Source organism: Pelecanus crispus, chromosome 1 (assembly GCF_030463565.1).
Source record: "Pelecanus crispus isolate bPelCri1 chromosome 1, bPelCri1.pri, whole genome shotgun sequence".
Lineage (NCBI taxonomy): Eukaryota > Metazoa > Chordata > Aves > Pelecaniformes > Pelecanidae > Pelecanus > Pelecanus crispus.
The window spans coordinates 202,247,001-202,391,179 of NC_134643.1; the positions used below are offsets into that span (position 1 = coordinate 202,247,001).

General features: G+C 40.4%; 2 protein-coding genes across 3 annotated transcripts in view; one reads left to right on the plus strand and one right to left on the minus strand.

Annotated features, from left to right (window-relative positions):
• Positions 1 to 36,642: 36,642 nt before the first annotated feature.
• B3GLCT (beta 3-glucosyltransferase) lies at positions 36,643 to 110,378 on the minus strand. The gene is made up of 15 exons (XM_075727668.1): positions 110,291 to 110,378; positions 100,913 to 100,974; positions 98,114 to 98,153; positions 89,650 to 89,759; positions 68,222 to 68,298; positions 63,602 to 63,713; positions 58,195 to 58,331; positions 56,766 to 56,829; positions 51,780 to 51,911; positions 50,622 to 50,691; positions 45,748 to 45,861; positions 43,768 to 43,867; positions 42,651 to 42,770; positions 40,182 to 40,326; positions 36,643 to 36,810 (listed from the first exon to the last, which is right to left on the minus strand). The coding sequence occupies exons 1-15, from the start codon at positions 110,376 to 110,378 to the stop codon at positions 36,643 to 36,645; spliced, it is 1,539 nt and encodes a 512-aa protein (XP_075583783.1).
• Positions 110,379 to 132,127: 21,749 nt separating this feature from the next.
• The window catches only part of HSPH1 (heat shock protein family H (Hsp110) member 1), a 22,594-nt gene continuing 10,542 nt past the window's right edge, over positions 132,128 to 144,179 (plus strand). For both annotated transcript variants that reach the window (XM_075727664.1, XM_075727665.1), the window contains exons 1-8: positions 132,128 to 132,234; positions 133,068 to 133,125; positions 136,157 to 136,297; positions 137,708 to 137,830; positions 139,023 to 139,122; positions 141,934 to 142,067; positions 142,565 to 142,809; positions 143,724 to 143,952. In XM_075727664.1, coding sequence (XP_075583779.1) covers positions 132,128 to 132,234; positions 133,068 to 133,125; positions 136,157 to 136,297; positions 137,708 to 137,830; positions 139,023 to 139,122; positions 141,934 to 142,067; positions 142,565 to 142,809; positions 143,724 to 143,952 — 1,137 coding nt within the window. The remainder of the gene's footprint in view (positions 132,235 to 133,067; positions 133,126 to 136,156; positions 136,298 to 137,707; positions 137,831 to 139,022; positions 139,123 to 141,933; positions 142,068 to 142,564; positions 142,810 to 143,723; positions 143,953 to 144,179) is intronic.

Below are 144,179 nucleotides of genomic sequence, written 5' to 3' on the forward strand. Positions count from 1 at the left end.
CCCAGCAAAAAGACCTCTCATCTGTGTTTCTTTTCAGTGCTTCTTCAGCCAAGAAGTCTTACATTTGTGGGCTTTCAGTTGCATTATTAGTCCCCAGGTGGTGAATCACTGTAAAACTGCATTACCCACCCAGCCCTTAGAGGACACGCTGAAGGAGCAGAGCATGCCTGCCACTGCCTTCCGCCATGGGAGAAAAATCTATACTTGGAAAAACATCTGTAAATTTACAGCTCTGAGCTTTCAGTACATCATGTGGTAGCAAGATGGGATACAGTTCTCTGCTGAGGTATACAAGGCATGCCAGCCTCCACTCCAAAGAATAACCCAGAAGCTGTAAATAAACCTCCATTCTCCGTATCCCTGGAAGGAATAAAGCAGACACGCATGGACCTGGCTGCTGTCCCCTGGCCTCCCAGCAGTACACACAGGCATTCGAACCTGGGGCTAGCTCCTTGTCTTCTCCCTCCCCTCTGCAACGGTATTCTTAATATCATGATAGAAAGCAAAGTCGCTTACCCATAACTGTAGCTCTGCAAGGTATCTGTTGATGTATATTTTGAGACAGATGGATATGTTCCCCATGAACTTAAATAAGGACTGGGACAGAGAGCATATCTGTGACAGCATGTCCGTGAGTATGTCCCGGGGAAACAACCCACCAGGAGCTCCTGGTACTGGTTGCGGCTGCCCTTGGGGCTGGACCTGGCTCTGCTGGAGTACTCAATGCTCGCAGCCTCTTCCATCAACTGAGCAGCAGGCTTTTCCTCAGCATGACAGTTCTGAGGCCCCTAACTTCCATCCCACACCCTGCTTCAGTCAGTGGTCTAAGTAGTGTGTCCATCATGCTCGTGTTGAAGGAGTCTGCACCTGAATCTTTCTTCTGAATGAGGAAAGGACCCTTTCAGGAGGATATTACGATCGTGTTCAGAGAAAGGGTACTGGGCACCTACAGACTTCATCCAAGCCTGTGCCGAGGACAGCCATTGCTTATCATGACGTGCTGAATGAAGTGTGTGTCACGTAACTTTGAGACAGAGTCACAACATTTCTGATGGAAATGTCAGGAACAGGGGTAGACATAACTCTGAATCATGTAGGAACATGCTGCTTGTGCAAGAGTCCCTGGGGAAGGAACCAGAGTAGATGCCAATTCAGCATCACAGTTATTATCATGCTTCATGTTGGCCATGAGACTAGCTACAGTACCTGCAAACTAGCATTTTGGTACAACCTTCAGGTATCTGACTGTGAGCATGCAATACTTTCTTAAAAGCAAAAATCACAGCAGTTGCTCTTAAATCAGACATTTTCTAATGGTCAGGAAGTAACTGCAGAACAGCAAATGTATCAGAACAAAGTCTTCAGATAAAATCATAGAATCGTAGAATGCTTTGGGTTGGAAGGGACCTTGAGAGATCATCGAGCCCAACCCCCCTGCAGTAAGCAGGGATTGAACCTGTGAACTTGGCGTTATTAGCACTATGCTCTAACCAACTGAGCTAACCCGGCCAAAATGATGCTCTTTACTGAGCATAAAATTATGACAAAAATAAAGACACAAGAAAACAAAAAAAAAGTGTTGGAAAACATGCCGAGAACATGACTATTCCATCTGGTGGAAATTAGATTTTATTAAATATATGCACGTTTGTTATATAAATCTGTAACGTCATGTGTGCATATATATTGCATACAGCTAATATATGTACGCACAGGTGTAAACAATTATCATGCACTAGGAATTTATCTTAGGAGAGGCCAGCGCAAAGCAGAAAGCAACTGGACAGATGTGTAGGTTTCCAAGCAAACCCGCACTATAGCTCCCATCATATCCATCTTACATAACTGAAGTTTTCTCCCTCACACTGATGAGGTTACCCTTGCTGTAGTGAATCCCTCTGTGTCAGTGGCATAATGGTCTCATCATGAGGAGATTTTTAAACCTTCTCAGATCAGGTCAGGGACTGCCTTGCTGTTAGGAGGAAGACCTTGCTCTTGATTCAAGGTTTTATAAGCAGCTGGAGGAGAGAAGAAGAGGGAGGACCAACTACCCTGTGCTACCAGAATGGCTGAGGTGAAACATTTGTTACTGATTGGAATCTTCAAGTTCAGGTGTATTTTAATGCTATAACACAACCGAGAGGTGAGGGACTAATGGATCACACGTACAGGACCTATGCCGACAACAAACTCGTTGAACACTAAGCTAACAAAAGGCTTAATTCACGTGTGCTTTTGTGTGAGAACCTGGCAGGAGTAAAGAACTTAATACAGCTCAAGAGTTTGAGACCACCCTGCAGGCTCACAGAAACTCTGGAAGTCATTGCAAAGCCACTCTCCAGCATCTCAGAAAGGTTGTAGGATTTGGGTCGGGTCTGTGGAGACTGTAGGAAGACAAGCTTTGCTTATAGAACTGACCCCCAGGAGAGGTGCAGGCTGAGGTCTGACTAGTTGGGGAGTAGCTCTGCTGAGAAGGGCCTGGGGGTCTTGGTGGGCAGTGGGCCAAAAATGAGCCGCCAGCATGCCTCAGCAGGGATGAAGACTAACAGCATCCTGGGCTGTGTCAATGGGAACAGAGCCAGAGACTGAGGGAAATAATTAGGCTGAGTAAATGCCCTTTACTGAGCACTCAGTAGACCATATCTAGAATACTTCATCCAGTTCTGGACCCTAGTCTGAACTCCTACTTTGAACATGAGACCCTCTGAAATCCCTTTCAAATTTGAATGATTTATGACAACGGCTATATGACCAAGGTAAGATATACCCCCAAAAGAGAAAGCACTGAATTTTAAAGGAGCAAGGTCTGGTTTTATAAGTATCAATAAAGATAACGACAATTGCCTTGAGACTTACTCTAGTTTATTTGGTAAAAGGTTTTTACTTGCTTCTCGCAGGTGTAAGACAGCATTCAAAAAAACCCAGATCACGAAAACATTGCTGTCCTTGTGCCTAAGAGCTTTTTTCCCTTGGAGTCTGCATGCACACAGTGACAAAGGGGCTGCTGCAGAAGTCAAGTAGTGTGGCAAAGAATTCACTGAATTCTGACAGCAAATTAAATAGTCCTGTCTTTTAACAGCCATAGCTAAAATATAAAAAGCTTTTTTTTCCTTATGAAGATAGATTCTGTGCAATAAATAAGCTTGTCTTTCAATAGAGAAAAAAAAAGACTTGGTTGAAAAGGGTGTTTTTTTCTTCATAGGCAGTAATGCCTCAGACACAGCAACATCAAAGCTTTTGTAATATTTGTTAGTACAAAATTGAAGGGGGAATTATCCGTTGCTTGCAAGACTATTTTGAAGATGCCAAACTATCTCCATCAGGAATATCTGAAAATAAAATAAGGATATTAACGCTGGTACCATGTAACAACTAAAGGAAAGTGGGAGGGAGCATTTGTTGTATAGATAACTGCCACCTGTGGCACGGTAACACAAGGTGCTCTATGGGTGGCTCATTGCTGCTTTTGGAACGTTCTGCAGAAAATGCCAATCTCTTCTTCTCATTTGCCCAAAGAATTTCAGGCTCATAAGGTATCTTGTTTTACTAACTTTGAAGATGTGAAGTGAGGCACTTCCTCATTTGATGGTTCTGTCTCCATCCAGAAGTTCGCAGAGTCCTGAAGTGCTTGCCAGTTTCCACTAGATATTTTCCTATGTTAGATAAGACTGTCCTACTGCAATTTAGTTCCTTTATAAGGATCAAGGTGGGAAAGGTGAAGAGATTCCTTCACTGTGTGAGCACTGTTTCACAAGGTAGTGAATATTACCTTATGATACAATTTTACAATTACAACAGTCCGATCTTGTATGTCTGCAGTCTACAATATACTAATTAAAAGATAACTTAAAACAAAGATTTAACACTGTTTAGTGAGATGCTTATCTACAAATATGTCATACAAAGCAAAAAAACCCAACCAAACAAAAATCCCTAAACCACAAGTGGAGTCCATTTTGAGGTAATAGTAGCTGGTTTTCCATTTCGACCAGAGAAAAAAATCTATTGAGGGAATGCAAATAAATTGGTGACTTTCAGGAAATAATAGGCATCGAAGAAGGACATAACACCAAATAAGAACTATAAAAGTTTTCATTTGCACAGTGGTAGCAGGGGGGCTCCCATGCGGTATTCTGATAAATACAGGATACCTTGGAGTTGCTGTGTCTTCAGTCATCATTTATACAGTGACATTTTGTATCTTTAGGTAGCTTTATAAACACAATAAATGTTCTTTATTCTTTCTGCACAGGAGGTTTTGGGGTAGTTTTACTTAATTCAATAGTTAAGTGTTTCGTCACTCTCTGACTAGATGTCTCCCCAAACAGTCGTTCTGCTCCCCTCCAGGGGTGGGCAGTCCTCAGCTCGGGAGGAAAAAATGGATTTTGCATGCATTATTCTGGGGACATTGGGCATCATATCCTGAGATTGCCTTATGGAAAGAAAATTCTTCTGCATAGTTTATTTTTTCACTTTCTGCGATTACTATGTTCTGCACTACTTTGGAAGAAAGCTGGGTCTGTACTTCAGAAGGTGTTAAAGGCAGCAAGGCTTCACAGGCATGTCTCCACATTTTCAACAGGTCTGAGTTATTTAAATTTGATATTTTCTCCTTTTAAGTACATATGAACAGAGCCTGAGCAGTCAGCTAGATTGGTCTATTTTCACCTGTTTGCCAAGCTGACTGCACCTTCTTCCAGTATTTGCTAGTTTAGCATAAAGCTGAAGAATCAAAGTATCCCAGATGGGAGGGAAACACAGCATCTCTCCCAAGGGCACACATCATCACTCAAGTTACTCCTTGCTTAAAGGAGGCATCTTAGCAAGCTAATGCCCATTAGTGGTGTATTAGTGGGCAGCAGCATTCCTGTATGTGCCAGACGCTTCGCCATGCCTCTCAGCTGGCTGGACCTGTCCTCTCCTGCTTTGCAATTCTTCACCCTGCTCTGCAGACAATATGGAAACAGGTTGTGCACATGAGAAAGGTACCTATGAAGAAATTTTTTGGCTAATACATAGACTCACCTGAAAGAAACAGTGCAAAAAACATTCTTTCCACTCTCAGCAGTAAGAGTCCCCCCAGTTTTCTGTTTTCCTCTGGTTTGTCATAGCTTCTATCTTGAAAATAAGTGATATCTGAAAGCTCCAATGAGAAAAAAAAAATCAGTTGATCTTACTGAGAAAATGTCAAATTTATTTAAGCTAATATTAAAGATTTCTTGGAAAGGAAAGCTTAAGTTTGATGACATTGGACTTATCTGCTAGATGACATTTAGATGAAAATTGCCATTTTTTGCTAGTTCATTGAAAATAAAAGAAGACTTACATAGGTGACTGTCAGTAAATGTTACAGTGTCTGTAGAGGTAAACCCTAAAGAAGCTTGAAGTCACTGGATGTAACAGAGAAAAATTATCTAGTAAGCAGATATAGGGGAAGACTTGGCTTGGTTAAAATGGTAAGCTGAGAAATTTCTTTTAGCAGCAGCTTTCTTCATGGCTATGAAAATGGCAAAATGAATTTGTCAAGGTCTAAGCAAGAGCAGTGAAAGATGGCACCACAGACACACACTCAGTTTCAACTTGAGCAACAGTCAAGATGGTGCTCTTACCTAAAGTAGCTGAGAGAGGAGGTTGGAGAAGAGTCTGACCTGGGTGTTAAACCTCTGTGAGCAGTGCCAGAAAGAAGGACCAGAGTTTTATTTTGAACAGGCATCTGGAAAAGACATTTAACTACGCAAGTAATCACTGAAATGGTCATTGAAGCTGTATTAATAATGAGGTTCCTTAAAATGGGTGTGCCAACAGGAGAAGAAGCCACCAGCTTTCAAAGAAGGTTGGGCCTCCAAAGGACACCCTGGGAGGTGACCAGCAGGCCAAGAGGATGGCAGGGGAGTGACACTATAGCAGGCAGCAGGGAAACTACTGTTTCAAGAGGATCACAGGACTAATTTTATGATATGATTGAGAGAAGCCATTTCAGAGGTGCAGAGTAAGAATGCCAGGTGGCTTTAGGTGAAATTGAGGACAGCCTCAGCTATAGGTCTCCCACTTCTTTGGGTTTCCAGCTGTCATGGAAGCCCCAGTTAATTTATCATATCTACTCTGTTACTCAGGGACACTATTGTGTTAACGAGTTTTGATGATCTACTTGGTCAACCCAGGCATGCTTCTGACATTCCCTCACTCCCAGCTACTGTTTATATTCTGCTCATGGTGAAGTAGCCTAGTCCATGGACACCAAGCAACAAAGAGGCAAAGAGACAAAGAACAACTCCTGTGTCCGAGTTCTTCCCTACCCTCCTCCTTTGCTACTCATTTATTCAGAGGCAGACTGAATACTGAGCTCTTTCATGTCTGTAATTTAGTAACATGACATGTTGTAAATGCTTCTTGTTCTTCAAGACCAGACCAGAAGAGAAACAAAAGGAGAATATTCTGAGAAATGAAAGCATCTGCTTAGTTCAGCCAAATGTGCACATGGGCTCAAGGTCTCGAATGTGAAGAGAATTGATATTCCTTTAAGTCAAAAATACAAATAATGTTTGGAACATGCACCTGAAGCAAGGGATACATGCTTGTAAGAACAGAGCTGCAGTTGTTGACTGCAGGTGAGTATTACAGAATCAGGTGAATATTCACCTCCAAAAGAATAGAATATGAAGCGCGTCTGTGAAGAACAAGAAATACAACTCAGAATTCAGAAAGTACCAGCATAAAGTAAAAAAATGTTATAGAGTTAAATCAGGCCTTGCAAGGGAATTTAAATAAAATGTGAGAGCTTTTTGATCATGTAAATGAAAGAAGAAATTAATGGGCTGCTCTGTAGAGAGGTAGGGTTTATGGAAAATCTTGGACTGTCCCAGAGCAAAAGGGTTGCCTTGTCCCACCGGGACTCTCAGGAAGCCAAAGCAGCCACTCTATGAAACAGACTCTTCCAGCTTCATGGTGTTACAGATGTCTAGTTCACAACTACAGTACTAAGTGTATTTCATTTCAGAAACTGTGTCTGTGTTCCAGGGGAATACTAAATGTCAGTGGTTTTTGTTTCAACCTTATTTGGATCTGTATCCTTTCTAGGCTGCCATGAAGCGCATAGGAGGGACAACTCATTGAACCACATTCCTGTGGGACGACTGGCTGGAGAGGCATCTGCTCCAGTCTGGGGAAGATGGTGCCTTCCCTTGGAGCCATGTCCCTCCTGCTGCAGGAGAGCTGGTTTCAGAGACTGAAGGATGAAGTGAGTAGCAGACTGCAGCACGAAGCTGAGGATCTCTGTCTTGTGCAGAGAGGCCAAAACACTGCACTAAGGATCAGAAAGAGGTGGGCTTCCCAGGCAAAGGGGACTTGCCTAAGGACCAGAGGGGACCAGGCAGAATAAGATGCATTTCAGACACTGAGTTAGCTGGGAACAAGAACTCACCCTTGAGCATTCCTTCAGGAGGAAGGGCAGGAGGAAGTTACATATTATGTACATACACACACATATATAGAAGAAAAAATATTTTTATTTCTGTGTATTTGGCCTAGCCACTGATTTTTATTTTAAAAGAATCAAAATTTAATTTGAATGATACTTGCCTTTTTTTGAGTTTAGAAGCTTTCAGTCTTTTGGGGGGACCTTACTGTGTGAGGCAGTTTAGACAAAACCACCATGGAGTGCACAAGTAGGGTGAGGCATACATGAACCTGTAATACCCAGTACTGTTGTAGACCTCACTATCTAGGAGTATAAGGGAGCCAATTTTTTGTCGGAAGGGATAACTATTTTTCAGGAGACCAGCTGGTAGAACTGTAAGACTAAGAAGATTTTGAGCACAGAAACCTTGGTTTAGGTTCTGAAGTGGCTCTTCTTCCTGTCCTTTCACAGTTTCAGGAAACTGTATCTGAAAACTTGTTTGATTTTTGCAGTTTTACTTGCTGGGCTGATATAAGTGTAGTATTAACTCTACCTCACTCAAATAAGAAAGGCTTTGCTCTGCAACTTAGAATTATATTTTATACAAGATACATACACAAGCTTGCACTTGAATGAAGTCATGTGGTTTTTTTACGCAACAGCCACACTCACACAAATGAGATGCTGCTGTTTCAGTTAATGCTGTTTAACACAACGATGTGGCATGTACGGTGCAGGAGAGCTGTCCTGGCCAGCAGCCACACTAAGCTCTTTTTCCAGCTCAAGTTTTCAACAGCTCACTGAGTCCACAAAGCTGTTGAAAGACCCTCTTGAAATGACAGGGATTCAATTAAAGCTGTGACATATACCTACTGAAAGGGGTTTTTTTTCCGAGTGCTCCGTTGCCCTGCTTTGAGATAAAAGGTTTGCGCTTCCTGAGGACAGATGCAGAACAGCTCTTAACAGAAGTGAAATCCTGTATGAGCTGAACCTTTGCCTTAAGCCTGCTAATGGGAAGGAAAGAAGGAACAAAAGGAGAGAAATGTGCTGAGCCTGTTTGTGTCTGACAAACCCAGCCGGGAGCAGCAAAGCATGAAAGGCTGGAAGTACAGAAGCTGGGAGTCCCGGGAGGAGCACGGTGACTGCATGCATCACCGCCAAACCCTTCCACAGCTCCCCTGGGGTGGTGGCCCCCACGTTTGGCAGCTGTCACAATGGCAGCACCAACGCAGACGAGAGTGCAGGGAGAGAGGCAGCCTGCAACCAGCTGCGGGGAAAAGCTTTCTAGAGAATAAAAAAAGCTAATGGGGAAAGGCCCTGACATAACTCCTTGAAAGTATAATGTATTTATTACATTGCTTAACAAACACGGTCCCATTAATAGAATTAATTTAATTGACTATTTTACTTAAAAAGAAGAATGGACATTAATAGCGAATGTTAAATGGCAGGGAGTTTATCTGGGGGCTTAAAGTAATTCCTAAGAGCTGGGCACAGGTTTATGTTTGGTTTGATTTATGTATAGGAATGGGGAGTCAACTTTGACACTGGCGTATATCACTGTGTGGCTGGAATGGCATTATCATACTCCAGGATTGCACAGGACAAAAACCAGAATGATTTAGACTCAAGTTAAGGGTAACTCAAACAAAGGGCTTTACACAGTTTGACAGGATAAGAAAATTTAATTGGCTAAAGCAAAAAATTGTGCTAGCATATTATAAAAAAAATCCCTTAGCAATGTTATCTTTCAAATTTCCTGACTGATTGCATAATACAGCAGATGCATCAATTCACAGAGGATGAATCAACCTCTCCTCTCATCTAATGGAGTGTGCCAGGGTGTAGAAGGGTTGAGGGGATAATTCATTTTGTTTCTGTGATATATTTTAAGATCTCTACTGGAAAACATTGCTACGTACAATTAGCAATTTTAAAAGGAAAGAGAATGGTGAAAATGGAGGGAAGGAAAGATCCCAAATGCCTTAATTGCAGTATTCAAAGTTTAAGAAAACAAGCTCAGAGCCTGCTTTCCTTCCAGTGGCTGGGACTGCGTTGATGGGGGGCCCATGCTGGGTGACTTCCCCAAGCCTCAGGGGCTGGATATTTGCAGCTCTGTACGACACTTACAGCCAAGCCAGCATGAGCCTGAATAATGAGATTGTTAGCAAACATTGCTTTATATTAAATTTGTTTTCATAGAATTTTCATCATTTATTAGCTTTACATGAAATTGGGCAACTGAGCTACTGGGAAAGTTTGGATGCATCTTATGGTTGAGCTGAGCTTTGTCTCAGCCAAAAGACAAAACAAATGGAAGGGATGATCATGTCCTGCCTGTTCTTACACTCAGTAATAAAGTCAGGGAGAAGTGGCAGGTCAACAGCCCAAATATACCACTGGTTAAGTTTATCTGCAAGAATTATGTGTAGTCCTGTAATAGGATTATCAGAGGCTTTTCTGATGGCTTATGACTGTGTTGAATTCAGTTGGTCTCAACTGTTAGAATAGCTTTCACACAGTTTACACCAGACTTTTTGAAAGGTTAGATCTAATTGCTTATTTATGCAAAGCCATAAATAGCTGGCGAACATAATCAAATCATTTTAGCAGATCGCCAATATATTCTTTTTCTGAAGTAAAAGAATTCTTTGCAGCAATTTTAGCAAAACAGAGTCAAATGCAGGTGATGGAAAGTTTTCCAGAAGAGGATCTAACTAATGATTTGTAAGACTTGAATCAGTAGGATACCTTTTATAACTCTTGGGTCTGTTTTACCAGATACTGTGCATTTATAGCATAGCTGCTGGAAGTGTTTTAACTGAGGCTGCTTAAAAAGGATATGTTCTTCATGATGTGTTCAGTGAGGTTTCCCATTTGCCTAATTAGCAGTAAGTGTTAATTCTTCTGATAGTACGTAGCCAAACCACCCTGGGAAACTGAGCTGATTTTGGTCTTACTTCATATCAAATATTATTCTTTTTTTGAACTCTAGTTGAAGAACACCAGGCCAAGTTTTCATTTATGGCAGTTTAAATAAGAAAAAATTAAAAACCCAGTGAAGAACAAATTATATAGACTTGTAGGAACATTTTTAATCTGATATTGTTAAAGATGTGACCTTCAAAGGTGCTAAGCGGGTGCAGCTCCCACTTACATTGTGAAAGTTGCAAGCGATCACTTTGCCGTGGGACATTAGAGTTGGTAAGATTTGTGGGCATGGGCCTACTCTTGCTTGCAGGAAATATGAGCTTTTTCTTTCTAGAGCCTTTCTTAGGTTTAGAATCTTGCTTTCAAGCATCGACTCATGATTTCACTTACCTATGAATAAATTTCTTGTGAGACTCTATTCCTGTGATCAAAGCCCTATAGGCCTCACACCTATTAAAAGAGCTCTGCAGTAAGCAATCTCATACATTTAGGGAAGGGGGAAAATCACCTATATTAGGTTATTGGGTTTTGGAAGGGAGAGGAAGGTTTTATTCTCATCTCCACCACCAGATCCACACTCCACCACTTCAGGTTCTGCATCCCATCTGAAGATGGGATGAGAGATGTTTTGAAGTGGTTAAAATCCTGCAAAAACTGCAGTTCATTCTACCATTGGACATACCTGGCAGAAACCTGAAAAATCAGATTACTCAAAAGACACGTTCTCTCCCCAGATAATATTGTTCCAAGTGTCTTCATTTCCTGCACCCATTTCTTGATGAAAAACCTCCTGAAATTCTGGTGATTCTGTTTAAATAATTGACCCTGGGTGCGTCCAAGCTAAACCAGTGCTGGAGGCTTGCACCTCAGCCAAATTATGGATGAAGATCTCTCAGCCATCTCCAGAGACAAGCAGTGCACCCACTGGCATGCAGGGCCTGATCCCAGATCCAGCACCTCATTCTCATTAGCTCAGTGAGCCCTGGATGAGATCCAAGGTTATCCACAACCAACAAATCATGATGAACACTAGCACTTTGACAGCTGTGAAGAGCCTTGTGCTTTGTCGTACTTTCCTTTCTTTCTAAGGTTGCCATGTACTTCGTTACAGCCATTAATGAGTGATTTCATGCAAGTCACTTCTTGAGCATTTCATTTCAGAAGTGAAAAATGAATGTCTCATTAGCCTGAAGATTTTGAATCAAAAAAATTACATACTGACTTCCCAAGGTCACTTCTTACATATATACAGCAGTGCTGAGGTAAATAGCCTTCAACATTTGTATTTATCTGTTTGTGAGGACGACTCAGTTTTCTGCTGTGTCTCTCAGAGTTATGTAACCCCAGAGCTGCCATATCCAAAGAGTCAAAAACCAACATGGTCTCAAAAATCGTGGGATCTGACAAAAGTATTCCTCAGTGTCCCTTCCACTTGTTCTCTGCAGTGTGAGATTTTATTAAGTTAATTTTCAGTTTATGTTCTTAGACCTACTCACAGGATTAAAAAAATTAAAACGCTGTGATTTTTTTTTAAAAAATTGTCCTGTCTTGGGTTTTGTTTGTTTGGTTGGTTTAGTTTTTGGTTTTGCTTCTCCCACCTGTGCCACAGTTTCTGTGTGATAAAAGCAGTTTTTCCGACCCTTATGCATTTTTAACATGATGATGCTCTAGTCTCCCACAGCTAAGCGATCCCACGAAGATAAATCAGACACATTGGAGAGATAGTTGCTGGGTTGGATGATGGGCTCTGACTTCTCCCAGAACACCAAAATTACAATGTCTTCACTCCTGGCTCCCTGCCTCTGCCCCTTCTCCATCTCACTGGTCACTTCCACCCCACAACAAACAGATTCACCTTCATTGCCACACCAACCGCATCTGTATCTTCACCTCTTATATTAACCTAGCCCCAACATAACTTTTCCACTCATTATTTCTTCCTCTTTTCTATCTTGTCTCAGCACATTTCTGCATTTTGTGTTGCTGAGGAAACTCTGCCCTTTTCCTCAGATAAAGGGAAAACACCTCCAGGGCTCTTTTCCTGATCTTTCTCCCTTGCATCACGCAACCTCTTTTCCCTTTCTCTGGGATGCTGTTTCAGGATTAGGGAGGAAAGGTGATAAATGAGATTAGGACATGAGAAAAAGAAGTGAAGAACACAAAACCTTCTTTCAGCAGCTGAATGTGTCCATATCCCTTTTCCCAGCCAGGTCTGATGAAGGTGGTACTATCAGTCCCTTTGCCATCTGCTGAGATGAGAAAGCAGCCAGCATCCTCCCTTCATCAGAAGGCAGGAAAAGTGCTAATTGCTCTGAAATAGCAGCATGGTCAGACTCATCCCATCAAAGGTCAACCCCCTGCTATATGCTGTTATCTGTATGTGACTAAGACCACAGGTTTAGGCAAATAAACATATTTTCCCTGATAGAGCTTATCCAACTTTGATCAAGTCTTAGGATCCTAATTTGAGTAACTGAGTAGAAGGATAATAAGCAATCGTGCCAGTGATAGTATATTTATTCAAATTAAGTCAAATGTGAGTAATATGTGGATTTTGTCTTGGCCAGCACAGATGAGAATCAATTAGCAGCCAATTTTAGACTTCTCTAAAAGAGAAAAACAAACTCTAGAGTCTGTTCCTACTTTGCATGTTAAGAAGGCCCTGGGCTTCCATGAATAACATTTTAACATGATTCAGAAAACTGATTTCCTCCTTTTGCTGCCCAGTTATGGAAGAAAAGGTTTTGATCTAATCAGTCTCCTACCTTCTTTTTCTCTCTACTCATCCTGTACCTTTTGGGTGAGATGTCTGCCCTCCACATGAGGGTTAAGAGCCATAGCACAGCTCATTGCAGGCAATGGACACTGTTAAGTTTACAGCTGTTTGGCTTCCTGGATATGAAAGTTGCTTGGGTTGCTTATAGCCCTTAGTGAGAATTTCTGGGGTAATGCTACAGCCGCTGACTAGTGAAATCCTTGCACATGAACTCCTGTGAGGCTCTTCCAAGTAATTTTACTCCATGTATTTTACTGCTCCTCTGGCAAAGCGTTATGGGGAACGTGGACATAGATGTACTGCAGTTGGACACTGAATCACTGTGTGAACATCAGGTAGGATCCTTTCCAGATCAGGTTTCAGTATGCAACAGGACCATGTGATGGTGATCTCCCTCATCTCAAATGCAACCTTTGTACCTGATTTTTGTACTGCCCACCTCCATCCGGGTGTATAGTCCGCATGCCCTGGGTTTGCTGTACTGTGCTGACCCGTGGTGTCCACGTGGGCCAACAGCTTTGTACTGGGGCCTGCACAGTGTGGTTTGGAGGGGTCTCTGAGAGCAGCACCTGACACTTTCCAGGCCTCACACATGGCAAGAAACCCTGGTCCCTGGGTGCACCTCCCAAGGGAGGGTGCGTACAGTGGTCAGTGCTGATCTTGCACGCTAGTTTGCTCTCTCCTGAAGGTGTCCTTTCTGCTTTCTTGATACCCTCCCCTGTCAGATACATCTGCCCTGCTGAGAGCTTGGGAGGGACAGGGCTTCCCAAGGCTCTGGACAGACTATGTCTGCTGTCAGAATGCCCAGGGTGGCCAGCGTGCAAGGCCGAACTGCTCTGTGCCACTCCAGGGCAGCAGGGACTAAAGACACACTCTTACCCTCCTGTTGGCCCTTGACCCTGATGTCTCTGCCCTGAAGGCCACCTTCTGCCCCACAAGGATCCTTCATGAGACACCAGGAAGAAGCTGGGTCCGGGATAGACTGCCCTGAAGCTTCACCCAGCTATGAGGCAGAAACAGGACTGGCATCTCCTTCACTTAGAGTAACCACGTTGTTTCATGCATGTGCCAAGACATGCCCCAGGAATCAAACCAAATAAGACGTTAATTAAATAGAAAGATCCCAGAGCAAGTATGTTAGAGTTTAGTGAGTCCTGTCCATTTATTCCTTTATAATATGAAGCTATAATATCAATCATAGAATCATAGAATCATAGAATCATAAAATCATTTAGGTTGGAAAAGACCTTTAAGATCATCCAGTCCAACCACTAACCCAACACTAGCAAGTCTACCACTAAACCAATTAAGGGTAGAGTAATAATTTCATGTTTCCTGGCTTGATGGCTGGATTATTTTTTAATGAAAGTGAAAACTAGGAATCATTAAGGTTGGAAAGGATTTCTAAGATCATCAGTCCAACCATCAACCCAACACCACCATGCCCACTAAACCATGTCACGAAGTGCCACATCTGCCTGTTTTTTGAACACTTCCAGGGATGGTGACTCCACCACCTCTCTGGGCAGCCTGTTCCAATGCTTGACTACTCTTTCCGTGAAGAAATAATAATATGAAGTTAACACATTAAAACAATGCTCTTTTAGGCAATGTTTCCAAGAAGAGATTTTTTTGAAAGTTCTCCCCACCCAATCCTTGATGAAAACCTATGTGTGTCAATGGTGCTTATACCAGGAAAGTGGGGGCATAAGCCAGCTGAGGACAGTGTTCAGTATTGCTCTGATTCAGCTATAAAGGACAGCACACTTTCTGCATCAGGTCCTCCCTCTGCCTGGTGTTTCTTACTGTGCTCAGTTCACCTCAAGGGAGCAAACACTGGCTTTGCAGGTCTCAAAGAGCTTTAGGGCCTTTTCCTTGATTTTTCTCAGAGGGAAAGTGAGTCAAACTCTGTTCTGCATACCTCTATTAACTGCTTTAAGAGAGACACACATCTTCAAAAGAAACCCATAAAACATGCAAACAAACATGCATTATTTAAAAGCGGCTGTTGCTGTAATGACTATGTGCAAAGAATAACAGAGCCACAAATCCTAAGCACTGCATCCTGCAAAAAAGTCTGTGCAGATGTAACCCTAAGACCTCATTAGCCTAATGGGACTAAGTACAGCTAAGCCTCATGCTGACACTGGCCAATGGCTTTAACATTTTGCAGTCCAAAACTCAGTTTTTCCCCTTCCTTCCATCTGTTTGTTCCAGCCCTGGGAATTTTGCCACCGAGAGCCAGACTGGCTCATAATAGGTGGATATAGCTGGATCAGCTCAATTTTCTGGGTGCTTGGGAAAACTGTTAACACATGCACTGAGTCCCAGTCAGTAGACAATTACAATTTTGGATATATTTGGCCTAACAATGGAAAAACACAGTATCGGTGATGGCTTGTACTAATTAAATCTATCTCCCTAGAATTAGGCCATATGCAATATTGATTCATTCAGTCACGGGGTTTCCCACTGCAGATGTAATGATAATGCAGAGACAGCGAGCTGAGTGGCTTTCAGCAGCATATCAGAGCAAAATGCACAGCAGACACACACCACCAAGAGACAGAAAATAGCAAGAAAGCACTAGGCAAAGCTCTAGAAGTACCACTTACATGATCCTGATGAAAGCTCCAGAAGGGAGCTTTTTGGATGCTGTTTTAAAAAAGCGAAGGCTCAAATCTGTTCAGTTTTGCATGCCCAAGGTACTGGAATTTGGGTAACTGCTCATTGAAAATCAGTAACTAGCTCTGGTGCATTTTCTGGATGAGCACTGAGGCCAAAGAGTCACTGAAATAAGCAGGAGAAGGGTTGGTCACTGCAGGGGTCTTGGGAGAGATGATTCCTTGCATGACCATTCTACAAGCTGAGATACAGAGCCAGTGTCCCCAGGCATAGACATTTATCACCCTGCCAGGCGCAGGGCATCGTTAGCTCACCTGTCACTATGAAACAACAGAAGTTACAGGTTCTTTGATAACTGAGCCCTGAGGAAAGCTCAGCGACACGTAGAGGTTTGGATTTGCTCCAGTCTGCACTGCAAAGGTGAGGGATGATGTTGCAGTGACGCTCCCCCACGCGCTGCTCTGCCAAGCAGATCCAGACTGAAGCAAATGCTGGCCTTGAACCCTTGCTTTTCATCCCATGCCAGGGCAAGGGTCGAGACGTATCATTTTGCGAGAGATCAGAATAAATCACTTCAGCATTTGCAGAAGCTGGGTGCTTTGTTTTAACACACTGAGTTGATCTTGTCAGTAAGCACATTCGATATTTTCCACTGCTTCATGGGAATTCCAGCTCAAGCTTAATGATTACCTGATTGACCTCTGTGAGCAAGAGTTTGGAACAAATTCAGGCTGCTGTGACTTCCACGGCACACTGCATAACACATTCAGAAGGAGGCATGTGTTGCCAGATGGGACATACCATTTTCTAGAGAACCTGTCCCATGAGAGAAAAGGAAAGGGAAAACAAGCCAGGACTCGAACCCTGCAAACTCAAGACAATTCATGACAGTTCACAGAACACTGTGAATCACTTCAAACCTATGCAAAAAAGAAATGTTTCCCACGAAAACACTGGTTTTTTTCAAAAAATTATTTTTCCCTTAAGTGCTTTTTTCTAATCAAAGTTTTCTGGTCAACTCTAATTTTGAATTAAAAAGGTATAACGAGAAGTTTAATTTTTTTAAGAGATCTTTGTAGACTTACCAGCTTGGACTTTTAAATAAGGTAGGAAAATTTTTCTGACAACAGAATTTCAGCAAAAATTTCTTGCTCTTGTTCAGATTTATTGAAATGAGCAGAAAACCTGAGGAACTGTTTTGAGATCCATTTCATTCCCGTGAAAGATTATCCCAGGCTGCATAACATAAGAGGGACTGCATAATACACTCCAGAGCTTGAATGGCATTCAGAAAGAAAAAGGACTTTAAAACCAGCAGGTCATACATATTCTGCTCTCCGCTACTTGATAAAAGGGTCATTTCAAAATAACTCCAAGGAGTTTAAATAAAGCCGGTTTGCAGAGGTACCCACAGGCACAGAGGAGGTTTCAAAAGGGCCTCCTCAAGGGGTTCTGATCCTGTGTTCATTCCCGTTCTCGCTCAGGGTGGAAGGCGGTTAGGCAAACACGACATTCACAGAAATTTCCATTTGGGCAAAAGATTAGTTTGCACAGCCTCTAGGACGTGAACCGAACAGACCGTTCCTCTCTCTGATCCTAAATATGAGCCCCAGGGATGGATTTGAGCTTGTTACATTTGTGGTGGAACTGAACCCACCACCACCTCAAAGCCAAGCCAGCCTCTGAGTCTGCTTTTAGCTTGCCATCGGCCGCAAGGCAGCTACAGTGCTCGCCATGGCAAACAGCCTTACATTAATCGTGTGAGATAAGACTGTCGGGCAGCCCTGCCTTCCACCCAGCTGATGTTGCAGCTTCCATCCATCTTCCTTTTTTCTTTGAAAGCACACAATTCACCTCGACTTTGAATCTTGACTTTAAATCAAGAGAAATATCTGTCTTTTTTTTGCCTTTAAAAATATTTTAATCTATTCCTTTCCGACAGCCAGATATAGCTAGAATTACTACTAATGGGTTTCAATATATTAAGTTTTATGACCCGGTGGCTGACACTGTTTATATCATGTAGGTTTTCATTTACATACATTCTGTTTGTCTTGATTCCCAAACCTCAAATTTATTAGCAAAGAAGAGCTGGCAGAGCTGATGTAAGGAGCAGTATTTAAAATATATTTGTCAGCCAAAATGAATCTGTAATATAAAGTGCCTCTCTGTGGGTTTCATAAAAAAAAGCCTTATTGAAAAGCCTTTTTTGCAGGAGTTGTGCAATTACCCTGCTCATATATATGTACACAAACATATACGTGTACCAAACAAGTACTGAGGACTCATGTATTGTGTATAATAGTATTCATGAGCAGAAATAAAATTTACTTTAACCAAATGTATAGTTTTCCGAAGCTACAGATGATTCCAGTGGCCAGAAAACTAAGGTAAAATAAAATGGAGACCCACATTCCACTAGAATTTTTTTTGGTTTCAGGTGTCTAGCTTTAGATATCTGTGCCTTTATTATCAAATGAGCTGCAATCCACAAATTTCCATGGATTTACCTATACTTTAACAGCCATAAAACTGTGGTACCGCTTGACACCTGAAGCTATCACATGTCACCAGGCACAAAGTAACTTGCCTGAGGTCACGCGGCGTTTTGCAAAAAAACCCCAAACTTATTTGTCCTGTCCTGTCCTTCCTACTTCAACCAATATGTGCCCTACACCCGTTGTCTTGCTGGTAGACTGCTGCTGCTTCTGCAGCACCGCTGCTCCAGCTTCTTCTTCTATGATTCTATGATTCTATGATTCTGTGATTCCATGATTCTTCATATACCCCACTGCTGCTGCTCTCCGTAGAGGAATGTTCCAGGAGCCGGCAGAGGGAGGTGACTTTTCAGCAGTCCCATAGAGGTTCCATAAAGAATTCATGTACCCCATAGCGACCCTTGGGGTGGGGTTGATTCATGTTCTCTCAGTCTCTGTGGAGTTTCATCACCTTTGTCAGGACTGCAGCACAGAGCAGTGTTCTGGAAGGAGGAGACCTTATCGCTCTCTACAACTACCTGAAAGGAGGTTGTAGTGAGGTGGGTGTTGGTCTCTTCTCCCATGTAGTTAGCGATAGGACGAGAGGAAATGGGCTTAAGCTGCGCCAGGGGAGGTTTAGGTTGGAAATTAGGAAAAATTTCTTCATGGAAAGGGTAGTCAAGCATTGGAACAGGCTGCCCAGAGAGGTGGTGGAGTCACCATCCCTGGAAGTGTTCAAAAAACGGGTAGACGTGGCACTTGGGGACATGGTTTAGTCTAGTCTACCCTTGATTGGTTTAGTGTGGACTTGGTAGTGTAGGTTAATGGTTGGACTGGATGGTCTTAAAGGCCTTTTCCAACCTAAACAATTCTGTGATTCTATGATTCTGTGAGATTAGATACCCCTGAGCAATAGGTACAGGCAGGAAAAATTGCTAGGAAGGCATTTTATAGGATGACCCAAAGTGTACAAGGAGATAGAGACCGGAAATCTGCAGGAGGAGAAGAAGCTTTTATGGCTGACCACTATTTAAAAACCTTGACCAAAGATAAGTCATTACTGGGGCCTGGTTTTGAATTAAATTTTGCAACAGTAGTGGTGAGAAGGTCCCAAACGCATCAGTTTACATGTCCCAGAGAAACCTGCAGCATTACTTTTATGCATTTATTGTTTGAGTAGAGAGAAGCAAATGAAGTTGTGGAAATGCAATTCTTCCCATATCCAAAAAGTGAACATTCCAGTAGGGGAACTGTAAGTTTCAGTTAAACTTGGAAGTACAAATACACAGAGTCTGAAAGCAAATTCGATGCAGGAAAGAGAATGTTTCTGGAAAGGGGCTATTGAACTTTTTATATTCAGGAACAAAGATGAAGCATCCCTTTTTCCTCGTAATATGGGGAAAGAGGCTTTCCATGTCCAGGGGAATGGGCTCTCTCTCTGCTGGGAGCCTGAGGGTGCTCTGGCATCACCTGCTGAACTGAAGCTGTTGCAGATCCAACACGACACACTGTACTTCAGTTAATCAGGACTGCCCTGACAAGCAGGGTATGAGGCTTATTAAGTTTTTGTGAGTAACGAATCATTTAATTTCACCTTTAGGAAGCACAACATGTGAGTGCAGGACCGGTCCCTGGCTGTTGTGCATCTCAGCACTAGCACAAGCTGCTGGGGGTGTTGTTTTTATGCTCTTCCCAAGGATGAAAAGAATCAACAACCAGAAACCTTTCTCACTGTGAACGTAGTTAGGAAGCACTTTGAAGTTGTTTGATTACTGCCTTAATATAATACTGCCTCTTACAAAACACAGTTGGACATCCCATTGTCAAGTCCTCACCGGCATGTTAAGGGCTGTCTCCAGCTCTTTGCCAACCTGTGTGACACCTACTGAAGGCCATGGGGGTTTAACCAATGCAGCTGAGGGCAGAATGTAAAGCATAATGCTGGATGGTATTTTTAGAAAGTAGATGATTAAGTAAAAATGTCAATCAGTAAAGGCTGACTGAAATCCCCCTGGTGATGCCTGGGGTGTGCAGCAAAAGGAGACAGCTGAAAGGGAGGTATGAAATATCCAGCAATGAATGGCAATACCTCATATACTGAAGACATCATGGGCAGTGCTGTCAGTGTGAGCACAGGTGAGGGAATGGGTGAAAACTGAATATTCTCCCAGACCCAGCTCTGTGGGGTAATGGTGGTTATAGGGATATTGCAGCTGAATGCTATATGGGCATACAGAGCCCTGGCTGCCTATGGGACTGTCGTGGTTTAGCCCCAGCCAGCAACTGAGCACCACGCAGCTGCTCGCTCACTCCCCCTGCCCCGATGGGATGGGGGAGAGAATTGGAGGTGTCAGAGTGGGAAACACTCCTGGGTTGAGATAAGAACAGTTCAATAATTGAAATAAAGTAAAATAGTAATGATAATAATAACAATATAATAATGATAACAACAACAATAATAATATACAAAGCAAGTGATACACAATGCAGTAGCTCACCACTCGCCAATACCCAGACAGTTCCCGAGCAGTGATCGCTGCTCCCTGGCCAACCCCCACCAGTTTATATACGGAGCATGACGTCATAGGGTATGGAATAGCCCTTTGGTTGGTTTGGATCAACTATTCTGGCTGTGCCCCCTCCCAGTTTCTTGTGCACCTGGCAGAGCATGGGAAGCTGAAAAGTCCTTGACTGGCATAAGCAGTACTTAGCAACAACTAAAAACATCAGCGTGTTATGTGTGTTATCAACATTCTTCTCCTACTAAATCCAAAACACAGCACTGTGCCTGCTACTAGGAAGAAAATTAACTCTATTCCAGCTGAAACCAGGACAGGGACCCTGGTGAGACACAGAGAGCTCCTCTCCTCAGGCTGTGTTGTTGCAATTGCAGGTGCTGGAGGAGGCTGTTGGTGGCTGGTCTGTCCGTGCAGGGCAGGCTGGGGGATGAAGGAAAGGCTGGACGAGCCCCAGCTTTGTCGCTGCTCTGCCCCAAAGCCGCTGCTGTGGGCACCAAGTAGAGCCAGGCTGATGCAGGCTCAAGCCTGAGCAGAGTGACCATGGGGTTGTCCAGTCCTTTCAGCACTCCTGAGTTAAGACAGATACTCGGTGTGCTTAGCTGGAGACTCTTAGGTATAGCAGAGTGCAAAACAACCTGATTTCGTGGGAAAAGGATGTTAAAAGGAATCCCACTGGCTATGGAGAATTTTCTCCCACTTTTGTACAGAAATGATACCACTGCAGCATTCACAGGTACTGGGTGCAGAGGAGTTGATTACAGACACAATAGTAACTGTGCATTGGTCTTTACAGGCTGTGAAACTCCCCCCTTTTCATTGTGTTTTTATAGTGCTGAGCTCTGCCTTCTCCTATAAAGCTATTCTGCTTTGAGTGGAAGGAAGAAATAGAGAAGACTATTTGGGCAGGGAAGTCAAATTTAAGACTGCATGAAAAAGAGTTTCTAAGACTCTTATATGCCAGGGGATTTGTTAAGCAATACTGGTTCTGAGAGCCAAGTGGTATGAAAGTTTAAAGTGTTTTAGGAGGAACCGACAGACTTGCAATTATCCCTGCATGACTGATGAAATGTCTAGAGCTTTGCAGCACACCTGTGAAGAAGGCCCACCAGGTTAATACACCTTTGTTGTTTTTACAAAGCATTTCCCCATGCCTGTCTGTCAGGGCTGATCTAAAACCCTTGATAAATAATTAGACAAATTAAAAATTGTTATGTTCTTCAGCCTGTGAGTAAATCACCTTTTTTCTCTCCCTTCATAAAGAAAATTATTTGAGACACTTGCCCAGCAAAGATGACAATGTTTGTTATTCAATAGCTTATTGTTTAAAATTCCTGTTCCATGCTGCTAGGAAAAATAAACTGTCATAATTTTCTATTCAGTAGCATCTTCTAGTAAGTGATTTAGGCTTTACCCTGGTTTTGTCTGAAATCAGACCATGGTTTTAGAGCAGCTGTGGATTAGTGCTGCCCAGAAAGGATGCTGCTGCTCAGAAACAGAGGCCATGCAACGCTTGCTTTAGAAAGGGGTGCTGCGGGCAGGGCACACTGGGGAGTCAAGGTATCTTGCTGTGACCACTGGTGATCTCAGGGGCAGTTCTGCTCCCAGAGAAGTCAACAATGTGAGCTGTCACTGGTTTCTGTGAGGGCAGCGATATAGTATTGAATAACAAAGGATTCATGGGTTATGGTATGTTTTTGCCTGGGGGCTCTACATGCCCATGAGCACATAGCATGTAGCAGTATGCTGAGTTGTGCATGGATGTTTTATACTGGCTTTGAAACTATCTTGAAAATAATTAGAAGTTCACAAAGGTATTAAGCTATTTGCCTCCTCCTTAATAATTTTTTAAACATATTTGATAATTTCAGTAGGAAGAGAGCTCTTATGCAACATTTGGATGTGTACTTCTTGAATAATTCATTGTACCCTGAAGGGGATGACTCAGTTAACTCAAACGTGATTTGTATTTGTCTGATGTGGGCTATTTTCTGTTTGTGCAATAGCTATTCCTTGAGATATATTACAAAGAGTGCATTTAAAAATAAATTCTAAAAAGACAGAATTAAGATAGTCTTGCAACATTACTCACAGTGCCTGGGATGTAAAAACCCAATATCCACTAATGAATACGACTTTTTTTTTTTTTTTTTAACTTTGGTCTCGCAGTTACAGTAACAGGGAATGTAAATGAACCTCTGCTGCAGAGAGATGCTCTATCTCCACAGTGAGCCTGCCAGGACTTTGCTAAACATTTCTTAGTAGGAAAGATGGCCAGCTGCAGCCTTGCCATCTGTGTGTGAGCCTCATACATTTCTTTGTCTCAATAGATCCAGCAGCTACTCAGCCAGTAGAGAGGCAGACGAGAGGCAGACCCGGGATCTATATACTGCTCCTCTGGGTGTATAAGTGCTCTGTGCAAAATGGAACATCTTCAAAAGCAACCTGACATCACTGCTGCTCTGTGTAGTCCAGTGGCTCCAGGTAGCACAGAGGGTTTCTGCTTAAACTTAGAGATGGGTGTTCAGACTCCCTCTCAGATCACTTCTTATAGGTAATGCTGTCACCATCATGTGCTTCGGTAATGCAAAACTTCGTGTTCTGGCTGGGATAAACATATCCTATCTCCACCGGTAGGTGCAGAAACATCTTGTCTGTAAACCCCAGGTGAGGGCCAGAAGTCTTAACATTGCCACACCATCATGACTGAGGATGTTCTGGCTGTTCTACCTAGAGGGTACTTGGGTATCTGAAGAGTTTAGACAGAAATAGTTGCAGTTGTGGAGTCTAAGCCTTGAACTTTAATGCTTGGATCCCTTTGGGGTATTTCAGCCCAGGTGAAGAGGACACTTCAGGAAGGGATTTGTCCAACAAAGGCATTTGGAACACCTGAAAAAATTACACAGGACAGTATAAATCATTAACTCTATGTTCCCCTATATTGTACCATTATTTCCCAGTCCAGTGATAGTGAGATGTAAATACAGGATCTTAATGGTGGTGGCTGTGTAAAATCAGTTCCTCAGAGCTATTGAACACAGAGGTTTGACAGAATCACAGGTCTTTGAAATAGGTCTTATCAAGGTACATGCTCCACAAAGATTGCTAGTGAAATTTGCGGGGTTTTTATTTGCAGATGGGAGAGGAGAATATATCACGTTTATCCAGAAATCTGCAATTAACTATTTTTTCACTATTCAGGAGGACTTAATAGAGAAGAGGACACTTTTCTGAGGGTCAGGGGCACTACGGAAGACAATATTCATATCTCACAAGTTTAAACAGCTTAAGATTGTCTTCTCCAAGCTATCACCCATAGGTCAGATCCCTGAGAGCTGACTAAAAAACATAGTTCTATTGCCTCTTTAAATTATTCCAGTGAAAAACTTTGCTCTGCTCAGCCCAGCCCTTGCACCCAGCAAGCAGTAATTCCTCTGCAGGCTGACACAGAGCCACAGGAAGCCAACACTGGCGAGCGGCTCCTTGCAAGAGGGCAGCAATTCAGAGCTCGCTTGTCGGTCCTGGTATGCTCTGCACTTTGCAGTGGGGCTGCCATTGAGCTAACTGGCTGCTCCTGAAGTGCTTTGAAGATACAAACTGGTTCTTCAGTCCTATTGGGGCAATTGCTGAAGAAATATGTTAATTTTTTTCTCACCATGGCAGCGATTTCTTGTGAACATTAAGGGAGATATCTGCCTGCACCAATCCCTTTGAACCCTCTGCTCAACCTCAGCAGCAAACACTTTTCTTCCATTCTTTGCACCAGTAGAGAGGCTCTGGCATGGAGAAGCCTCAGCCTGACCCGCAAGTAGCCAACACAATGAAGTGTGCACTTTTATGAGCAGATCACCTGTGTGCTGGTGGGAAGAGGCATTTCCACACTGGAGTGTCAGGGAAGCCACAGATCAAGTGGGGAGTTGGAGGGAATCACTGATCCCTTCCCCAGCGCCTCCAGTGTTACACCTCTGCCGTCCAAGCAATGCAACCCCTAGGAAGGCTGCTATAAGACCCTTTTGCTAGATACTGGTAATGAACCCTGCAAGGGGGCAAAGTGTTAATTGAAAACAGACTCTCCTTCACAAGCAAAAGATTTAAAACCTACAGTGCACAGCGGTAAGTGCCTAATTAATTTGCAGTGGGATGAGGGCAGCAGGAGGAACGCGCCGCATAACTCATCGCTGGTACTGGGGCACTGATGTGCAGATCCGGAGAGGCTAGGTGCGGTGACAGGGCAGCTGGGGACAAAACCAAGCATGAAAGTGAGGTAATAGGAGAGACAGGCTCAGCGGTGATGTGAGGTAAGCAACGCAGACAGCCTGAGCTGCTTCCTACAGGGGTGTGAGCTGCAGATAACCCTTCCTGCAGAAAGGTGCCACATGCGGGATGCCGGGGCATCCAGGAGCTCATGTGGCTCTCCAGCTCCCAGCACTGCTGGCACTAGCCTTGCAGGGAAGAGAAATGGAGATCTGGCTGGGGGACTTGCTCTGCATAGCTGTGTCGGTGGGATGAACCCTGGGGGCGGGGGACTTGCAGAGGTTTTGTGCTGCCGCTGACAGGAACTTTAAAAAGCAGTAGCATTTTGTATAAATGTTACATTTGAATCTTTTTGACATTTTTCCCCTTGGTGCTAATTATTCCCAGCAGCTTCTCACCGTGCAGCAAATGCCTGGCACTGTGACAGTTATTAAAAATCTGTAAACGGGCTCTGGAGGAAAGTGCCTGGAGTCACCTTGCCAGGTTAAAGAGGACCTGTCAAATAAGTAAAAATAAATTGGATCTGAACCCATGTTAGGCAGCTTCAGAGACTTCTCAGTGGCAGAGGTTCAGGATCTTATCAGTAAGTATCTGATAGGAGGGTGTAGATGAGACAGAGCCAAAGTGTTCTCAGTGGTGTCCAGTGACAGGAGAAGAGGCAACGGGCACAAACTGAAACACAGGGAAGTCCAATTAAACATAAGAAAACCCTTTCATACTGCAAGGATGATCAAACACTGGCATAGGTTGCCCAGAGTGGTGGTGGGGTCTCCATCCTTGGAGATACTCAAAAGCCATGTGGACATGGTCCTGGGGTAGCCCTGCTTGAGCAGGGGGGTTGGATCAGTTGACATCCAGAAGCTCCTGGGCTGTTCTGTGATTCTGAGTTCCTGTGCAAATGTGCTGTTTTCTTGAGAAACAGCTCTGACAGGCACTCCCAGAAGGAACTAAAATACAAGGGATCTGCTCACCCAGAAGCAGCTAGTATAGCATTGGCTCCAATCCTCTCAGGGACTGAGTGTGATTAATACTGACTGGAGTCAATGAAATACTCATCTGGAGTAAGTACTTCAGCCCAGCTAGCGCTGGGCTCCATCTGCTTCCTCTTCTCAATCCAGAAGAAATGGCATGGCTCTGTTCACAGGTCTAGCATTAAAGGGACTTTGCAGGATGTACAAAGCTAGAGTTTCTGCCATGCACAAGTGAAAATTATAGACAAGACGAAGAAATGTCCCTGCTTGGAGCTTCAGCTTTCAAGCAGCAAGTCCTTGAGAGCAGGGTTTGGACGACGGTGGCACTGCACTGGCTCAAGACTGTGTTTCCACACAGCTACTTCTCTCATCTCTGCTGGTTTGCTGTGGTTTTAGTAACAAATTACTAACTTTAGAGCCAAGTTGCTGCAGGAATTGCAGCGCATCAGAGGACACCACAAACACTGAGGGGAAGATATCACTTCACACAGAATTACTGGAGTTGTCTGAATGGTAATTTACATGTAAATTCAGGTCTTATGGGCCTGTGTGCTGTCCAGACCAGGAGCTGGTGGAAGTATTGCTCCATGGGTTATCTGTAGTAGGTGCACAGGTCCCCCAACACCATATTTCCCAGAGGTGTGCTGAGGTTGCTGTTTGCATAAAGGTGTTCAAGAACATTTGGTCTTGACCAGATGTGTAGTCTCAGGCTTGCCCTGTGTCCATTCCTTTCAACCTGCAAAGCCAGAAAATCATGGTGTAGCAAAGCACAGGGAAAGTAGCCTAGCAAGGCTATCAAAGTGACTGCTGGAGTATGCCCAAGAGGTTTGGCCCTGTGGATCAAAATGGACAAAGCTTTCTTGGGATGCAGGGCACCCAGGATCTCAGTCTTGGTGGTATGATGTAAAGGGAAACAAAACAGGTCACCTGAACACTTAGTTTGAAGGAAAATGTCATAAGCACAGGAAAAACTTCAGATATCTGAAGGGACATCCTGCTGATGAAGAAGTTTGCTAAGGATCACCTGTCATAATTTTTAATATGTGCCCAGCAGAAGTAGTGGCTATCAGGAGGTCACCTATATGAATAGCTGTGGCAGTGAGCAAGACATCCAGAAACTCAAAGGAGGCTGCTGTGACAGATATGAGCCCTGCTGAGGTAGGGCATCTTTCAGGAAAAACCTTAACTAGGGCCCACAGAAAACCATGAGAACTGTGGGATGTGGAAATCACCCTTTACTGGAGGGTGATCTGTGGAAATCATCCGAAAGAACTGACTCCCTCACCCCTAGCAGACAGCACAAAATAACGGAGATGAAAGTCCCATAAAGGAGACCTGGACTTCCCAAATGGTGGGAAGAGAACAGAGTCTGTTCCCTTCCTGTGGGTGGCCACCAGGCCTCTGCCAGCTGCTCGCCAAAGAAGAACATATCTCACCCAGCCCCTACACTGGAGGGAGGACAGGTTTGGAGAGCGGGTCCTCCCTGAGGGCTCTGTGAGCAACTTGGGCAGGAGGGGAAGGGGCTTAGGGTTTTCTCCTGCCGCATTAGGCAAGCTAGGAAACAGAACTGTTTTGTCTGGGTGGAGGCATGCCGAGTTATGGTGCTCTGTCTGAGGACCCTGGAAGTCAGCCAAGTGAGGGAGAGGCATAAATTATCCCTCTGAAACACAGCATTTGGAAAGAACCCAGGTTCAGCCCTGCTTTCACAGAAGATCTGGCATTTCTAGTTAGAAGTTTTGAGCAGGTTGATCTCAAATCACTTTGTCCTCAAATATAATTTCCAGAAGATCAAACCCTAACTCCCATTTGTAATGCAGGGCTTAGAAATGGCTGAGACGACCTCCCAAAGTGATCAGCCCTCTTTATGAGGAGAATACTGACAGATGGTGTTGACATATCAGCTCCAAAGCTTGTTCACTTCCCAATACGAAAAGTTGCTCAGTTTCTCTGGGATCCTAAAACCATAGTTAGCAAAGAGAGCTTGGCTGGCTGCCCTGCAGAGCCTGAGCTTTGGGGTCTTTGTCTTCGGCATGTTTCTTGGGCCATAAGTTGTGGTGAACCAGCATTTAAGTTTGCATGCATGCACGACCCATCATCCAAGCCTTGACAACCATCTTCTCATCTGGGGTCCTCAGATATTGTCAACGCAGAGGAAAGCAGGGGTTTGACAGATCCCCTGTTTTGATCCATTATCTCTGAGGTGGCTCTGGACTTGTACAACCACAGGGTATTCTGATACTCTATAGGCACAGGAACTGAAGCACTACCCTTAACCACCATTGGTAGAACCCAAAACCGCCAAGCCTTTCCTTTGAACTGAACTTTGTGCATAGCAGTATAAGTCATAAGTATGAGTCAGGGCAAAGGTCTGTTTAGCCCAGTGTACCTGTCCAGTGTCAAGTATTAGTAGTTCAGAGCCTTACCTTGAAGACGTTTCTTAAAAACCACTGTATTTATTGGCCATTCATGGACCTTTCTGCTTTGATTTTGTGCAATCCCTCTTCAAGCCCTTTTGCACTTTCCAGCCTCTGCACCACCTGTGCCGTCACAGTTTAGTGCTGCTGAAACACACGTGCCTGTATTGAAACTACCCTGACAAGTTTGTTGTGTACCTCTCAGTACCTGGGTTATGAGAGAGTAAAAAATCACTCCCTGTTCACCCTTTCCATAGCATTCATGATTAGATCGACTTCTGCCCCACTCGTGCCTTTTCAAATGGGTACTTCCAGCCTATTTAGTCTTTCACTGAACAAAAACTGCTCCCTATTTTTACAGAGCCTTATCACCCTTCGCATTGTTTCTCACTTCTTTAGAAACAAAACCGAGCAAGTTCTGGAATGTTACTTTTTAATCTCAAAGGAAGGTATTTCCTACTGTCGTGGTTTAGCCCCAGCCAGCAACTAAGCACCACGCAGCCGCTCGCTCACTCCCCCTACCCCGATGGGATGGGGGAGAGAATCGGAGGAGTAAGAGTGGGAAACACTCCTGGGTTGAGATAAGAACAGTTTAATACTTGAAATAAAGTAAAATAGTAATGCTAATAGTAACAGTATAATAATGATAATAATAATAATGATACACGAAGCAAGTGATGCACAATGCAATTGCTCACCACCCGCCGACCGATATCCAGACAGTTCCCGAGCAGCGATCGCTGATCCCTGGCCACCCCCCCCCCCAGTTTATATACGGAGCATGACGTCATATGGTATGGAATAGACCTTTGGGCAGTTTGGATCAACTATTCTGGCTGTGCCCCCTCCCAGTTTCTTGTGCACCTGGCAGAGCATGGGAAGCTGAAAAAGTCCTTGACTAGCATAAGCAGTACTCAGCAACAACTAAAAACATCAGCATGTTATCAACATTCTTCTCCTACTAAATCCAAAACACAGCACTATGCCTGCTGCTAGGAAGAAAATTAATTCTATCCCAGCCGAAACCAGGACACCTACTTAAATGAGTGTTGACAAGCAAACAACTCAAGGGGCTCTAAGAATCTGACTCATGTCACCGCATTTAATGCTTCTGTTCAGTATCTCTCCATGTGTGATACAGGCAATGGCAATGCAATGAGCCAGGCCACATTATCACTTCTTGGGATTTACTCAGTGCCGCAGCTGGACTCTTCTGCAGTACAATCTTGCCTTTTTCAGTGTGTGGAGAGTTGTGGTGCTTGAATAGAGCTTTCCAAGAAGAGCAGTGCTTTTATTATGTTTGCCCATGGAGCCATAAGCCGCATTAGCTGTGTTGTTTAAAACTGGCTGTAATTTCAGCTATTTTGGGATATTGCCTGTGGGCAGGTGGATGTAAAGGTGGGAGTTAACCCACCCACTCAGAGTCCCAGTTCTGCAGAGGCTGGAGAAAAACCGCAAATTTATGCAAAAGCAACCAAACCAATGAATTGCAGCATAAGCTTGTCCATCATTAAGGTAAGTAAGTCCACAATCCTTTGTCCTAGCAGTGATGAGCATGATAGAAACTTCTCCGAAAGGTTTGCTAAGACTGACTCCAACATGGAGGTCAGTATCTAAATCTATGAGCATACAGGTGCATGCACTAATGTGAGGATATAAAAGCTGCATAGACTTCAGTATGTTTTTACAGCTTCACTTCAGTATCTCTTCCCTTTACTTTCTGCATTTCTATAGTCTCTACCCTCTTCACTGTAACCCATCTAACTTTCCAGGACATTCATTCAAGAAACAAGAAAGATTTTTAGAATAAAGTGGCTGAATTGCTAACGAAGGTCATGAAAACACTCATTATAAGCAACACCTGCAAGGATGCTGGAAGGGCAGCAAATATTTTATCAGTTTTTGAAAGACTGGTAGGAAAGTCAGTCTTTGGAAAGAACGGTTGGTGAATTGGTTGACATCGCCCATCAGCTCTTGTGACTGACTGTACTTAATAAGCACAGAGCTACTAATGCCTCCTGAGCTATAACTGAGCTTGCCCTGACATGGGCTATTATTGCCCATGTTTACTTAGTGTTCCATTCTGTACCACTTCTTTTAGCTTGCCAGCTAGGGAACAGTTAACTGACTTACTTCAGGCACGAGCAGCAAGAGCTCTCCTAAAGACAGTCAAGGACCTCACTAGGTCCTCAGTCACACAATGTTTCACTCCTTCCTGAGGGATATATACTGTGTTTCTTGCCATTCTCCCAGGCTTTTGGGGAGCAGGTATCAGACACTATCACGCAGCACCTCTGTGAAGGTGCAGTGCTTGCCTGGCCTGTAGAACTAGGGCTAACACATGAGTTCCTGCTGTGAGGACCTTGATGGGCTTCAGTATAAACAGACTGATTAGGCCTTTATCTGGAGGCTGTCCCAGCTAGAACCCAATGAAGTGTCCAATGCATCGTCCAAAGCTCACATGGCCTATCCCCTTCACCTTTGACCATGGTCCACAACTGCCGCACTTCAAAAGGAATTTCATGAGTAAATGGCAAGGATGGCGGAGAACTTGAGTTATAACATTGGCTATGGTCGGTGTTGGTTTCTTATTTCAGCACCTTTTCTTTCCCTTGCACAGGCTACAGATTTGATCTCTCTCTTGTAAATATCTTTAAGTGCTTTTGAGTTAGATCTGACTACACAGCATACACAGCAGCACTTAACCAGCCTACTTCATTACTGCTTTCATGTAAAGAGCAGGCACCATAACACTTTGTCCCATGGCATCAGTGAGCAACATATGTTCCTACAAAGTCACAGCTGTTTGCAAAACATACAGAAGTGGGCAAAAACTAACTGATGATACACAATTTTCCCAGCAGAATTCTTTTATTGTCTTTTTATTATGACAAACAAACTGCTTACACTCTAGTAAGTCAAGTCTGTAGACTATTAACAACCTACTGCTTTTTGCATTTTTAGAGTTGTTCTGTGTAAGAGCTAGGCTCTTAAGCCTTCAGATTTATAAAAACATTGCTTTAAAATTTTATTTCTCACAGAAATAGCTTAGCATATATTTTTTTAGCTTACAAAAGCAGCATGCCTACAGATCTTTCCATAAAGAATGTTTCATAATACTCCATTGATGTAATTTCCTATCACTCCTCCTCATAGCCTGCTTTCCAAAACAGTTTTTCCTTTCTTTGTGAATCCTTTTGGCCTCTGTATGCCTTTGCATAATGTCTACTTACCATCTCATCTTTAAGTACATTATTTCTATTGTATCTTTTCCCCTAGTGTTCAGAACTAACCAGTCTACAGACACTCCACTGAAGCCATTTCATTCTCGCCATCCAAATGTATGTCCCAGTTCATCTCATGAGATTTCTTTGGCTGATTTCAATGGAGGCACTGCTGCTTCCTGACTAATAGGCACAGAAATGACTAGGTATGAATCAAGCAAAAGCAGCTAGATGCAAACAGACAGTTCACCTCCCTCTGCCTCCTCTAGTCCCATGGGTCATTAGGCCCACAGGTCTTTTCCTGTAAACCACAGAGTGAGATTTGAAAAGCGTGAGGAATTATCTTCTCGTAACAGAATTTAAATCATCAAGTAGTTAATTACATGATGGCTACCACTATAAGATTGTGTATTAACAAAGCTAGTCTTTATACATGCACATAACATGAAACACATTGAAATAGAAAAATTCACTACCTACAGATCAATATTTCATCTATTTTTTGCTGAATGAAATGTTTACTTAAGGATATCAACCTCAATGTGATTGGGGAGATGAATTTGCTCTATACTGACAAGTGTCGCAAACCCCAGTTTAGGATCCTGCTGACTATGCCAATTTGTCTCGATTTAAAATGCTTAAGGAATCTCCAATAAAGGTATTAGTAAAAGTGGTTTTAATATGATGTTGTAAAAGCGCAACTTGATGGCAAGGTTCACTCTACTGCGTGGAAGAATCATACAAAGGAAAATTGAGTTACACTCAAGTTAGAATAATTCACAGAGAGACAGGGGATGCAAAGAGTAGGGAGGACCCTCCTGTTGAGTCACGAGATTCAGAGTAGACACCCTTGCTTTCTAAACTCCTGACAGAGCTTAGGTGCGGCTAGGTCCAATCTTAGTCTCAGACTTGGTCAACAGTTTATGTCTAAGGGATTGTACATGCAAAGTTTCTGCAGTGTTTCATTAGCATCAATTCAGCATGCAAAGTTACCAGGACAAAATCAAATTTATCATACTACAAGGTTATGTGCGGTATCAGTCACTTACCAAAGATCTGTCATTGGTAAGAGGTGTCTCTGCCTCAAGGAGCAACCTTGAGAGGTGTCCCAGCTCAAGGGGAGATCACCGCCATGCAGCCACACTGCCTAGCAGGGAGAGCTCGGAGAAGGCTCACTTAGGTTGTCATATTTATAGGATAAAGTGGTTGGCTCAGTCAAATTACATGCAATGGAAAAGGTATGCATGAGACTCCTTGTACCCACAACTTTCTTTGTTGCTTGATAAATGAGTCTTGGAAAAGCCAACTGCTATTCACGTGTCAATCGCATGATCGGTGTTCCAAGCTCATATGCATCAATGCTCACTGTGCCACTCTGTTCCTTTGTGGCTTTTTGGAGAACAGATCGAAACTAGAGGAGTTCACGGCCCGGCTACGGCTCAGGCCTTTACCTCTTCCGGAGCCTGCACCAAACCACCACCAGTCTGGCCAAGGGGTCGAACGCACCCGTCACAACAAGGTAGGTGTGTGCACCTGGGCAGTGGGGAGGGTGAAGCAACCATGCTGCTGTGACCTAGGCCCTGGGAGCTAGAGCTGCACCAGGCAGCATTAATGGCAGACATTCAAGTGCTCTTTGTTTCCTCTGTAAATGTACGATGAAGCGGCATCATCAGGGAGCATTATACTCATTATTCTAAATTTCTCCCTTAGTTTCACATCAAGAATAAGCAGAAGCAATTCCATTAAAGCAAACTCAAATATATTTATTATCATGGAGTCCAAAGAACAAAAGCCTTCAGAGTTTCACAGTGTTGTAAAAAGCAAAACTCTTGCTACTTTTCCATGGTTTTTGGTAATGAAGTGGCATTACTGGCTTTGGAGGCACTTCACAGTAGCCTGCTATGGTAGTCCTTACCCAGTGTTGATCTCACTTTCCAGGATTCTAATGGAATGGCATCTTGGGCCTCTGGCTGAGACATATTCTAGTTCCAGCCATGATGACAAAAGTCCTAAACCACAAGAAATTAAGGAACTGAAAATAAAGTCATTTAGACTCCTCCCTCCACTCAGCAGTCATTATTGCTGGTGTTAGGGCAAAGTTGTGCTGCGCACAAAGTTACTCAGCTGGCAAGCTGCCTCAGACTCCTGCCCGTTTTCCTTTTCACAAAGGAAGAGACAAAGGTCAGTTCCTTTTGGGTATCTCCATGCCTGGGCCATCTGCAGATGTAGGGAAATAAAAAGGGATTCACAGCCCTCATTCTCACTTGTAGTCCAATGTGGGACTCAAATACTTCATCTCTCTTCATTTACATGTCCAGCTATATTGAAGGCACTAGTATTTCACGATTTTTTTTTGGCTCCTGAAAGCAGATTAATCAACCAACCAAGCAAATTATCAAGAGAATGCCAAGAAAGAAATATCTTAGTACATGGTAATTTTCTGTTATAAACATTAAACACAAACAGTCAATAATGATTCCCAGATTTTCTTTTTCACACCACAATTCTGGAATGTCCCAGAAAAAGGAACTCCAAGCAGTCAATCAGCTTTGCAGTCCCATTTTAATCTGCCTGTTACAAAAGTGAGTTCTGAATTCCCCTTCTCTTGCTTTGCTTTAACATTATATCATTTATAATCCCCTTGATTTTCCTTATAAAAATTAGTACTGTTCAGGCTCATTAAGGTGCAATTTTGTCTTTAGGTTTCAGGGAGTAACAGCCTTGCTGAGTCTTCTAAAACTAAATTTAACATAGAAGGCTTCACATCTTGTTTTCAGAAACTCCCTGGGATCCTCTGCTTGAAAAAAAATCTTAAATTTTTTAGTTCATGGAATAAACGGTCACTTCTGTCACACTGCTGCTAGGGTTGCACATCATTAGTTGTGTCTCAAAAGTCAGAGTTTTGGGGGCAGAATACTTGAGTAAATTACTGTTTCATTGCTTTCAAAACTATGAAAACAGGAATCAGAAGTCTAATGCTTACTGATACCTTCAGAATCCTTGCAGTAGAACCCAGAGCTAGCAGCAAGAGAAAAGATAGACTTTAAGGCAGCTACTATTACATTTGTCAGACCAGAAGTAAAAGTCCAAGTAAGCAAGCAACAAATGAGTTGATGGCTCCCAATCTCTAAATAAGACAGAAGCCTACAACTCGAACACAGCGTGGACCCAAAGCTAATCGTCTTTGCCTGACCTGTTCTACCCCCACAGGGCCCAGGGAGATGTGAAACATCACCAGTTTGAAGTTGGAAGTGATTGGACTACGTTGCAAGACCTTTGGAGAATTTGATAGTGACATGTATTTTGTGATAGCATCAAGATTCCCAATCACATGAGGTGCCCATTGCAAAAAGCATTTTTCATTTGCACAAAACCAGAGACTTGAAAATTAACCTCATCCGGGGAAGCATGTCAGGACAGAATATGAAAAAAAAAAAAAAAAAAAGGTTTAAGCTGCCTTTTAGTAAAACTGATCATAGAATACTATTCAGGTGATAAAATTATGACACAGATGCTTAAATAATCCTGTACTCGGTTTGCAAAGAGGAAGAAGGCACAAAAGGTTAAAGAAGAACGCTTTTATTCAGCTTTTAGCTCTCACAGTTCTAAACAGTAAACATCATTAACAATTCACCCATGGTACCGGAGAACATAGTTTCTGGTATCAGTAAAATGTCTACTGTTCAAGGCACTGATAGTGGGAAGAAAAAAAGAAAAAAAGACAAAAGACATAACATGGATTGCTCCTATTTAATCAGAATTTGAATCTATTATGAATATGTGCTTGCTATTCAAATGCTTAAAATTCCACAAGCTACATTCACAAACAAATGTTTATACAGCTTCAGTAATTACTGAAACAGGAATCAGTGGCTCTCCTACTTTGACTTAAGAGCAAGTATTGCATTACATTGGAGTGGAATCAATTTTTAACCTACTAAAAGAAAACAAAACACAAATTACTTCAGCAGTATGGCTTTAAGACCCTGTATTTGGTTACAATATAGCAAGCAAAGTTAAATAACAGCATACAAGTGCCATATACTGTATCTTAAAAGGAGCTGTTTTACAGTATAAAAATTAGTTTAGAACATACTAAAGCCAGTTTTTGTACAAACATTTTTACAAAACTGAATTATTAAAAAAAAATCAAGAACATTTTAAATATGAATCACTCTTTACATGTTGTATGCATAAAATTACTTATCTTGATGATATAAATTAGGAATACTACAAAATATTAAAGCTGGCACCCATATACTATTGAAATGCACACATCAGAAATACTGAAGTGTTAGTTCTGCAAAAATCCTTAAGAGTCACATTTATACTTGCCAAATAGAAACACAGTGACTTAGGTTTCTAAAGGAGCCACAGTGACCTCCCGTGGCCACTTAAGAAATCCCTGTCCTTAACCTTTTTTTTTAATTTTGAACATGACATTCCTCACAAATGCTAATAAACTTAAAAGGTACAACAGTGGTTCATGCTTGGTCCATCTATCCCAGGAAACTATAATATTTATATTTGAAATGAGTATAAAGGACCATAGCCTTCACCATATATATCTCCTGGTCACAGAAATAAAGTCAAGTCTCGTCTCTGATTTACCAAGAACCTGTTCCAGAACAGTTTAGAGAACTGTTTTCTGTAGGTCAATGAGAGATGATGTTCAATATATTCAAGACATGTCCAGTGTTAGGCTCCCAAATACAACATTCCAGCCTTTGAGAGAACAAAGGAAGGAAATGTGAATTGATGCTGTCTGACTTAAAGCCCAAACCAGAACACAGACAAAGTTGTGTGAGACATTTTAAATGTGTGTCAAGTTCATTGGTATACAAATCCCAGAAACATTTTAGAAAGAAACCAAGTGTAACAAAGAATCCAGAAGTCAATTAGGTGCCTTACTCCATTGCTCTGAAGGAATGTAACAAGCAGGAACAAAACATTGCCTTCTATGTCATGAACAGACGAACGAGAGAACACCACAAATATCACAGTAGTGACTGTCTCTTATCTGCAGTACCTTAATCAACACTTAAGTTCTTCTACTGCTTATAAATCCTCCCTGTTATATCCAACTTTTTTTCCATTAAGTGACTCTTCCGCAGTTGGTGCCAGCCATGTGAAATATACCTTCACTGGATCAATATTCCAATGCTTGTGAAATGATACTGGAATTTGATGAGAAAGGTAGCCTTTTGGGTAGTCCATTGGCCGTGCCTAAGATGGAAGAATAAACCAAAACCACTAGTACTCAGCGATGAAGAACAATTTTAGAACAAGAAGGTATCACCATTCAATGGTCTCTGTATCATAACAAAGCAATGTGACATTGACAAAATAGACAAGATGGTAACAAAGGGGTTTCTACATCATTCTGTTAAATCAATTGATAGGCATCAGTTTAGATCTTCAACTCGTGCTGCAGTCATCATGCTATGAAGTACACTGATATTAAATATGCCCTATTTCTCAGGATGGAATGGTCAGCATCTATGAAAGCAAGTGATAAACAGTGTAGTTTGTATTGCATCTTTTTAAATATACAGTTTTGGTTCAATAAATGACAAAATGATTTTAAGTAATACTCTCTTGCTCCTCCTCTTAATGAGAGTTGCCAGTACTGCCAGTGTGCTTGTAGGATCCTAGTAAGGTCATAAGCAGCAGAAATATATGAAGTTTTATGATGGGGAAAGGTTACCAAATGCAGCAAATATTGTGGAGCTGGAAAACTGCATTGTTATTCTTTATCAGGTTATATCAAAAAAGACAGAATTAACAACACAGCCACATGATGCAGCTGATTTCTTAATGCACCAAGCATGTTTCATTTCCTCTGACAGTTTAATGGCATGTAAGCGCACCATTATATAAAAAAGCCCCACCTGTACTGGTCCCTGGTAAAATAACTAGATTTTGCCATTGTAAATGGAGTTTTTGTAGAGAGAAATGCATGAAAGGCACATATGCATTGTTTTCCTAGATGTAAAACACAAGAAGAAAATTGAGTGATTTGGATACCGAATCACTGATTTGATGCCTAAGCTAGTAACTGATTTAATACCGCACCCTTCACCTACTTATGGAGGCATTAATGAATGCTACATTCTGCGTTCTTCATGCAGTTCTGTACACACTCCAGTCATTAGGCAACATCTAGTCATGAGGCAACAAATTAGGCAACAGAATGTGACATTAAGAAATCTGAATATACATACTTTTTTAATTTTTATATTTAAAAATTCCACTGGAGAAATCTCCCTCAAGGCTTTTGAAAAAACTTTGATGAATATTTTGGTTCCAAAAACCCGAAGAATTTACTGCAATTTACTGCAAATTGGATAGAGACAGTTTTTAGATATCTGAGACCAAAGTTTTTTGCTGTTTGAAAAGCAATCAGTTTTTTATTGAGCTATAGACAAAGTATTGGTGTTTTGATAATCTTGAAACAATGAGATCTGCTCTGATAACTATCGTATTTATTACATTGCTCTCTGAGAATCATACTGCTTTATAGGTGGTTGACCTTAAGATATAAATTCCTTGAATTTCTTCTTCCTTATGTTTTGTGGAATCAATTATTGCAATCTTTGTTGGGGGGGAGGTGGGGGCTGCTAGAATTTGTATTTGGCATTTTACAAAAGCCAAATACATTGCTCTTGCCCAGATTTTATATTTTAAGACCACAATCCTGACGGCTACTCAACATGGGAAGATTCCTGTTCTCTTAAAGAGTCTCATCATGCCAGAAGCCTCTGGAACAGGCTACAGAATACGTGCCTACCTCAGCACATAGCAAACTGGAAACCATTAAGAAAGAGCAAGCGCTGTTACATCATAGACACTCTAAGGATGAAGATATCTTTGCTACTGTTTCATAATATACACCCAGCACAATTTTGGATTCATGTACTTCAAGGAACATTGTACATCATAATATTTCAGTCAAGTCTTTAAAAAATAATTTTCTGGTTGACAGAAAAATCCAATTTTGGTTGTCTTATTTTTAAAATATTTGTTGCATAATAGTGGAATTTGTAGAATTAGCACACTTAATTTTTTATTCAGTAGTCTTCCCCCCAGGGTTAATTTCTGTTCAAGGTATGTTAAATTAGAATTTGTTCTAAGCGACAGTGAAGATGAATTACAATTCAAGTATAATTTTCTATGTGGAAAATCAAACTGCTAGGATTTCACTTTCAAAGTGATTCAGTATCAAATGCACACTATTAAGGATTACAAGGAAGTGCTTTGTTTTGTTGTATAAGGGCCATTCCTACAAACCTGTAAAATGTGTTCTCTTTCCAACTCTCCTTTAATTAGGTGGGTTTTTTAAACACCTGTGCAAACACAAATTATTCAATAATTCTGTTAATTTTTTTAAGTTGCATTACTTGCTTTCTATACTGAAAGGAGTAAGCGATGATAAACAAAAAAGGAAAGTAAACAGATGAATTTTTTATATGGACAAGGAATTAAAATATTGAATAGTGCGTTCTTCCCATTTCTCTAAATAATAAATGTAATCACAAAGAAAACCTTAATATCGGAAAACCTGATAATTTAAATAGCAAACTTTCCTCCCCATTGACAGCTGCTTTGAATTACATGTCAATTTACTAATTTTCAAGTAGCCTATTATCTTAATTTCAGTTCATATCAGCTACACAAGTATTCCCAGTTTTTAAACTAGATTAACACCTGATAACCATCAAACATTACAGTAATTTAAATGTTGATTTTTAAAAAAGTTGTGCACTGTTTGGGCAAAGTCGCAAGTGTTTCTTCTCTTTAATGCCATGGGAAGAAGGTAAAGTGTTTATTTGGTTTACGAGGCAGCAAATCTCTCCGGGACTCAATGCATTGTGTTTTCCACTGTGACACTACAGTTAGATTGTTAATATTCTGGAAGGCAGAAACAAGATTCAAATCTATTCCAACCCACTTCTACCAAAAACTGGAGAATATACTCACAAGAAAATTATGTTTTGTGACCTCTTTTTACCCTTGTGCTAGTGTAGGGCAATTTATCATATTTATACCATTCTTCAGAATCCACCACAAAAGCAACAGTTCTGGGAACACTTTTATATTTCCTATCTTCAGTAATGCAATATTTCAGAATAGTAAACACTGAATCAATAGAAAAATTGGGTAAGTAGAGAAGACAAATTTACTGAAAAATTTCACAGTCAGTTCTCCATTACCTGAAGAAAAAAGTGTTGTGGTGTGGGTTTTTTTTCTCAGAGGACATATCACAAGTATTCAAAGCATGTGGCTCCTAATTCTATTTGTTTTTCAAAGTTCCCACCTCTGACTGCATTTTTTATAAAATACATTTTTTACAAAATGTAGTCACAGGGTAACTGAAATATCTTATAAACTATTAGAGCATTGTAGTAATCTGTGCTTTGAGAATATTCTTATTTGCTTGATCAAACTCTTTCTGGAGAGAAATCAGGAATAGCAGCAGTGTCTTGGTTATTGTTATTATACATCGTCTGAGTTTGCAGTATTTATGAGTCCTGTTCTATGTGTATACTTAAAAGAATGACATGTATTTTAAATACTAGTAAAAATAACTCTCTGACCTGATGGAAAAGCGGACTATGTGTTATAGGGATTCCTAAGCCACTGAAACACATCCCAAGGACCATATCATCAGGTGCGTCCATGCTGTAACACCGGCATTTACTAGCAAGTAGTTTCTGAACAGCTATTCTGCTGAAAACCATCCTGAATAAAAAAAGCAAATGAAACATATAAGACAATAACTACTAGAGAAGCCAAATGACTGTAATTAATAAATACTGCTAAATGATATAAAACTGCAAGACAAAATGTAGCCCTGTGGTACAACATATCTGAAATTTCAAAATTTGAGAAGTCAGTACTGACAAGTAGTGCAAGAGGCATTTTCTGAAAGATAACTACTTTATATAATGAAAATTAATTATAGCAATTATGCCAATTGTGGTTATTCCAACAATTTCTTAGCTAGCCACCATTTTTACCGCAACTGATAATTCCTCCTGAATTTGGCCAAGACTTTACAGGGATATTCTCCCCTATCTTACTCAAATGTATTGTTCTGTTGGTTATCATGTAGCAAGTAAATGAAAAGAACTCCAAACCTGAACTGTCATTCCTTAAATCCTTGGTTATAGAGTTCTCTCCATAAGTGAAAAGTGTTCCTTGAAGCCACTGCAAGGCTCTTCTGTTCATCTTAACTTTCTTGCTCATCTAAATATCAGCCAGAGCCTGGAACTGTTAGATCATTACCACTAAAATAAGCCTTCAATACACCAGAAACATGATGATGTCTTAAATTCAACAGCTAAGGGAATATATACTCTTGTCTAGTATTCCATAGCTGCCTTTTCTGAAGTTATGTCATCCACCCAGTCTCATCAGAATACAGGGTACTCTAGCTACTACAAGTTACACTGAAAAGATTCACACTCTGAAACCGCTGCACAGCTTCATGAGTTCATTCACTACATGACAATCCTTTGCTTGACACTGGGACATGGCAAAACTTCTACAGATACTGAATGCTAAGGTGAAAAGACTGGCTGGAGAATATTGTCAGATTGAAGTTCTAGACTCCACCACTATGACTGCAACTTTGAAGACTGCATATATCATAAGAAGAAAAAAAAAATGGACAGCACAATGGAAGCGATATCTCAGTACTCAAACAGAGAAGAAATAATAAGCTAGAGCCTTGAAAAAAAAAGAAGGAAAAAAAAAAAAAGAGTTGGGACTTGTGACCAGCACGTGTTGCTATACAGAAGGTATGACGTAAATTGCACACATTTGGGGAATATACTTGCTAGTTGATTATCTGGACTGTGTCCCTTCAGTTATATAGAATTCTTCACTTACAACGAAACTTCTCAAAATTAGGGTGTGAAGCAAGATGGATTGATTATCTGTGCTCAAGTGCTCAAACTGGAGAATGAAAATAACCCCCAGACTTCCACATCTACATGACAGAATAGAAACTAAGAGAAAAACGCTAAAAAGATATAGAAGTATAGGACTGGTAACCAACAAACATACCAGCATCCATAGAAGGTTTGTTTCTTAACTCAAGCATAAACGCTACTTAAGATTGTATCCAACCATGCAAAATAATGAGAAGGCCAGTCAACTGATTTTTACTTACTCATGGATGGGTAAGAATCTAGGAAGTTATTATAGCCATTACTTTTCACAGAGAAAGACACTAAGGATATTCAGACATCCACACTACTTGCTTTAGACACACAAGATGCACAGATCAGAGTCTTAAGATAGTTATTATTGCAATATGAGTGAACCTGAAAGTTCATATACATGTTAATTTAAGCCAAATCTTGCATACCCCTGTGTCCCATGCATGAGATGTGGGTTCACAATGATCTCCTTCTATGAGAAACTATTTTCCAGGACAACTACAACATCACACTCCTTGCTCAGCCACCTCTCCATAAATCATCGCGTTAAGTTCAAAAACAGAAGGAGAATCACTATCATTTTTCTCCATGCTCGGACAAAGAAAGAGAAAGGAAAGAATATTCTCCTTGCGGCAATTTGTATCCCTAGGTGTGCTGCTTTGGGTTCTCCTGCAAACTCCACAACAGTTCAGATCACAAGTGTATTTTTTTCAGCAACTATCGCAATTGTCTCTGCTTTGAATCACATTGTAAACCGGTCTCTGAGTATGCAGAATGAATCCTATCAGATGAAACAAGGCTGCATGACGTGTATCAAGAGAACATGTGGTACAGATAACTGGTAATAGGTACTCAGTTCACAGGACCAGTCAAGCCAAAATGACCCCTCCTGAAACATGCATGGTCCTCAGCACCAACTGTTTTGCTCTACAAATCTGTTCCCAATGGGCAGCACAACTTCTTACTAGTTAGGAGATTGGGGTCTTTAAGCATCATTACATTTTAACTGTACTAGGAAACATCACTGTTTCTGTTGCAACTGATTTGTGTTGCAATTCAAAACATTTGCATTCAAAGCAGGGACTGATGTAGATCTCAGTAGGAGTTTAAATAAATTACCCTCCGCCGCCAGTGATATAACTATATCCTCCTGTTCCCAAGCCATAACCGTAACGCTCTCCAAGAAATACTGGTTCATTTGGGTCATAGCAGCTGAGCAATTTTCGGAGCCTGAAGATACTATAATATGAAAATCCATTAGAAAAAAAATTAAATCATGTAGACATTCATTTTGAAACAGACATTGCTAGCCTAAATGGTATTCTAGTAAACAGCACAAAAATGACAGGAGAAATTCAGAAGTCCTACAAAAAACAGATACAAACTTCTAAACAGAAATTTATGCTGGCTTATTTACTATGAGATATGATTGCTGAATTTGGCCAAATGATGAATCAATTGGCTTAAAAATATTTTTCTGAAGAAGCAAGCAAAGTTTCTCAACAAAACTGAGTCTCATCTCAGAGAAAACATGAAATGATTTTTTCCAAACAACGGCAAGATCTTTGCAAATTATCTTTTCTGCCCAGGAATTGAAAAACAAAAAGGTAGATTTAGTTATATGAATATTGCTTTATCTACAGTTATAGCCTCTTCCAAATTCTTCTTCTGTCACATCATTTAGTGTAAAGTATTACCTTGAACCACTTATTCTCATGTTCATGACTATGTGATCCTGCTGGTTGATCACTGTGCCTTATTTCGCTTATACTGCAGTGTCAGTTTTCATGTGAATGGGATCTAATTTTCTAACAAAGGCAAGTCCCTGAACACTATTCTGAGTGGCTTTGACAACTCACCCTAGCTTACAGAACCCTTCTGTCACATTTATGTGAGGAATAAGTCTTAGAAAGTGTATTAGCAAGTTACTAAACCCAATCAGCTCAGATGTGCCTATACTGAAGAATCACGACGTGTGATAATTTGTCATCATATTCAGACTGTATGATTATATAACAACAGTAATATGCATAGTGTTTATCAAGTTACAAGATTACATTGTTTTTAATATCAGTCAAGGAATGCTGAAGGAAAGTGACAAATTTTTTTCCTTGAAGGAATATAAATCCACATTAATAAAAAAGCTGTATCTCTTAAATACAGAAGAAGAAATTAATATTGCTAAAACTCCTATTAACATCAGCAGTGGTCATTCCTGACATATTGCAATGTATACCTTATCAGTGTGTCATCATCCACTATGACTAACCAAGGAGTTCTGGGAGAGCTATGATTCAAAAACCTTTCCAAAATGGCAAAAGTTTTCCCACAGTGACCTAAAGGAAGAGAAATAACAGAATATGTAAATTTAAATAAAATGAGATTTTGTAATAAATAATTATTCATGAATTAAATGAATATTTTACAGCACTATACAAAACATTTTGGAAATGACTGGTAAAATATTTGAGATGCAAGTTCTTTCATTGCGCTGAATGTTATTTGTACAAATTGTTCCAACACAATTATTGCTTTCTATGCAGGAACATACTTTTGAAGGGTGCTGAAGTATGGAAATTCCTTGAATTATGGAAACCTGAAAAATAAGCTATATTCCAGCTATCCAGTTAAACTGTTGGACGATACCCGGCAAACTGCTACTCTTACTTTCCAAAACTGTAAAATGAGGAGACTATGATAGAAACATGTTCTGCTAAATACACCAAGATATCACAAGACTATAACAAAGTTGAGAGTTAAAACACCCTTTACTAGGAGTTGAGGAGTGAAACACCCTTGTTCAGAATGAGCAGGACAAGAGAAACAGGAAGTTTCAGACTTCTACTGAATCTTTTTCAGCTCTTGGAAAAACCTAATTGCAAACAGTCTTTATTCATCGAGATTACAGTTGATTGTCTAAAGCAATTAGTGCTATCATTATTACAATTACTAAACAAGCATTAAAAAATAAGTATAGGATACTATATTTGAAGCTGCTTCCTGTTTAATTTTTTTTTTTTAGAAAATGCAGTAACTCTCAGCTTAAGAAATGAAGGAAGTCCTGGCTTTGCTGATTCTGTGAAACCATGAACTTAATGCAGAATGATATGTGAACATTTACAAAACCAAACCAAGACTTCTATATTATATTCCATGACAAAAGATGGGACAGAAATAGTATTAGAGTGAACTCAGCACAATTTATTTTGTTTAGAATGCCAGTGGCCCACAGGTCCCACTGCTCCCCACAGCAATGCTCGAAGGCCAAACGTGGAAGGTCTCTTCCCGTGGTGTGACCAGAGCTCCTGGGCAGGGCTTCTACAGGTGATCCACACATGCCCAGCAGGTCTGCTACCTCCTGAAAACACTCACTGGTTGCACATGTCAGTTTGCACCTGTGCAAACAGAAACCCCTGCCTATTCTCTCTCTGCCTCTAATAGACCCTGTTGAGGACAAAAAAAGGCAGCTGGAAAGCTGGAAATAAGCCAGAGATCAGAGCAACTGACCTAGTGGGCTGGATAAAGCCAATAGGCCACAGCTTGGACACCTCTAATTCAGAAGGTGAGTAATAGCCTGTAGCAGAGATTATAAGCCTATGAACAATAGATCAAACAAAAGAAAAAGCCCTAAAATTAATAATCTCATGGAAGCCATCATATCCATAGCTTTTTTCCTATTCAAACACAAAGGTACTTTAAAACCACATTATTTGTCATAAAAAGATCTTCCAGTCTTAACATTTAGTTTTTGTGCTTAACCAAGACACACTAGGCACAACCATGTAATATTTGAGTACCATATGGCAAGTAGTTTATGCTCAATAACCAGCTGGCACCGTCTGAAGTCTTTTGACATAAATACATGACTTCTACCATCACTAACGATCTTACTCAAGATCATCAATAACTCAAGAGTTATTACAAAGACAGAGTAATAACACCAATTTTGCCTGTTGGAGTACATCAGTGTACCATGCTTTCATACTCACAGTATTTAGGTTTCTACTACAAAGAACATTCTACCTATATCGGTGAACCGTATTCTCCATCCACCTCCTGGTGGCAGAAGCATTCTTTTGGTTTAGGCTGCACAAACGCGCTATAGAAATACAGAATTTCTAAATTATATACTATACGTGAAATACACATATCTTCCATAAAACTTACCATCTTTAGACAGTTATTTGCACAAAACTGACAACAGTCAATAGCTCACCTCTGTCAGTATTAGGTATGCCTAAATCTATAGTAGGAATGGAGATGTCTGCATAATCACTGTAGTATTCAATAAGGGCAGCTTCTCTTTCCCAAGTCTGCTTTACAACTGGTACTGCAAAACAATCGTTGACATTGAAAACTAAGTAATTTGATTAAAATAAGTACTTGATCAAAATGTTTATGCACCTTGTCAACTGATATATTCCTTCACATGGTAATGAAAATGCTGTTTCAAATATAGCATCATGGTTCTAAACATTCATTCTTTTTTCTTTCTTACAATATTTAGAGAGAAACAATTTTACATTTTTATGAAAGCCAGTCAGGGCAGTTTTATTTATATAGTAATAAATTTTCTTTTAATATGACTATAGTTTAATTCATATTATATTGAAAACTGTGATGTTTACATTTTTGCTAACCCACATATGGAATTCATTACTTTTACACTTGCTATGGTAGACTTTATAGCACACATCAGCATGCACACTATCAGAGATCAATCATTCTTCCAGTATTGAAACTGTCACATTTTAAAAACAGCACATCCAACTGTACAGCATGTAAAATATTCTGAATCAGAAACAGACCAAATGCACCTTTTGAAATACTGTGCTTGTGTTATATACATCATATCTGACAGCAACATCATGTTAATCATAGAGTCATAGAATTGTTTAGGTTGGAAAAGACCTTTAAGATCATCAGGTCCAACCATTAACCTAACATTAAGCAACCTCCTTAGCAACCTCCCTCTCACAGTGAATGCAGTTTATGGCAGGATCCATACAAGATAGTCTTATTTTGCTTTTGCATGATCAAACGCCACTGCAGCGGAACGGGTACGGTGAGAGGCATACTCCAGGGTATCTGGAAGGCATCCCAGCACAAGCACAGCTCAACCTGCTGGATGCCAACCTGAGCACAAGTAGTGGCTTCTCGCTCTTACAGTGAAAACAGGAGCAGAAAGAGAATCATAGAATCATAGAATCATTTAGGTTGGAAAAGACCTTTAAGATCATCCAGTCCAACCACTAACCCAACACTACCAAGTCCACCACTAAACCAATTAAGGGTAGAGTAGCAACCCCATGCCTCCTGGCTTGGTGGCTGGATCATTTATAATGAAAGTAAAAACTAGGAATCATTAAGATTGGGACCAAGCTGAACACAGGTGACATGGCCACGGTCAGGAATGAAAGTTTCAGAGGCTGCAAAAAGCCAATTAGATAAATCCACAGAAGAAAAATCCATGGAGAGTTGTTAATGCTCAAAAGCACCTGCCTCTGGAGACACACTCACAGAAGGACATTTATAGATATCATACAACCAATTTTTATCCCATGGAGATTCTTTTCAAAGAGGACTGCTTAATGCTTCTTTAAAAGAGCAATTCTTGTCTTATTAGTTTGCCATTTGACATAAACATTTTAAATTGATCATATAAAATTGTAATAATGATGCTACAGATGTTCAAATTATACCCAGAAGTGAATAAATCATGGGTAACACAAAAACAGTCTAATGCCTGCAGGGGGTTTGGAAGACAATGATCAGATGAAAATAAATTATTTTTTTCCATTTTAAAAATTAAATGGTCAGGACTTAGATGAACAACTACTCTGAAACATCGTGCATTCTGCTGTCATTGTTTCTCCACTTTACATTCTTTGACACCACCCAGTAGGTCTCATTAGTAGTAGCTAGCTCTCTAAATGGAGGAAATATTTACATAACTTCCCATTGTTGCTATATAACTCCGATGCTTGTGAACAACTCATTTTAGCCCCTTGCTGGAATCATCCATCACCTAACTTGATGTTTGCTGCCTACCTACTTGCTCACTTTCCTCTACTCTGATCACATAGAGATTTGTAGGATTTATTATTCTTGATTGACCAATAGTCAGTTTGATAAGACTAAAATGAATTGAAAGGTTACTGTCAGAATAGAGCAATAAGAACTCAGTACACTAATGGAAAGGCTTTAATATTAGGATAAAATATAATTCCACTTCGGTAGCATTGTGCAATGGACGATGCCGCTTTTAAAAGTTTTAGATGCTTGAAACTGGTCTGAAATTTTTGCATTAAAAAATCTGAAGCAAATTACGTACAAAAAATATGTTCATATAACATGACAGTGGAGTTCTGAAATGCAAAGCTGGGAATTTCACAATACATTAACTCTACCTCCTATGTACTAAAAAGTCACATTACATCATATAACAACTGCATAATCATGCATTAATTGACAGAGAATGCCATGTAAATTTTTTTTTCCCAAACAAAATAAAAAACCCAAGTAGGCAGGAAATTACTTTTTTATTTTGTGGAAATGTTCTATTTCAAAAGTGTTTCTTAGAAGAACAAAATCAGAAAGCTTTCAGAAAGGCCCCAGTACAGAAGCATCACAGGTATACAAAATACTTCCAACCTCCACATGGCAGAAGAGATACACCTGTAAAGGCTGTTTCACCTTTCTCTGACCAAGGACCTCAACCTCAGTAGGGTGCTTTAACATACAGAACTATTTGCTGTTACGGACTGAGCCTCTCAGTTTCTTCAGTGGAGTCCCTCTTTTTTGTATAAATGAAAAGAGTTCACTGAAGCAAGGACCTGAGTCTCACCTCATTTAAGTGGTCTAACAAGGGGGCTACTAGCTAAAGTGCCTTTCTCTTTTCCTTGCTTGTTTTGATGGAAGTGTCACCATCCAGACTAATGTCTATTGGAAATTGAATCCCACAATACTTCATAATTTCTAACAACTCATATGTTCCAAAGAAAGAACAACTATTTGAAATTTCTGACAAGGTGTTGATGCAAATATTTATCAATATGTACTAATACTTGTGATCACATGGAATTTTTAATATTGCACTACATAGATACTTATAGAAGGACAGCTCTAAGCTCTTATATTTTATTTGTGCTACTGCTAGGACCGTGATGCATGTTTGCAGTCTTGAAATTTTCTTATATAACAATATACAGTATATGTATGAAGGAGTTCCAAAGTAAAATTTAGCAGCTCTTGCACATCGAATTCCAAGCCTTGATTTTGTACTAATGTAGTTTTTGGCATACAATAAAAAATGACTTACCCGGTAAAAGGAGCTCTCTGAAGCTGGCATCCATTAATCTTTCAAAATCTTGAGTAAGATTATCCTCTATTGCATAACACTGGAAGCTGTGAGGAAAGTTCAAGAATTTTCCTCAGTCTTCAAGAGGTGTTTCTTGAACGATGTTTACACTAACTTTTTGAAGCCTTATGTTCTTTACTGACTTTCTAGTTTTTTATTTTTTGATTGTAATTTTGATGTCAGAAAACAAACATGGATCCAGAAAGGAGAACTCTTCAGTGAACTCCAATTACAGGATAGTCAAATTTGATTTGTCAAAAGCTACTTGCTAAAGATATCCTAAGGATTAGGTGATTAAAATACTGGAAATGTGCCTTAATCAAATGCAGTATTATTAAGAAAAAAATTACATAAATCTTACTTTCAAAAAAAAAAAAAAAGAACAACTGGCAAATAGTCTAAATACAGAAGTGACAGACCCTACAGCTTTGGATGCATTAGCAGAGTGGGATTTGGTCAAAAAAAGAGCTTTTATTTTCAACTTGTCCACTAACAAAAACCCCCACAAAATGTGGTATAACTACTAGCCATTACTTAATTTTCCATTTTTTTGCCAATAACAATCACTTTAAATTAAGCCTATGAACAAAGTAAGCCTAATGGCGACAATATTACTTACCTGGAGTATTCAAGGACACACAAAATTCAAGTAAATACGTGGAAATAAATCCATTCCTGAATTTCTTTATTGACAAAATGTCTAGAAGTAAACTAGAATGGACTGCTAGGTGGCATCAAGTAGCTAGAGTGTCTTCTGTTATTCAGTGGATTTGGAATTTTTCCTTCCAAGTTTTGTACACACTGGACCTACCTCAACTTAGCTGAACCTTACTGTGTATTAGCTGAAGCTGAGTGTCTCTTTGTGTCTTTGTTTTCCATGCCTCTGAGAAGGAAGTTAATACTCACTGGATGTATCTTGTTAGGCTGTGCTAGGTTTTTTTGTTTGTTGTTTTTACCATGGATATCATGGTCATATTTTCATGGTGACTTTCATTACTTGTATAACATGACAATTCCCACATGAAACACGCTATAGTGTTGCACACTTGGAGACTCCTGATCTGGGACATGGCTTGGACAAAGTACTACAGCTCACTGGATTTCTACAAGAGACAAAACTTCCCATTCCAAGCATTACAAAACACCTGTGCACGTTGAATTACATAGGGTGACAACAGATAAAAGCAATATGACAGTGTAACCTGCTCAATCTTTTATTGGGTGGGAGGGCAGGACAAAAGTAAGGAGGAGAGGAGAGAGCTTTCAGCTTGCTCATATTTCTAAAGACAGCTGCACAATTGTCACTGCTAGTACAAGGAACAGAACTGAACCAATTATCTGGGGGAAACTACTGAAGGATATTAATAGTTGCTGTATTAATTAATATTGCAACAGCTCCAATCTACATCAATATAAGCTAAATTTATGCATATTTTTCATTTAGATATTCAGTTTCAAGATTTTTGCCAACCAATCACTAATGATGAAATATCAACCACAACTTTTTGACTTAAACATTTCACAGCAGTTCTGAAGAACTCTGAATAGCAAAAAAAAATTTACCTAAACAATAAGCCATTTACAATTCTGAAGCTTTCACGCTTCCCAGTGCATTTTGCAAATATTTAGTCCCAGAGCTACACAGACCACATGTATCAGGTTGTTTTTTAAACATTAATTTCATAAACTATATTGCATAGAACTACTACTTTGATTAACCAACAACTTACTTCTGTCACCATGAAATTTCCGACATGTTTTTACAGCAACAAAAACATCTTCCTTTTTCACTGGCTCTCCCTATACGAACAGAACAAAAATTGATTTTTTAATTGCAGGCTCTGCCTGTAACATTTTATACCATATGTGTGGACATACATATAATAAAACAGAAAATACCTTTTCATTGTATAGCATGTCAAGTAGAATAGAGTACTAGTAATACACTAGAAAGTACAATTTTGTCTCTTGAAAAAAGGTCACTAGTTGTTAAAAAATTCCTGAAACAACATTATTGAAATACTTTTTCCATTGATGTAGTATTCTAACTTGAACTAAAACACATATTATTAGGAAAAGAGAATTCAAGCTCTCCGGCTCCTGCAACTGTGACACAGGAACAAAGTGACTGGCCTTATGCTGTGGCTGGACAGTGACCCACTTGGTGTATCTGCCTGGACTTTGTATCAGGCTTGGGAATCTGCAAGCTGGGAACCACTAGTCTAAAGGAACTAGTGGTTCCCAGATTGCAGATTGTAGAACTTGCTGAACTAAGAATGATACATCTGAAAAAGAATGTTTTCTTAATTTGTTTGAAATTAAACACTATGAGAAAATGTTGGACTGTATCACACTTGGAAAAAGAAGCTTAAATGCTACACACTAGAAATCTTTGAATTTCCTCAACTGTAATACAATCATTTAACTACTTTTTTTTGTTTTCCTTTTTGGCACCTAGAATTTTGCTCTCCTGGAGGCATGGAACACTTTTTGGCCTCTAGCAACAGTTAACCCATAATATCATCCATGTATTCTCCTAGAGGTGGAAGAGATGGGTTGTACTTTAACGCACCAAATACTGTATTACATTTTATCTTTAGCCTCAACAAGTTTTAGATTCCTATCTGTGAAAAAAAGATTATCTCTACTTCAGTATCTCACAAAAATGTAAGGAGAAATACTTTATAGATTATGGGCTGCTCAAACATTGTGACAGGAAGACTCATTAAAACATAGGCGATATTTATTTGCCAGGAAATATCCTGTGCCATGAAAGGCCGAAAGCATATCCAAATATTTTCTTAAGGTTTGAGATTTTTAAAGTATTACGCATTTTAGTAAGAGTTTTACCTTTACTAAGCAAGTGGTATTTAAAATATGGAACTTACACAAAGTGGCAGAAAATTACTGAATGTTGTTGCACAATGATCAACCTTATACAAGTTCACATCATCTGTGCAGAACTCAGGCACTGGAGTAAGATGTGGTCCTTCCCCTTTCTGCCAAATATACAGGGCAATCTATCAAAATAGGAAACATTTTTATCAGTAATGAAACCGGATAAAAATTATCAGGGCATACAAAGAAATCATTTTACAGGACGAACTTAACAGGAAAACTGAAAAATATGGGATGCTGTAGAAGATTTGTCCCTTAGTTGATTAACTAGCAGCACACCTTAATTCTTGCTCACATTTCTAGAGCCAACATGTGATTTCTTTGCTATAAAAGAAATTCTGTTTTAAAAGTTTTAAAATTTGCTTCATAAAATTGCAAATAGTTTCATATATTTCAGCATGTCAAAACAACTCATCTTTAACTTTTATAAGAAGTGGTAGAGTGAATATTTACACCATCTTTTAAAGTAAACAAAAATCCTTATTGTGTTGCTCTTTTTAAATTATTTTGATAATTTGGAATAGCTAGGCCTGTTTCATCCTACGTGGCAATTTTAAGCCTTTCAAAACAGACCCATTCTCTGGTAAAAATTTAAAATGCTCAAAATCAGTAATGAAACTCTGAGAAGCTGTAAAATACAATGAACAAGAATGTAATAGATATGATATCCTATAGTAGACTCTTGTCCATTTTAAATGCAATAACAAAAAGCCAGCCAAAATTTACAGGGAAAAAGGGACAAGCAAACTAGTGATGTCTGAAGAAGATTGGGGGGACAAAAAAACCCAAAACAACAAAAAACTGAACACACTTTGTATTTACATTCAATTCATAATTAAAAAAATATTTCAATCTGTATTTCATGGCACATCAAGAACATGTAGACTTGCCCAACATTTCTATTGCAATACTTTTATACTGCTTATAAATTTGCCAGACTAAGTATTCAGACAGGAAAGTTCTATGCTGGGTGCCTACCTCAGACCAGTTAAAAGATTAACTTCAGTTTATATAAAACTGTTCAGAAACTTGTAAGAACAAAATGAAGTTCTTAAAAATCTAAAAGGCAGAAAATAACATCTCAGTTAAGCATGTGGCTTCAGAGTTTCCCAGCTGCACTGCTATACACTCCCAATTCCGAATACTTAAGTCTCTCTAGAGGACAGGCCAAAGATGTGAAAGCATCTTTGGACAAGAGCTGTTTGAGCATATACTCAAGATGTAGGAGATCTGGGTTCTAGGTTTGCTTCTGCCTCAGTCAGAAGGTACAGCTTCTAGTTTTCAAAAGTGTGCCTACACCAATAAACCATAGATATTCTGGGACAGAGACTCTCCATGCTACCTCATGAAACTGAGTTACTGTGCAAAAAGTAAGATTCATGGAACCAACAAGATAGTGTAGCAAAGGGGAGCCTGGCTCTACTGCACAGGAGGAATGGGACTCCTTCAAGGGAGGAAAATCAGTCTTGGGTTCTAGTTCCTGTTTCCCATGTTATTTACACATGTTCCCAGTGACTCCTGCATGGAAAACAAGTTAAGTGCTTCACTGGAATATGGGACCAGACCCAGCACACACCAAAGGCAATGAGAATGAGTCTCCTTTTCACTGTTTTATGCCTACTTAGGAACTGTTAGCTTTAACCCCTCACCCCAAGCCAGAATTCAGCTCCTCTTTTAGCAAATAATGTGATCATTAAGCCATTATTAAGAGGGTAAAATATTTCCATTTCCCCAGTGTTCAGGAAGAACTCAGCACAAACCAAGAGCATTAAGTATGGTCTGGACAAGCCCAAATCATCAAACCAATTGCAGACTTTGAAGTTATAGATGATTATTTTCCTGTCCATCTCATTTAGGTCTCAACATCCTCAGAAAATCCCAACTACCTGCACACAGCCATTTCTGGAACTTAGAGGTAGTGAAATAGAAGGGACTGTTTGTTACAGGCCCTGTTAGGACTGGGGGCAGGCTTGAGAATACAATAATATTTTTGAAACTTAAGCTTCCAGATTTGAAAGATTTTTTGATAGCAAACAGCTAGGCTACAGTCACATACTAGAACACAATTAAATGATGACTTTTTAGCAAGTTGCTGATCGTAACTGGGCTGTCATAACTACACGAGCTCTAAGACCACCTCAACTGCAAAGCAAAAACATTTAGTTTGATGGCACTGAAAACAGCTTAAATTACTGTATTCTTCTTTGTAATTGAGTGGATGCAGATGACTGGGAGCTGTGAGTACAAACATGGTCACTACTGCTGCTCAGCTGGTAGTGACTTGCTAAACCACTGTAAGTCAGCTGCAGGTTCTTTCAATATAACGATGACTTTTGTAGTTTCCAAGTTCTAATTTCTCTTACCCTCACCATTATTAAGTGGTCTGTTCTTTGCTGTTTTAGCAATGCTTCTGAAAACACAGATGATCTTAGCATTACAGATGAGTTCAACAAAGTACTAAAGGGAAAGGCCACTCCGTAGGGAAGAAAATGCATAAGCATGACTGGCAGTTAAAACAAATACTGTTGACAGCACTTGGAGTAGAGGAGGAGTATGGAAATGACATGTAACACATACATGCTCATGGTAAAGAGCAGCCAATAAACACACATACACCTCCAAGGTTATCTTTTTGCCTTGTCACTACATTCACATTATGGGATATAAGTTGTTCTTGACCCTGCCTTATAGCTGGTAAACTACATAACAACAAGGGATGGGATTTCTAAAGAGCTTCCAGTACATTTTAAGATTGTATTAGTTCAAAATTCAGCTATTCAGAATTAATGTCTATCACATGAACCAACAAAGAAGCAGTGCTCCGGCAGCACAAAGAATATTTAACAATTGTAACTTAACATGAATTATTTATGAAAGTTCATAATGTGCTAAGATGTCCCACTGAATAATGAAATTTTCAACAGAAAGCCTGAGAATGGTGTTAAGCTATCGTATTTCAGAAGTGAGGTTAGAGTGCCATTTGGGGCTATAGAACAGGATGATAGACTATTCCTAAAACAATGGAAATGGATTTACAATAAAAAGACAAAGAACAGTCTTAGTCCTAGTTCATATCTAATGTGATATACAAAAAATCAATCCATTATTCACTTCCAGTTTTGAATAAGCATCAGGGAATATGCTATATATTGTGCAGTTACAAAAGGTCTAAAAAACAATCTAAAAATGAGCAGCAGCACAACAAAAACCCTTTACCATATTTGCAAGATAGGCCTTCCAGGTGGAAAGTGGTATAAATGTTACGGCTATAAGAAATAGGGACTTGGAAAGCAGTAGGGTGTAAAAAACCTGATACAGAGCACACTAAAACACCAAGGACTAGAGGCACATGTTATTAGGACTCTGTCAAACTAAAACATTTCTTAAAACATCTATCATCCTTCATAAATTTAAACATTGCACACAACCATTAAAGATCACAGATTATATAATTTGATTTGTTGTCAATCTTGATTCACACAAGAAGGACGTAGAGATAAAAATGATTTAAGAAGGAGAAGATGGTGATTTATAAAATAAATGAGGGGGAATGGAACTGTCTATAGGGACACACGAGACTGTGCAGAAAGAATAACTACAGGGCTGAAGTAGGTTATCAATGGCAATAAATTTGAGATGAAACATGTGCAAAGAACTGCTAACGGAATAAGAAGTGGATGGAAGTAATTTTGCCAGTCGAGTGATCAACTGTTTTTCATTAAGCAATCTGTGGCACATAAAAGAAATATCTGCTAATGATTTTTTTTTTTTAATGACACTATGTTTAGAGGCTTTGTCAGTGCTGAGGTAGACTGGAATATTGGGAATGGATGAATGACTTTGAGGTAACTTACAAAAGGAATATTAACAGTGTGAAGCTCGAGGTCTTGCATTTAGAAAAATTAACAAGAGGAAAGAAACAGCTTGTTGGCTTATTTCACGTAGTAAAATGAAAGCTGAGAGGGGCCCAATTGCTTTTGAGAAATACATCAGTCAAGGAGGGGAAACTGTGAAAGAATAGTGTTGGCACAAAACCAAATCATTTAAACATGCTACCAATTTATATTCTATAAATACACTGTAGATTTATGTTGGAAATGAGGAGGTTTATAACCATTACAGAATAAAGATCTGGAACAGCAGCAGCAGTTTTAAGTAAGGTGGGGTTTTTTTTCTGGGCCAGAACCACAATTTATAGCTGAGTTTCAGGAGTTTTAAAAAATTAAAACAAACTCAACATCACTTGTAATTTCAGGCCAAAATCAGCAAGCTTTCTCCAGATTCATCCTCCCCTTCCACCCTGGTTCACGAATTCACTTTGGTGGTGGTAAAAAAGCCTGGGCTGCACAAACATTTTGAAGGCAGAAAAAATAAAAAAGCTTCAGAAAAGGTAGCACTGATCTTCTTTCAGATCTCCCCACTCCTTTCTTCTCATATTCCTGTCAGTCAGCTCACTTATTCTCTGAAAGACCTAGTAGCTACCTTTTAAAACTGTTGCAAGCCAAGGGAAAAAAAAAAATCCAGACTTCCATGCTGCAAGTTGCCGAGTTGATTGTTCACACAACAGTTGCATTTATATAGCTTGAGGAAACTAAGTCCATCATATCTAGCTCTTAGAGTCTTATTTAGAAAGTGAGTGAGGCTGGCTAGTATCTAAGATACTATTCATGTCAGCTTAAGCTTCATGGTTTGGAAGTCTCTCTCCTTCTTTATAGGCCAAGCCTTAGAAGACACCTTACTGTATACAATCATGTATGTATTCGTACATAAATGCAATTTTATTCATGATTTCTTCTATGCTTGAAATAGTTTTAAAGTATTAAAATATTCTAAAGGAAGGGAAAGAAATTAAACATGTCATTACAGCCAAACTTTCTAGCAACGTCTAAGAAAAATCTGGTATTTCCATTACCATTTACCACCATTCAAATATATAGATTTGAGACAATTTTTTCCTTCATCACACCACTGCTTACCTCATGCTTTAAATCTATTGTAAAGTCTGACTTGAGTGGTTCACTTTTCAACTTCTTTGCAAGCCTATACAATTAAAGATTAAGACATTTACTCAAAAAAAACATTAAAAAAAAAATCAGTCACTAGTGTATGCAGCAAAGTGTGGCTGGTATTATTGACCATCTTATAAGGGGTGTGGGGGAGGAAATCACACTTCTGTATTTACTGCCCCAAGAAGCAACTTGTATTTCTTTTTCATATCTTTTTTTTTTTTTCATCTGAGCACAGTGTGATGATGTTAAAATTAGTTTTCAGCACACACATTTTGATACATTCTTCCTGCCCAAGAAGAAAGTTCTCATCTGGAGTACATGGAGAGTCTGGCATGACATTTTCAACAGATTAAAAGCAGCAGTGAGTTTGAAGCTCAATATTGATCAGCATCTCAAACTTCAGACAATATTCTCTTTTTGTGTATTCCAAAGCACAGTAATTAGGCACCTTCAATTTATGAAAAAGTCAATCCTTACTACAGCAAGATGCATTCAACTTCTGAAGTCTATGAACTTTCCAAATCTCATTTAAAAACTAAGCATCTAATCTTAAATAAACATCTAGGTTGTCTCTATAGCATAAGAAACACTTCTAGAGGGCAATGCAGTCACTGTAAGGTCCGTGAATAAAACTGCAGTTTGGGGGAGAATACATTTTTAAAACGACAAGAGATGGTATTGAACTAGTTGAACAACTAGTACTGGACAACTATTAACTAGCTGACATGACATTAACGTTTAGATAGGCAGAGTGAAGCAAAATAAATCACCCGCACAGCAATGATACAGAAATCTATTTCCAAACCCTTGTCCACTAATGAATTCTTAAGTGTTTATTTGTAATTATGCTTGGAATGTGTAGAATAAGGAAGAAATGGCATGTTATCAAGGGAGTATTTTCTGTGTAAGTTTATAGTGGGAGCACAAGTCTATGTAGGCATACCCAGAGCTAGTTGCACATTACTCCGCCTTGCTGAATGCCTTGCTACGCACCTTAGATCTTCAAACTAAAGTAGACTTACATGTATGTATTGGCATAGATGCTGATAATACAGGTGGCAGCAGCAAAAGCTCAGTATAGCTCTGAAGTCAAATCCATGAAAGGCCAGCCTGCGCTGGTTGAGTACATCCCAAGCTGTCTGCCATAGCTAAGCTGCAATCAGCAGCTTCAATTCAAAGGCAGCTCAAAATTAAAATTTGACTTTGCATATCTACATGATCTGCAATAAGACCTTAAACTTACTGCAGGAACACCTTCATCTTTTACAGAGAATATTAAGCCATATGAAATGATAACTCATTAAAATAACATGGATTAGCATCTAGAAAAATTGTATAATTAAACATTCTTAATTACTATGAATAAACAAGAAGTGATTAAAAATTCAGTTCTTACTTGTTAACAAGTGGAATGCTAAGTGCCCAGCCAGCAGCAAAATCGGGAAATTTAAAGACTGTAGGATTTTCAGCAAAGGCATAATGGTGAATTATTGTAGATTCTTCATCGTATAATGCTTTACCTAAAAACCACTCCTGTAAAGGAATATAGGAAACAATTTTGTTCATCTACAGCATCCTTTTAATGAAGATGACAACTGCATTCATGCTGAATAAAGCAAACCTGAAAACAAAAACAAGGGAAACGTATTGTTCACAAAAATCTAGACAAAATTTGTACTTGGTAATAAATGAAACTAAAGGCAGTTGTCTGAATTCAACTACACACTGTATTTTCAAACTCCTGCATATGCCCTGGATTCCACCTGTTCAAAGAGCACTGAATCCCAGAATCACAGAAGGGTTGAGGCTGGAAGAAGCCTGTTGAGATCACGTAGTCCAACCCCCCTGCTCAAGCAGGGTCAGCCAGAGCAGGGTGCGCCAGACTTTGTCCCGTCATGTTCTGAATACACTCCACAAACTCTCTGGGCAACCTGTTCCAGTGTTTGACCACCTAAACTGACTAGACAAGACACTCCAAAGCATTGCATTCAGGAACTTTATATATATCCATTTTGAATTTCCATCTGTCTAGCCTCTTTTACACTAGGGAACTTAAAAAGCAAACACATTTTAAATACCTTGATCTTCAAAACAGTTAAATGAAGACGGTCCAAAGTATGCATTTGTAAAGTAAAAAATTAAGTAGTAATATTATGATTAGAGTTTTAAATAACAGTGTTTAAGAATTTACTACTGACTCTGCTGTATCTGAAAATAATTAACATTAACAAAATTCCCCATACTACTTCTTTAACATTACTGGCAGTTGTCTTAATCTTTCTGTTTAGAATGGATGTAAAACAAGCATACCCCCAAATTTTTGCAGAATAAGGACTGTAATGAAGGGAAAAAAGAATATCTGTGTATATATATATAGCAAAAAAAAAAAAACCAAAAAAAGTTTTCAGGCCTACAAGTACAATGAATCAGAATTCTGAATAACCTTAACGGTTATATTAAATCTTTAAAATGTGAAGTCCTTTGCATTATGACAGTAATTCAGGCTTTTCTTTTTCCTGACAATTTATCAATTCCTGACAATTTATCACTAAAATAGATTCAGTTACAACCGTTTTTTCCACAAAAGATTCTCTTTCTCCATAGTCCCTGCCATATTTGATTCTTCCCCTCCTTTAAAGGGGCAGCTATCAGCAACAACGAAAAATTCCTTCAATGCATCAGCACAGTTCACACACTTCACATGAGATAAATAATTTACACAAAATTCAAGACAAAAGGGAAAATATTCAAGCAAACTACCGTAGAAACATCCAGCCAAAACCCCAGTCTAACCCCAAGATGACCTTGCATCTCAGTAGCTATCTTTCTATCTCCAAGCAGATGTTGCCATATAGACTGAGCTAAATTTTAGAGCTCCCCAGAGTCGATGAGAAGCAATGAGTGAGGTTTGGCCAGGGCATAGCGGAGTCAGCAAGCAGCAGGAGAAGTCTGCATGCACCAGGAGACACCTCCAGCCAAAAGCAACGGCTCAGCCTGGCAGCATACAAGCGTGGCTGCCCCAGAGGACGTTCAGCCTGGCAACTGCCTGGCTTCCAGCCAGGACTCAACCTGGCTCCCCAAAATGCACTAAAAAGGCAGCCCTCAGGAGCTACCAGGGATGCCTGTCTTGCTGCACACACTGAGTCAAAGCTATGGGGTGCTGCCTGCCTCAAGAACCCCACCTTTGCAAGGATGGCCAGGACCCATATAAGCAACCATGAGTCAAAGATAGGGGATGGCAGCCCTGCCAGGAACAGACTCTCCGAGGGACTGATGCAAGTGTAATGTAGTACGCGTGCGTATGTATACGTGTGCGAGGTGCTGAGTGCATTTCCCATGAATTCTGCACATTTCTCCCCTCTACTTTGAGCAGCTGCTCTCAATAAAACTAAATTGAACATATCTTGTGCCTGACTAGTGACTTCTTCAGGTAATACAAATGCTGAAAAGTTATTTGCTCCCATAATCCCCATGTGCCTCCTGAGGCTGAGGTAGGTGTTCAGGACTCTGTTGAGGAAACAGCCAAAGTTAAACTGACACTACCCAATACATGGAGAAGGTAAGGGTGGAGATTTTTTCCCACCATTTTCTTAACTACCTTCATAGGAGTTGCTACTTAGTACCTACTTACTCAGCCTTTGATTTATACGTTCAGTCACAACAGACCCTGTTTTCTCCTTCCTTTACTGGAAGGATTCAACAGTGTTCACTGGGATTAAAAAACAAAATATTGGGAGGTAAAAGAAAATGGGCATACTAATTTTTATGCACAAAGATGACTGCCTTGAAAGAATCAACATAATTCTTTAGAAGCATTTGTGCACACCATTTTTTAACTCTTTTAGGGCCTCCAAGGCTTCCAAATGTTCGTAACACAAGCACACTATTCTGTTTCAGAAACAGTTAATAAGTAGTAACATTTTAATATGACAGTACCATCTGCAGACAATTTTTTTCTGGACCTCCACTTCATTATGCTACAGAGTGGAAAAAAAATCTTTACTTATCCTAATTTTGCATGCTAATTTTTACACCAAAACAATCTATGGATTAAAAAAAAAACCCCAACCTTACTTTCCTTTCTCTATAAAACATAGAAAATTAAACCCATACGTATACCCTCCTCAGGCTTCCATGTAGTATTATTTCTGGCAATATTAAGCCACAAATCACAGTGAAGGCATTCCAGGTTACAGCCAACACTCTCCAAGCTTATTTGGTCATAACATTGTTTACTTACTACACTGATATGTAGGACAAGTCAACCTGTGCAGGCTGGCTTTACACGATTAGATTAGTTATATGCAAAGGAACTTCTAAAGTAATTTAAGGAATTATGGTAATCAAATTGCATACAGGCAAAAATGTGGATTAAAAAAAAAAGAATTAGATTTATTGCATTATGGATAACTACCATCCACTGGATCAGTTAATATATTGTGCTTCAAAAAGGGCAAAAATCACCTACCTTTAGTAAGAGCACTCTTACCTTTAGTAAGAGCACACTTTAATAGCTGAAGGAATGTGATGCAACAAAACTCAATACCAGACCTCAGGGAGGGCAGAGGTGACTTTACCTAACTTGCTAATCAAGTTGATTCTACCCACTTACTTTTGTATCCACTTACCCACAAATACCAAGACAAGTGCGCCAAATTCATCTGTTCAAGACTTGTGTCCGACACAGAGGACAGGAGATTTCAGCTGTCACATCCTCACTGTGTCTTACCACAACATCTTTTGAGTTCTTATGATTCTCAAAGACAAACTGTTCTTTAGACAGATATTTTATACCCTTTAGGTATCAACAGCTACTAAGTCATTGCTGCCCATCAGCTTGGTTTACTCATTCTGGATATCTTTGGGGCTGCAGTCTACCATCCTGTTAGGATGACAGGCAGAGGAGTAGCACATACAATTTGGTTTAACCTTACAGCCATCTTCGATTATGAAAGCACAGGTTGAATCATTCTGCTGTTGAAACAAAGAATCATAGAGGGGTTGCGGTTGGAAGGGACCTCTGGGGATCATCTGGTGTAACTTTCCCTGCTCACGCAGGGCCACCTTATACAGCAGGTTTCCCAGGACCATATCCAGGTGACTCGTGAGTTATCTCCAAGGATAGAAACCCCACAACCTCTTTGGGCAACCTGTGCCAATGCTCGGTCACCCTCACAGTAAAGAAGTGTTTCCTGACGTTTGGATATAATTCACAATCTGAGTGCTTGCCTTGAGGTCTTTATGTAAACGAGATATTCCTCACTGGTTTTTAGTTTTACTGCAGTCAGTAACGTCCTTGGTTATCAATGCAGGTCATTCTCTTAACATTCCTCCGCAGATTCCTATGATGCTTTCACACACCTGTGTTCACTCAATATTACATTCATATCAAGTCTCAACAGTTCTGTTATTAATCTCTACATATCCAGATTGAAAAGCTGCAGATTCATCAAGTATTCACATGCCCCTTGTAGAACTTTTATTGTGATTAATGTATACTGGCTTTTTATTATGCAGAATGCTGACATTTTAAAATGAATAATGAATGAGCTCATTCTGGTCTAACTCATCTTAAATTTTGTGACTGATGGACTACTACTGTATGTAAGGAATCGGTTATGGACTGTTACACTAAAATGACGATTACTATGCATAAAAGCAAAAAATTTTATTTTCCTTTTAATGCAGGTTGAAACATCATTTGTTATTGTAATAGAAGTTACATGTAATGCAAAGGAGAGATTAAAACTGACATAAGGGCAACATCTCGAACAAAAATTTTTATGTTTCTATTCTGAGAACATCACTTAGAAGTAGGTGTTTATGAAACAGAAATAAATGGATATTCCAAAGGCCTGAATATATTCAGTCAGCCATTTTGAAGACAGAGTGTTTAAAAATGTAAGATCTCTGAATTATTATCATTATTACCATTTCAGAAAAGAATTGTGAGAAAACACGATAAGGCCATGTGCCTGCAAAAGAAGTAAATATGCTAAGTGAGATGTGAAGAAGAGTTCAATACTCAGTCAAGGTAACAGTAAAGAGGCAAAACATGTTTCGCATAGGAGATTTTGGCTTCCTTTATTCCAGGCAAAGGATGGACATCAAGCTGAATTTTTTCCTGAACACTGAGAATTCTAAACATTAACAGCTTTCACGTCAGTTACATTGCCAAATTTACTTTGTTCCTTGGTGACTGCATTTTTCTTTTGTTCTGCAAGTCTTTTGGTGTTGTTTCTTTTCCAGCAGGTAAAGAAAACTGTCTTATCACCAAGACAGTTCAGAAACAGAATGCAAATAAAATACCCTACTATATTAGATCAGAGACAGTTAGTCAAACTAACATCAGTCATTCTGTCTGATGATAATCAGAACTGATGACAGAGAGGAAAACGGGGAGAGGGGACCACACAGCAGACTATATTAATCTTTTTACTGATGCTACATAATTTTCAGGATATCCACAGAAGGAATCTTTCCCCTGCTCAATTTTAACAGTTCTTCAACAGCTAGACAGGCACTCATACTGCTTCATGTTAAATACTTTACTCACTCCCAGTCTCAGCAACACAAATCTATGCTCCTCTTTTAAGCTGTTCGGATACATCTTTTCCAATGTTTGAAGCTCTGAGCCATGCAGGCAGTGTTAAAAAATTAAATTCTGGACCACAGAAACTGTTCTGTAACTAGGAATTCTAAAATTCTGTAGCTATGATTTTGTACTTCTTATGATTCCACACATTTCATCTAAAAACTGATTCAAGCACATTCAAAAGGAAGTATCTAAATTTTTATTTCACCTTAGACCCATCAAATCTTCCAAGTGTTTCTAGCAGCTTTACGACTTGTATTCTTGTGTCTTCTTCACAGAAGAAAATCCACGAGGAGTTCCTACCATAGGTAACAGAGAAACTAACAAAAGAAATAAACATTTTAGTACTAAACTGGCTTATGAACAGAATGATAGATTCAACCCCCATTCCCCAAATATAAGTACTTTGCAATCAATCATTCATTTACACAGAAAGAGAAACTTATACCACTTAGAATTACATATCAGAGGACTACAGTGAATGGATAAAAATATCGACGCTGCTGCTATCTATATAGCACCTGTTATTCCAGAAAGAAGGGAATAGAGATGCATAAAGAATGCTCACTCAGAAATGTATAGGCACTACAGGTACAATGACCTATGAATTCGGAAGTTTACAGATAGCAGTTTAAGTTACCTTCCCCTCTGTACCTTAACTTTCTTCCAAGGAGCCCCACTATTAGGCTGCACCACTGCAACAATCATGAAACTGCTTAATGACAGGTTCTCTCACAGCTGTTTGACCATATCATCATCCCCAACCAAAAAACCTCACTAGCTTTTTCAGTACAGTGAAACTAGGCAGATTGAAGGAACTCCCTTACCTTCCTCAAAGCTAACACTAATCTCAATGCAGGATTCCTGACTCCTTCAGAAAATTGTCATCCCTTATTTCTCTACTCCTGCCAGCATAATTTTTCCGCTACTTAACAATGAAATAAAGTGTTATTAATTCATGACATCCTAACGGGAAAAAAACCCAGTCTTTACTTGTCCATTTTCCTTTGCATAGCTTTTATGTTGATTCAATTAAAGAAATCATCTGAGGAGAGGGATAAGAAAATTAGCACCTATAAACATCACAGATTTCTTCCTCTACAGCATTGTCTACTGATAAAATCAGCAATGAAAATAAACAGCAGAAATTTAAGTCAGCAAAAATAAGTAAAAAGGGGTGATAGGATCGTTTATGTTTTAGGGAATGGTATTTGCCTAAAAAAAACAACCCAAAAAACCAAACCCACTATCTGAGAAATAGTTACGCTAGAACATGTGATACTTGCCTCGGCAGGTCTTTAAATTACATGCTAGAAGCACCAGATGGTTGCCAGGTGCTAAAGTAGTTCAGTCTTTTTTCATCTGGGACAAGTCATTGTGCTGGTTTTGGCTGGGATACAGTTAATTTTCTTCACAGTAGCTAATATGGGGCTATGTTTTGGATTTGTGCTGAAAACAGTGTGGATAACACAGGGATGTTTTCGTTACTGCTGAGCAGTGCTCACACAGAGTCAAGGCCTTTCCTGCTCCTCACACCACCCCACCAGCGAGCAGGCTGGGGGTGCACAAGAAGCTGGGAGGGGACACAGCCGGGACAGCTGATCCCAACTGACCAAAGGGTTATCCCACACCATATGGCATCATGCTCAGCATATAAAGCTGGGGGAAGAAGGAAGGGGGACGTTTGGAGTGATGGTGTTTGTCTTCCCAAGTAACCATTATGCATGATGGAGCCCTGCTTTGCTGGAGATGGCTGAACACCTGCCTGCTGATGGGAAGCAGTGAATTAATTCCTTGTTTTGCTTTGCTTGTGTGCACAGCTTTTGCTTTCTCTATTAAACTGTCTTTATCTCAACCCATGCGTTTTCTCTTTTACTCTTCTGATTCTCTTCCCCCATTCCACCACGGGGGAGTGAGTGAGTGGCTGTGGGGGGTTGAGCTGCCTGCTGGGGTTAAACCATGACGGTCATCTTCCGATAAAGCTACCTTTCCTCTGTGTCTTGAAATGCTATTTGATTATTCACTGCTTTCTTCTTATGATACTTAATCTGCTAAACTATAATAGCCAGAACAACTCACAATTAATTCACCTTTTTAGTTCATAAAAGCATATACTTATTGCCTACTCAACACTGAAATCTGGGCAACTTTTTTGCCATTCAGGCAAGCAAACAGGATACTATCAGCTGGGAAAGACACTTCCTAGCTGTTCCTACTAAAATTTGCCAAACAAGTACAGAAAGGGTATCAGATACCCTCATGTTTTTAAATACGTACAGTATTCAATGCCTTGTGAAGACCAAAGGCTTTTCTTTCACACTTTAGTGCGCAGCTAGAACTTTAGGAGAGAAATATCTGAATTTACACAAAAGCAGGTGGGTGAGGGGCAAGGAGAAAAATACTAGAATGGTCCACACAAAAGGAATTACTGTATCTCGTGAATATAGCACATACAAGTTCACAGAAAGAATGATCTGTTCATCTAGCTATTGATGGACAAACAATGATTTTCAAGGCTTAGTATTTCAGGCTTGCAGAGAGTCTTATGTAGACCTCATAGCACACAAACTGGGAGTTCAGACTGCAAGGAGTCACTGGAGATACTCGGGTAAGATCCAGTTTCAGGGCAATAATTTAAAAAAGGGATTTCTTCTCTGCTTAATGAATTTGGTTACTGAGAAGAAATGCAGTGGGCCTTCTGGACAGTAAGGGTACTGTGTCATAAGACATCCATTGATGTCTTATGATTACATCTTCTGAAATGAAGTGCTTTGTCCAAGTTAACATGTGCTCAAGAACTAAACATTAAGAATTATTGTAACTGTTTAGAGGCCTGCTTAAAAATGCTGACAACCACAGAACTGAGAGAAGCCATTCTTCTGAAAGCAGTTTTCAGATAAGAATGCATCTTATATCACAATTCCTAGCATCATCGGCTGCTGCAGAATGCGCTGATCCCTTAATCTCCCTTCCTCCTCTTCTGTCCACTGAAAAAACTAAACAGTACAAGCCTCATAACATCAACATACTCCTAAACTACTCCATGTCTTCATTCTGCCAAAAGTGGTGAGTGAAATAGTAGACACAAGGAACTTCATATTCCAGAATTCTCTTCAAGATGGAAATCCTCTAATTAAGATTCCTCTTCTGATATCTGAAGAATTTTCTGCTTTATCACACAAACTAGCATTTCTACTTTTGCTTCTCAGTTTTGCTATCTTGTAAGACCAGTATCTGTAAACCCCATCACCAAAACATAAATAATTCAGAAGAGGAACCACTAGTTCATTGAATCAGGAGCTAAGAAGGAAAACCAAAGATGATTGATAGTTGGAACATCAACTTCCAGTTTTTCAAGTTACTTTGGAAAGCAGAAAAGGGAAAAGCATCCAGTCTGATGCAAAAACCTCAAACCAAAACAAAAACATCCTTTTGAGAAACTCTAATAAATTATATTAAATAAATTAAACCTCAAGAGCCTGCAGAGCCTCTGGCATCAGTTTCAAATGCAACTTTTAGGCAAAGGATAGCCTTCAGTACTATAGAGCTTTATGACTTTGTGAAACAGTAATCATTACTGCCTAACAGTTTGCAACATACTCCCACGTAAATGCAGCATGTCTTCCTTGGAGCCATCTACATAAGTGAAGAAGAAAAGATATTTGAGAGTACCTGTCTTCTCTGACCATACTAAGATGAAAACTGGTGTCGTGGTTTAGCCCCAGCCAGCAACTAAGCACCACGCAGCCGCTCGCTCACTCCCCCTACCCCGATGGGATGGGGGAGAGAATCGGAGGAGTAAGAGTGAGAAACACTCCTGGGTTGAGATAAGAACAGTTTAATAATTGAAATAAAGTAAAATAGTAATGATAATAATAACAATATAATAATGATAATAATAATAATAACAATATACAAAGCAAGTGATGCACAATGCAATTGCTCACCACCCGCCGACCGATACCCAGACAGTTCCCAAGCAGCGATTGCTGATCCCCAGCCAACCCCCCCCCCAGTTTATATACTGAGCATGACGTCATATGGTATGGAATAGCCCTTTGGGCAGCTGGGATCAACTATTCTGGCTGTGCCCCCTCCCAGTTTCTTGTGCACCTGGCAGAGCATGGGAAGCTGAAAAGTCCTTGACTAGCATAAGCAGTACTTAGCAACAACTAAACCATCAGCATGTTATCAACATTCTTCTCCTACTAAATCCAAAACACAGCACTATGCCTGCTACTAGGAAGAAAATTAACTCTATCCCAGCCGAAACCAGGACAACTGGCCATACAAGCTTCTAAAAAAATGCCAAAACATACACTTTTTCACTATAGAGGCGTACCAGCTCTTAGAAACACTATAAGCAATAAAAGATAGAAAACCGAAACAGTTATATTATCTATTTTTTAAAAAATACTTACACACTTCATTCAGCCAAGTAATCTGAAAGGTCAAAAGTTGTGAATTTCCTACCACCTTACGCTGTGAGAAGTGGGGACCAGATACAAAAATACACATTTAAAAACCGAATTTCTTTTGACTAATTTACTTCCTTAATAATTTTAAAACCCACAATGATTTGAAGAAGGTAGTTGCTCAGTTACATTATATTATTGTTGTTCTTTTATTTGAAATAGCTTCCTCTTATTTAATGAAATTTAACAGAAAACTGTTTTGGAAAACTAAAAAAGAAGAGTAAGAAAGTGAAAAGATAAGGTTGCCACTCTCATTCAAAAACTTTGCCTCTGAAAAAATAGGTCTGAGTAATTAATATTTATATTCTTGGTTGCAAAAAAATCTGAAAATAACTGGCATTCATTACACTTACTCTTTCATTAAAGGTAATATTGTCCATGCACCTTCATGCCCGTCCATTTGATGAATAAGCAGAACCGTAGGTAATTCCTTTAAGAAAAATAAAAATATTTCCATTAAACTTGAATTATATGCACTTTTTTTCCTACATGCCAACTAATCTTAAAAAACATTACTCTGGAATGACTACTTAGCTCTTCTTTGTTTTTTACCAGCAAGTAGCCCTACAGAACAGATGACTTAGGATGGTACAAAACAAGGTGACCTGCCATTTAGGGAAAGTGGTTCTTCCACCTCATGATTTCTTAATTCTCTTTTACATACAAAGCTAATACACTTCAAGTGAAATGTTTTGTATAGGTGCCATGTAATCAATGAAGCAATATAATGTACTCATTTCTTTACCACATCATAAAATCCCATACTGTAAAGAAAGACTTATAAACAATGTAGGGTATTCTACAAAAGAATTCCACTGACAGAATTCCACGCTTGTCTGGCCATGCCCTGCACTCATCACTGCAGTCTGTCCTGTCTTCTCCTTAAACTCCATTTCTAACTCCTGGGCAGGGGGTTCTGTGTGCCTGTGTGTGTTTGAAGGGTGGAGTGCCTGCAACTGGAGAGGGGACCATGAGTCATAGGGGTGCACATATCTGTGGTGCCAGAAAGTTTCAGAAAGTTCCATTCCACTGACAATCACGTTACACAGAGGTTATGTGGGAGTTCTAACACTCTTTACTTTGCTGAGTTCAGCTTTGACCTGTCACACTAACGTCACGACAAAAACACCCCCACAGGTTTATGCAAAAATCAAAGTGAGGAGTTAGCATTTTTACTTTCTGAAAAATCAAAGAAAGCTTCCTACAAAGGAAAATCTTTTCATAAATTTCTTTGCTCTTTTGTTACTCGAAATCTCTTTGGTGTGGCAGATCCCAACGTTTAGCAGACAAGCTATCATTCCGGGGTAGTTCCCGAGAAAACACCCTTTAAACACGGTCCTCTGATAAACCAAACTGCATAATTTATTCACTAGCTCATACATGTAAAAACTGGGAGAGATAGATATACATCCCATAATATATAGGCAGTGTCTTACTCCATTGATTAGCTACCTATCCATTTACAAGTGCAATTCTCTATTGCAGCATCATTAGGGTCACAACAAGTTCAGAAACATCTAAATCCTTTGGGTTAGGTAATTGTACTAGTACTGAACCAAAAGTCTTCCTGCCAGAAAAGCCTAACCTCTGAAACAGTTTATCAAAACTTCCTCACCATCTAAGTACAACCCATTACAACAATTAACCTAATAAAGCACTGGTGGTGGCAATGCACTTTCATGTAAATGCCTTACTACTAGCAGGCAAACGATCCCACCTTTCCATTAATACAAACTGTTCAGTTATGTGATTAAAGAAAATCCCCATAAACACAAAGAAGCACAGAGGAACAGTAACAGGGTAGGAACCCCAATAAAGTAATTGGAGAAAACTGAGCACCCTGACCCAGCTCCCCCCAGGGCTGTCCCAGGGGAGCCATCAGCCTGTCCAGGTGTGACAGTCACCACCTAAAGAGAAGGGAGAGGCTCCCCGCTCACCTTACAGTCTGACAGGGTGTTACTGCCTACAGGGGCATGGGACTCATTACGGGATTCAGGGGAAGAGCATTTTGGGATGGCACAAAGCTTACTGTTAATGAGATGCTTAGAGGAAGAGGAAAGAGCACGAAAAGAGGGATCAAAGTGGTTTGAGGAGGAACAACCATTGCTAAACACAGGAAAGGGAAAAAAGGAGTTGGTTACTTAAAACAGATGGCTGGTCAGGATGCTTGTCTGGCCATGCCCTGCGCTCATCACTGCAGTCTGTCCTGTCTTCTCCTTAAACTCCATTTCTAACTCCTGGGCAGGGGGCTCTGTGTGCCTGTGTGTGTTTGAAGGGTGGAGTGCCTGCAACTGGAGAGGGGACCATGAGTCAAATCACAGGGGTGCACATGTCTGTGGTGCCAGAAACTGCAGAGAGCGGGGTGCACGCACGTTGTGTGTGTGCGGGAGTGTCAGTGTGCTCAAGAGCATCAAGCTGGACTAAGAGTAGAAGAGGCCTGGGAGCCAGGTATCAGAGCAGCCACAAGTCTGGGGCAGACACTGCAGAGCCTGGCAGTTGGGTACTGAAGGAACCAGGTCCCAGCTACAGGAGAGCCTCTGGGGTGCAAGGGTCAGCTACTGGTAGGGTTGTAAGTCTGCACCAGGTACCAGAAAGAGTCATTTGTATGTGTGCATCTGTGCATGAGGCAACACGGAGGCCAGGGGTCAACTACTGGATACACGAGTGTCTAAAGCTACTGGGAGGATCCGCAGTGTGTGCGTGTGTGGGTGTCCAGGAGCAGGGCTGAGCACCGGCAACTGGAATGCAGCTGTGAGCCACACAGCAAGCCTCACATGCCCACGTGCTGGCAACTGCAGAGACCGGGGATGCGAGACCAGTGACTGCAAAGACTGTCTAAGACCAGCTACTGGAGGCATCCATGTTGTAGATATGTATATTTATGTATATATACTCCACAAACAGGCTTTCATCCTGACCAGCCAGAAAGGTGAAACAAGGTCAGGCCATTGGTGCAGCCTGTATTTGTGAGAGTGCTGTGGTTTCTGTGTTGATCTACATGGATGACCACATATATATGTACATGTAGTGTGTGTATGCCTGCACATGTGCCTATTGGGAACACAGGCTCAGCCTCACTACTGGCTGGATCTGGGGACACAGAACTGCAGCAGCCGCGCCTCTGTCAGGCTAGTGGATTCGGCAGTTCCTGAGACAAACCATCTTGATCTCTCGAGGGCCTAATTCCTTTCCACTTACGCCACGCATTACACCATGCATGTGCCAAACATTTTTGTTTGATGAATGCTTCGCATGAATATAAGCCAAATCCATTAACATAAAATTCACATTTAAACACAAACATAATTTATTCTCTAAGAAAAGCTGTAAGATAAAGTTCACACTGCTTGCTGACTCTGTTAAGTCTACTTTAAATCCTTTTTAAGTGCAGTTAACCGTAGCACCTAGAAATACATAAAACTTCCAAACTTCATACACTAAAGAAAACATCTCTACCACTCTAAAGGATAACTGTGTGTCTCAGGAGTGCATTAACCCTATCAAAAAATAAGAACCTACTGTTTTTAAAAATATTTATGCTATTGTGAATGACAGAAATTGAAAAGAAACAATGCCAAAACTCTAATTTGGAACAGGATATTCACCTGCATCTAAAATATCAGCAGTTCTGATTTATGGTTCTAGCTCAAGCCAATCTATCAAATATGTTTCTGGTTAGTTTCAATTTATTGCAAAACCAAAGTAGTCCAGAGGTTTTTAGTGGAAGTGACAAATCTCAGTAACAGTATGCTCAATGTCTGGTATTTCACTAGAATGTAACTACTTCATGGTAAAACCATAAAAATATGTTTTCTTATGGGATTGCAGATAGGAAGATAAAAGGGTAAACCTCTGTCTTTACAAGAACAGTTGTTTTTACAAGCATACAAACCCTGCAGTTATCCTAGTATTTGTATGTGGCCATGTATTTAATGTACAATAGGAGCCAGACAGAGATAAAAGTAGTTAATAATATATTCAGTGCCTATATCACACTAAAGGCTGAAGCTGTATTCATTTTAGATACAAACAACATTTGCCCATGCAAAAGGTATGAAGTAAATTACATAATCTAAGTAGCTGTACCATATACTCAGGTATCTCCTCTTTAACAAAAAAAGCCCAACTCTTTCCTTTGTGCAGATCGAAGGAGTAATGATAAAGAAAAAGCACTCTTTCTTGAGCTAATCTGGTACTTTCACAAGGTATCTTTTCGTTTTGACATTCTCATAAGCTTGCTTTCTTTCTCTACCCAACATCCTCTAAAACATGAAAATACATGTCCTGCATATACCTTTCCTTCCACTCATCTCTAACAATGCATCAATTCTGATTTAATAAAGGAGATGCTTACAAAACACTGTACAGGTAAAAAAGCTGCTTCCAAAAATACAGGAGGATCTCTGTTGCTTTTCCTTTCTCATTTTATGATTTTTCACTCTGAACCTAGTGGAACTGGGCTGACCTATTAATTTTATTTATTCTACCTTTGGTACAGGGACAGAAAAAAGGCAAAAAGTACCTGATGTTAGCTTTGGGGAGTGAAAAGGCATGTGCAGGCTAGCTCATCAGGGGATGGCTAGACAGTCAAGGTAGTCATAAGTAACTTACACACTGTGTCTGTGTATCTCATAAAACTCTCCTACAAATCCATCCATGCCCTGTACCGTACTCACTGGTTATTTTATCCTGAAACTATTGTTTCTACAGTTAGAGAGCCCATATGCTTTCATGCATATGACACAAGTCAAATTCAATCTAAATAAAATACTTTAATCACTTTTGAAGACCAAGAAACTACCCTCCTCACTTTCACAATTGAGCTGACTTTAAAAGGGCAAAACCAAAAAACGGAATCACTTGTCTGAAGTGTCATATAAGACATTTTTACCCCAAATACCACCTACTGTATCAGCACAGTGAGAGCAGTAATACCTGCCACAGATTACAATTGCAAACTCTACACAAACAAAAAACCTAAGTGTGAATAAAGGGGTTAGAACCACATCTTCAAACCAATTCAAAAGACACTGACACAGCCTCATACGTACCTTTAAAATAATTTAGTATTATTTATGCAAGTTGAAGTACAAAGATGCTAGCGACACACTCAATTTCACAGCAAATCATCAACAGAACTGAAATCAAACTTTGGTTCTCAAATCTAAACTTTAAAAGTCCTTTCATTAACATGTGAAAAACGTGGGGGGAACAGCATATCCCAATAAGGAAAAAGATCCTTCAGAATAAAAGAATTAAGAAATGATTAAGAGAATTGCTAACCTGAAACAAATATCTGAAATCTTTCTGTACTACATGCAATTTCATATTAATCTACCAAAACCCATATGAGAAATGCACAATTTATAGAGAACAAAACAGTATGGTGTAAAAACAAAGGAAAGGGCTAAGATTTCATATACTACAAGGCCAAAATGGACCTCTCTAAGCACCCAGGATGGCAGAGATCATCCCCAGCTAAAATGGGATTTCCAGAGCCACAGCTACGTCACATGCTTTAAGACCCCCCTAGCAGACCTGCGCTTGCTCTGTCTTCCTGCAGAATGGAGTCCACTGAATTTCATCTAAGCATAACTAAACCTTGCCCTAAGTGTATGGTTTAGTGAGAACACGCTTTTTAGAGCATAATTCAAACTGGTCATTGCTCTCCACTATTTATTACATGCCCTACATGACATAATATTGTAAGTACTACATAAAAACAGATATGAAACTGTGGTGAAATGCAAAACATGACAGTAATATGTTTATTGTTATATTACTGAGTCACCTGATCAGAGCAATTAGCAAACTTGTAACACATTATAGAAAAATACAGTAGCTCTTAGTAAGTCCACTATACTGGTATCTGTAGGTGTCTTGCATATATCCCTGTGCTTTCTAAGTTTATTAAACTGCCTCATGAAACCCAGAACTGGATGACAGGAGCGGGGATCCTAAACTCTAGACACTGTTGTTGAATCACATAGTTCTAGAATTAGAAATGTTTTCCTGGTTTTTGCTCTACACACTCTACAAGCACTTAACAACAGTTTCCCTACTCTCTTATCTTCTTTACAGAAATTAATCCTAAGCACATTCAGGGCTAGCTTATCTACGCTCTCCTCAGCCCTCCCCTGTGAGGTTAAATAAGCCAAGCTCTTCCAGTCACCCATTATGACTACTTGGACAAAGCAGAGCTCTGGAATACACACCGAAGTCTCATATGGAGATGGAATACACCCTCATCGTAAAAAAATTATTTCCTTATATCTAGTCTTTATCTACCCTCTTTTAGTTTAAAATTATTACCCCTTATCCTATCACTACAGGCCCTACTAAAAAGTCTGTCCCCATCTTTCTTATAAGCCCCCTTTAAGTACTGAAAGGCTGCAATAAGGTTTTAGAAAAACCCATGTTGCTAGCAAAGCATAGTATCCAATAAATAGACATTTTGTAGTCTTTTGCTCCTCAGGAAGCCTAAAGTAATAAAGTATAATCTACTATTTTCCATTATAAAGAATCTCTACTTCTGTTCTACTCTCAGATGCCTGGCTATCATTTTAAAAAAGAATGAAGTTGCAGTTTCAAAGGGTTCAGGGAAAGGCCATAGCAGTACCCTGCTTTCATAAATCAAGAGCAAGATGCTGTGTGTAAGCCTGTTGTCAAATGATCTTACATTAAATAAAACATGGAAGCATTTACCCAATCATATGGAGGTAATAACAGCAACTTAAGAAAGTGATTTGAAGTGTTCCTGACTATAACTTCAGATAAGATGCAAAAAAAAGGAAGAGTTTTCATGAAGAGGAAATAATTTTATTCCTTTTTCCTACAGTACATTGAAATCCTCAGAACACAACTTAGTTGCCAGAAAATATACTTGAATGCATAACCAAAGCACTGACTCATAAGTGCTTGCATGCTAGATCCAGCAACTCATTACCCAGGAAAATAGCTACAGTAAGTATTTGTATCTGAAGGGACTTTTTAGGCAGTTAGCTGGAATATTAATCCTTATGCAATAAACTATTTCATCATCAAAAAGAAAGCTTTCTACTACAATATATTTCTGTCTCAAAAACCTGTAATTATTGATGTAACTTTTTCATGTGGGAAAGATGCTGGTAGCCACTGATTTTTTTATTTTACTAGGTTGTTCTTCAACAATAGAGTAAATTTCAGCATGCATACTGCAATGCTGGCCAACTGCTAACATGCTGCCTAGAGTTCCCACAATTAGAAAATCAATAAAAGGTCCGGTAAGGTTTTTGTGATCCAGAAATAATTCACTTGTGGTCAGTAGTAATCAGTGTTGATTTGGTTTACATTATGTTGATGTGACACCACAAGACTTTCCTCAACTACTACTACTAACAATTGTCCTGCGGCAAACTTAAAAACAGTCATACAAAGAATTTATAAGTGTGCCTATGTTTTCCATGATCAGGAGCGGAAAATGTGTTGACATCAATGCAATTGCCTCCAATCTTGTAGATGAAAACCTGAATAGATCACAGTTCAGATGATTGGGACATGACAAGACTCAAGAAACTACTAAATTAAAAAAAAAAAAAAATCATCAAAATATATGTCTATCAACAAATGAGTTACGGTCCCCCCCATTAGTCAAAAAACATAAAATACTTCTAACTTAATATATTTTAATCTAGACTGGGCTGCATGTTTCGAAGATCAAAATGATGTCTGCAATCTTTGGTTAGTGCTTGCTGATAGAGTTGTCAAGTCCTGACTTTTCAAACTGATCAATCAACATTCAGAGGTATTGATCCATTTCAAAATTATTATCATAAATCTGACTACCTAGGGGGAAGAAAAAAAAAAAAAAAAAAAAAAGAGAGACGTATTTGCTAAATAAAGTTCAAACATAATTGCAACACTGAGACCTAGACCAAAAGCAGCTTGTACTGCTTCCTAACACTGCCTCATACATTCAGTCTAGGTTAGTCTATTTTTGTGCATTTTTTTCCTACTCACTGCACTGTCTTGCATCACAGAGTGCACAAATTATATTCTTTTGGCATGAAACTAAACCAGAAGATATGCTGCAACTGCTAACAGACCTCCAGTTCACAGAACCAAATCAGAACTAGTCCAAGTAAAACCCTCTGAAATGTCATGGAACACCAGTGCTAGCTCCTCAGAAACAACCCCACTGCTCCTCATATTCGCTCCTATTGCATCGAACTACTTGCTAATGTAGAAATTGTCCAAATATTAGTCCAGATGTGCCAAGCAAGCATGGCACATCTGGTACACTTTCTGTTAACCGGGATTTAATGAAATAATAACAAAATAATTACATGGCTTTTAAGTTGGTCTAATATTTAGTTTGAGCAACAGTCTCAATTTTGAAAACTGAGACAAGTATTTGAACTTGCTAATTAAAAAGTGTACCTTTGGAGGAAGAAACTTAGTCAATGTAAGAGTTCTCACCCATTTATTCTGCATTTTTTTCCTCCCCTAAAATGCCCTATCTTCCCCCTAGATATCCCTTATCTTTCTTGTTTTGTCCTTTTGAGAGTTAACAATTACCAACATCCCAAAGTCTTATTTTGTAACAAGACAAAAAAAAAAGGTGGAAAAATTTGGAAAAGATTTGAATGTTTACTACAATAAATACTACCCGAGATGCATATAATGAGACAGTAGCCTAGAATGACAATAACAAATTGCACTAAAGTGCCATTAGTTTGCTTATCACTTGCGTGGATAAAAAGCAATGAGGAATACTGTCTCTACAGCTCACAGTTCGCAAGAATTCTAAATAAAAGCAATCATACAGAAGACAGACGTGTGATACACAGTACACAGCTATTATTCATGAAAGTAAGTATTAATGGTGAACCATAATAATTATGTTGCCAACTGATCTGAATAAGATTCTTTATTTAGAATAGCTGTTTAAGATAGATGTTGCTTTTAAGTAAAAGCTCACCTTACACACTAATCTTATCAGCCACAATACTAAAATCCATTCTCAAACAGAACTAACGCATAAAAACACTTCAAACAATGAAATCAAGCTATTTGTGGGGTTCTGTTGATTCTTTTATTATTAGCAAATTGTCCCTTCAAAATCTATTCTAACATTGGATGGTTTGCAAATTCCACATCATACACACAAATGGACGATGGTTTACTTCTGTCTTCTGCTTTTCTCTCCCTTTAGTCTATGGAAACAGTATAAGCTCACTAACCTTCAACTTTTTATTGCAATTATCTACTGAAATTCTTAGCATCACAGAAAGTTTTTAGTACTTCCATTTTTTAATAGGTTTTTATATTCACAGACAAATAACTGTAGAGCATCTTCCACTAACAGTGAGTTTGAGGCAGTCATCTCCCTAGCTAACTTAATGTGATACATGGGCCAGCAATAGTCTCTTACCAAGTAAACCTAAAATACATTTTCTAACTTACAAGAATAAAGGAAGAAGGGAATGAACAGGGAAAGGAGAACAGAAAGAAGCTTCCACAAGGGAAGATATTTGGTAAATATATTTCAAGTGCTAGTATAGATGCTCGGGAGAACTTACAATGAACAAAGAAAACTTTTAACAAGTACTGATTTTAAGGGTTAATTTTCATGATTTAGTAATTTGTCTCATGTATACTTGAGAGTAGCAAATACAGCACACTATTCAAAGATGACTGAGCAATTTCAACACCGCAGACAGCAGTCACAGTGGAAGAGAAAACTTTAGATCAATCTCTTATTCATTCTTTACTATGATGTATGAAGACATTGCTGCAGAAGAGGCTGAAAGGCACCTTTGCCTAAAGCACTTGAAACTTGCCAATTTCACATATATTTTTTGTCCTGACATGAGAAGTCATCTCTGTAAGGTGACAGGGTTTTTTTTCTGCATACAAAGGCCAATGCAGTTATCATATATTTGACTGGGAAAAGCAGCTATATAAAACCAGTGTATGATGCGTAACGTAGGGCTGAGAGGAGCCCATCTGTCACTGCTAAAGCTGTTAAAAAGATCTCATTAGTGCAGTATTATCCAACTTTTACAAATTCTTTCAAATCCACTGAGTATCTATTATGGGAAGATGATCATATTCATCTTCTAGCTTTACAGTGTAGGTAAGTTTTACAGTCTCAAGCACAAAATAGTTAACGGGCTAGACATCGATTTTGCTGATAATAAAGCCTACTAATTGTCAAAGGGATTCTGGTACCTTTGCAGAATGAGAAGGAAGGGCATATCGGAGAGTCAGAGATCAAACAATTAAAACAAAAAGCCAAGAGAACAGCTACAGGAAAGCAGAGACAAAACAGAAGTCAGTCAAATTTATGAAGTTCTACAAGATGACCTTGAAGAGAAAAGATTCACCACAACTCTGAAATACATTTTCCAAACTAAATAGCAATTTTGTACACTTTTCCTGAAACGCTTTCAAAAAGTTTGACTTTCAGAACTTGGAGGCACCTCACACTTCAACAGATCAGAGTTTAGAAGCATTTCAGAAGTTGAGCACCCAAATACTGAGACCCCAAAATGAGCAGTTGCATTTTAAAATGCAAATCCTAAAGAATTTAAGCATTATGAAGACAAACTATGTACACAACAGGAAAGAAAATGACCAAAACCATGCTGACATCAGACAATATATGTAAGCAGAATAAGTAATACATCAGAAAACAGACAAATGCAGAGGTTAATATGAATAAGGAAGGGGAAATATGAACTTCATACACTGACCACTTAAATGCACACATTTATTAGAGATGAGGTTTTTATTTGCTGTATTGGGTTTGCGTGGCAAGGCTTTGGTAGTGGGGGGGCTACAGGGGTACCTTCTGTGAGAAGCTACTAGAAGCTTCCCCTACGTCCGATAGAGCCAATGACAGCAGGCTCCAAGACAGACCCGCCACTTGCCAAGGCCGAGCCCATCAGCGATGGTGGCAGCACCTCTGGGACAACATATTTAAGAAGCGGGGGGAAAAAAAAACCCAAACCTGTCCAACTGCAGCCGGAGAGAGGAGTGAAAATATGTGAGAGGAACAACTCTGCAAACACCAAGGTCAGTGAAGAAGGAGGGGGAGGAGGCGCTGCAGGTCCCAGTGCAGAGATTCCCCTGCAGCCCGTGGTGAAGACCATGGTGAGGCAGGCTGCACCCCTGCAGCCCACGAAGGACCATGGTGGAGCAGATATCCACCTGCAAGCTCATGGAGGACCCCACGCCAGAGCAGATGGATATGCCTGAAGGAGGCTGTGACCCTGTGGGAAGCCCACCCTGGAGCAGGCTCCCGGCAGGACCCGTTGGGGACCCACGCTGGAGCAGTCTGCTCCTGAAGGACTGCACCCTGTGGAAGGGACACACACTGGAGCAGTTCATGAAGAACTGTAGCCCATGGGAAGGACCCATGTTGGAGCAGGGGAAGGGTGTGAGAAGTCCTCCCCTGAGGAGGAGGGAGTGGCAGAGACAACGTGTGATGAACTGACCACAACCCCCATTCCCTGTCCCCCTGCGCTGCTTGTGGGGAGAAGGTAGAGAAAATCAGGAGTGAAGTTGAGCCCGGGAAGAAGGGAGGGGTAGGGGGAAGGTGTTTTAAGGTTTGGTTTTATTTCTCATTACTCTAATTTGATTGGTAATAAATGAAACTAATTTCCTCAAATTTTTACCAATACATTAACAACAAAAAGAAAGCCAAGGAGAATCTCCATCCTTTGCTGGATATGGGGGGGGAACATTGTCACCAAGGATGAGGAAGAGGCTGAGGTACTTAATGCCTTCTTTGCCTCTGTCTTTAATAGCCAGACCAGTTATCCCCAAGGTATTCAGCTGGAAGACAGGGACAGGGAACAGAATGGAGCCCCCGTAATCCAGGAGGAAGCAGCTAATGACCTGCTATGCCACCTGGATGCTCACAAGTCTATGGGGCCAGATGGGATCCACCCGAGAGTACTGAGGGAGCTGGCGGAGGAGCTCGCCAAGCCACTTTCCATCATCTATCAGCAGTCCTGGTTAACAGGGGAGGTCCCTGATGACTGGAGGCTTGCCAATGTGACACCCATCTACAAGAAGGGCCGGAAGGAGGATCCGGGGAACTACAGGCCTGTCAGCCTGACCGTGGTGCCAGAGAAGATTATGGAGTGGTTCATCTTGAGGGTGCTCAACAGGCAAGTGCAGGTCAACCAGGGGATCAGGCCCAGCCAGCATGGGTTCATGAAAGGCAAGTCCTGCTTAACCAACCTGATCTCCTTCTATGGCCTGGTGACCCACCTGGTGGATGAAGGAAAGGCTGTGGACATCATCTACCTGGACTTCAGTAAAGCCTTTGACACTGTCTGTGGTGGTGCATTCCCCCCACCCCAATTCCTGTTTCTCTTCAACAGCTTTACGATCTCAGGAATTCCAGGCCACAGCCTTTTGTAGCAAGTTAGTCAGTTAAGCACCCCTTAATTGTACTAGAAACTCCTACGTGGCTGAAGCAGAGAACGGCCCTGTCCTTATCAAAATCTTCATATTATGGCTAATGAGGGGAGCGAGAACAAACTGCTACCCCTGACAGCCTTGAAACAGAGTGGTATCATCGTTACTGGAATTCCAGCAACTACTGACCTGAATTGTGGCTCAGATGGAAATTTACTGGTGATTAAAGTCAATCATCTCACAATCCTATAAACAGCAGTCCTAATTGAGGCCCTTTGAGCTCTCCTGGACTGCCATGGGCTGCACCAGCATCTCCCTCTGAGCAAGGCACCTCTCAGAGCCAGCAAACTCTGAAAGTTTGCTACAACCAGAAATCCATTGCCAAAGACTGACAGTGGAGCCTGGGCTGAAACCCTTCACTCCTCGAGGCTCAACGTTCGCCCGTTGAGAAATGCCAAGACATTAGACGTGAGTATTTCACTGAACTCGAGGGGAATTTTTAACAGGTATACTATTATATATATATGCATTCATGTTTGTGTGTATGCATGTGAGAACCAGTTTAAGTAGTCTGTATATGTACGATTTAATTTCAAAGTGAGTCTTATACTGCTGCATTATCCTTACACCTATTAAACTGTTGACCAAGTCTGAGACTATGATTGGACCTAGCCGCACCTAGACTCCTCTCTGAGAAGTTTAGAAAGCAAGGGGGTCTATTCTGAACCTTATGACTCAACTGGAGGGTCTTCCTTATCCCCTACATACTCAATCCCTTTGTGAATCATTCCCACTCAGTGTAATTTAATTTTCCTTTATGCACTTCCATGTAGTAATAGAGTGAACCTTGCCATCTTTGAATCTGTAACTAAGTCACTGTTTTGATCAATTTTGCCTAATCACTTTGTTAATCATTGATGATTGAGTGCTATTAAAAATATTACAATCAAATTCTGCGATTTGCTACAAGTAAATTCTAAACTGCTACTAAATCAAACTGTGTAAAGTCACTCATTCACAATAAATTGACATAATCAGCAGGATTTACAGACCTGCATTCGTGACACCATCTCCCACAGCACTCTCCTAGGGAAGCTGCTGGCTCATGGCTTGGATGGGTGTACTCTTTGCTGGGTAAAAAAAATGGTTGGGTGGCTGAGCCCAGAGAGTAGTGGTGAATGGAGTTAAGTCCAGTTGGCAGCCAGTCACAAGCGGTGATCCCCAGCGCTCTGTTTTAGGGTCAGTCTTGTTTAATATCTTTATCAATGATCTGGATGAGGGGATTGAGTGCACCCTCAGTACGCAGATGACACCAAACTGGGTGGGAGTGCCGATCTGCTGGAGGGTAGGATGGCCCTGCAGAGGGACCTGGACAGACTGGACCAACAGGCTGAGGCCAACTGTATGAGGTTCAACAAGGCCAACTGCCAGGTCCTGCACTTCTGTCACAACAACCCCATGCAACACTACAGGCTTGGGGAAGAGTGGCTGGAAAGCTGCCTGGCCAAAAAGGACCTGGGGGTGTTGGTCGACAGCCGGCTGAACATGAGCCAGCAGTGTGCCCAGGTGGCCAAGAAGGCCAACAGCATCCTGGCTTGGATCAGGAATAGTGGGGCCAGCAGGAGCAGGGAAATGATTGTTGCCCTGTACTCGGCACTGGCGAGGGTGCACCTGGAATACTGTGTCCAGTTTTGGGCCCCTCACTACAAGAAAGACATTGAGGTGCTGGAGCATGTCCAGAGAAGGGCAAGAAAGCTGGTGAAGGGTCTGGAGCACAAGTCTTATGAGGAGTGGCTGAGGGAACTGGGGTTGTTTAGCCTGGAGAAGAGGAGGCTGAGGGGAGACCTTATTGCTCTCTACAACTACCTGAAAGGAGGTTGTAGTGAGGTGGGTGTTGGTCTCTTCTCCCATGTAGTTAGCGATAGGACGAGAGGAAACGGGCTCAAGCTGCACAAGGGGAGGTTTAGGTTGGCTATCAGGAAAAATTTCTTCACAGAAAGGGTGGTCAAGCATTGGAACAGGCTGCCCAGAGAGGTGGTGGAGTCACCATCCCTGGAAGTGTTCAAAAAACAGGTAGACGTGGCACTCTGGGACATGGTTTAGTGGGCATAGTGGTGTTGGGTTGATGGTTAGACGATGATCTTAGAGATCCTTTCCAACCTTAATGATTCTTAGTTTTACTTTCATTAAAAATAATCCAGCCACCAAGCCAGGAAACATGAAATTAATTATTACTCTATCCTTAATTGGTTTAGTGGTGGACTTGGTAGTGTTAGGTTAATGGTTGGACTGGATGATCTTAAAGGTCTTTTCCAACCTAAACGATTCTATGATTCTAACTGGAGTCTGTTTTGCCCATGACAGTAATTAGTGAATGATCTCTCCCTGTCCTTATCTTGACCTATGACCTTTTTGTTGTATTTTCTCTCCCCTGTCCAGCTGAGGAGGGGGAGTGATACAGCGGCTTTGGTGGGCACCTGGCATCCAGCCAGGGTTAACCCACCACAACTGCAAGCTGTACCCACATAATAGAAGTGAAATTTTGTGGACAGATTTGGAAGATAGGTATAAATACGAAAGTTTTCATTGATGTTACAAATAGAAGTCAGACAAAACACAAGCAAAGGGGGAGAGGAAAAAGGTTGGATAAAGATGAAGGTCCAACTTTATACAGGAATCTGTAAATGAAGGCAAGTCTGAAATACTAAATTAATCCATTAATTTGTTTTCTGTCTTTTAAACAAGAAAATCCAAATTATGTAAGGTGCAAGTATGCAAGTTTAGGAGAAAATTCAACTAGCATGTCAATATTTAGTTTTTCATTCTCTAAATGGAAAATATTGATGGGGGTTGGGGGGTGGGGTGGGGAGAAAAGGACAAAGAAATCTTGTTTCCAGAATTTCCTATTCATAAACCAGAGATGATCCAGGGCTTTTAGTAATTATTAGTACTATCATCTGACTCAAGCAATACAGACAGAAAAAAGCATCACAAGAGCAACACGTACTGGATACTATTGTTATCTAAAATTGATGCTGCTGTAGAATGTCCATTGTAAAGCCCTACTCTATCTATGCATTGCTTGGTTAATAGATTGCTAATGACAAATTGTCCAGGAACAGGATACAAGGTGATATACTATTGTCTTGACTAGTAAACCATGAAGAATTTCTAAGGATCTGCCAAGAAGGAAAGCAGGGGAAAGGTAATTTCAGCAAGGGAGATTGTGACCACCAACTCAATTAAAAACTAGAAAGACTACCCACCCCCACGCTCTCCTTGACCATGTGTAGTAAGTTAAAATCATACTGCACCTTTAAATTTAACCAAAGAAAATATGGACCAATAAGAGACAAGTATACTTAGCTAATTTAATAATTACGTAGTAGATAGTTATGGGGTGTTAACTGTAATGTATAAAAGTTAGAGAAAACTTTGGTAGGTGTGCTAGCTTTGTGGAATTATCACCTAGCACCCAAACTTGCACAACTTTGAGAATAAAACAGTATCTCATCTCAGTGTGTGAAGCTTGGCTTATTCCACACTGGGTAAATGAGCCCTTTTTGGAGCACTATGATCCTCAAAACTTCTGGACAAGAATTTGTGTGGTTTCAGGAGGCCATCGGTAAAGGCTGGAACTTCTTCCTCCCTCTCTTTTGTTGCAGTACCATGTTCCCTAATTACTCTAATTTTTTGAGCCCAGGAGGGACCCCCAGCAGGGACTTCACTTTGAGAAAGTAAGAGTGCCAGATGCTCCAGGTACCCCACCAGCATCTCTGCCATCACCACAGAGAAGTGCAAGACTTGCCATCTCAGCAAGATATTGCCAGTCATGTGCCAGATTCATCATTTTGCTGTGGAAAGAGTCCTACTGATCAGTCAAAGACTAGCAAGACTTGGGCCAAGCAGAGTGTGTACAAGATTAATATCACAGATGACATGACAGTATCTTCCCCAACAGATCTCATATAGACTGGCGTCTTATCTTTGTTCTACAAAGAGGGAAAAACGATGGAAAGCTAATGTGGAAGGTATGCCAAAGAGCCTTGTTTTGCATAAATAAAGTCAACAAAAACTGTCCACTCCCTGGCAAGATAAGCTCTTACATCTTAAGGAATAAGCATTTTAAGAACTAAGGTGATAAGCACATTTCATGAGGCTACAGGATTCATTTGACATGAATAAAAACTTGCAGAAGAAAAGAAAGCTGTTGCTAGAAAGGAAACAGATTGCACACTAACAGTTTACAAAAAAAAGACACTAGATCTAATGACACTGGGAAATAAAATAATTTGAAGTTTTATGCATAAAACATACCTGTTCTAATTAAAAAAAAAATAGGGTTGATCTTGGTATTGTGGAAAACCTTGCCATAAAGACAAACTGTTGTAGGCATGGAGATGGAGGGGCAGGACAGAACGTAACCCAGTACTTCAATATAATCAGTTAAACCTTGTTAGAACTGCCGGATCCAAAAATGAATCATCTGATCAGTCTCAGCTGGAAAGCAGCTTCCATGGCACAGCAAGCCATTATAGGAGGGAAAGGAGGAAACGGGGTTTTCAGACTAGAATCTAGAATTTGACCAAGTAATCTGAAAGTTGAAGCAACAGATATATTATGCACTGCATTCATGGTGTTAATTTTGAAAGGTCTCAAGAAAATTGACTATGAATATTTTGCCTAAATATACAGATAGGTTTAAAAACAACTCAGTTTCAGTGAATGAGCAATCCTTCCATTAAATTGTATAACCACAACATTATTAACATGCATGTGAGCTTTACAGTAAGGGAACAATTCAGACCTACTCCAAGAACCGTTAGGAAATCTTAGCTATAGAGCTTGTTGTAGGTCCAGAAGAGGAATGTATGCCTGTTCAGTTGTGGAATACATCTAACATAATACATCTAACATACATCTTCTCCCAAGTAGCTAGCGATAGGACAAGAGGAAATGGGCTTAAGCTGCGCCAGGGGAGGTTTAGACTGGAAATTAGGAAAAATTTCTTTACGGAAAGGGTGGCCAGGCATTGGAACAGGCTGCCCAGAGAGGTGGTGGAGTCACCATCCCTGGAGGCGTTTAAAAAACGGGTAGATGTGGCACTTCGGGATATGGTTTAGTCTGGTCTACCCTTGATTAGTCTAGAGTGGGCTTGGTAGTGTAGGTTAATGGTTGGACTGGATGATCTTAAAGGTCTTTTCCAACCTAGATGATTCTATGATTCTATGATTCTATAAGGAAATAAAGAAAGAACTACTACAGCCCAAGAAAAACCTAGACACATTTTCAGAGTTGTTTCCACCATAGCCTGACAGTATTTAAAAATCTCTTTCAGGTGAGATATGGATGTCAGATTTCATCATGGGAATAGTATCAAACAACAACAAAGGAATATTTGAAGAGGCTTTTGGACAACAGAACTTCAGCTAGCTTCACTCTGGCATCTGAAATCAGACGTAGAAATAGAGCTAGGAAGAACTTCAGAAAACATTAATTCACCCAGAAAAGGAATGCATGTCCCACTGGCAAATTAAGAAAAAAAAAAGAAAAAAAAAAGATAGCGTCTACAAATTCCCTGAAAACAGTCTCTCACAGACGGCCAAAACATGAGCAGGAACAATTTGGGACCATATTCAGATGGTGATGGCTTAACATATATACATTAAAATTCAAGCAAACTATACTTCTTTTTCCCCTCTCCAACACTTTAACAAAGAAAACTTCCATATTATTGAAATAGTGCAATGCTGCCATCAGTACACCCTAAGCAATTAAAAATAACAGATTTTTAAAGCACATATGCCATGCTCAACAACAATTGGCACTTTGGCAACAGATATTGTGGCCTAATGACACAACAAAATAAAGCTGAGATAGGCACCAAGAGGCTTTTCAACTTTATAGATGCAGCACCTAGGATACTGAGCTACAGTAAATTTGTGATGGAAGCAGAAAAATAGAAACTCTGTAGACATGATTCTGTAAGATAACAGGGAGACTGAACTTCTGGGGCGCAGACCACTGGCATAGGCCAGCTTGGTTTCTGAGCATTTTTGTTCCTGCTGCACTTCAGGAAACAGGATTTTACAAAATCGTTTTAAATAAACCAGAACACAACTAACTATAGGATGCTCCTAACATTTGTCACCTAATATCACGTTAGCCAAACTGGAAATTGGGAGATTGACAAAGAAACAATATTATGAAAATTTAATGAAGATGTTAACTAAAGCAAGTATTTACTCAAACAACATAATGTGGAGGTTTTCTATGTACAGTTCCATACTTTTGACTGCACTTGTTTCTTTTAAACTGATGTTAATAATCACTACAGTAATAGTGCTCGAACTCACAAATGAGCAGTATTCCCCTTTGTATGTAGGGATAGTTAAAATGTGTGAAACTTCATTTCTATAAGATGGTATAAAATATAGGATTTTGCTCAAAACAAAGTAAGCCTGATAGTAAAAATACTGCAAATTATAGTTACAACACTTCTATAAAACAGAGGTCATAGTTCATATCATCTATTATTTATATGGAAGTATGTGATAGTAATTTTCATTTTCCCGTACTCCATGGTATCAGTCTTAAAATCTTATTCTTATGGTCATGGTTTGTTGTTTGTTTTTTTTTTTTTTTAACTCCATAATGAATAGTACTAAGTTGCTGTGTTTCCTCTGGTTAATACACACAGGATACCATTTAACCTCAAGGCTTTTCAGGAAAAATAGAAGTTTTCTGATGAATTGGGTGAGGGTGTTCAATATAAGAACCCTTGGGGGGGCGGGGAGGAGAAAAACAAAAAGGCATTTACTCTACTACTCTACTAGACCAGTTTTCATAAAGAAATACACAGACCTTTGTCTTCAAAACAATGTCACAATCCCAGGCAATTAAATAACATTAACTGCATCTAAAACAGTATTTCAGACAAATCTATCATTTTTCAAAAAAATGTATTTTACCTGTTTTCTAGCCTTAAACATAGATTTCAATTTTTTAAGAAGATAGAAAGGGAACAGTCCCAAATATTATCATTTCACACTCTGACAGCTTCCTTATTCTTATTTGGTGTTTCTTAGGAAGGCCTAGTTTACAGAGCTTCTTAAAGGCTCAGTAATCTCATAAAATTAAGAAAATTGGTAAAAATCTTAAGGATTTTTTTTTCATTGCTATGTTCCAACTTAAGAGTTTTGGTTAATAGTCAATAAATTGCTATGGAATATGCTTTTAAGCATGAACAGAATACTGTCATCTACTGGTGACCAGAATTACAGATTAGTTCAACATGAAAACCATGTTTTAAGTACACAGTGAAAGAAAATAAATGGGCAAATTACTTTTAAAGATTAATGTAAAGTAAATATGAATGTGAGTGATTTAATCCATTTTCAAGCAATGTAGATATTCTAGGTATATGTTATTTAATGAAACTAACAGGTGGCTTCCACTTCCCATTTTAAACCAGAGGGAAATAATAACTAATGAATCCTTATGGACTAAACACCTGTCATTTGGTCCTGTGACAAAGGCAAGTAAACCTGATGATTCAGTTGATCCAGTCCTTTGTTTCTATACAGCAGTTATCCTTTAAAACACAAGGAGTTAACTTCCTTTGCCTGAAAGTATTAATTTCATATGTATTCTTTTTAATAAATAACATGAACTTCAAATGTTGATGTGCAGAATTTAAGAGACCTTCTGTCTCTTCTCCATAATTAGTATTATTTGGTCATGCCTCACAGTGGCCTACAGTGGAATTGCAAGTTGACAAAAACAAGACAAGCCAAGTACATGCTGGCTATGCTCATTTTTTTTTCCCTGTACTTTGATGGATTTCCCCTTTTCCCAGATTTCAGGTATGAGATTTTCGGTGTGATGTATTTCCATCACTGCTTCCCTAAGATGCCATGAATGCTGTCTAACAGGTACCTCTTAATATTGGAAAAGCATCACCATTTCAGCTTTCCAATCATGTAATATTCTTAATTAGACAATAAAGTTTTTTAAAAGCCAGTTCAGTTTGCTCAAGGCCAAAGTATTCACAGGTAAAATTCTGATTACAAAAAAGATTTCACCTCTCCCATAAAACATGCCTATATTCCTGCCTCACTGAAACTATTTATACTTCCGCTTATTGATCTTTTCATCATTCATATTCTGCCACGTCAATTACAGAACTCACCTAAAATGCTTGGTTTTAACAACTGAAGCCATAATCCTCTCTGCAGATATTGTACCTGAACATTTGTCTCAATCCCAGAGGACTCAAAGAGCAGAACTCCACAGAACAAAGGCTGTTCACATGACTGATTTCATTAAGGGATTAAAAATTGCATTTAGAATGGATTTAATTACAACAGGTTTGATAAGCTTGGATAAATGAAGCCTAAAATTTCCAGGAACCTGATTTAGGCACTCCAAGGCCAAGATATATAAGACAATTTAAATCAGCCTTCTTTTTCCTTTACGACAAAGAACCTGGAATTGAAAAATAGGTCAAATAACCTCACAGAAAGCTATTTCATATGAGGGGATGTATGCCCCTCTTACTTTTTTTCTTATTTTTGTTAAAGACAGAGAAAATACGGCGTTGTTTATGTACACTTAACTTTCAACTCAAAAACCTCTTCTCTCCAGACTAAAGCTTTACAAGTAAAATTTCATATTAGAGCGTTAAGTCAAAACCAGACTTGTACAACATGCAGCTCCCAGGCCAGCATGGCTCACCAGCCGGTGAGAGGCAGAGCGCTCAGTCTGCAGTGGGGTGGCAGAGGAACAAGTAGTTAGGGAAGGTACTGCACTGGGAAGGGAGCTAACACCAAGTGGGCAAGAGAGGTGTGAAAGACTATTGTTGTAGGAAGTAGGGAACCCTGTTTCAGGATTTTAATGTCCACATACATTGCTGCTCTACTGCCACAATGCCACAAGTTGTGCAATGAAATTCTGACAAAATCTACTTCACAGCATCTTCACTGTCTCTAATAAAATAAAAGTACTCACCTAAAAATTATTTTAAGTATTGCTTAAATGATTATGTTTTTCACTTCATAAAGAAAGCATCTGACTTTTTCTTAAAGGCACACCATAAGTCTTTCTTGTTATCACTTTTACATCAAATGCCATCCAAACAAAAACAGTTATTATACAAAAAGGTAGGTAGTTCAAATTAAAATTATTTGGTGATACATCACGGCATACAATCAGTAAACACCGACTGAAATATTTCTCTTATAAGCACACAGAAGACTATTAATAAAGTGAATAAAATGGATCCAGAAAAGGCACAATAGAAAACTGTATTTTTAGTAAAATGCAGTAAAAACATATATAACAAGGTGCAATCTATATTATCTAAACATACCTTTCCAAGATCTGCAGCCTGTTTTAAAATATCTCTTTTTAGATCTTCTGCTCTCTTGGAATGAAAAGAATTACTTTGACTCTGGATGATAAATACAATTTCTTTTAATTCTGTGAACCAGAAAATAAGAAGATTTAAAGGCAAAAGAAGTTATTTTCAGTTTTGCTCCAAAGCTACTGAAAACCCAGGTGTGTGGGGGGGGAATCTATTACATAGCAAGCTATTTCTTTAGTTATACAAACATTTCATGAAATAATAAAAAGGCATCATTTAACAGACAAAAAAAAAATCCAAACCAGTCCTTTTAAGAATTAACATTTAAAAAAATATGGCATGACTAGGAAATCTGCAGCAAAGAAACTTTTGCCCACACTTAACAGTAGCCACATTCATTAAGTTCCTTTTTCTCCAATACACCAGCACTCCTTATTACCAGAGTTAAAAGGTGTTAGTCATAGACCAGCATCTCCCCTCACTAGACAACAGATGAACATGAAGTGGAAAAGATGCTTCCTCAATAAAGAGCTTAAAACCCTACCCAGAAACAAACATCACACGGAGAGACACGCACATGAGAACAATGAGATACTACTTTTATCTGATAGGACAGCATCAACACCGCAAATGTGTGCTCACAGTGTTTAAAGGCACCATAGTTAAGGACTTTCAACAGGAGAGGAGACTGTGAGAAATTTAAAAGAAAATAATGAAGTAGCTTTGCAAACATTTATGGACAGAAAGAAAAATGCTTATTAAAAAATACAAGTAGGTGATGAATGCTGATACCATGGCGAAAGCTGAAGATAGCCAAATTTTCTTGTTGATAGTAGACAGAATAATCTCTCAGCACTTTGAAAGCTAAGAAAAACAGGCAGATTTGATCCCATTCAGAAGCAGAACATAGCAGAGGATGAGAAGGTGAAAGAGAGAGGAGAGGACAGAAGCCCCTTCCAAAATTCTTAACAAGTTTGACCTATGCTGCATAACCCACGCAAGACTACAAGTAGCAATATAGAAGATGAGGAGACACTATATTACAGTTTTCTGCTTGGTTTGCCAGAAAAGGCTGAACTTTATAGATACTATGCAGAAAGTGTGCAGATGAGGAAATTCAGGGTATAACAACTTAAGAGATAAAAGCAAGTGACTGACCAGTTACTGCCTAAGAAACAAAAGAGATGTAATGATGTTCAGTGTTCAAGGAAATAAGTAGATGACTTGTGGGGAGGGTTGGGCGGGGACTGAGAACTGCATTTAAGTTCTGCTACTCAAGGTTAAGAGATTCTAGTTAATTCAAGGAGGAGACAGCACATAAAAGGCTGCTGATTTACAGATGACACCACTCCAAGACAAGACAGTACCAAAAGGAAAGAAATCAAAGATGAAGTCTCATGGGATCTGTACAGAATGTCAAAAAATGTGGAGAAGGAACAAAGTGCACACCAAAAAATTATATAGGTAACAAAAAAGATGTAGGAGTCAAATTTCAGAAAAGCAGAACTTCAAGACCACCATCAGCAGCAACATTATGAAAGCTGACAGAGAAATTAAAGATATAAAACCTGTAGGAGAGCTTTCTAAGAACAGTCACTGGTATTACATTGAAACCAAACTTTCGATGAGATATAGGAGATGTCACATTGAAGACAGTCCAGGATGAAAGTTCAGTAGAGAAAACCCAGAGTCACAGATGACTGAAAGCTGCCAAATTTTACTGCAAGCCACATCTGTGTGAAGATAAACATCCCAAAGACAGAGCACCTTAGAGGAAGCATGTGAAGCTTCTTGTCAGGCAGCAGAGTATTTCAACACTTATACTGCAGCTTCACTGCAGTATAAATTCAAGTTTTACTTCATGCAATATTTATTTTTAAAATGTATATTCTTGCATCGTAGATCAAGTCAATCTAAAAGATCCTAGTTTCACATCAAGATCTTGACCTCTAGGTTAAAAATGCTAACTTGGCAAATGGAGTTGAATGAGTGAAGAACAGTGGAACAAAGATGGAGAATAAGTGTCCCAAGAAGGAAAGTAGTAGTCTCAAGGAAAAAGAGTAAAACTGAGCACATGACAAAGGATCACAAGAAAATAATTGGCAACAAAAAGAGCATTAACCCCAAATATCTTTGTTAAGATTATGAGAAGATTGCCATGTCCAAGACCTGACCATCGATTACATTTCTTTGTTCCTCTCAACAGTCACTTCTTAATTTAGACTTATGACAGATCAAAGCTGCAGTTAAATATTTTTCTACTTTTCCCCGATACTCTTTTCCCACAATTTATTAGCTTATTCACCAAGACAAACTCTGAAAATGTCAAATGGTGTGAGGTTTCTGGTGATAAAGCTGCAGAGATGGCATAAGCACTGACATAGATATCAGTTCTGATTTCACATTTTTTCCCACGCAGTGTTCCTTCATGCTCTGACCCACCCAACAAACCGCTTAAAAAAACCATGCACAATAAAAATGTCTGAATAGCAGCTATTTGCTATCTAGCAAGAAATTTGCTAGATTTCCCATGCAAAAATTAAAATTAGTGCAAAAATTAAAATTAGTGCAAAAATTAAAATTACACTTCAATGATGCTAGTGAGAGTCAAAGGGCTAAATCTACATACACAACACTGAAAATATCCCCAGAGATAAAAAGCAAAAACTGTATTGTTTTATGTAATTACTGTTTTAGTATTACCGTTTAGTACATCTACAGATATGCAAGCATCTGAATTACACTGTTTCACTTATGGTACATTTAACAACAGCTGTGATATCCCACAATAGAATACTTTCTAGGAGCAATCTAATAACTACTTTGGCGTTACTACTTTAACCCAATGACAATAGTTTCCTCTGCTATAGACACGTTAAAATAGTTCATTAAAAGAAATATTCAGTGTATTAAAATGTCAACAGAAAGTATGTATAATTTTAAACACCTAAATTGTTTCTCAAGTTGAGAAACAGTCAACCAAGCAAGACAAAGAATGGAGTCTTTTGGAAGATTAATATCCAAAAGAGCTACTGACATACTTTGTTTCTCCTGCTGTCTTCTTTTCTCTTTTATTTCCCTAAGACATTTCCATATCTGGAAAATATCTTCAACAATCTCAAATGCTCATTGATTGGAAAGATACTGCAAGTTCACAGAAAAAAAAAAAAACATTAAAAAAAAATTGGGAAACAGGAATGATGAAACTTCACGACTCTTATCACAACCATGTCTCATTGCTAAACAGAATGAAGCCTTAAAAAACTTTTAATAAGCCATTAACGGTAATGTGTGTTTTAGCAAGTACACAATGACCCTATGCAAAATATACCTCCTTAGGAATTATCACTAAATCAGTTCAAAAGATGGCAATGGGGAAATACTGCTCTTTGGAAGATAAGAATTGCAGTATAATGACCAACATGAATGACTACCTACATGACTTTTTTTTTTTGCAAAGTTTATTCACCACAAAAGGCTGCTTTAGTCAACTCAAACCCACTGAAAATTTTAAAATGAACATTTCAGGCCCCCTCCCAAAAAAAAAGTAAAAAAGCTCCTAGAAGAACATAAGACAATGATGTTGCCTGCTAGCCTTCCTCTGCTAGCCAGAGGTTAAAGCATTCACCCAGGATGCAAGAAACCCAAATTCTCATCTGTGAGGCAGTTTGGGCCTGAATGTAGGTCTTTGGCATTCCAAGTCAGTCTTAATTGCCAGGCTGCAAGGATATTCTAAGGTGGGTCTTCTCCATCCTCTCCTATTGCTCTAGAAATGGAGGAGAGTGAAAATGGCTCCTGAGCTTCCTGATTATCTAACTCTCCTGAAACAGTGGGCATCTACAACCACATCTCTGACTCGCTGAATGCTTAAACACATCACTAAAAAGGTAGAACAGGCATCAACAGAAGACAGAATTCCACGATGATTTATTTACTTCCTGGAGTATGTGTGGCATTGTCCAAACCATTTCCACAAAAATTACAATTATGACTTTAAAACAACTAGGATGCAGTCTAACTACTGGCCTCTAACAGGTAGAAGAATGCCACTGACATCTTTGCATCTCTGTCAACGGTACTTAAATCTAGCTCCTCTTTTCTTTGAGTTTTTCTTTCCTAAGACATGATGGAAATGAAATTAATTTATTTAAGGCTAAATGGAATATTTGTACAATGAAAACAGGGTTTTCATTCCAGTGAGAAAGTACAAAATGTCTCATTATTTAGTCAGACAAAGATTAAACTGCAGAAACACTGGTGCTTTAACTCACAAATTGGAGACTGACCTGTGTAGGTCAGGAAACTCAACTTCTGATTTGGGTTTAAAAAAATTAGGGCACTTGCATATTCTATAGGCCTTCCCCTTCTTTTATGCCAACTCTAAAGTCAACCTGAAACTCCAGATCAGGATCTTTTAATTCTGATATTTTGAGCAAATTATTGTAACCTAGTATAAAGCTTCCACAGTTAAAAGTAGAGACAAGTATTTTCTCATGATAAGAACCATAATTTGCAAATGTGTTTATACAAAAACTTACTGGCATCTTTCTGGATTAAAGGCAGTGTATGCATATGTATAGATAGACAGATATAGACACACAATCTCATCTCTGTGTGTGCGCATATTTATTATGCATGCAAAAGCATTGTAATGATTATCTGTTTATGGGCTGCGGCAGGAGAACTGAAAGCCATCCTAACTTCAAACCTCTCTCAACGCAGTTTGAGTATTTCTGATATTTCTATTTCCTGAATTTTACTAAACTATTTGTCTGAGTAACTTCCAAAAAACCCCTTTAAAATCAATTCCAAAACGCACCACATTTTTAGTACACTTGTTTACTTCTTGAAATTAGAAGTTGTCCTGGTTTTGGCTGGGATAGAGTTAATTTTCTTCCTAGTAGCTGGCATAGTGCTGTGTTTTGGATTTAGTATGAGAAAAATGCTGATAACACACTGATGCTTTAGTTGTTGCTAAGTACTGCTTATGCTAGTCAAGGACTTTTCAGCTTCCCATGCTCTGCCAGGTGCACAAGAAGCTGGGAGGGGGCACAGCCAGAATAGTTGACCCACACTGACCAAAGGGCTATTCCATACCATATGGTGCCATGCTCAGTGTATAAACTGGGGGGAGTTGGCTGTGGAGCAGCGATTGCTGCTCGGGGACTGGCTAGGCATCAGTTGGCGGGTGGTGAGCAATTGCATTGTGCATCACTTGTTTTGTGTATTCTTTTATCATTATTATTATTATTACTTTCTCTTCCTCTGCTGTCCTATTAAACTGCCTTTAACTCAATCCATGGGTTTTACTTTTTTTTCCCCTCTGATTCTCTCCCCCATCCCACTGAGGGGGGTGGGTGAGTGAGCGGCTGTGTGGTGTTTAGTTGCTGACTGGGGTTAAACCATGACAGAAATAATAGTATCCAGTTGTTCTCAAACTGCACACCCTTTTGTAGTTTTGTAATACATAAAGTATGTTGCTTACCACTTCAGAACTCATGATGTGTCTTAACAATTACTTAACAAAAAAAAAAACCCAAAAGATTCATCACCTATGCATTTGCACTGATAGTAAAGAAAAAACTTATTTAAACTTCACATTTTGTTCCCACCTTTCCACCCAAACTTCCCTCACAAATTCCTAGAGAGCCTAGATAAAATGTAGAACTAGGCCAGGCAGGATATTAAAAGGATATAACTGCAAAAAATAACTTTTGATCCTTTCTGAATATTGCAGGTATTTGCAGATCAGAGGAAGTACAACATCAGCATATTTGCAAGAATCAAATCCAAGAAAAAAAAGCCTCAAGACTACTTCATTCTTCTCTCGTTTAACACACACTTTAAAAAAAAAAACAAAGAAAAAAACCCCAAACCAAATACCTTCTCACCCCACAGCCAAAAGAGTAGATACTCTTGTGGTGAGAGGAATATCTCCAGAGAGAATGACTCAACCTGCCCTGGATCTCAGTCACCCTCTGGAAGTGCCCCTTTCTTTCCACAGACTGCAGAAGGAATCTAGAGAACTCATGCTCTCGAGCTCAATGCTTCCTTCAGTTTCCAAACACGGCGAAATCATTGTACACCAGGTGCCTCACTTCAAGAATAGATTTGCTTTTGTTATTCAAATATTCTAAAAGCTGAAAATACTGTTGGTCAGCAATATGGCCTACCATCTGGGGACAAATACACCCCACCAATAGAGTACCTATACATCCACCTGAAGGGCAAGACTTTTTTCCATGGCGTGGCAATGATGTCCCAACATTGGTAAGTCACATCTTGGAGCTTTTGGCTGGACTATAACATATCCATGCATGAAACTCTTTGCACACCAGCCAATCCAGAAAGATACATCACATTCTGGGTAGACAAAGTGACCATGAGAACATGAAGTTCAGTCTTCTCTGCATTACACTTGTCTTCCCAGTGACTAGGATATCAAGATGTTGATACCTGTCTTAAAAGGCTTCGCTAAGGACACTTAAAAAGATCCCTTAAAACTCTGAAAGTAAAATTACAGATGGTAACTCTGCTTCCTTGTTACAAAGGTACAGCTTATTTATAAAGAGGAAAGAATTTTCTTGTATAACAGTTTGAAAAAGAAGAATGAAAAAAATCACAGAAACTAAGAACCATCAAGAACTTCATTCTCTGTTTCAAGTCCTTCCTTGATTTTACCCACAGAAATAGGTTAAAAGAGACTTTTAAAAGAAAAAAGTATTCTTCCTTAAGGAGAGGCAGAATCTCATTAGAAAAAAAGATAGAGTACATAAGAAATGAGGTATTACATCAGACCAATGGTCTGTCTAGTCCAGTATATTGTCTTTAACAGTAGCAATAGGAAACACTATTTAGGGATACCACAAGACCTTCACTTTCTCCAGTGCTCCTCATACTCTAACAGCATCCGCAACTATTGTATCAGGGCATGCCAGAAGATACATTGCTGTCTATTTATCTCACCATACATTTATGGACTTGTCCCCGTACTGCTGGTATGGTCTGCTTCCGTTACCTCCTGTGGCAGCAAGTTTCTAAATTTTGCTGCCTGCTGCATAATACTTTTGTTTGTCTGCTTTAAAGTGATGTCCTACTGAAACAAACAATAGATGACAGATGGTAGTTACATCACTAATGTGCCACTGAAACATTCCTAAATATAACTTTCCAAAGTAATGAGATTATATTAAAACTTACAAAAACTGAGCACTGTCAAAAGCCAAAAAAAAAAAAAAAATCTGTCAATGCCTCCCTGGGTGTTTTATGAAGTGAGACACAGGAGGTCTGCTGGGAGAGATAAAAGCAGCAACCAGCATCTGGCTGTGCTGTGAGATTCCACAGAAAGATATGAAAGAACACAAAGAGGAAATGGACTTTCTTTGACACCAGATAAGGATGGGTGAACAGGGAAACAGAGTAATAAAGCATCTATAGAAAGGTCCTGACCTTTCAATAGTAAAACAGGAGATTAGTGGGACAAGGGACTTAAATATTGTCCACAAAAGTGGTTATCTGTGTTAGGGACAGAGCTTGCAACTAAGTCCAAAAAAGCCAACAAACAAACAAAAACCGGATCTTCGCAGCACCATTCAGAGTTCTGTTAGCAGCTCCACTAAAAAGCATGCTAGGTCTTCCTGCTGTTCAGCTTTGATGTCAGAATGAACTCACAACTACTCAAAACCTGCTGCAACAGTCATGGTCAAGCTGGCTCTTTTTAGAACAAGCAGACCCAAGTCCTCAGGGTTTAGAAGAGTGAGAAGTACCATAAGAGTCCAAGTTGCTTTAAGAATTCAACTGCTATAGTATAGCATAGGCAACACTAGGTTATAGTGCAGAGATTGCAAGTCCTTATCTAAGGTCCGTAAACTTTTTTGCTGGAAGAGCATCAGGCTTGTTTTCAGAAAAGGCAGAAGCCTGCAGAGTTTTTATTCTCATAATTTATCTCACATGTCCAGTAAAAATGTATTTTACCACTCAGTACCCTATTAATGTTCGACGTTTCTTAAATACTTATTTCCAGATATTACAAAGTTATTACAAGTTGTTACGAGTAATTTATAATAACCCTAGTTATTACAAGTATCATTAGAGCCTAGCAGAATGGTAAAATTCAGTTTCATGTTAAATTTTTTTTACAAGAACTGCTACTAAGTATCATGAAATTTGATTTTAGAATACCGTGTACTACAAAAAGCAATGCATCAGTTTCATACTGCAAGTGCACATTTTCAGAAAAACACTTAACTACAAGAATTGCAAATACAAAGATTGAGAAGCTTCTGTTTGATGAGACTACATGAGCAAAGAAAAAAAAAAAACAAAGTATTTAGGAATTGGCAATCATCTAACAATGCTGTTGAGCATTTAGGCACTGTTCACACAGTCACTTTTCAAAGCATAACCGTATTTTATTTATACTAAAAAGGCAGCCACAAGTGAAAACAAATACAGATTATACAGTACTTACCTCTACTTATTTTGCTAATTGTTCCACTTTTTTCAGACTTCTAGAAGAAAGAAGAAAAAGCAAAGTAAGGATACATGCAAAACCTCAAATATTTCTATAGAGAGACACAGAGTCAAAGCATACATCATATTCTAAATGCATACACAGAGGTTTTAACTCAAGAATAAAAAACTACAGTAAGAAGTTTTTCATCATTGAGAATTGAAATAGATGTCACACATGTTTGTATACTGTTACTTAGACAATAAAGTAAAAGAATAAAAAGAAAAAAAAAAGAGAGAATGTTTTTCCATGACTCAATTCATACCAGAGCTTTTTTAAGTTCATACTAACAATGTCTTTTTGGTTTTTTTAATATGTATCTCCTGAGCACAAAGTTTGGAATATGGAACTCTATAATATACACGTTATAAAATACATGTTTTCGGTGTGTAAAAAAAAACCCAACAGACTCTTACTCATTTGATCCACTATCAAGATCTACTGAAGCACAATTCTTAAAGGAAGACTCAAAAGCAATTTATATCAAGACAAATAAATACGAAAAGGTTGTTGTACATAACCTGAGTAAATCCCAGTGAAGTCATGTATCACACACATTTGTGTATGTAAATTTGCTGGAATTTTACCAGAGTGCTGAGGAACAGACAACAGTGACATTGCATTTGCATTGTTAACCAGGAAACCAAGACACACACATAAAAATATCTTAGGAGAATATTCAATTGCTTCTAAATAACAGAGGCTGGGTGGAAAGGTGTTGTTTAAGAGCTGCTGACTGGTAGAGAGAGAGGACTAGAGAAACAGCTCTGTGCTTCCTGCAAAAACTGTAGGAAGGAAAACAGAGCCTTCATTTATTGCACAGTTTCTCCCTGGTAACAGCACCTCAGTGCTTTGGTTTCTGCACATGTAAAATCAAGATCATCTTTACAAATTGCATAAGGATGTTGTAGGATTTATCTTGGTTCAAGGGGTTCAAGACCTTCAGATAGAAATGTCATACAAGGAACTCCTCAGTAATAAGCTCATATATAGTTTTCCTACCCTTGTGACTTAATTCCTATTTATAAACACATTTTTTGGTCTCCCTTTTTTTTTCCAAATATCATATCCATCTAATCTTTTTAGTCCTGCTTGCATCAGATGATCTCTCCCTCTGTTCAGGTCTGACTTTTACACTGAAACGCATAAGCTCCAACTTCCTTGGTAGCCATCTGCAAAAACCTTTTCAAGAATGATTGCATTGCATCCATGCTTATGACCCTTTTTTGCTGACTGGGTCAATAAAGTTTAAAAAAAAAAATCTTATAAGACTAAGTTATGTTGATGACACAGTACATCTTACAGCGTAATATATACCACATTCTAAGTTAATCTTTATCATAAACAACATTGGAAGATTAATTTTCTATGCAAGCAAAAACGTATGTGTTTTGTGGTATACAGTGTGATGAACAAGTGATATTTTACAATTACCTTTATTAAAACACAAAATGCAACAATTGTCGCCCATTACATTCCTGTTAACTTAAAAAAAAAAAAAGGAAAAAAAATTTTTGGCCTGAAGAGTTCTAGGAGGCACCTCTGACTTCATCTGAGGGAAGGTTTTGAAACTCTAAAATAGTAGGAAAGCTTTCATAAATTATAATCTGTATATTAAACAGGTAGATTGAGACAATAATGCAATTTCACAAACGGCAACTTGTAAGTAATGAAAACAGAATGACATTACCTAGTCTCCCAGATACACTGCAGCACGTCAACAGTTTGCAATAGGGATCTTTTTCATTTATGAAAATTATTGTAGATATAGCAATCATCATCAAAACTAAAAATTATTTAGAAACACATATCCCTGACCATACTTCTATTGCATTTGATGTGAAATAACCAGATCTAAATGGCAGTTATAGAATCTAACTCTTGATCCATTCCAGTACTTTCATTTGACCTTCCTCCCTTAAATCTCTTTTATACACACACACAAACATCTGTTACAAACATATACATATAAAAAAATTGGTAGACAGAGTCTGTTAAAGGACATACATGCATACGCACCTAACACCCATTATACTGTTTAATGGTAGGGCTAGCTCTGACCATTAGTTCTTCTAATCTGTTAATTTGAAATTTCATACGCAAGCTTTATGCAAGCCGTGACTTGGGTAGCAATATGTAATAATGCTAATTTAGCAGAGAGGCAGCCATTTCCCTCTCAATGTATCATATATTTAACAAAACCAAGAAGAAAAGAAAACCTGTCTCTGAACTAATAAAGGTTATATACCCAAAACCTATTCTCAACAGCAATATAACTATCAACATGTAGAAGCTATGCAAAATCGCCAAGTTTTTTTTACTATAAGTTTCTAAGGCACTCTTCAGCTGATCCTGGAAAAAAGAAAATAAATTGTTTTCTAAATTATAATTTTGTTCCACAACAAAACCCCAAAAAACTCATTCTCTTAATACAAATGTCAATATAAGTCAGAAAATCCAGCATAAGAAAGAAATCGAAAGTACTAAGTACAAGTTTATTTTAGCAATTCTAAAAATCCATAGGATAAACTAAGATCCTAGTAATACTAGAAGAGCAGTGCTACATGCAACTTGTGTCCTGTTAAAGGTGTCTCATATGCCACACAAAACAGAAAGATATCATATGACATTAGTGCCACTGAAGTCAATGATCAAAATAATAAATGTCACAGATGTTAGGCTTTCTGCTCTGGTCTCTTCTAGATGATTTTATAATGTCTGTAAAATGTTCTTGCTCTGGCAATTAAAATTTATTACCTGCAGCACTGGTAGTTCAGTCTCACCTTCTGCACCTTCAGGAACTACACTTACAGCAAAAGCTGAAAGAAAAAGCAGACTTTTTCATATTATAGGAGCTCATTTTCACACTTGACAAAGATCTGCAGCAAAAGAAAAAAAACATTTAGGTAGATATTCACAGTAAATGATAGTATATTGGTAATAATCTTTACGAACATAAGACAGTACGTTTTTACAGAATTTATACATTTGCTACCTGACAATTCTATTCCTGTACATCACTGAAAAGATCACTCTTTGATGTGAAGCCAATTTATCTTGGCTTCAAGGCAAATAAATCCCATTAAAAAAAGAAAAAATCCAATCTCTTCAGTCCAGTATTTCACTTGACAACAGCATAATGTGCTATCACATGGGAGACCTGCATTGCACTCTATCTTTAGGTTAAAGTTTGGATTACCAAAGCTTCACTTGGAACAACAGAAACTGACAGCAGCTGACAGAAATTTCTATCAAACTTGAAAATGGCTGTCATACACTTTGAATGCCATCTTTGAACAACAGTCAAACTTGTTAATGTATGAGACCCAAATAAACGTTTACAAAAAGAACAGAGACCCCAAAGAGCTAATTTGCACAGACCTAGCATTGTCTTAAACCTTTTATACTGACACCACCCTATGCATACAGTTCTGGTTTGTATTAGAAAAATAATAATAAAAAAGGGTTCTGGGTTTTTTAGTTTTGGGGGGTTTTTTTGGTTTTTTTTTCCCCCTTGTTGATGTAGTCATCTAATCAATTTGTCTCAGCTTGCTCATTTGTAAAATTAGTTCCATTTAACATAAGAAAGCTTTGCTATGATTCTTCATAATGAGTCTTTTTCTTAAAGGTACTAAAGATATGCAAATGAAGGTAAATTGCTATAATGTGGAAGGAACTCAAGATACTACTCATCATGGTCAAATAGATGGTTTTCTTAAAAACTGGGGTGGAAAAAAAAATCAAGACTCAAGTGCAGTGTCTCACTGCAAGTTTAAATTATTTATCACTTGAAATTGATTTCAAAGGAATTGCTGTCAATTCCTTTGATATGCTAGGAAGTTGGAATGTAGGAAAGCAAGAAGACAAGATTGTCCAAAGGCTGTGTTGCTCAATCTCTGATTACCTATATCCCTATGCTCTTTCAACCGGAGACCAAATTTCATCAATTATATTATATCCCTTGCTGACAGCATGTTCTGATCATTTTCCTGCTCCTCGTCCAACATAACAGTACTTAGGACTCCAGATAAGGAATATCTTCCCCTACACAAACCAGAACCACATCTTCTACTTAACATGATCCTAATTACAAGATCCAACACAAAACACAACTGCAAAATGTATTAATTACATAATATTAACCTGAAGAAGTATCACCTCATAAATTCGACTTATTTGGAAAACTGAATGGAAGCAGAATTTTCATGACTTTCAGTTTTTAATATGCAGCTGAGGAACAGCACACAAGACCTGAAACAACTTTGATTGACAAGAGATGCTGCCTCTCTCACCATAACATTCAATAACCCATGCCACACTGCTTCTAAGATTTATAAAATATTAATGCACATGATCCCTGAAACAAATCAAACAATACTCAGATAACCTGGAAAAAAAAGACCTACTTCATACTATGTCTTTGAGAGCACAGATAAAGTTCTTCAGGGAATTATTTTAACAACCTACTTCATCTTCGTATTACAGAACCACAGAATTGTTGATGTTGGAAAGGACACCCGAAGATCAGCTTGTCCAAGCCCCCCTGTCTCAGAGCAGGATGCTCAGGACCTTGTCTACTCAGATTTCGAGTATTTCCTAGGACAGAGCCTCCACAAACTCTCCAAGCAACCTCTTCCAGTGTTCAATCACTCTTGAAGTAAAAATAAAAAATGTATTTCTTATGTTTAAATGGAACTTCCTGTATTTCAGTTTGTGCCAACTACCTCATGTCCTGTTAGGTACTGCAGAGTCTGCCTCTGTCTTCTTTACTGCCCCCCATCAGGAATTTACACATGTTGGTAAGGTCTTCCCTGAACATTCTCTTCTCCAGGCTGAACAGCCCCAGCTCCTTCAGCCTCTCCTCATATGTCAGGTGCTCTGATCTATTCATAATTTTCATGGTCCTTTGCTAGCCTCACTCCAGTATGTTCATGTCTCTCTAGTACTGGGGAGCCCAGACCTGGACACAGCACCCCACATGTGTCTCACCAGTGCTGAGCAGAGAGGAAGGCTCACCTCCCTTGACCTGCTGGAAACAGTCTTCCTAATGCAGCCCAGGAGGCTGCTAGCCATCTTTGCCACAATGGCACACCGCAAGTTCATGGGCAGTTTGTTGCCCACCAGGACCCTCAGGTCCTTCTCTGCAAAGCTGCTTTGCAGACAGCATGCCCCCAGTGTTCACTGGTGCATGGAGTGACTCCTCGCCAGGGGCGGGACTTGGCATTTCCCTTTGTTGAACTTGGCTTTCCAAGTTTCCTGTTTGCCCACTTCTCCAGCCCGTTCAGGTCCCTCTGAATGGCAGCACAACCAGCTGGTGCATCAACTCCTCCTGCTCATTTTGTATCCTCTGCAAACTTGCTGAGGGTGCACTTTGTCCCACTGTCCAGGTCATTAATGAAGAGGCTAAACACTACTGGAGCGCACCATGCCACTGATCAGAGCCTCTGAGCCCAGCAAGTCAGACAGTTTTCTATCCACATACCTAGCCCATACTTCATCAGTTTGTGTACGACATTATAGGAGACGGTACTGAACTCCTTGCTGAAGTTAAGATAAACAACATCCACTGCTTTCCCCACATTCATGAAGGCAGCCATCTCATCACAGAAGTCTTTTGGGTTGGTCAAGCATGATTGCCCCTTCATAAAAACATGCTGAATTCTCCCAACCACCTTCTTATCCTTCCTTGTTTTGCAACCGTATCCAGGATTACGTGCTCCACCACCTTCCCAGGGATTGAGGTGACACTGGCAAACCTATAGTTTCCCCAGATTCTCTTCCTTACCCTCCTTGAAGACAGGGGTGACATTTGCTCTCTTCTAGTCTTCAGAAATCTCCCCCAGGCACCACAACCTTTCAAAGATCATCAAAAGTGGCCTTGCATTGACATTGTCAAGCTCCGTCAGCATTTGTGGGTGCCTCCCATCAGGTCCTGTGGACTTCTATATGTCCAGTTTGTTTAAATGTTCCCTAAACTGGTCCTCCACCAGTGAGAGTAACTCTTCCTTGCTCCAGACTTTCTCATGAGTTGCAGGGGCCTGCAATTGCTGAAGATGGGTTTTGCCAGTATAGACCAAGGCAAAGAAGGTTTTGAGTTCCTCACCCTCTTCCATGTCCATCTTTTAACCAAGTCCCTCCCCCCATTCAGAAGCAGGCCCACATTTTCCCTAGTCACCCTGTTGCTGCTGATACACCTGTAGAAGCCCTTTTTCTTGCCCTTCACAAGTTGAATCCCTCGCCAGATTCAACTCCAGGTGAGCTCTGGCTTTCCTAACAGCATACCTGCACTCTCAGACAGTGTCTCCATATTACTCTTGGGGTGACCTGACCCTGTTTCCATCTCTTGTGGGCTTCCTTTTTTACATACGAGTTTTGTCAGAGGCTCCTTGTTCATGCATGTGGGCCTCCTGCCATCTTTGTTTGCCTTCCTGCATGTGGGGAGGGACCATTCTTGAGCTTGTAGGAAATGAACCTTGAAAATCAACCAGGTCTCCTGGACCATCTCCCATATCAATCTTTCTGTATTGTTGAGAACAGTGGTAGACCAAATATGCCTGGTTAAAATGACTTTAGTTGCACCTGCCCTGACATACAGTGCAACTTCAACACTCACACATATAATTTCTTAAACAAGTCAATAGATGTGATGAACGTTAAAGTCTCTCTATATACCATTATTCTTATTCCCAGTGACTTCAGACATGCAGCCTCCCCTTCTTTTCCAACAAATAAATATATTAAAATGACTCAGTATCTTTTACATTAATATTTCAGGAAGACTTTTTCCAGCTAATACATTTTAATGCTAAGACAAGAACTGTTCGGACTATTTCTAAACTACTGGAGAACCATTCACTAAACAGACTAGCAGACCCCTGAAGACACCACAAAAAAGCCTCCGGAGTCTTCACCAAGAGTAACCAAGCTTTTCACTCAGGCAGAGCATAAGAATTTATTCTAGCAACAAATATGCCACGGCCCCTCTACTACCTCATTAGCAAATCTGCTATGCACACATAATTTGATACGAATAAAGCAGTCTTCAGAAGTAAACCGAGATGCACTTGTGAGGTAAATTCAAGTCTTACTAACACATAGCCAAGACTGCTCTGGCTAAGCAACCCAATCTCTCGGCCTGGAAATAAATATCCTCTTCTAAGGATTTACGGGGAAAAGGGTGGCATGAGAAGAACCAGCTAAATGTTAAATCCAGCTGGCATATGACTTATCAACAAAGGGGCCACAGGATAGGTAGGAAATAGAGTGCCTGGGTGCAGGTGGGCATCTCTAAGATTAATTCATCCACCCACCATTCACTCCCAAGTGGTTTCTGGAAAAGGTATGCCCAGGAGTGGACCACAAAGAAAAATTCTAACTACACATGCAGCTCATGACCAGATCAGTTGTACAACACAGGTAGAAACTGTAAACTCTCTCTGGCAAGGATATCTCTGTTGCGTGTAAAGTACACACGCACGAAGACGGATGACCTATGTCTGCGAGCTATCAGATGCTACTATAACAAAACAGTAACTTTTCATGTCCAAACATCATTATTAATTCAGAAAACTGCAACACATTTCTTTCAGTATAGAACTCCTTAAGATTCACAGCAATCTCTGGAGCTCGAGGTACCTTTTCTAAATCCAGAATTTCCTCTAGTCCCTTTGAGGTTTTTGATGCAATGCAAGCACACCTCAGATGGACCACTGACTTACCATAGAGCACAGAGAAAATATATTGCAAGAAGAAACTGATTAGCTGATAGAAGTTCAAACTGTGTATAGGCACCACAGTAACCAAAAAGGGTAGGGTGATTAACAGTACGATTTCTCACAAACAAAGCTATCTAAAGCAGAAAAAAACAGCAAGGCACTGTCTTAAATGCAACCCGTAATTTTGTATTTGTCACTTCATTATTTAATGCATTGTGTACTTTGAAGTTTGTTAACACATGTAGCTATTCACATCATTTGGCACAAGCAGACAGAAGTGGAATGCGTCAATTGCCAGTCCTCCCCTCCTTTTGCTAAATGCTCAAGAACTGAGGATAAGTAAGAAAAGCAAAGAAATTTTAGAAAGATTTTAAAGCTCTTATCTTCATCAATCTTTATTTCTTTTGAAAGCAGAACTAAAATCCACTGAAAAAGCTAGACAACATTTTTGGATCCATTCAAAACCTGGAAATTTAATCAGAGAACGTAATATAAGCAACTTCAATTCCTATTTATTTTTCTCAAGTGCTCCATTATTTCCATTCAAATTTTGGTGAGTAAATAGACTTGCTTATAACACTACAAACTGAAACTCAATCATTTGTGGACATCATTTACCTGGACTTTAGCAAAGCCTTTGACACAGCCTCCCATAATATTCTCCTTGGGAAGCTGGCAGCTCGTGGCTTGGATGGGCGTAGTCTTCGCTGGGTAAAAAACTGGTTGGGTGGCCAAGCCCAGAGAGTTGTGGTGAATGGAGTTAAGTCCAGTTGGCGGCCGGTCATGAGCAGTGTTCCCCAGGGCTCTGTTTTGGGGCCAACCTTGTTTAATATCTTTATCGATGATCTGGACGAGGGGATTGAGTGCACCCTCAGTAAGTTTGCAGATGACACCAAACTGGGTGGGAGTGTCGATCTGCTGGAGGGTAGAATGGCCCTGCAGAGGCACCTGGACAGGCTGGACCGATGGGCCGAGGCCAACTGTATGAGGTTTAACAAGGCCAAGTGCCGGGCCCTGCACTTGGGTCACAACAACCCCATGCAACGCTACAGGCTTGGGGAAGAGTGGCCGGAAAGCTGCCGATGGAAAAGGACCTGGGGGTGTTGGTCGACAGCCAGATGAACATGAGCCAGCAGTGTGCCCAGGTGGCCAAGAAGGCCAACAGCATCCTGGCTTGGATCAGGAATAGTGTGGCCAGCAGGAGCAGGGAGGTGATTGTCCCCCTGTACTTGGCACTGGTGAGGCCGCACCTGGAATACTGTGTCCAGTTTTGGGCCCCTCACTACAAGAAGGATATTGAGGTGCTGGAGCGTGTCCAGAGAAGGGCAAGAAAGCTGGTGAAGGGTCTGGAGCACAGGCCTTATGAGGAGCGGCTGAGGGAACTGGGGGTGTTTAGCCTGGAGAAGAGGAGGCTGAGGGGAGACCTTATCGCTCTCTACAACTACCTGAAAGGAGGTTGTAGTGAGGTGCGTGTTGGTCTCTTCTCCCAAGTAACTAGTGATAGGACGAGAGGAAATGGGCTCAAGCTACGCCAGGGGAGGTTTAGGTTGGATATTTGGAAAAATTTCTTCATGGAAAGGGTAGTCAAGCATTGGAACAGGCTGCCCAGAGAGGTGGTGGAGTCCCCATCCCTGGAAGTGTTCAAAAAACAGGTAGACGTGGCACTCTGGGACATGGTTTAGTCTAGTCTACCCTTGATTGGTTTAGTGTGGACTTGGTAGTGTAGGTTAGTGGTTGGACTGGATGATCTTAAAGGTCTTTTCCAACCTAAACGATTCTATGATTCTATGATTTATTTTCATTGTTCAAGCAGCTGAACTGCAACAATATGTGCCAACAAACTATTAGGAAAATTGATGTAAATATTGTAGTATTAAAATACAATATCCTGTATAAATACATATAATGATATAATACCACATTATAAACGTAGAAGTAATCCTTTCTTCAGTACTACCCTTTCGAGTGTAAACAACTTCCAAACATTCACAATTATATGTCCTTTAAGTGCAAAGGACGTTAAAAACTGAGGAGTTAATTATTTTGCTTTCACAGACAAAATCCATTTGCGGCAAAAAGACAACACTTCTGTTACCTTCCTCTTTTACAGTCTAATTCAAGGCTGACTGACCCCAGAGTCCTTCCAATCACCTCACCGGGCTGTGGGTCAGTTTAAATGAGCTACAAAAAAGTTATGATTCTATGACTTACGTATGGCAAAACCATGACTAATAACAACCACTGCAAATAAGGAAAGCCATTGGTTATGCTGTACACAGTAGACAAAACATTTAAAATAGAATTTCTTTATACTTCTAATTATAGTTTATTGAAAGGCCCATTTTTGTTTTGGTTGGGGTTTCTTTGGGTTTCCTCCCCCTCTCAAGTTTTCAAAGTACATAAGATTCTATGGATTGACATGATTCCAGAGAAAATCTGCACTGATGCTGTCAAAGAGACAGGTTCTTCCATAATGACACAGCCTGGTAGTGCTAGTAAGCAAAATTAATTAATTTCATGTATTTATATGCAAGTTTTTGTAATATTTCTTCATTGTTGCTACCCTATCAGCCTCAAAGACTCTGGTTTAGCCAGGCAAGAAAGAAGACTTACAGATTTATCAACCCAAAATGGGGAGAGAGCAGGGGGGAGGAGGAAGAAGAGGGAGTGATGCAAGCAAATTTCCAGCATCTGAAGCTTTTCATAAAACAAAGGCAACTCATTTTATTTCTTTACTAAATTCCTTTAAGCTAATGGTACGTATGGAAAGGCAGCAGCTGAAATCACCACTGTGAACCACTGAAATGTCTAAATGAGTGCTGTGTACACCAGTATCTTTATAAAAGGCAAGCAAAGAAAAACAGCAGAATAAAAAGCATCATCGTTATCCCTTCTGATTGTCTAGAAGTTAGACCAAACAAAATCATCTGAATATGTTTTCCCATTCTGCAAGCTGCCACCTGCAAGCTGGAATTTATGAAATGACTTAACTAGCAACAGACAAACTGTCTTCTTCTGTGAAATGCAATCAAAATTATTTCTGTTTTCCAAGAGCAAATCTGGTTGTTTTGCAAACTTGCTATCCTGGCCATCTCAAAAGCGTGGGGTATTTACTAAAGAAGGGATATTTTAAAAACTACAAGAAAGCCATGATACTGCAGTAAGCTTCAGGTGAACAAATTCTATAGAAGCATTAACCGAAACCTACTAAACAAGAGATAATTGCACAAGCAAGAACCCAAGTTTTTCCATTTCTGCCTTCTACCTGCATGTATGTACGTATGATCAATATACATACACGGGGAAAACTGAAGCTGCTATTCTCTGACTGTGATTACAATCTGCTCGAGGTTACAAGTGCTACAGTACCTTGCTGAAGCACTGGAGCAAAACTACTCATCCCAGAAAGAATGAAATACAGCTTTAGGAAAAGCAGTAGAGTATTAGGGCTCCTCCAAAAACCAAGCTGCATAAGTGAAAGGAAAAGTGTTTTACAGGAGAAAAAAACAAAAGATCACAGTTTTACTTTGCTGAAAACAGGATTTATTTGTACCAGGTTTCCCCTGCAGGACTTTGATCCACAAGCCATAGTAATGGAAGAGAATGAAATCCAAAGGCTCAGAACAAACTGACAAGCCCACGCTGACAGAGATGGAAACATTCAGGAACAGAAATAATGAGAAACCGAGCAGATGTAAACATTTATTTCTGTCTCTTACACTCACGGCAACAGCTCCTAACTCCAAGAGCCTGCAGCAATCCAACCGCTGACATACTACGAACCCTTCTCTTTTAATCTTCTCCCACCTGCCTACACATTAAAAACCTCTCTAAAACACAGTAATAAGATCTTTTTTTTCCTCTATGCTGACATTTTAACCAGGCGGCTATGTACCTTCCCACCTCCCCTCAGCAACACGCAGTCCGTAAGGCGCTATTAACGCGAGCACGAGTGGCTTCGTGGTGGGTTTTACTAGCTGTCTAATGAAGATTCTCTTGACCTGAGCGGCCGGCCCCGTGAGGACCGCTCTCCAGGGCGAGGGCTCTCCCCTGCCCCGGGGGAGGCCCCCCTCGCCCCCACGCACCGCCGGGGGCCCGGAGGACCGGAGACGCTCCCGGCGCTGGCCGGCACCGGCACCTCGGGGCCGGGGCCGCTGAGGGGAGCCCGCGCTGCCCCGCCGGCGCTCCAGCCCCGCTCGCTAACAAACTTCGGGGGAAGGGCACCTCCTGTCTCCCCGCCTTCCCCTCACGGGGCGGGACAACGGGGTGAGGAAGCGGCGGCGGCTCCGGCGCCCCCCCGCCCCCCCAAGCTCCCCAGCCCTGTCCCGTGCCCTCCTCCCCCTCATCGCCTCCGCGGAGGGGCCCGGGGCGCCTCCCTGCACCTCGCCACAGCGGCCCGGCCCGGCCCCCGGCCACTCACCCCGGGTGCGGAGCGGCGGGAGGAGGAAGAAGAGGTGGGCGCACGCAGCGAAAAGGAGCCAGCGGTTGCAGCCGGGCTCCCCGGACATCTTGGCAAGGGCCGCCGAGCCGCACGGCGGGGGGGCAGGGGGAGGAGGAGGAGGAGAGGGGCACGGTGCGCCCGGCTGCCCGCCTCTGCCGCAGGAGCGCGGGCGAGCGGCCTCCGGCTGGTGGCGGTGCCGCCGGCAGCCCGCCCCCCGCCCTCCCGTCCCTCCCTCCCGCCAGGGCCCGGCAGGACCGGGCGCCAGCGGCGGGAGGAGGAGGAGGAGGAGGAGGCGGGGGAGGAGGCGCGGGGGGGGGGGGGGGCGGAGCTGCGGCCGCAGCGCCCTCTGGCGGGCGGCAGCGGCAGAGGCGGCGCCCTGCGGCCCCGCGCCTCCCCGCCGGCCCCGGGGGCTCCTGCAGCCCTGTGTATGGTTGTGGGATAAGTACCCCACCCCAAATAATCCTCATAAGCGCTCTGTAACCATTCCTGATCGTCCAGCATCTGTTACCCAAACCAACAGTGTCTTTCATTCTTCATGCTAAATTACTAACTCCAGGTTTCTTGTTCTAACTACCCTGCTGAGAATTTCCATCTCGGCAAGGATGAAAATAATGAACTTTCTGGTAAGGAACACAGAGGTTCAGAACACCACCAAGTTGCCTTTCCTTATAGTATTACACACATCTTGCATTCATAACTAATACAAATGTAGCACTGTTGCTGTCTCACCTCTCAGATTAACAAAGGGGGCTGCAAATACAAAGAAATCCTATCAGGCATATATACATAAAGTTATGCGTATCAAATTTATTTTGTCCCGGTAGGATATCTTTTACAGATATGAAATACAATTAAACATTTTAAATTAATTATTCATCACAGGTGAGATTTTTAGAAGAAAAAAAAAAAGCCAGCATTTTTTTCCGGAATGAAAAGTAAACCTGGACTTTCTGGAAAAAGAATAATTAAAATAATAAAGTAAATGACTATGTCCTTTGAAATATTCAGAATAGCATGTATGCTACAGCTATTTTGCATTGAACTTACTACATTTTAGTTAATAAAATTTAGTGTTGTATCATAAACTGTGGGATTATGAGGCTGTCGTGGTTTAGCCTCAGCCAACAACTAAGCACCATGCAGCCGCTCGCTCACTCCCCCTACCCTGATGGGATGGGGGAGAGAATCAGAGGAGTAAGAGTGAGAAACACTCCTGGGTTGAGATAAGAACAGCTAAATACTTGAAATAAAGTAAAATAGTAATTATAATAATAACAATATAATAATGATAATAACAATAATAATATACAAAGCAAGTGATGCACAATGCAATTGCTCACCACCCACCGACCGATACCCAGACAGTTCCTGAGCGGCGATCGCTGCTCCCCGGCCAACCCCCCCAGTTTATATACTGAGCATGATGTCATATGGTATGGAATAGCCCTTTGGTCAGTTTGGATCAACTATTCTGGCTGGGCCCCCTCCCAGTTTCTTGTGCACCTGGCAGAGCATGGGAAGCTGAAAAGTCCTTGACTAGTGTAAGCACTACTTAGCAACAACTAAAGCATCAGTGTGTTATCAGCATTTTTCTCATACTAAATCCAAAACACAGCACTATGCCTGCTACTAGGAAGAAAATTAACTCTATCCCAGCTGAAACCAGGACAGAGGCCTGTAGAATTTCTCAGTGTTGTGGTTTAGCCCCAGTCGGCAACCAAGCACCACACAGCTGCTCGCTCACCCTCTCCCCCGGTGGGATACGGGAGAGAATCTGAAGGGCAAAAGTAAGAAAGCTCATGTGTTCAGATAAGAACAGTATAATAACAATAATAAAAATTGTAATGAAAAGGAGAACAACGAGAGAGAGAGAAATAAAACCCGGGAAAAACAAGTGATGCAACCACTCACCACCCACCAACAAATGCCCAACCAGTCCCCGAGCAGCAATCGCTGCCCCCCAGCCAACTCCCCCCAGTTTATATACTGAGCATGATGTCATATGGTATGGAATAGCCCTTTGGCCAGTTTGGGTCAGCTGTCCTGGCTGTGCCCCCTCCCAGCTTCTTGTGCACCTGGCAGAGCATGGGAAGCTGAAAAAGTCCTTGACTTAGTGTAAGCACTACTTAGCAACAACTAAAGCATCAGTGTGTTATCAACATTATTCTCATACTAAATCCAAAACACAGCACTATGCCAGCTACTAGGAAGAAAAATAACTCTATCCCAGCTGAAACAGGACACTGAGGCTGTTTTTTCTTATGGACTTGTGGAAGCTTTGCTGATTTACTTCAGCTTGACAATTTGATGCAAGACACAAAGCAATGTTTCATCAACCAAAAATTGTCAGTGATTGGAATAGAGACAACTTTTCACCTATGATTTTGGTCCTGAAAACACTTTATGTGCATAAGCAGTTAAGAGATCAACAGGACCATTCACATGGTAAATTTAAGTCCTTAGACCTTTTCATAGACCCAGTGTCACTATTTCAACATTTTGCATGAATCAAATGGCTACAAGAAATCAAAGAATCTGGAGTCCCAATGGAGAAATAAACTTGAAGTTACGGCAAGTGTTTACATTTTACCAAGCAGAAAGATAAACTTCCACAATCTATACAACCCTTACTGGTATTCCAACTGTGTCATTTGGGCTAATGTGTTATTCACCCATTCCTTTACATAAACCAAGGGACAGCCAACCTTTCTAGCTCAGAACAAAATGATCAGATTGCCATGTCAGAGAAAAAGGGAACAGCGGGAGATATTCAGAGACAGATGACAACAGCGGCCACTTGAGACTGGCCAGGTGGGCATGTGGTTCAAGGGTGTTTTGCCCTTGTGCACAGGCAACCCAGCAGCGATTCAGGGTACTCCAATGGCTCTGTCATTTGTTCCTATAGAAGGACTATAATATGGGAGGAGAAGAGAGAAATTATAAACCAGACACAATGGCAATTACTGAGTTAGAGAATTGACTGGAACTACTTTGTTATATTAGCCATTTGAAAAATGTCTAACTAACCCAGGAATGACAGTGTACTCATATGTTTTCTTGCAATGGATGGGGTGAGAAGGCCTTTCCGGCAGAGATAGGCCTATTAATCACACAAGTTGAGTTCTGTTCCAGCTCTTCCCCAGGCTGCTGCAGTCTGACCTCTCTGTCCTACTCAGCATGTTACCTAAGCAGGGGCATAACTTTAAGCTATGACTAATTCTGCAGAAATCAGTAAAACCAATCAAAATGAGTTCAGAATCACACAATTGCTTTTTGAATCACAACATGCATCTGGAAACAGAGTTTCTCAGCTTTCAGCTACTCAAGACAGTCATTCAATGATAGTTCCATTCCATTAACATCACAGTGTCCAGCTGATACCCTGGGAGTACATCTGCATTTGTCAAATGCCAGGCAGTGAGCTTGAGCATGGGAGCTCTGATAGGCTGCATTGCTCAGCTCTTAACTACACTCCCTTGTCCCATTTGGACCACTCTAAATAGCTCTCCCCAGGAGAAATCTGCAGCAGCGGGGAAAGCCCTGAGTGCTGTAGACATGACTCAGTCAGTGACACTTAGCCTGGGACTTGCCCCATCTTGTTCAGAAGAATTGATAAAGTTGCAGTATCAGAGCACACGCATGCTGTAAGCCTGACAACCAAACCACTGAGGGAGATCAGTGCTCCAGTCAACCCCTGAGGTAGCCCACAGTGTAGTCTGAGTTTAGTCTCTCTCCTTCCTGGGTTAATCTGGGAAGCACTTGCTCTTAATTAAAATTTGAGGACTCCATCTTGAGGTAAGTCTTAGGGCATTCAATCAAAGCTTTGTAGAGAACTGGTCTGGGGCTGTAGCAGAGAGTCCTGGGGACAGAGTTCAACCAAGCAATTTCTCATGACAGAGACTGCTGTTATTAGATTGCACACTCTTTAGAAAGGACCTGGAAAAACACTGGGCATGAAGCGATCAGTCACAGACTCTTAGAAGACCGTGAAGATGGATCAAAGACAATTCCTTTCCTGTGGGGCCAATAAAGCCTGCTTAACAGCTCCTCTCTGTCACCTGGCACAGAAATACTGAAAATACCTTATGTAGCGTATTTTCTGAAGCTCATGATAGAATTGTCCAAGAGGCAGAGTATATACACTCAGGGGAGGACACAGGTATTTCAACATCTTTGAACCATTACAGACTGAGTCACGGATGAGAAACAGGACATCTATCAAATCGTGGAACTTGACACAGGTTCCCCGACTGCATTGAAACAGTCGCTTAGATGTTAGTGATTCAGTCTCCCTTATAGACCACACCCTGAAATTTCTGATCAGATCATTCTCGTAGGCATCACTGAAAATCTGTTGCCTCTGGACTGACAGATTCCAGGTGTGGTTTACCTTCTGAGATGCATACTCTCAAAGAAACAACATGAAGGAAATCTAAAATGGTTATGCTTATTATTCAGATAGCATAAAGAATATAACCTACAGCTGTGGTTTTGTCAAGTTTGTATTTCCTAAATTTGTGGTTTAAAACACACAGTAGCAGTAAATCAACAGGTCTGTGGGAGACATGCAAGCTTGGAATCCGGAATCCTTTGGAAGGCGAACCTAGGAACTAAATTCCCTCCTTCCCTCCCCGCTACCCTGCTTGAAATTTTTCCCACTTCTTTTCCTCCACGTCAGTCAATAACTTGGCTATCTCTTCTTCCCACAGAACTGTAGTTTAGTTGCAGAATCTGATTCTTCTTTCTTGCCATACTGGTTCAGACATTAAATTTCACTGACTAGACCTTAGAACATCCTCAGATACTCTCTACAGCTCTTTATTCTCCCCACAAAGTCACCATGTTGGCTTTAGTCATTCTGTACACCTAAACATCTACCTCCTCTTTGGCTTTGTTCTAACTACAGTATATCTAATCTGTCAAAAAAAACCTACTACAAGATTATCCATTCTACCTGAAAATGACTATACTACCCTATCATATCAGAGAAGGAATTCAGACTGTCAGAGTCCTGTGGAAAGGACCTTATTATCCTTAAGTTAGTAATAATATTTTGTAACTTTCAACTATGTGCAATTATAAAGTTTTCCTTTTCTACTTTTGGAAGCTCAGTGTTGTCTCCAGTTTTACTTTATGAGATTACTTTTAAAATTAAATAATTTGATTATAAATTTATCTAGGTTCAGAACTGACTGAAATCATATGATATTGGCAGGCATGTTCAGTTATGAAATATTTTTAATACAACATTCCTGAAAAGCTATAGTATAAACTCTTTTCAGAATAAGTATCTGCAGAAATTTAGCTGCCAGGTTAAAACTAGGGGGAAAATGCATTATTTTCATTCCTTGCAACTGTTGGATGATGAGAGGAAGATGATTTACACTCCTGTCTTTGTACTGCACACAGTCAAGGAGAAACAAGGGTAATGCTTCTACAGGCAGATGTAGAGGACTGAAGCTTTTCAGTATCGGTTGTAAGCCAAGGGCATATTGCCCACTCCTTTGGTCAAACAAACAGCTTGCCTAAAAGAACTGTCAGACTTGATACTCTTTCCTGTTTTGTCTCCTGCTGCTTCCATCTGACACAGAACTGCCTACCAAGCGTATCTGAGCTCTTTATGTTTTCCCTGCTGAAGTACAGCTATTTGAAAATACAAAACATTAGTCCTAAACTACCTGATAGTGTCTTTTTATCGACATATGAAAATACTATCTTGTCAACTGAGAGTCAAAGTATAGATGAACAGCACAGGATTTAACTGAGCAAAACCATGTAGGAACAGAATGCTTCCATATGTTTTAAAGAGCTTAGTAGTCATATTGACTACTTTCCCCTGCTTCTATTCCTACAAGAAAAGAAACAGTGGTATAAAGAATCACCTACCCTTCTCCACTATGTACTAAGTCATAGTGGCAGGGAAAAAAACAAGGTGAACTGCTCAAGGAACACTGTAGTGGGTGGCCAAATAATGTCCTCTGAATTTGTCTGTAATTTTTCTGCTGTTTTGATGGGCTGTAAATTACACGATCACTCAAGCATTGACTAACCTGCATCAGCTGTTGGGATTACTGCCTCAAGATGTCCCACGTCTCACAAATGGCTTCCACATATTTTGTTTTACCTTATTACAGCTGCACTGTAAACTATGACAGTTCTGGAACCAACCCAAAAGTTGTTAGGACATCCCAATTTGGAAAAAAAAAAAAAATTAAAAATCCTTGGGAGTAGAAGAGACAAGTAGTCACAGTAACATCCAGGGATGTTCAAACAGTGTGCAACATCTGACCTAGGTTTTAGATCCTGGAAAAATCCATCTTGTATGATGGTGATACCAAAGACTTTGGGGTATGTCTGTCTTACAGCTTTTAATGACAGTAATCCCAAGAAGTGCCGGGGGCTTATACTTAGATAAGAACACCCTAAGCAATGGCGGGAACATAAGAGCTAGTTCCTTCAGCTGAAGTAGCTCTCTTGTGAACCAACTCTGGTGTGCACAATAATCATGCCCCTGAACAAGTAGGGTGGGAAAATCCCCACTAGCTGGTAGGTCTCTGCATTTTATTTTAATATAACTAGATTAGGCATAGTTTTCCCATTTGGTCACCTGTGTCTCCATAAACCTTTGTAGCTATGTTATGTATCATAAATATTTCGTTCTTATGTTAATGACACTTGAGAGAAATCTCGTCTCTAGTTGAGATATTAGAAACACCAATGCCATTGCTATAGGAGTAGCTTTCAAATACTCAAACTCTCACAGCATCCCAGCACACAGCATGTCAAAGAGCTAGTAAGTTGCATGGACTGATTAACAGAGGGCCAGAATGTTGAGGAATCATCTTCTTATGCTCATCATCAGCCAGGAACATTTTCTGGTGGAGAGTAGGAAAACAGGAGGGAGTCCAAACCTCACGGATCCCAAAAAAAGCTTCTGACAGTGATGTCAGTGTTACATTCTGCCCTGATACCTGAAGCTACCTGATACAGAGTTGCCTTCATACCAACAACTCTGGACTATACAGGCAGCTGCTGGCCTTTTTTATCACTGTCCCAAACAATTCCTGGGGGGCACACCGTCAGCATGTTTGCAGGTGACACCAAGCTATTGGGGAGCAGTCAAAACCCTGGAGGGCAGGGCTGCCCTTCAAAAGGCCCCTGATAAGCTTTAAAAGTGGGCTGATAGAAACCTTCATGTTGTTCAACAAAAACAAATGTAAAATTCAGCACCTGGGTCAGAATAACCTCATATAAAACCAAGAGGCTGGGGACTGACTGGCTAGGAAGCAGCTTTTGCTGGAAGAGGCCTGGGAGTCCCGGTGGTCAAGCTGAGCGTGAGAAAGCAGTGCCCTTTTGCGATAATGAAGGCCAGCTATACAACAGGCTGCATTAGTAGTAGCACAGTCAGCAGGACAAAAGAAGTGATTAATACCCTCTACTTGTTATCTGGAGGCAGCACCTGGAGTATTCTGTACAATTTTGGGCCCACCAGCACAAGAGAAACTGTCAAACTGGAGCAAATCCACCGGACAGCCACTGAGTTGATTAGGGGCTTGGAACACATGGCGTACCAGGCAGGTCCGAGGTAAGACTGTTCAAGATAGATGGAAAAAAAGACTAAAGGGGAATCCAATTGCTGCCACCAATTAGCTAGTGAGGAAAAGCTGGAGATTCTTCTCAGTAAGTGCACAGCAAGAGAATAAGCATTCACAAGTTGTAGTACAGGAATATCTAAATGAATATAACAAAAAAGTCACAGAGATTTGACACTGAAACAAGTTGGCCCAGAGAAGCTAAAGAATTTCCATCCCTGGAGGCATTGAGAACTTACTGGACAGGAGCCTGAGCAACTTGAGAGGTAGCCCTGCTTTGAGCTGGGCATTGGACCTGATGACCTTGAGAGGTCCTTCCCAGCCTAAATTATTCTCTTATTCTGAGATGGTAGGGAGAAGAGTAGGAAATGACATGACACCTATCTGGCACATACCTGCAGACAAAATCAGTCTATAATTTTGGGTCTGTAAACTGTCTCCAAGCATAGAAGTTGGTATTTGCTGCCTGTTGAGGCCCCTCACTTTGGCAAAACAGAGGTTTAAAATAATTATTTGGAAGAATATTGGTCAGTCATTATTAAAAGTAAAATGATTCCATTCTGAGCTTGCCAATCATCCTTGCTCACGAATAACGTCATCTAACAACCATCCCTTGACATGAACAAAACCACAAAACCATCCTCTGTGCAATAAAAATAGTTTTAATTATGTCTGAAAAGGACTTCTGCATCCTGATCTTCTTTGCTCAAAGATGAGCATCTGCCTTGTCCTGCTGACTGGCGTAAAGGGAAGCAAGGGCTGGAACAGTTGACCAGATGAGGAGCTTACTGAGCAAAACTGACAGTAGGAACCAGAGCACTCCTGATTCCAGAAATTTTCAGCTATGAAATGGCCCCTAGGAGCCATTACAGCCTGCTGTTACTTCAGAGCAACTGCACTGATCACAGCCTATATTAGCCTCAAAGCAGTTTAGATTATGTCCACCAGCAATTGCTCCCTCAGGATTATTTCATGCTGCATTTGATACAGAAAGTCAAATGGAACTGGATCACAAAAACCACAGAATGTCACATGTGGTACAGAACCATTCAAATACAGCAACATCAAGTGAACATGCCACAGAGGAAATACAAACGTCAAAAGATGTTTAGGAGATTGATGACAAAATCATACAGAAAAATATTGCCAAACCCCCCAAAATACACAGTTCTAAACCAAAATCACTCAGTTAAGGCTGGAAAAACTGCTTTGTGGACATGCCCAGTATGCTATGCTGCTTAACAGCAATAACAAATCTTTACATAGCTCTACAGAAACCACCAAGGATCCTGAGAAAATGCCTATGAGATACACAGTAAACCTCAATAACTGAAACTTTGTGTAGATGGTGGGGAAAACAACAAAATTTGTTGAATTTTACCTAAAAAGCTGTAAAGACTCAGTGTACTGAGTCTGGCCATGATGGAGTTAATGTTCTTCATAGCAGCCCCGATGGTGCTATCCTTCCCCCCAGTTGAGGAAGAAGTTGGGAGGGGACACAGCTAGGACCCAAACTGGCCAAAGGCATATTCCATGCCATATGAAGTTATGCTCAGCAGTAAACACTGGGTCAGAAGAAGGTGGGGGGGTTGACTTCCAAGGTGGCTGCTGCTTGGAGACTGGCTGGAGATTGCTCTGTGTTAAGAGGCGGTAAGCAATTGCCTCAGCAACACCTGGGTCTTTCCCCCTCTCCTTCACTTATTAAACTGTCTTTACCTCAACCCGCAAGTTTTCATGCTTTTGCTCTTCCTCTATGCAGTGTCCTGCTGGTGGAGGGGAGGGAGCGAGCAAGCAGCTGCGTGGGTGCTCAGCTGTTGGCCAGGGTCAACCCACAGCAGTTGGCAATGATCTTCTCTAAATCAGTAACAATTTTGTCTTTTCATCGCCATTATTTGGCAGTGAATGTACTGTAACAGATCAGGGATCTTGGTCTGAGTAGTAAGTTTGAATGACAAATTATTGTTTCCAGCAGATTAACCTACTACAGAATGTACACTATTAAAAACATGGGGCGGGATCAGACAGGACTTAGAAGAAACCTCAAGAGGTCATTTCTTTCATATATGCTCACAGCAGGACCCACGCTGCCTGTCAAAGCATGGAGACACCAGAAACCATAGAATCATAGAATCATTTAGGTTGGAAAAGACCTTTAAGATCATAGAGTCCAACCATTAACCTAACACTGCCAATTCCACCACTAAACCATGTCCCTAAGCACCACGTCTACATGTCTTTTAAATACCTCCAGGGATGGTGACTCAACCACTTCCCTGGGCAGCCTGATCCAATGCTTAATAACCTTTTCAGTGAAGAAATTTTTCCTAATATCCAATCTAAACCTCCCCAGCACTCAGTTCAGAGATGTTTTCTGGGCCATTTATGCAATATAAGAGATGAGAACACCAGCTGAGTGAACAAGTGAAACACCTACTGGAGAGAGAAACAAGCTGGCATGTTAAATAAAACAGTTCTGTACCAAAAGCATCTTTCAGTTGTGCAAGGCATTGACTCCCAGTTCCTGGCTGACACTGAGCTCCAAACCCTGTGGGAGCCAAAAGGTACAGGATCAGCTGAGTAGTCCCTATGGAAAGAAAATAAAAATACAACCCAGCACATAGCTTCTTCAACCGCAGTCCCTAGTCCTCCTCTATCTCCTTCCTCCCAGTTCCAGCCAGAAGGCACAATGAACTGGGTCTAGACCATTTTGACAGTTGTTTGAAATCCCCAACATTAGAAGCTGCTATGCAAAAGACTACCTCAGTATTTACTTCTCATGATCAGAATGCTTCTTTCTGATGTCCGACTTAAATCTTCCTTGTTTTAATTTTAGGACATTACTTCTTATCATATCCTTTATGGGCCTAGAGAAAGTCCTTACCTAGTTTTTCAGTACTTGAGAAATAGTATTATGTTTCTTTTCAATTTCCTTTCCCACAAAAAAGAATAAAAAAGTAGGATTCTTCTAATGTTAAATCACTGATCCTCACAGGTTCTCGTAGCATATACTAAAAGCTTCTGTCCCATTTTTCAGCTCTGAAACTGGATCATCTGTTACTCCAGGTTTACTTGTGAGGCTCTAAATGTTTGAGGAATGAAAGATCTTGAACTTGCAGAGTTGCACTGCCATCAGTTCTAGAGCAGTATAAATAGATAAAGATGGTCAGATTATGCATTACAAACAGATAATCCAAGAAAGTTATTTTAATAATCTGTTCTTGAATTTTGTAGTTGGTTTAGATTCTAGCAAACACATTCCTTACAAGGCTTAGCAGTGCAAAGTTCTGCAGGTAGCAGGGTCATAAGCAGTTTATAGCAGATACTACTGACACATGATTTGATATTGTTTCTAGTAACTCAACTGGATAGCAACATTTTCAAAGAATAAGATACTTTCAGCAGATTTCTATTTATGCTAAAACTGTGGTATCTTTAGGTTGAACAGCCAACAGACATGCAAACAAAGGTGGTTTTTTTTAAATAAAAAAAAAATCACTGTTATTCAGCTTTCACAGAATCATAGAATGCTTTGGGTTGGAAGGGACCTTTAGAGGTCATCTAGGCCAACCCCCCTGCAGTAAGCAGGGACAGCTTTAAACAGATCAGGTTGCTCAGAGCCCCATCCAACCCGACCTTGAATGTTTCTAAGGGTGGGGCCTCCACTACCTCTCTGGGCAACCTGTTCCAGTGCTTCACCACCCTTATAAAAATTTTCTTCCTTATATCCAGTCTAAATCTATTCTTCTTTAGTTTAAAACCATTACTCCTTGTCCTGTCACAACAGGCGTTGCTAAAAAGATTGTCCCCATCCTTCCTATAGGTCCCCTTTAAGTACTGAAAGGCCGCGATAAGGTCTCCCTGCAGCCTTCTCTTCTTCAGGCTGAACAACCCCAACTCCCTCAGCCTGGCCTCATAGGAGAGGTGCTCCAGCCCTCGGATCATTTTTGTGGCCCTCCTCTGGACCCACTCCAACAGGTCCATGTCCTTCTTGTGCTGAGGGCCCCAGAGCTGGATGCAGTACTCCAGGTGAGGTCTCACCAGAGCAGAGCAGAGGGGCAGAATCACCTCCCTCGACCTGCTGGCCACGCTTCTTTTGATGCAGCCCAGGTTGGCTTTCTGGGCTGCAAGCGCACATTGTTGGTTCATGTCCACCTTTTCACCCACCAGTGCCCCCAGGTCCTTCTCCGCTCTCAATCCCTTCATCCCCCAGCCTGTATTGATATCAGGGGTTGCCCCGACCCAGGTGCAGGACCTTGCATTTGGCCTTGTTGAACCTCATGATGTTCACACAGGCCCACCTCTCCAGCTTGTCCAGGTCCCTTTGGATGATATCTTGTCCTCCTGGCGTGTTGCCCGCACCACTCAGCTTGGTGTCATCTGCAAACTTGCTGAGGGTGCACTCAATCCCACTGTCTGTGTCATTGATGAAGATGCTAAACAGCACTGGTCCCAGTACGGACACCTGAGGGACTCCACTTGTCACTGGTCTCCATGTGGACATCGAGCCGTTGACCACGACCCTCTGGATGCAGCCATCCAGCCAATTCCTTATCCATCGAACAGTCCACCCATCAAATCCATATCTCCCCAATTTAAAGAGAAGGAGGTTGTGGGGGACTGTGTCGAAGGCTTTACAGAAGTCCAAATAGACGACATCCATTTCTTTTTCCTTGTCCACTGATGCAGTCACTCCTTCATAGAAAGCCACTAGGTTGGTCAGGCAGGACTTGCCCTTGGTGAAGCCGTGCTGGCTGTCTTGAACCAGAATGTTTTCCCTCAGGTAACTCAGTCCTAACACTGATCTACATAACTCTGACACTGCTGTGCTCTGTGACTTTCTGAAACAACTGCAAAACTTAATTCTGCATTTTTGCCTCAAATACAGCCATAAACTAAAAATTAACCCAAATACTGTATTCCTTTTTACTGGCTCATTCAGTTCTGCAGTAGTAAATACTGCGTAACTGGTCAGTCAATTTTCAAAATGCAGTCTCTGACAGTTTACTTTAATTAACCTAACGGTAAAATGCTATTCGTTATCTACTATTATCTACTATTAGAGTATTTTGCCCTGTACAATAAATTTAATGAACCTCAGGAAAAAAAATTTATACCAGTAGCTGAAAGGGTATTCATCATATGCTTGTAAACCAGTAATACATTAAATTTGAAAGTGGCATACATACAAATGTCTCCTGATCTGGAACAAACTTTGTACCTGCCAGCAAGGAGATCAAGACCCAATTAAAAAGATCTAAATACATCTTAAAAGTAAACTTAGAGGAAAAACTTGCACTTACAGACACATATAAGTATCTATGTCAGCCATGTCACCAACGCAAATTAGCTCTTAATTAAAAAAATCATTTTACACTGAAGTTTTATTAAAGACAATAAAACACACAGGTGCTATTCCTGCTTTTTACATTATTGCACAGCTTCACTACAGGCTGGCTGGGGCACACGCACACGAAAGCAGATTGGCTGTAAAGAGTATCTTTCTATTTCAGTCAGGCGCTTCACAGATCTGTAGATCAGCACTTGAAATCAAACAACAGCTCCTTAAACTAAGCAACATCAGTTCTTCATCAAAAATCCATTACCATTTAAAGCAAGAGGATTACTTAAAATCAAGCTAAAAAAAAGAAAAGAAAGAAGGCTACTAGTTCTGCTTTTTTACTTGCCTTATATAGTTATGCTAAAGGAAAAAAGGGACCTGAGCCAACGCTGTGAAACTTAAGCTAGAAGGCATCGATACGGTAGCTTACGTGAGGCAATGGTGCCACCCAATGTCCAGAAGTTATACATAAGCTTGTTTTTCTTTGCTGATCCAAGAGCAAGCAAAAAAAAAAAAAACAACAAACCAAAACCAACTACCAAAAAAACCCAAAAACCCAACAAACCGTATGTAATGCTTATTAGTAATCATACCTGTATGCCAAGGCTCAGCTCAGACATAAGATTAACAGATGCGGTAAATTTCAAAACAGGCAAATATTTTGGGTTTTTTTTTGTTTCAGCTTGAATTCTATGTAAAATGGACATTAGCATAGCCCAGGTAAATCCAGACAAGCTGTCAAAACACATTTACCAGCATTTTCCTAAGGTCCTCATTATTGTAGTTGCTCACTTCTTGGGCCCACCCTGTTGGGCCCTCTCATAGGGATCCGTCTTCAGCATGTTCTAAGCAGTGCATGGACTTTACTATGACAGTGCTAAAATCAAATCTCTTGCACAACAATCCAGTTTTCATCCACGGAGCCCTGAATCTAGCCCATGTTCAAAGGCCAGTAACTTTTTAGATAGGCAACCATCCATAACCCTACCCAATTCAAACACGTTTATTATATTGGAAAAGTTTACCAGGAGATCATTAATGACAGTCACTGTTAAAAGTACACATCTCGTTATTGTTTTGAATTTTGGCCTCATCCTTCTAGAGGAACATTACATGACTATGTCTAAAATCAAAAAGTGCTCTGATAAGCATATACCTATTTCTTGTGTAAGTAATTCTAAGTCTGTAAGTAAATCTGAACAATTACTTATTTATGCCAGTTGGCAGAACACGCTTTCTACACTATAAAGCATGCTGCCAGCTCTTTAAGCTATTTTCAACTCTTCCAAATAATCTATAAATGTAAATACAAGAAACTACACACAGGAAGTCACACTTATGTTTACACAAGCATGCACATCACAAGAAGTAGTCTTGTGTTAAGATCTATATCCCTGTAGTAGAATGTTCTGATAGTTTTTCAGATATTATTTCTTTCTTCCTGCTTGCTAGTCCTTTATACAATGACGGGTTTGTGCTGCCTTATTTTCACCATATTCATAACTGAATCTTACGGTCACCTAACAAATAAACAAGCTCCCTTCACAGGTCCTTTATTTCCAGAACACACATAATATTTCTTAGTCAAGCATATTCAATTTTTTTTTCTTCAAAAGAATCATTTTCATAGTTTTGTATGTACCACCTTTGAGACATTTCTTGAGGAGGAGAGAGCAATCTGACCTGTTAGACCTGTTAACTTTCAATATTTGATATTCTAGCCAACCGATTTTTGTAGCTTTCATATGAAGATAGTTTGAATTCTCAAAATACATTTTATTAACAGATTTCTGTGGCAGCATGTTTAAAATAGTCATATATTTATAATAGCTAATTTATTCTAAGTATAGCTATAGACATGCTATAAACGCTCAAAGGAAATTTTGTAGTACTCCATTTGTGGCAATTGTTGACCTTGTGACAATGCAAGCAGAGAAATAACATACCGACGTTTCTTTTTAGAAAAAAATATACAAGTGTTGGATTTGTATATGCACAGGCACAGTCCCATGCACACACACTTTTAAAAGACGTTTTATTGCATGCTCTTTCAAAGCATGCTTACTGCAAGCTCTAAAGTGCATGTATATATATTTAGTTAGTTATTTTTTCATGCTGTTTAGGCCGAACTGCTTAGGTCAGTATATTTCCAGTAAGTTAGTGAAAAAGAGAAAGAAATTAATTTCTTAGTGTCTGTACAGAAGATAAATTTGAACAGTCTTTGAAGAGCTTAGGATATTTTCTAGTGGAAAAAATGGCTTGGATTACTGTCAGAAATTCATAACAAGTACATGTCATACTAATATTGCAAGTGTTATTTTTAAAACATTCTACCAATGTTGAAAGCACAAGGAGTCTGCATAATCCGTGCACATCTAATTAGCACTGAGTCATATAAATGATACATAATGATTTGGCAGCATATTGCCAGATGGTTTGCTATCAGATCAAGTAGTAGTAACTTAGCTTCTTTTTCTCCATTCCCCCCCCTCCCTAATTTTCATTTATATCCATTTTCATTTCTCTACTTAAAAATAACATTAAGTTCCTTTGATTTTATATATACAAACTAGTCAAAAAACACTGATTTCTTTTTTTTTTAAATCCAGACTGCCTCCTTGCTTTGCAATCTTTTTGCTTTTACAACTGCATTTATTTCATTAATTGCTCTTAGACATCAGACAGTTTATGCAATCTAATTCCATATTTACTTAAAAACCATTCAACTCTTCACTACTTCCAACTAGTGATGTGCAGCTGGTCACCTACATTAAATTTGTTTTGTGCCATAATCCTATTGTCTGATTTTCTTATTCAAAACACTTGTGTCTAAGCAACAGGGGGAAAAAAAGGTTATGAGGGAACTGTAACCACGTAATCACTCAAGTTAAAGTATTTGAGATTCATGAATGCTTAAGGTTTAGTATTATTTGAACATTCCTGAACTGCATAATTTTGTATCTTAAAGCATTTATGGTACACTTACCTTGCTGGACTAAGTTTATTAAACACAAGGTAAATAAAGTGTTAAGTCTTCACATTTTCCAGTGGGACAATCCAGTTATTTAAATGAAAGGATGAAAACACCTGTACATCCAAGTTAATAGAACTAAGAAGTTTAAAATAACCTTGGCACTGTAACTTTTCACGTACTTTCTCCACCTTTGCATTATTAAGTTTCAGTATTGGCATTGTGCTTTTCTAAATCCAAAGAATGCTTAATCAACATCAGACAGTAATGGTAGTTTCCCAGCAATCAAAGCAAACATTCACAATTACAGTTTTTGAGGAATTCATGTTAACCTCAAAAGCAAAGCCTGCTCCATTTTAATTCATGTTTTATAAGCACACAGATCTATAATAGGTGTGAAAAAAAAGAATCACAGAAAAAGGACATCCTTGTATTTGGATTAAAAAGTTACTTTTGGGTTAAGAGTCTTATTCAGAGTGTCAGAAAGATAAAGCATCACCCCCTTGGTTACTCCGGGATTTGGATCCATGCTATGCTGTGTGTTAAAGTACGCTGATACACGGGCAGAGCTGTGAAATGTCACATTAGAATTTGCTAAGTGCTAGGCTTTTATCAGGAAGCATGCAAAAATCTATCAAGTGAAGTTTATTTGCCTTACCCAAGAGGCTATGCATTCTGTTTAAAGTGGATATTCCCCACAGTAGGGATGCTCTGAACAATACAGCTCAGATGTCAAACCTTTAGAAAGCAGTGCCCATTGGTTGCTGTGCTTCAGACTGCTTACAGTACCGCGTTGGTGACATATCCTCTTCATTCTTTCTTTCCTTCTCCCGGATAAGTATGCGGATCGAGGTATTAACAAAGATAATACTGTAGAACATTATCATTAACACTTCCTATACAGAAGAGACCAAAAAAAGGCCAAATTAAAATACTTAGCTATATTACAAGCATAATGTGTTACCTATTGCTTCATATAGTTGAATAAGCATTTGGCATTTCATGTTATTTGCCTTATTACTATAATCTTTTTCACTTCATTTACAAAATGTTTATATACACGAAAATAAATATCATACAGTGGTAACAGTGGTATGAAAATCAGTGTAAAAAAGGAGCTGCAGTACAGCATTGTACAGCAAGGGTGAGACTACTGGAGCTACCTAGTGAATGAATTTGTATTTCCAGAGAACCATAACTTGATAGGAACATCAGTCTTTCTTTGGAGTAAGCAATGATCTCAAATACCCTTTTAAACTTAGCCTGGAACCCAAGAACAAATGAACTCTAATCTCAGCAGGTTTGCACTAAACACCTTCTCAAATGATGAGAGAAAGAAATGGTGCAGAAGCTTAGATTGACCAGCATGGTCATCATGCACTATCATAAGAACTAACTGCTCACGGTTACAGAATGCCATCTGCTGTAAAGCTGGCATAGGCAACCTCCAAATAGATTAGAATGATAGCATGGGATGGAATGCAGCTCAACCCACAAATGGAAAATGAGAATGTGTATAAAGTCCCCAGAAAAATGATACAGAGACCTATTTACTTGTAATGCAATGTTTAGATGTTGCCTGCCTATGCTGGGATGGGATTTCCTGTTTTAAAAAAAATATGAAGATTATGTACAAAGAATGCTGCCTCTACTGTCCCAGCAGAGCCCATCCTCTTTAGGTCACTTATACGTCATGTTTTATAATGGTAATATTCCTTGTATAAACACTAATGTCATTCTACCTCCACACCCCACAACAGTTTACCAGCATTAGGGTTGATTTAATAGATGAGAGAACTCCAGTTCCCATGTCACATTCAGTTTCTTAACACCCTTATTAATGCTCTGGTAGAGGCCACAACATACAACATCCAGTACCAAATATGAAAATAATTCTTTAAAGGCCTGAGCAAGTACCATTTTAAAGCATTTCTTGCACTGTTGAAAGCCAGATTGCTCTTTTCTCCAAATCAGAATGTCAACATGTTTAAAGAAGCCTTTAACTGTCACAGACAATAAGAGCACCACGTAGCTGAACTCCCTACGCATACTGAGGAACAAAAGAAAATCCAAAACAGATACTTTTTTGTTACCAAACCATCTCTTTATTTACCATAAGCTAAACACCTAAGTAGACAGAATATTTGGATATTTGCAAATAGACTCAGCAACACTCATCCTAACTGTCCAAGCCAACCTTGAAAAGTTGAAAAACATGGGTCAATCATTATATTCTGGTAACAAGCTGCAGCAGTTGGTGCATTGCAAAAACTCAAAGGTTGCAATAGAGCATCCATGTGTAAGAACCCAATATCCCACTGGACAATGAGAAAGCGGGAACAGCAGAACCTCCCTCTTCCCTTCCCAGCACCATTAAGATCCCAGACTACGTGACAGGTACCAAGGAGAACATTAACAGAAATTTCCCATCAGGCAGCACGTCTATCCACACAGCCACTCAGTAAAGGCTGATGTGACAATCAAGGGGAAGGGCAGCACAGTTCTCAGTTTCTAAACTCACAAGCTTTCCAACACAGGTAAACCCCAGCAGAAGTTACAGAGTTTCCCCACCCTCCCATACGAGACAGTTAATTACCCCTATGTAACCCTTGCTATCTCCAGTTCAGAAAGAAGCAACACCCAGAGTCTCCACATCATTGGAAGAAAGAACCAAGAATTTTATGTGGTTTTCCCTAGACTTTTTAAAGAAAGTTCATCATCTCATCTCTACAGCCCTTGGTAAATCACAGTTTTAATGATTCCAATCTTGCTCGCTCTATCCAGAGCATCAGTCTAGCCAGGCAGATGCCAATCTTGTCACTGTCAGGCCTAACCAGCGTGTTAACCTCAGCCAATCAATGTCGTATCATTTCTTGATGGCTCTTGGATCTTGTACTTGTTGGTTTTCATCAGTGATGAAAAACAGGGCGTTGTTAGTTGTGGCATAACAGTCAAACTGTTCACAGTGGTCCATGGGCTGCATCCACAGCCACAGGGTTTCCAGCCTACAGAACGCTGGCAATGTGCAGCACCAGCTGCCCTTTCAGAATGGCCCTCACTGCTGTTTTGGCTGCCCCAGGCCCAGCCTTAGGGACCATCTCGAGCAAGCATCTCCAGCAACACCGCTATTACCAACCTCAGCAGTTCTTATCTCCCCTCTACTCCTCCTCGACCCTCGATGCCACTTAAAATTCCATGCTGGTAATTCACCTCACAGATGAAGCAAGTCACTATCAATATATGCTTCTGCTCTAGGCCAAGTAAGGAAAACTTTATTCCCATACTGGGATCCCAGTTCACTGAAGCCATAGCTCAACCACTGCACTGCACAACACTGTACTGCACCATCAGACAGATGGTACCCGCCAAGTAACTTCCAAATTCACTGCTGAGCTTATTCCCCCTACAGAGACCAGCTGCAAAGCTGGGCAAACAGTCAAGTTTTTCTTATTTCTATTAAAGGATAAACAATTTACAGCAAAGGAGAAAAAGCAAAAGGAACATTTGGTATCTACTTTTATAATCTGTGGTGACACTTAAACTAGCAGGTATGCTGTATGTTTATCATTTGCCACAACAGGCTTTTCTAAACAATGACTGAAAATACGAGGCACCCAGCTTCTTGTCAGATAGGGCAAAGGCTGTCGTACAGACAAACTGGTAATAAAGGGACTGGATTATCACCTTCGAGCTCTAGGGAAGCATTATCCAGGATGCACAGACTTCAGACACTCACGAAGGCAGCGGAAGCATTTTGAGCAATGCCGTATCACCCAAGAAAAAGCACGATATTTAAGCACTTAAACACTTTGAAGAAGTGTACCTCCTCATTTAAAATTGGATACTTCCAATTATCAGGAATATTTACATTATCATTATCATACATTATCATTATCATACATTATAAGGAATATTTACCACGTCAAGTAGGGACAGGAAACATCAACATACACCTTAGCATTTGGCCAACCTGTCAGTTATAACCAGAAGTTATAAGTTACATCCTCAGCCACAGTCACACAGTGGCCTCAATGGATTTTTCAGCTATGTGGCTCCTCTGAAACAGGCATGCATTATTTTAGGGGACCAACTCCTCCCCATATGTACTCAGGAGGGGTCAAGATCCAACGCAGAGCTGAATGTTACTCAAGTCTGAAGTGAAGCTTTAGCAGAGATAGATTGCTACAGTACAGGATCTGGAAAGGGCAGAACACTGACATTTTGCCTCTTCCACAGAGGGACACTCAGGACTCTGAACGCAACCATCTCTCCCTGCCCTTCATAACAGCCAGGACCAGAAGGGCAGCATATAGCAGATGTACCACTGACAAGTGAAATCATGATCTGTGTACCCACCGTGCCTCCGTATGGAATGCAGGTTAGGGCCTGCCTGTAGCAGGGGATGGGATCCTGAACACACATCTAGAGCTAGAGAGCTAGGAGGCAACAGGACATTTGTATTATAGTGGATTGTGGCACTGGACACACAGATAAAAGTCCTCTTAAGGCAGGGAAGTGATCTGCAACGTTATTTAAGCTGTTGTGTTACTTTTTGCTAGCCCTAAGAGCATCCCAATAGGATGGCAGGCAGATACCTGTAACAATGCGATAGTTGACTCTACAGAGAGGTTTCCCAGTGTATTAGAGGAGTGAGGATATTGTCAGATAGCTGCTTATAGAATCACAGAATCATTTAGGTTGGAAAAGGCCCTTAAGATCAAGTCCAACCATTAACACTACCAAGTCCACCACTAAACCAATTAAGGGTAGAGTAATAATTAACTTCATTTTTCCTGGCTTGGTGGCTGGATTATTTTTTAATGAAAAAATCTTATCTTCCATTCTCCCATACATACAGCCTCAGCAAAATACCAAGTTTCTTGAAGAGCAGAGCTGAGGAACAGACTCGGGACAGCAGAGCACCGCTGCACTTCACCTGTGCCCCAGCGGTTTGCTCACACAGCCCCTGCCACGGTCTCCCTCCGCGTTGACAGGCCCTGCAGCCTCCGGGCCGCTCCCCCCCGGCCGCCATGGCGGGATCCCTTCCCCCCGCCGTCCCCGGACAGACCCGGGCTCGTTCCGCCCCAACGCCTGCAAAGCAGACGCCGCCGACGCGTACCGCCGCTCGCAGCACTTCAACGAGGCCTCAGCGCCCACACAGTCATCCCTCCCAGCACTTTTTTTAGCACAGAGCAACAGCAGAGCTCTCCGCACGGCCCCTACTCCCCGGCAGCCCGCGCCGCCCGGCCCAGCGACCGCTGCCGGGCACCACCCCGGGCCGGGGGAAAACCCCACCGCCCGTCAGGAGCGCCAAGCCCCAGAGCGAAGGGGAAGCGGCGAGCAGAAGCGCTGGGAACGGAAGGCGAGGGGACCAGGGCAGCGCGCCCGTGAGGCGGCTCCAGGGCTCAGTGCCCGCCGCGCGGAAAAGCGGTTTAACGGCCCCCACCAGGCGGGCGCGAAACACCGCCTTGCGCGCGCTTCCCGCCCCCTCCCGCCGCCGCCTTCCCTGCTCGGCCCCGCCCCTACCCGCCTGGCCCCGCCCCTGCCCCGCCCCTGTCCCGCTGGCCCGGACACCGGCCGGCGCCTCCCCGCCCCGCCCCCGCCCCTCGCGCGGCCGGCGGCGTCCGCGGTCGCCATGAGAACGGCGCGCGTCAGCGGGCCCCGGCGCCGCCGATTGGCAGGAATTGTTCGAGAACGCCGTCGAAGGCGGAAGCGGAAGCCGCACGTGGAGCCGGTGAGTGGTTGCCGCAGTTTCTGGAAACTTCGTCTCATTGTCATATTTAAAGCGGCGGCGCCGCTCCCCTCCCCTCCCCTGCCGCCTGCGCACGGAGCCGCCGCGCGCGCGGGGTACCGGGGCCGGCGGCCGCAGCGAGCCGGGGCAAGGCGGGGCGGGGGCTTCCGCTGGCGGCGGGGCCATGGCCGTGGTGGGCTTTGACCTGGGCTTCCAGAGCTGCTACATCGCCGTGGCGCGGGCCGGCGGCATCGAGACCGTCGCCAACGAGTTCAGCGACCGGTGCACGCCGTGAGTGAGGAGCGGTGGGGGCAGGGGGGCGCGCAGCCGGGTCCCTCCCGGGCGGGGGGCAGGCGGGAGCCGGTCGGTGGCCGGCGGAGGGCCCGCGCTGGAAGGCGCTGGAAGCTTCCAGGCGGGGAGGAGGAGGAGGATGCCCGCGGTGCGGGGCCAGCGCGGCCGCCGGTACTCGCCGGCTCCTCACGGCAGCCCGGGGCGGGTGCGCGGAGGCGCAGGGCCGGGCCGCGCTCCGCTGCGTGCCCCGGGGTCCCTCCCTGCTCCGAGATGGGGCCGGAGCGTGTCCCGCGGGCGCTGACTTGGAAGTGGAGGCCGGCCCGCGGCGGGGAGGCTTCCCGGCTGGTTGTGCAGCAGGCTGGGAAAGCCGGCGGCTGCGAGAGGAATCCCCGCCGGGGCAGCCCCGTTCAAATGGGACACGGGGCTGAGGCGCACAGGCTGTCCCTCTGCGGCCGGCGGCACTCCTACTGCTGCCCCAGAGCAGCTCCTTAGTCTGAGGCCAGGTGTGGAAAGCCTCAGGCTCAAAGCAGCAGTTAGCTGTGGAGTTGCGAGCACCCCAGACACAGATGGGTAGGATTTAGTCTGGATGTGAGCTCCTAATGGTGATCATCGTGTTTAACTCTTTGCGTAAACCCTTGTGAAAAGTCCTGGATTCGAGCCAAGGCTTGAAGATGGCTTAGAGTCTTACTGTAGTGTTCTACCGCAAGCTGGAAGAATGACACTTCAACAGCAAGACTTTGGTGTTTTTTTTGCGGTTGTAGAAAATGTATCTATGATCCTCCCCAGTCGCGTTTATTGTCAGCGCTGAGTTAATTAGCCGTTGTTCTTTTCAGATCGGTGGTTTCGTTTGGATCCAAAAACAGAGCTATTGGTGTCTCGGCTAAAAACCAGGTGGGTTGTTTCCTGGCATTTGTGTGTAACAGTAAATCGGCCGGTGCAAACTGTTCAAGTACCAGTGGGTGCAAAGAGAGTTGCCGTAGTTAAAACCAAACAACTTCATTTGTGTTGTCAAGCCTTTTATTTTAGAAATGCTGCACTACGCTGCCATGCTTCCTTCAGAGAAATGCAGGATGTTTTTGCTGTAATGTTACTGCTCTCTCTTTCATTAATGGTAGTATTTTCCAGTTGAACATGTTCCTTTTCTGACAACATCAGGTCATCGGTTTTCTTTTCCTGGTGGCTGTATGTAGGATTTTCCTTGCACCTGAAGGAAAACATTTTAAATGCTGTGTGTAGTTTCTTAAAATTAGATGCAAGGGGAGAGTGTTGGCTCATATTCTTAAAGGTATTTAGGTACCTTACTACCTTTGGCTTCACTGAAAGGTAAATGTCTGTGGTTTTGAAGGTGCAAGTACTTAGTCTTTTTTTTTTTATTGAGATGCTCTGAAAGATTGAATGTTTTTTTCGTTAAGGTAGTATTTTCTATTTAAAAGGAGAGCTTAATTCTGACAGGTCTTAGAATAACTAAATGTAATGCTTAAATAAATACTCAGGTGTTGTATTGGAGGTTGTTACATAACTGCGGGCGTGCAGCCTCCGCTGGCCTGTGCCGATTGCTCCAGGAGTAAAAGGACTGTGGTGGGTTTCCACAGAGAGAGCGCTCAAGGGGACTTTTTTTCCCCCACTGTAATAGCTCTCCTCTTAATTTTTAACAGCCAGGGAAATATGAATAGGTTACATGGTCACCAAGCACACACACGCTTTCAGTGACAGGTTAACATTTGGAGTAATAAAATAAATACATATGTTTGTGTGTTTTTGTTAAATTTAATTCTAGCATGCATTGCTTTTGTTTATTTGACTGCTTCTGCTGTTTTGAGTTGGAAACTAGTATGATTCATCAGTGTGCAGAAACGAGTGGTTACTCAAAACAGCAAGTGATCTGAATCCTATGTACTCTCAAGTGTGTTTCAGTATTGTTAGGTTAGTCCAGTAAATGCTGTTGAAAATGTGAAGTAAGCTGAAAGTGAAGTAGGTTCTGTCTCTCAAATTGCATTTAAAAGCACATATGTGCAGTGATAAACACCTGTGACTTCAGTTGCCTTCAGACTAACCTTTGTGTTTTTACTATATTGAGTCTTAAATGCTTGGTTGTCCTGGCAGTTGAAACTAAATATTAAAACCAAACAAAACCCCAAAACAACCAAAAAAGCCAAACAAAAAAATCCATAAAACAAAAACACCCCAGTTTTTGACTGGTGACTTCAACAATCTGTGAGACAGCTCATAATACTGAGAGGTGCTCTCTTACTTTAACACTTGAGGAGCTGCTGTTGGAGCAAATTTTCAGAGAATTTCTGTTTCCTTTAGGTAAGTCTGGTAGCATTGGAGATAAGAGCAGTATGTTAGTTAACAGACCATAATTCTCAGCTTTCTTCATTGTGACTAAGCAGGGAGATATTAAAACATGCTACAGACCTAATGGCATACAATTACTCTAAAAATATCTTAAGATTGTTCTCTTAGAAAAGGCTCTGAGCTTAATTCTAAATTAGGCTGTAAAAGCTACCAGAATGTTTGTGCTTCTCTGCCCACTGTGTGGTAATTATTTTTGCTGCTTCAGCAATACAGCTGTCAATTCTGTAGCATTCAAGTACTCTGAAGTTATGGCTATACAAATAAACCATGCTGGGAAGTGATCTTGGACACAGGAACCTGAATACTCTATTGCATTAAAGTACGGGAATAGTTCCTGGCATGTTTTTTGGCCTGTACTAACTTGTGCTCTTACTAATAATTGCTAAGTGCTGTTTGGCCGTTAGAATAAACCAGGGATGATTCCCAATATGGAATTTGGGTCTGACATCTTTCTGTCCACACACAGAGCTTTCTGAAAGTTTAATAGCATGGGTATGGCCTGCCTCTTTGTCAGGGAGGTTTTGTGTTGGAGAACTGTCATAGTTGCATGGTTTTCCAATATAAGATGTAGCTCAAATTCTTCAATTCCACGATGGAAAATTTTGCATGCAATAAGAAACTGATGCTTTCCTTTGAGGGTAGTGAATGCTAGAAATCTTCCTCGGTATGCTTGTCATTTGAGTTATCATCATGCAATCACTTGGTGCATGTCTATTCTGGAGAGAGCAACACAGTTCTATAATTTCTCTCCAATCGAATAGGATTCATTCTACTCTGAGATACTTGCAGTATCTCTTTTAGGCCAGTCTAGTCTTAATTTCTGTTCTGCATTGCATTCCTGAGAAAGAACACTTCTCTAGGTCAGTTGGTTCTGTAGGGAGCCTGCACTGTAGTTTAGCATATGCTTTAAACTGACATTGCTACCAAAAAAGTGTCTCGTTTCTTGCTGTTGTCTATGCACTGTATCCTTCTTCGGTTCAAGAATTTGAGTGACTGCTAGGTGAAATGATGTGGTTTAGAAGTAGTTTGGGGGGGGGGGGGGGGAGTAAGTATTGAAATGTATGGGGAGACTTACCAGCTTGAAACTTAGTAGCTGTGAAAACAGTTGTTTGCACTTAATGTAATGGGGTTTAAAGTGAACAGCTGGAAGTGAGGTGGTTGGGATTGGAGTGCCAGTTTACAGGCATTGTAAGTACTTGTGAAGCTGGCTCCCATCTTTAATTGTTTGAATTCTGTCTAAATTAAGTGACTAAAGTAGTAGGCGCTATAGATCCTGCTATTGGTCACTTGATTCCTTTGAGGTTTTAGAGATACTTGTATAATCATTATGTATAATCACTTAATATATAACGGTCTGTAAGTATCTATGTCTCTGACTCATATGATCTTCTGTAGTGATGAGCTGATATAAAGTACCAAATAGTAATTACAGGTGTTACAGAAACAGATGTGACGAGTGAGCAGTTGTCTTAAAACTTGACTGATGCTTGGGAACCTAGAGAACAGCACTGAATATTGCAGTTGATTGAGAGTGGATTTCTAAATATTCTGTATTTCTTTACAGCAAATTACTCATGCCCACAACACAGTATCTGACTTCAAGAGATTCCATGGCCGTGCATTTAATGATCATTTTGTTCAGAGGGAAAAAGAAAAGTTGAGCTATGATTTGGTTCCTATGAAGAATGGTGGAGTTGGAGTAAAGGTAAATTTGCAGTGTATATTTTTGGGTTTTATAGCTGAATTTAAAAGTTTACATTTCAGCACCTAGTCATGAAAATATGGGTTTCATTTAATTACCCTAAAGTTTTTCTTTAACCTTTCTCTTAAAGAAGAACTCTTGTATGAATAGACAGCTTCATCTTTAAACAGTGGATGTTAACTATCAAATTAAGGTTCATTTGAGAGTAATTGCTGAAAAGTGAGCTTCCCTGTTGGCAAATTGCAAATCCAGCTCAAACATCCTGGCAGAAAACTGCTAAGATAATTGTGAGGTCATACGGTTTTACTTGGAAGTATTAACCTTTCTGTCACTCTTGTGTGAAATGCATTGCAACAGTCTAATTACGTGGTTACAATTTCCTTATAAAGTAGTAGGAACTCTTTAGAACAATTGTTATAAACAAGTAGATATATTTATCTTTAGTGGACTGCCTGGTATAACCTACTTGCAACAGGTGTTCAAAACCAGTTTGTACCACATTGCAGGTTTAACTCTTGCTTGCATTTCAAGGAGTTTGCTGATAAAATGTCAGCTTTTCCTAGAATAGGTGCAGTTAATAACATTGTCTTAATTTATGCAAATATATGAAAATGTTGATAATGAAGCCTTGCTGGCATAACAGGTGATGCTGCTTCACTAATGAAGACCCTATCTTACAGCTGTGCATTTAAGACTGGGATGTTTAGAGAACAATTTTTCTATTAAAACTGAAATGCTTAATTTTTCCCCAGATTGGACTGATGTGAATAAAAGGCAAGTGCTGTTTTCAAGAATCAATTGTAACATGTTCCTTCACTTCATCATTGCCATTTATTCTATTACACAGAAAAATATTGATTCAAGAATAATTTCTTGGTAAAGGAGCAGCAAATAAACTTTTTGCTGAGCTTCATCTTAAGCTTTTAGTTGGTTTGTGTGCATAGGTGAACTGTTGTTGCACAGTTCTTCCTTTCAGAGACTTTTCACATATTTGAGCAGAAGCATGAAAATGTCAGGGGAAAATAGTCAGCAAGTAATTCTGGACTTTTTTGCAATTGGCAGCAGTTTGAAAATTGATAGCTATTTTTACTTTTTTGGCATAATGCTGTGTGATGTCTAGCTTTAGTTACATTTTAGGCTTGTGCCACTTTTTAAATCACTTCCTAGCCATTTTCTTCATCTGTAGAGTTGATAAGGTTCTTGATGTTTTAAGTCTGTGAAAATGGAATTATTACTTCTGTAGACACTCAACTGGGAAATTAAATTGTAAAGTGAAGTTCTGTAATGAAATAATTAAGCATGTCATGACTGATAGAGTATTAGTCAGCAGTGTATCAAAAAAACATTAAATGTAAAGTAATTTTTTCCTCCAGTTGAAATAATGGAATTGTTTTACCTATTTCTTCTATCCAGGTCATGTACATGGATGAGGAGCATATCTTCAGTGTGGAACAGATTTCAGCTATGTTACTGACTAAATTAAAGGAGACTGCAGAGAGTAACCTGAAAAAGCCAGTAACAGACTGTGTTATTTCTGTAAGTAATTGTAGTGCACAGGAACATTGTCTTTTAACTTCAGATATTGAGGGCATTTTGTTTCTATTCATGTAGAGTGAAAAAAACCACTGCATAAGCACTTACAAAGAGATTAATCCTAACTAGCTTTAGAGCTTTTGACTTAATCCCAGGGCAGTTTCCATATTCCAGACCCTGACCCACTTTGTGAACTCATTCTCTTGGAGATGTCTGAACTTTTGGACCCAGAATATTTCTGGGATCCAGGTGTATATACTCTTCTGCTGCAGCTTGTTTCCATGACTAAGCAAGCTAATTACTCATTAAAGACACCTTTGTTTGTCAGAGTTTGCCCTCTGGCAGCTGAAAACCTTAGTTTCTGTCCTGTTCATGTTCATCCTCTCAGTAAGTTAATTTTTTTTCAATTTATGACTGCACAGAAAATGACCTCCGATGAAGAACAGTCATTCCATTACAAAGCCTGAGTATAAAATAACGTCTGCCTCTGTGTTCTCAATGACTCTTTGAACAAGTCTGTCTCATGTTGCAGTTAGGAATATTCAGTTCTGTTGTTGTTAGAAGAGTTTGTTCTCCAGTTGATACCTGGAAAGTTAGTGTCTTCTAATGATGTAGTTTCTGTCCCTGAGGACATCAGAGGTCACTGTCCAATGCCAATACTAGAGATGTGTAGCAAATTTTCAGCAACATATTCCTTCAGAATCTCTTGCCACTTCCTGCCCAAAATAATTTTGGCCAAAACAGATTCTCTTTATTTGTTATCCCTTATTTCTTTGTATCTCCCACATGTGTAATATTGCTGTATGTTCCCCCACCCTTTACTTTCTTGGACAGGAATACATCTACTAATGCTGATCAGGGTTATTCCGTGTCTTTGTCTCCATAATACCCAGGTTCATATTTTGCAGCAGTAATTAAGGTTCCTAGCATTTGTATACAAGTAACTCATTTGTTTCTTGCCAGTGTGTGCTCATATAAACTAGACAATGCTTGTGCAATTCTGTCTCAGCTTGATTTAACAGAATATTTGAAGTCTCTGAATATCAGTACAGTAGTTGCATGTTAAAAGACTTGAAGTTAGTAAGTGTATTCTTCGGAGGAGGAATAGATGTAATTTTTAAATGAATACTTTCAAATAAACAGTGTGATGTCTCATTTTCTGGAAGTAATTCCCATTCTCACCTGCTTTCTCCAGGTTCCATCATTTTTCACAGATGCTGAAAGGAGGTCCCTTCTGGATGCAGCTCAGATTGTTGGATTAAATTGTCTTAGATTAATGAATGACATGACAGCAGGTAAGTAGGGTAAAATAGCAGTTTCTGCAAATGAAAGGTGTGCTGAGAGTGCATTTAGTTACTCTAAGAAAAAAAGGCTGACTTGAAAAATCAGATATGAGACAAACATTCTAAAAACTTGTTGCTCTTCTCTTGCTTTACAGTCTTTAATGTCTTCTGTCTGAAGGGGTAGAAGAGATGAAGCTTTACTGGTAGTTATCTCCCTGAGTACTTATTTAGGAGTCACCATATGTGCCTGGACTACTTGTCCATTTAGTTTACTGTCCAGATTTTGTGGAAGAAACCTTAGGATGCACAGTTGTGGGATTTAGGCACTCTCAAAGGAAGTTTCTTGATTAAGCATCAACACTTCGTAATTTCCAAGGCTTTTGTCAATATAATTGAGGCTTTAAAAAACAATCAATCACACACACACCCCCACACACATGCACACACACCCCCCATCTCCTTTGCTAATCTGTTTGGAGCTCTTAAAACAAGCATTCTTACCTCGTCTTCCTGCATTTTTCTGTTTGCATGTGGTAAGAGAGCATTTGTTCCATGTTTTTAAGTGGTGTAATAACTACACTTGTTTCCTGGGGGAAGGGTTGGGACATACAATTCTGTACCAGAAGACAATTACTTTTCTGCTCCCGCTGCCCACACTAGTTAGATAAATCAGGAAGAGTTTACTTTGGGAGAATGTTCCATGTGAGCATTTTTGGTGCACACCAGCTGGATTCATGCTTTTGAGTTTTATATTTTATTTCATTTTTTTAAGGAGCAAAGCAATCTTAAATATGCATTGATGGAGTGGTCTTAAAATATTTTTTCAGAATGAGTTTCAGATTAGTATCTACATGATAATGTATAGGATTTCTAGTAAACGTAGCTGCATCATCAGTATTGTGATCTTTACATTGAACACTATGTATTTGCACCTAATGAAGAGCAAATCTGACCGTATCATTGCAAAAGCCATAGGTGTGTGTTTCTGTCATTTAGCTTTAGTTTAATTCCTTGTTTATATAACAAAGAATGCTACAGAGAATGTGTGGTAGTGTGAGTTCTTAAGCAGTACCTTTCCAATTCCTTTCTGTATGGAAGCAGAAGTAATTCTTCACACCTTGTTCAGAGGTCTGAATGTCTTGCCAAAAAAGGCATTGTGACAATGCCTAGTCTTTGGCCATGCAAGAACCTTGAGAGCTTTTCAGGACTTTTTAGCCAGGACCTTTAGAAGCTTTGCCATTGGGGTGAGCAGTCTCCAGAAAAGCAGATAGCTCTTTCATCCCCTTAGTAGTACCATCAGCATTCTTTACTGTGTAGCAAATCACATTTCTAAATTTCTTTTCTTTACCTTGCAAGGCTAATGAGTACTATCCAAATTCTTCTACTATTTTAAATGCAAGAATCTTTGATTATGTCTTTGGGGAAGGGGTCCTGAGGTATAGTAGGGCAGAAAAGAAAAATAGTTTGGTGGTGATTTGGTGGGTTTTTTGTTTGTTTGGGTTTTTTAAACAAAAGGCAAATTCTGCTGCAATTTATCAAGTTTTGTTCATAAATTTATTTTTAGCTTGGAAACAAGGGTAATGTGTTCAGTCTGCTCAGAAATACAAATGCTATGTGAATGAACAGACCAATACACAATTTCAATCAAATCTAGATCTCAAGGATATAACAGATACATTTTGTGAAATAGTGTCTGTTTTTAATTACTGCTTCTTAATGACTGCTTGTGGGAGGGATTAATGAGTGCTGGTATTGGGTTTTTATAGACCCAACTCACACAGATGAGAATGAGTGTACCAGCTGCAGGGGAACTTTATTAGACACCAGAATCCATAAATCTCAAGTCTCTGACCAGTGGGAAACTTGGCTGTCCTTGTTCCAGATGGTCTGGAACTACTGCTTTTGATGTGGGAGAGGGAGTTGGTGTCCCTTTCTCCTCAAGTAAGAGGATGTCAGTGTAACTAAAACACTGCTCTTCAGAGCATGTATTCCTGGCCTTCCTTACCACCTTCTCTAATGCTCTAATTCTCTTGCCTGGTAATTGGTCTAGTTATCTTCATCTTGGGATTTTTTCATCATACGTAAGTGTATGTTCTTGCATATTCTATCTCATTCTGAAATCTCAGCCTTTCCTACATAACTGTGTAGCCAAGACTCTCTAGGGTTCCATTTATCTTCAGTTACTGCATCAGCCTCCTGCCTAGCTTTGACACTGCTATCCATCCAGAATGAATGCTGCTGCAAAACTGTGTTCTGTCCTTTGACTTCATTAACCTGTGTTTACATGCCCCACCGGTGCTTCTGGTTTACACTTTTGATGCACTTCAGAAAGTGTCCCTGCCTGATATTCTGTATAGACTGAGATTATTCCCTTTTGCAGCCTCTGCTGACTGTTTATGTCATTCTCGGACAAAACCTTCATGCCTGGGAGATACTCCTTGTAAATACAAAACTGGGTTTGGATTTTGTTGTAAAGATGCTCTGTGGTTTTGATTACTATGGGTTACTATGCAAAGCAAAAAAATGAGTTGTTAATAAACAGATCAAAGTAGAAACCCCCCAAACAGGGTTGTTGCTTCTTAGTTTTGCATGCTTAAACACTCAGAGCATATACATGACTGAGGAAGGATATTTTACTTCTTGGGTCATACAACATATATTAATGGAATAAAGCTTCCGTGTAGGTAGGACCTTGCATAACTGTATGTCTGGATTTGTCTTGCTGCTCTTGATCCTACAGGTTAGTATTCATAGGGATGTGATGGCATGCAATTGGAGACTCACTAGAGATTGCATTGATAATATCTGACACTTGTTTTGCAGTGGCTCTGAATTATGGAATTTATAAACAAGACCTTCCAGCTCCTGAAGAGAAGCCGCGAATAGTTGTGTTTGTTGATATGGGACATTCTGCATTTCAAGTATCAGCCTGTGCATTCAACAAGGGTAAACTAAAGGTAGTAAGATTAAATGAAAATAAAAGGGTTCATGAGACATTAGAATCAAATAGCCTGTAAACCTGCCTTGCTTTTAAAATTCTGAAATAACTTCATGCATGGGAAGTGGCAACAAGTCAAATGATGAAGATTTTTGTCATTGTCCTTCATTTCATCAGGATGGTTTCAAATAGAGGCTGTAAATTCCTTGCAATACACCAATATAAGATATACAATACCACTGCTGTCATTTAGTTTATTTTATGTAAATTGATGTGTGTATGGATTAAAATTGTGACTGCTTAGGATTGTCGCCTGGTTACTTAGTCTTCCACTGTAAAAGTGAAGAGCAATTTTTGACTGATATGGTTGGTTGAAGTACTTAAGCCTGTGCATTGGAAGATAGGCTGACTTGCTCCCAACTTTTCTGAAGCAAAGGCTTGCTCATATTGGAAGACTGCTATTCCGTTTGATTTTTACTGAGTGTAAGACTGAATAATTGTGTTCTTTCGAACCAGGTACTTGGCACAGCATTTGACCCTTTCCTAGGTGGAAGAAACTTTGATGGAAAGCTAGTAGATTACTTTTGTGCAGAAATAAAAGCAAAGTACAAACTGGATCCAAAAGCAAAAGTTCGAGCTCTTCTTCGTCTGTATCAGGAATGTGAGAAGCTGAAGAAACTAATGAGTTCAAATAGCACAGACATTCCCCTAAATATTGAATGTTTCATGAATGATACTGATGTATCTGGAAAAATGAACAGGTGAGTTCTGTACGAGACAGGCAGTTGCTTTGCTGGCTCTATTTCTTAAACAAGTGTTTCTTTCCATGTTTGAAAGAAACATACTGTGCTAAAATTAAATGCTGAATAGCTGTGGCATTTTTGTAATGCTAGAATAACTAAGGCTGTGAAATGTAATGTTCAGCTACCTGAGCAATGTTTCAGTGTAATAATGCATGCATTAGAAGCTTGGATTATTTTTGTAGAATGACACATTCTTAAAACTGTGGATTGATGCATGCAAACCAGATGCAGGGGGGCTGGCTGCATATTTAGGCCTCCTGCGTATTTTAGGTAACCTAGATCCCATGCTGTTCTTAAGATAGCAATAATTGAAGCTTTGTTCCTTTTTTCTGTTCTTATTGTACTGTGATTGTTGGCAGAGAAATGGAGGGCAGAAGTGGTGCTTATGGGGGAAGACTTGATTATGGCCTGAGTGTAAATGAAGTCTGTGTGTGTCTGTCTCTTGCACATGTTCACAGGCACAACTTAATTTGTAGTCACTTAGTCCTGTAACTACTGCCAAGAGAGTGGTGGGTAGGGATTTTTTCCTTCCCTCCAATATTTAGACAACAGTTTTTCACTGTAAAGGAAGTATCAGTGTTTTCTGTATTTTTACCTGTAACCTCTGCCGAGAGGCAAATACATGTTGCCTGCCCAAACAATACTTATATCTTATTTAATTACATTGATAGCAGCATAGGAAAATCTGTAAGCAGCTGTTCATGTACTGCTTTGTCTATGGTTGTCACTTCAGCCTACTCGCAGGGGTTTAGCTTTAAGTCTCTTTGCAGTGTAGTTAACAGACCTGGTCAGCATCAGTTTGCAAACAAGAATACCAGGAAATCTTAGTGGTGGGACAGGCATTCTTTGGTTAATTCCATTTCTTTTCTTAGGTCACAGTTTGAAGAATTGTGTGCTGACTTGCTGCAAAGGATAGAGGTGCCTCTGCTTTCATTAATGGAACAAACACAACTGAAAGTGGAAGATGTAACTGCTGTAGAGATTGTGGGAGGAGCAACCCGCATTCCTGCTGTCAAAGAGAGGATTGCTAAATTCTTTGGCAAAGATGTCAGTACAACACTGAATGCAGATGAAGCCATAGCTAGGGGCTGTGCTCTGCAGGTATAGTACTGGCAACACTTAATAAACTTAAAACATTTCATGAGAGCACTTTTCTTGAGAATTAATGAAGCAGTTATGAGAAATGGCAGAAGTGGTCCATTTTAAAGCATACAAGGGAACGTACAAGTTCATTGGGTCTTTTTATGGGACTGTGCTGTTTTAAAAAGTCCAGAGTACTCTGTGGTGCAGTACTTCACTGGAAGTGTTGATGTTGAGTGTATTCTGTA

Excerpts from the sequence above, each read along its gene's own strand:
- B3GLCT (XM_075727668.1), bottom strand. The coding sequence starts at position 110,378 with ATGTCCGGGGAGCCCGGCTGCAACCGCTGGCTCCTTTTCGCTGCGTGC. Across the intron at positions 63,714-68,221 it reads ATATTACCTTTAATGAAAGA|TTTCTCTGTTACCTATGGTA; the intron begins GTAAGTGTAATG and ends TTCTTTTGTTAG. Across the intron at positions 51,912-56,765 it reads CAATAGATTTAAAGCATGAG|ATTGCCCTGTATATTTGGCA; the intron begins GTAAGCAGTGGT and ends CTATTTTGATAG.